The following is a 129,432-nucleotide window of genomic DNA, read 5'->3' on the forward strand; positions in this document are numbered from 1 at the left end:
CAAGCAGGGTAAGAAAACGATGCGAAAAAGAAAAGGGCCCCAAACCAGAGCTGAGCTGGGAAAAGACTGAAAGTCACTGTAACAGTCGTACTTCTTCTTATCCGCTGTTGTTTCTGTGAGCTGATTAAGAAATGTAGTCCTAACTAAAATATCAGCGGCAACTGTCTACCATTCTTCACAGAGTCATCCCACAACTGCGCTTGGCTCCAGCTTTAAAACGGTGGAGAGCGGCTCTTTGACCTCTTTACGGACCTCTTTTTAACTTGGGGCGATCGTGGCTCAAGAGTTGGGAGTTCGCCTTGTAATCGGAAGGTTGCCGGTTTGAGCCCTGGCTTGGACAGTCTCGGTCGTTGTGTCCTTGGGCAAGACACTTGACCCGTTGCCTACTGGTGGTGGTCAGAGGGCCTGGTGGCGCCAGTGTCCGGCAGCCTCGTCTCTGTCAGTGCGCCCCAGGGTGGCTGTGGCTACAATGTAGCTTGCCATCACCAGTGTGTGAATGGGTGGATGACTGGATGTGTAAAGCGCTTTGGGGTCCTTAGGGGACTAGTAAAGCGCTATACAAATACAGGCCATTTACCATTTGTTCAGTACAGCAGTGCAACACTGGTAACCTTCACCTACAGAAAGTCCTCCTGGCTCACAAATGCCCTTTTACTCAATGCTTGCAAGTACTAGCTTGACCTTTTAATGCAACAGCTGCTGTGCTCAGTGTTATAGCATCATGCATTATCCCTAGTGGCAACAAATTACATTTAAAGGCATATGTGAAGAATTCAAGTGGCAGCCACCAGAGCTTAAAAATGAAGTCATAAGAGAAAATCGGCAGTTCCACTTGAAGCAGGCTCTGAATCCTCACACACTCCCATGATGACTCTACAGTACAAAAATACATGTTTACTGCCTTACACCAAAACTGCTTTGCTTGTGAGATCTTGTTTCTGTCTCCTTCCTAATATTTAAGGTTGTTGAAAGGAACAAGTAAGGGCTGCTAGCTTAATTGGTCAGCTGACCAGTTTTACCTTGCAGCTACTGTCAACCTCCAGCAAATGGTCCGAGAATGCACATTTTCCCCTAGTGCCACTGGGTCGCTGTTCAGTCTCTAGGCCCTCTAGATTTTATTTTTTGCAGTAAGTGAAATATAAATATTTTTCATATAAGGTCTACAGTCTGTGGATGTACCTTGCTAATCAGGCTAGTTAGCATTAGCTGTTAACTTAGAGGTCTACGCTTCCTGCTTGTCCAAAGAAAAACAACAAGTCAAAATGCCAGAACAGCAGACTTCAGAAAGATAGCATATAAATCAATGGGTCATGCTGTGGTGGTTACATAAACCCTTTAAAAACAGTCTCTGGGAGAATTCCTGACTTTAGCACTAATCAGCTGTGGTATCAAATTAGACCGACAACTGTCATCATCATGTCAACGCAGCTATTTGTACTAATTTTGAAGCAACAGGCTTTTCCACTTGTTAGCTTGAAAACATCACATACTGTTATTTTTCACATTTAAATCCAAGCAATAACCATCACCCCCAATGTGACAAAATACAGCTCTCGCTCTTACTCACATGAAAGCAGTAAAACCCCTTTCTTCCTCATCACATTGAAATAGAAACCTCAATCAACAGCTATTTTCACACTTGCAACCTGACCACTTGCATTTCCACGTTGTCATTTAAATGCCACCAGGGCAAACATACTGAGAAATAACTACAGTGAGTTGCAGACAGACGCCGGCACCCGGTGCAGTCCAGCTTAGATAACCACTTAGCAATCTGTCCAAACACTCCTGGAGCATGTTTTTGGTTAGCATGACTGGGATTTTGTTCATGCTTTAGATCAGAGGCACGCCTGATGTGTTTGTGTGTGAGTGAAGGCAGCGCACACAGGTTCAGTCTTCTAGGTCAATCATCCATATGCAAAGACCACAGAGGTCACACACTGACATTTCTCACAGCACAAAGACATATGAGCCTTTGTTCTGATCTCCTATCGGGGCCTTGTACATCACTGACCAGTGGATTAACTGAGTAAACATTTAGTACAGTTTATATAAGCGTCTGTGTTGTCACACCTTTAGATTCACAGGCTTTGACAAAAGAATCCACACTCAACTGCATGTACACACACACACATGCACACATGCACAGAAAACTGCGTTACTCTGGCACGTATTTGTGGTCTGTAAATAGCCGCCCTTCTCCTGTATCTTCCCCTTCCTTTGACTCTTTTGAGAGTCTATGTGAAGCCACACATCATCCAGCTTCAGGGCTCGGCTCTCCCCGATAACCTGAAAGGTGACATTGCTGTGGTCACAGCCTGACATTTGGACATGGCAGTCGGAAAAACCCATCTGTGTGTATGTCTGTGACTGAGCAGAATAAAGGAAGATGTGTGGAAAGTTTAAAACAATGTATTATCAGCACTATTTCCCTGGTTTGAAGAGGAGACAAGAGTACTGGGAGGCTCGGTGTATGGTAAACACAGAGGTGGCAAAGGCAAAGAAAAAGTTTTGTAGTGAGTTTTCTGTGAGGACATTAGAAGGGGATAAAGACTTGAATCATTGCCTAGACCCAAAGAATGAGCTGGGAAGGATGTGCAGCAGGTTGGAGGATGGAAACATAGTAACAACTAAAGGGAGTCTGTTGAAAAAGTGGAAGGAGTACTCTGGGTAGCTCATGAATGGAGACAATGAAAGCAAGAAGAGGACATGTAGAGGAAAGTTAGTGAACCAGGAAGTGCAGAGGACTAGTGAGGAGGAAGTGAGGGCAGTTATGAAGTGAATGAAGAGTGGAAAGGTTGTTGGTCAACTTAATATACCTGTGGAGGTATGGTAAAGCTAACTGGCCATAACATAGAACAATACAATTACTGGAACAAGTTGTAGGTTAAGAAATGATGATCAGTGAGCAGCAGCGTGGCTCCATGCTGAGAAAAGGCATGACAGATGTGAGATTGAGAGTATTGATGGAGAAGTATTGAAAATGTAAGGAGAAGTTTCACTGTCTTTGTGGATCTAGAAAAAACAGATAATAGGTTGCCAAAAGAGGAACTGTGGAGGCTGGCAGAGAAGTATTTGAGGGTTGTGTAGGACACGTACGAGGACAAGGAGGCAGAGATGGAGGGTGGGACTATATCAGGGATCGGCTCTGAGTCACTTCTTGTTTACAGTGGTGATGGACAAGCTGTCAGACAAGGTCAGGACTATAATGTTTTCAGATGACATTGTGATTAGTAGTGAGAGTAAGGAGCAGGTGGAAGAGTCTGAAGGGTTGGCGGTATGGTGGAGGGAAGAGGGATGAAACTCAGCAAAAGCAAGATTGAACACATGTGCGTGAAGGAGAGGAGCAGCCAGGCAGGAGGAAAAGTGGAAAACCACAGAGAAGATTCATGGATGTAGTGAAGGAGGGGATGTAGGGTGAGCTGAAGATAGATGATCCACTATAGGCTCCACGGTGACAACCTCTAAAAGGATCGGCCAAAAGAAAATGAACAGTAAAGACTCCTCTTTCATGTGGAGTAATGTATGAGTCCATCATGTTTAGACCTTCGTCCATAATGTAGTCATGTCAGACACACTCTTTCTGTGATCACGGGAGTCTCACCCACCTGCTGTTCAAATCTTTTGTTTGCATGAGACAGCCAACCAGAAGAGGAGGGTGGCCTTAAAGATCAGCCTGTTTCAAACAGTAAATGAGCTGAGGCTCCGCAACAATAAAGTCTACAATAAGTTACGGTTCTATCTGTTGTTATTTTGTATTTTTGGTTGTCTTCTTTTTTTTAAAGATTGATGTAACTTCTGTTTTTTCTGGTTCAGAAACAGGAAGATAACATTTTGAACCCTGCTTTCGTGGCACCGTTCAGTTAATTGTTTCTCCAGCTGGCTAAACAGAATTACTACAAAGATGTGACGCTCCAACATGCAGTGTTCAAAGGTCAGCAACCAAGCTATGAATGAAGATTAGGCTTGACCATAGAGACATAAAAAATAGCTTTTAGTTACATAGCCACGTCTAAAAAGAATATAAGAGACCCTCCCATATCAAAGGAGAAGTATACCAGTATGTATGGTTCATATTCGTTGTTATCTTGAAATTCCTGAATAGAAAGACATTTTCTGTCATCTCTTAAGAGGTAGCTGTTTGGTTGAGGTTTAGTTTGGTTCAGAATGCAGGTGAAATTTGAAATTACTTAAAGACTCAAAGATTGTTACATCTTCAGAAAATATTCTGTCCCCGCTTAAAAACTGGACATGGAACATGACAGTCTTTGTGAGGGCAACTTTGAGTTTGTGTATGCATGCGTACGTCTTAGTGTGGTTTCCTGTTTTAGACTGTACTGACATAAAGCGTGGTCTCACAATAGCCCATTGTCCCGTCTCCCCTCCACGCTTCCTGTCAGCGCAGAATTCACGGAAATAAGGACACAGTGCAAACAAACAGCAGCGGCTACAGATCTCCACCCACTCTAGGGTCCTCCAGGAGGAACCCGTCCTCGACTCAGGGGGTGGGTGGTAGCGTTCCTGCCAGGAAGCTAATCAGCGTCGCATCCCACTTTGACGAATGCAAGAGAGCCACATTTACAGTGTGCATATGTGCGCGCTTGGATACGTGTGAATGTTGACTGATGAGGAATGGAGCAGGAGGTGGTGAAGGGTGGAGGGTGGAGTAGAGAAAGAAGAGTTGGGGTATGAAAAACGAAACCAGGAATTGTGGGGATTTCCAACAGAGGCCTCTATGGTTTGTAGTATATCAAACAGTGTGATTACACTTAGAGCGAGCTGGTTTTCTTTGGTGGGAAAGTAGACTTTGCACATTTTTGGGGGTTTGGGTGCATTGTGAAGACATGACTGCTCTCTTTTTCAAAAAGTAAATGTCAGTTTTTTATTAGACGTCTGAGAAAATCATTATGTTGCGGCTCAGTTTCACAGTCATGGATTATGGGTAAATTCTTTGGTCATCTTCACTGTCTTTTCCTTGAAGTCTGGGACTAGGATTCATCTGTGAGGCTGAGTTTCCCAAAAAGTGCAAGTAAAATGATAATAATACCACTCTGATAAAAAGCGAATAGCTTAAATAAGAAGCTCACAGTCTGCTAGCTTAACTACCTTGGCTCTGGCTGCATTCAACATATCGGCCTGCCAGCTCACTTCATGCTCAGCAATTTAAATTTTATATCTGATTTCATACACACAAAAGCCGCAGTGTTAAAATTACAAATTTAAATGTGCCTTACTATTTCTTGGCCACTGTGTTTAGGTGGTTGTATAGATTAAACAAGAATGCTGATGTTAATGTTAGTCAGCTCCAGGATAGTGAGGTCAGCCGTAGCTGATTTTGTTAAACGGTGCGGTCGGTCTTACCTTCATTTAAACACAACCAAGGCAAAATATATAATCACTGATTACAAGAAAATGTATTCAAATGAGGACAAAAGAAGAAAAAGATTTTCACACGACATTAGCCGAGAAATAGTGGGATTGCTAAAGAAACTTTCTATGGTATATATCTACGGTTAGAGAGACATATTATAAGGTTAGAGATAAAGTATAGAAAATGGGGAGAATATCTAGACCTCATAATATCATATCACACCAACAGGGCACTTCACTCTCAGACTGGAGGCTTAATTGTGGTACCTAGGATATTTAAAAGTAGAATCGGAGGATCTCTTCTGTAGAACCAGCTCCCTGTTTGGATTCAGGAGACCGACTCTCTCTACTTTCAAGATTAGTCTAAAAACTCTATTTTTGATAAAGCTAGGGCTGGATCAGGTAATCTTGAACCCTCCCTTAGTTACAGTGCAATGGGCTTGGCTGGAGCAGTCTAGGCCTGAATCACTGTTTGGGTGTCATTCACATCTTTTCACTCTGTGTTTATGCACCACTCTGCATTTAGTCATTACTTATTATTAAACTCAGGCTCTCTTTCACAGTTTCGCCCTGTCTTCCGTCCAAATCCAACCAGATATGGCACACGGCTGCGTCTCCCTGAGCCTGATCACGCTGGAGGTTTCTTCCTGTTAAATGGGAGTTTTTCCTTCCCACTTTTGCCAAGTGCTTGCTCATAAGGGTTTATCTGATTGTTGGAGTTTTTTCTCTATTATTGTCAGAAGAATGTTTTGATGTAATGCTACAAAATAAAATACATTTTCCGTAAATACTCAAAGCAGGAGCTTGGATCTCATCTGCTCGTATATTTGTGGGTATCTATGCATTAATGTGTATATAATGTACATGAGGATATATGTATATAATACTGTAATTTCTTCTATTTGCTTTTGTTTTATTATGGCTGAATTCTAATTTAAGTTAAAAAAAATTAATAGTGATGAAGCTTGTCTGACTGCTGCCAAGGAAGATTGCTGATGACTTGTTGGGCTGTTGAAAGGAGCTGTCTTCTGTTCTGATGTCCTGTATTTGGCTTAAAAAAATACTAAAAATTCTTAACACAGAAAATGAAATCTACACAGACAGAGTAGATCATGACCATTAAGGGACAGACAGTCGATGGTATTCAGCCTTATAAATATGGAACATTTATTGATTCAAATCTGACCTTTGCAGCAAACTGTCTATCATGGATATGTGTCTGTAAAGAACAGATACTCACTAACTCAGTCTATTTGTTAAATGGTCTAATAGACTGATTGTTGAGCCACAGCTGAACCCATCATCCCTGTACGCCAGACAGTCACACTGGCTGGCTGCTTTGATTTTACTTGACAGCTCGGTTCTAGTCCCAAAGTGCACAACAACAAGGCTTAAAAGTAGCTTTGTTCCAGCAGTCATTAGTCAAAAGAGTCCGATTGTTATTTATCTCTTCATTATGATGCATTGTGTTTATCTGTTGTCTGTGTTTGTTTAGAAAATGCGAGCGTCAGGATGGACGACCCACTTAGCGCAGAACAAATCTACCTCTGGGTACAAATATAGTAACTTTAACCTGAACTTTATTGATCTTATTCTGTTCCACAGGGCAGCAGCTCAGTTCACTCACAGTCTGAAAAAAGCCATTTAGAGCAGTCTGAATGCCCCCCGGCTCACAGGGTTACTTTTAAACATCCTGACCTCATTATATAAAACACTGTGAGCATCAACCATTGTAACAGCACATATATGACAGAAAAGCATAACAGCTGATAGGTATTTATAAGTCTTTTGTGAGCTGATGTTTTCTTGCATAATCTGAAAAGGTGTTAAGTGCCAGACTGGCCCCACACACACATGTATACAAAACATAGACTCACAACCACATGAGCGCACAGGGAAAAACACACCCGTGCTGCCAAATCCACAGACACGCCAGCGAGTATAGAGATCCAATCAGGAAACAGTCTTGATGAAAACAAGACATTTGGGATTGTTTCCACTAAAATAGCAAGAAGGTCCCTGAACACATCATTCAGACAGAGTCATGGAGAGAGAGAGAAAGAGAGAAAGGGAGAGAGAGAGAGCACCTGTGTCCACTGCAGACTCCCCAGACAGACGTTTGGTTCCAGACTCCTGAAAAACACAGTAGCTGCTGTTATTCTAAGAGTCAAATTAGCGGACTGGACGCTAAAAGTTGGAGAGCCCTAATTTAAACCAGTCTGGCTGCTGTGGAGTAGAGAAAGGATTTACTAACTAGTGCTCAATGCCGACTGCAAAGTGCACCAGTGCAATAAAAAGAGTTATTGCTTAGACTGAGAATTTAAAGTGAATTAAGTTCGGCTTTGATTGAAAGTGAGAGTTCGAATCATAGCGAGCAGTGTCTTCTGGCAACAGGCCACTCAAAAATCAGGGTTAAGCTTTACTTTCCTTCTACGTTAGCAGTGTCCAGATGCTTTTTTGAGGTCTACCTTTATGGGTCAAGCAGCGGCAAAGTAATAAGATGACCCAAAACAAAGCCATTCCTGTAAGCACACTCATAATAAAAGCAGTACATATTTCTGTAATGTTGCGGCACATTTTGGGAGGGAGACCTTTTTTACTTTCCAAACCATTACTTATAATTTCAGAGGGCTGTTGTTCATTACCTGAAAATGTCTCTGGTCTCAAATGCAAATATGTTACAGTTCATGGCTGGCTTGAAAATGACTTTGGAAATTGGTCAGGTTTCTTGGGCTTTTGCTGCTGGAAATGGTTTCAGCGTTTCTGGCAGGCTTTTGCACTGTGTGAAAGTTGCTTCCTGGAAAGTCTTCCCAACTTTTTAGTCTGTGAATTATTCATCCTGCTTCAATTCACTCCACTCACACCTTCCTCCTTAAGCCCCCTGTATTCCCTCTTCTGAATGCTTTTTTTTTTTTTTTTGCAACTTGACATCATTTCCACACATTGATGCCCTTTTCTTACTTTACTGTATGCTTTTTAAATGTCATTATGCCATAGGGTGTTTTGAATCTACACTCTGCGTAGCCCCACTCCACTTAGATGCAGTTCTTGTACAAAACATGCATTTTACAATCATGGCAGATTTATCACCGAAATCTATATTTAGTTCGGATAGACCAAGAAAAAGATTGACAGGTCATTTCACACCTGTGTGCTTGAAGCAACTAAGCTGAGTTTATCAGTTCATGTTAGCTTGCTAATCAAACTAACAGTACATCACGAGCTGACTGGGGCTAAGGTTTTGAGAGCAACAAGTCAGCATCCTAACACCTGTTAATTCAAATGCATGACTAACATTAAATTCGTATTGCTGTATGAGCTGGAAGCGTAGTTTGGGGGGTTTACACTTTTGACTGCTAAGCGAACTCGTGGACAAGCAAGATGGACAGCTTAGGCTTTCAGGATGAAGATGACACTCAACCTTAATTTCCCCTAATTTTCCATAATATCCACTCTTTTTTTGGACTCCAGAAAAAAAATCCCTGGTCAGCCAAGATCTCTTTTGCTTTCGTTTCCTATCGTTACATTATATCACATTACAAGTTCTATGCAGATGCGGTGCAACATTATGTAAAGCACTGGATACCATGATGTGAGATTCCAATAAATACAGCAGAGCTAGCATTAAGCGAGAAAGAATTGCACTTAATTGCATGAATCATAGAGTTGGTTAACTAATGCAACAATGCTGTAAAGCTTCACTCATCTTATAGTACTGGGTTGGGCATCCTTTTTGCCTTCAGAACTGCCTCTTTGTGGAAAAGATTTAAAGTGTGCCAGGAAAATATCCTCCACATTATCACATCACTGCCAGCCTGAACTGTTGATATACGGCATGATGGATCCATGCTGTCATGTTGTTTTTGCCAAATTCTGACACTGCCATCAGATGTTGCAACAAACACAGAGATTCATTGCAAAAGGCAGTGTTCAATCTTCTGTTGTCCGAGTTTTTTACTGAGCACGTATGAATTTACAGCCTTAGTTTCCTGTTCTGAGCTGGCAGGAGCAGCATCCAGTGTGGTCTTCTGCTGCTGTAGTCCATCTGCTTCAATGTGTTGAACATGTTGTACGTTCAGAAATCCTCTTCTGTGTAGCTTGGCTGTGATTAGTGGTTATTTGAGCTACCGTCACCTTCCTATCAGCTCAAGCCAGTCTAGAGATTCTCCTCTGACCTCTGGCATCATTGAGGCATTCATTTTTTCTCTTTTTCTGAACATTTTCTGTAAACCCTAAAGATAGCTGTGTAGATCAACAGTGTCTGAAATACTCAGACCAGTCCATCTGGCACCAGCAACATCCCACATTTAAAATTTCTTAAATCATCTTTCTTCCCTATTCTAATGCTCAGTTTGATCTTTAGCAGGTCAGTTTGACCATGTCTACATGCTTGAACTGCTACATGTGATTGGCTCAGTAGATAATTATAAGAACGAGCATTTGAACACTTTACATTCATCTGAAACACATTTTGATACCTGTGTAACTAAAGAAGAAAATCTTACTTACTCTGATAAGTCAAGTTTGGGAAGAGGTGCATTAAAGTGTTATTAGTGCATTAACAGTGTATCATAAAAGGAAGCCTGCAATATATACAGTATAATATATACTGTAGTGATATTTTTCAGAATGGTTATTTAATCCAAACCCACGACAAACTATTTTTCTGTGATTGCTGATTCTTTCACCAGATGCATCAAATGCCATCATTTGCACACTCCAACTGACAAAGATCGCAGTCGAATATTTTCTTTTCCAGTCAGCACATGGAAGGACTCACTGAAGAAACAAGCCACAGGTAAATTAATTGAAGCCAGACAAGCGACTCTGACACTCTCTGACACCAAGTAAATCGTAGTAGGCAGTTAACAAGCGCGTCATGTGCTGATGTTTGCCGTCACACACCTACTTATGAGGCAGGAGGGTGGTTTGGTTGTGCATTTTCGAGTAAGACACAGACATAAATATATTTTTTCACCCTCACTGCTGCCACTGGTGCTCGCAGGGGAAATATTTAGCTATAAAAACAATGAGAGGTTCACTCTGGTTCACGAGGGGAAAGGCTGCCGTCCCTCCCTCTGTCTTCTGGACTGCTTGTGCGGCGATACCCAACTTTCCCCGATCTTGCTCTCTTCTGTTTCCTCTTTGGATGGTTATAATTACCCCGTCGTCATGCTGAGGAAAAAGCAAAACAGTGATCTGTATCTACATCAAGGACTGGTGGCCATAGTTTAAATACAGGGCCCTTCATGCTGTACATATTTGTGTGTGTGTCATGTACAAAAAGAGGATCTCAGCATGTGAGTGCAGCAGGTTACATAATGTGTACTTGTATGTATTTTCACAGAATAAAGTGTGTGTTTGTCACATTCTGGAATCCCCTAAATCCCCAAAAGACCTAAACTCACACGTTTGCATGCATTCATTGGGGAAATGTACACTTCAGGTCATTACCCCAAAAAAGCTTTTCCAAACAAGGCAGCGATAAGCAAGTGCCAAATTGGGAATGTTTGGCCACAGAGTCACTGAAGTGTGTGTTTGCGTGTGACTCTCAAAGGAATTGACACAAGCTGCCCAGAGCCGTGATAAGTCGTGTTCTCATGTCAGTTTCTCGCCCCATGTGTTAATCAGAGGAGACATCACATAAATCACCATTTGATAAACCAGAAGGTTTAAAGACTGTACTGCCAGACTGAGCGGGACAGGAGGAGCGGGAGGTTAAAAATAAAAGCGGTAAGGCATCAAAACTCTTAAATCCAGGGATCGCGAGTTTTGAGAGGCGTACAAGCCGTGAGAGAGTTGGAAGGGGGGGGGGGGGGGGGGGGGGGGGGGCAGTGCAGCTTAGACCAAGAAAAATGAAAACCAGAGGGAGAGATTGTGAAAAAGCACTAAATTTGTAATCTTGCCTCCTTTCGGGGACATGGTCCTGAACGGCATCCAAAAACTTGTGAGCTTTTTTGAGCAAATAGCTGAGATGCCTCAGAACAGGGGTTGTTTATCTTGGGATGGGGTGAAGGAAGGAGACAGAAGAGAGATGTAAGGGAAGCCTAGAAGAGAGGGAGGGTGGCAAAAACATAGGGATGAACAGGAGGATCTGAGACTGTGTAAGAAAAAAAGATTAAAAATTGATGCAGAAGAGAGATGAGATGCTTGGGAAAGTGGTCTTTACAAAATAATAATAATAATACTCGGGCAAATCTACAGGAATAATATTTGGTATCTCGACCTCCAGCAACAATGAAGAGAGCAGTCTTTAAATCTAGACAACCAGCAAGCCCAAACAAAAATTTATTGGAAAAACAAATCTAGAAAACAGCCTCCACATGAGTCTGCAGATGAACAAAATACAATTTTTACTTGTAACATCTCAACAAGCTTTGCAAACTGAAGTGCTGACTTAATGCTGATAGTGTATCAACCGAGATAACTGCAGTTAAAAGTCCAAATCTATTAATGCTTTCTAACATGATTTCATCAGGCCAGTGCAGGGTGATAGCAGCAAGATACTGATTAATTACATTACGATACACAAAGGACATGGCTGTGGTGTTTAAACTGTGCTCAGTTTGTTATGAGGGACCCAAAATATGCCAAGAAAATATCTCCATCACCACCTGCAGCATGAACTGTTCATACAAGGCAGGATGGATGTTGTGAGCCTGTGTGAACTGTAGCCCCAGTTTTCACAGACAGTGTGGTCTTCTGCTCCTGGGCTGTAGTCCATCTGGTGTAGCCCATTCATTGTTGTGAGGGAAAACCCTAATAGATCAGCAGTGTCGGGGTGCTAAAAACCAGTTTGCACAGGTGTATTATGAATGGAAAAAGCTTCGTTTAGAATATGAACTTTTTACTTAATAAAAAGAACAAGTTTTAGGATCAAAATATATGTAAATGGTTGACTGGTTCTTGTGTAGCCCTTATCTAGTCTACCTCAAGTGTTTAATTGTCACGGTTTGCAGGGGCAAGCCGTGTGGAATATATATAGGACCAAAAGGCGGCAGCTCTGGTGCAGGTGAGGGTTTATTAACAACAAAAATGCAAACAACAAAGGTGCTAGGAACATGAAACTGAAACCTAAACTGGGTAAACTAACAACACAAACCAAGAATGACGGTGCAGGGAGGTCCGGGGAAATACATACAGGGAGACCGAGGGGAAACAACACAGACGAACCAGCAACGAGGACACGGTAACACACACTATAAATACACATGCCAGGAATCAGGGGATGGGAAACAGGAGGGGAACACACCTGGAATACATGATAACTGACAAGGCAGGGGAAACGTAAACAGAACACACTGACATAAGACAGAGCCCTTCAAAGTAAAACAGGAAACACATACACGTAATGACACAGACTCAGAGACGCGGACTAAACACAGAGACTTACTACACTAAGGAAATGCACAAGCAGGGAAGACATCAACCAGAGGGAACACCACTAAATGCTAGAAAATACAAAACTATCAAAAGTAAAAGTACATAACCAAAAACACTGGGTCACCGACCCAGGACCATGACAGTACCCCCCCCTCAAAGGCTGGCTCCAGACAGCCCAACAAGAAACAAAAACAGCCAGAAAAAACAGAAAACAACCCGACCAGGGCGGGCGGCGGGGGCCCAGGAAGGAGGGCCCGAAGCAAAACAAAACCGGAGCACCAGAAGGCCAAAAGACCAAAAACAAAAAACGAGCCCAAAACCAAAAGAAACGAAGCACACCAAAACACAGGAAAAAAAAAAAAAAAAAAAAACAGTCCAAAACAGAAGAGTCCAGGGGGCCGACAGCACAGGAGTCCAAAACAGTTCAGGGGGCCGGCCAGGGGGCCGACAGCACAGGAGTCCAAAACAGTTCAGGGGGCCGGCCAGGGGGCCGACAGCACAGGAGTCCAAAACGGTTCGGGGGGCCGACAGCACAGGAGTCCAAAACAGTTCGGGGGGCCGACCGTGCGGACGGCAACGGCGGCCACTCAGGCGATGGCGGTCCGGGGGCCGGCCGTGCGGAAGGCAGCGGCGGCCACTCAGGCGATGGCGGTCCGGGGGCCGGCCGTGCGGAAGGCAGCGGCGGCCACTCAGGCGATGGCGGTCCGGGGGCCGGCCGTGCGGAAGGCAGCGGCGGCCACTCAGGCGATGGCGGTCCGGGGGCCGGCCGTGCGGAAGGCAGCGGCGGCCACTCAGGCGATGGCGGTCCGGGGGCCGGCCGTGCGGAAGGCAGCGGCGGCCACTCAGGCGATGGCGATCAGGGGGCTGGCCGCGCGGAAGACAGCGGCGGCGCCCAAGTGTCAGGCGCACCGGCCGAGGCTTGGAGGGCACAGGACCAGGCGACGCTGAAGCAGAGGCAGGACCAGGCGTAACAGGAGCACAGGCAGAGGCTGGACCAGGCGTAGCAGAAGCACAGGCGGCCGCAGGACCAGGCGTAGCAGAAGCACAGGCGGCCGCAGGACCAGGCGTAGCAGAAGCACAGGCAGCTGGACCAGACGTAGCAGAAGCACAGGCAGCTGGACCAGACGAGGACGAAGACTCTGATGAGGCCGGACCAGACGAGGACGAAGACTCTGATGAGGCCGGACCAGACGAGGACGAAGACTCTGATGAGGCCGGACCAGACGAGGACGAAGACTCTGATGAGGCCGGACCAGACGAGGACGAAGACTCTGAGGCCGCAGCTGACGAAGCACAGGCTGGAGCTGCAGCTGACGAAGCACAGGCTGGAGCTGCAGCTGACGAAGCACAGGCTGGAGCTGCAGCTGACGAAGCACAGGCTGGAGCTGCAGCTGACGAAGCACAGGCTGGAGCTGCAGCTGACGAAGCACAGGCTGGAGCTGCAGCTGACGAGGAAGGTTGCTGAACGGGCCCCTCGGACCCTCCAGCGGAGACAGGAGGCTGAACGGGCCCCTCGGACCCTCCAGCCGACGAGGCATGAGGCTGGTGTGGTTCTCCGGAACCACCAGCTGACGAGGAAGGCTGCTGGACGGGCTCCTCGGGCCCCCCAGCTGATGTAGCATGGTGCTGGTGCCCAGCTGACGAGGAAGGTTGCTGAACGGGCCCCTCGGACCCTCCAGCGGAGACAGGAGGCTGAACGGGCCCCTCGGACCCTCCAGCCGACGAGGCATGAGGCTGGTGTGGTTCTCCGGAACCACCAGCTGACGAGGAAGGCTGCTGGACGGGCTCCTCGGGCCCCCCAGCTGAAACAGGAGACAAAGGCCGGAGCGGTCCCTCGGACCCTCCAGCGGAAACAGGAAACAAAGGCCGGAGCGGTCCGTCGGACCCTCCAGCGGAGACACGAGACGAAGGCTGGACGGGCCCCTTGGACCCTCCAGCAGAAGCCATCACAAAGCCCGCAGGCATGGAGTCCACTGGCAGACATGAAGGAAATGGGTGCTGTGCTGAGCACTGGCCCTGCTCAGACAGCACTGACACGGGGCACTTCCCAGGTGGCTGCTTAAACTCCAGGGGTCCAGAATCAGCTGAGGACTGGGACCTAGCCTCTGGGGAAGCCCTGGAGCGGCAAACAGTGCCAATGGCGGCTGAACCAGGAAAAGCACCTTGAGGTGAAATTAAACTTTCTCCCTGCACGGAGTGAATGAGTGAAGCCAATGATACTGGAGCCAGAGCTACTGGGGCCTGCGCTACAGGCGGCACTGGAGCTACTGGGGCCTGCGCTACAGGCGGCACTGGAGCTACTGGGGCCTGCGCTACAGGCGGCACTGGAGCTACTGGGGCCTGCGCTACAGGCGGCACTGGAGCTACTGGGGCCTGCGCTACAGGCGGCACTGGAGCTACTGGGGCCTGCGCTACAGGCGGCACTGGAGCTACTGGGGCCTGCGCTACAGGCGGCACTGGAGCTACTGGGGCCTGCGCTACAGGCGGCACTGGAGCTACTGGGGCCTGCGCTACAGGCGGCACTGGAGCTACTGGGGCCTGCGCTACAGGCGGCACTGGAGCTACTGGGGCCTGCGCTGAGGGTGGCACAGGAGACTGAACTGAGGGTGGCACAGGAGACTGAACTGAGGGTGGCACAGGAGACTGAACTGAGGGTGGCACAGGAGACTGAACTGAGGGTGGCACTGGAGACTGAACTGAGGGTGGCACTGGAGACTGAACTGAGGGTGGCACTGGAGACTGAACTGAGGGTGGCACTGGAGACTGAACTGAGGGTGGCACAGGCTGCGGGGGAGCTAACTGGGCTGAGAGTGGCTGCGCGGGAGGTGATATGCTGTTCACAAAGTCATCTGCCGCACAGAACACCGCCCCTGAATGAACCGTCATACAGTCCGCAAATGGAAAACAGTCCTCACTCACCACAGCCGGCGAATTAGAAGTCCAAACGTCCAGCTGTGGTGTGGCGCGCTTGCGGCGCGATTGGCGTCTCCTCCCCGCAGACGGCTCCGACGGGCCGGGCAAGATCACATCCGGCGAGTCGGGCAGCGAGGCAGGAGTGGCTGAGAGTGGCACAGCCGGCGAATTAGAAGTCCGAACGTCCAGCTGTGGGGTGGCGCGCTTGCGGCGCGATTGGCGTCTCCTCCCCGCAGACGGCTCCGACGGGCCGGGCAAGATCACATCCGGCGAGTCGGGCAGCGAGGCAGGAGTGGCCGAGAGAAGGTGCGGTGTGAGCCGGAGAAAAGCCTGCATAGTCGGAGGAAGCGAGTTCAATAGCCATGGCAGGCCGGAAAAGAGCCGTTGCAGCCGGTCTTCTGTTGCGCGGCGAAGCTCTTCCGGGGGATGTTCCAGCCATAGGCTGAGAAGGATCTCCACATTGTACGTGATGTCGTCCTGGAGCTCCTCGGACGGATTTACAGCCGCTGGGTCCATGGTGGCTGGTTCGTTCTGTCACGGTTTGCAGGGGCAAGCCGTGTGGAATATATATAGGACCAAAAGGCGGCAGCTCTGGTGCAGGTGAGGGTTTATTAACAACAAAAATGCAAACAACAAAGGTGCTAGGAACATGAAACTGAAACCTAAACTGGGTAAACTAACAACACAAACCAAGAATGACGGTGCAGGGAGGTCCGGGGAAATACATACAGGGAGACCGAGGGGAAACAACACAGACGAACCAGCAACGAGGACACGGTAACACACACTATAAATACACATGCCAGGAATCAGGGGATGGGAAACAGGAGGGGAACACACCTGGAATACATGATAACTGACAAGGCAGGGGAAACGTAAACAGAACACACTGACATAAGACAGAGCCCTTCAAAGTAAAACAGGAAACACATACACGTAATGACACAGACTCAGAGACGCGGACTAAACACAGAGACTTACTACACTAAGGAAATGCACAAGCAGGGAAGACATCAACCAGAGGGAACACCACTAAATGCTAGAAAATACAAAACTATCAAAAGTAAAAGTACATAACCAAAAACACTGGGTCACCGACCCAGGACCATGACATTAATAGAACATGCCTCGTTCAGCCATTCACACAAGCACCTGTTTTCCTGCAATCAACTACTTGATGTAAATGTAACATTCATACACATTTACACTCTGAATCCATCGGAGAGCAACTTGGAGTTTAGTATCTTGCGTTGGCATACAGAATGGAGTGGCCCAGGCTCAAACCACAGACTTCTGATTAGGTAGGTGATCTGCACTACCTCCTGAGCTAAAGCCTCCCCTATGTAAACATATAAGAACATAAATCATACTAGTGAACAACTAGTTACAACTTATAATGAAAACTTAAAATATTTTAATGCAGGTCTGAGTGTCTCAAACTATAAAAATGTATTGCAAATTAAAATTAATTACATTTTGTCCATCCATCCATCCTCATCCGCTTTATCCGGGGCCGGGTCACAGGGGCAGCAGCCTAAGCAGAGATGCCCAGACCTCCCTCTCCCCAGCCACCTCCGCCAGCTTATCCGGGGGAATACCAAGGCGTTCCCAGGCCAGCCGAGAGATATAATCTCTCCAGCGTGTCCTGGGTCTGCCCCGGGGCCTCCTCCCAGTGGGACATGCCCGGAAAACCTCACCCAGGAGGCGCCTAGGAGGCATCTTTGTCAGATGCCCGAACCACCTCAGCTGGCTCCTTTCGATGTGGAGGAGCAGCGGCTCTACTCTGAGCCCCTCCCGGATGGCTGAAATTCTCACCCTATATCTAAGGGAGAGGCCAGCCACCTTTTGGAGGAAGCTCATTTCCGCTGCTTGTATCCGCGATCTCGTTCGGTCACTACCCACAGCTCGTGGCCATAGGTGAGGGTAGGGACGTAGATCGACCGGTAAATTGAGAGCTTCGCTTTTACACTCAGCTCCCTCTTCACCACGACGGACCGGTGCAGCGTCCGCATCGCTGCAGCCGCAGCACCAATCCGTCTGTTGATCTCCGGCTCCCTTCTCCCATCACTCGCGAACAAGACCCCGAGATACTTGAACTCCTCCACTTGGGGCAGGAACTCATCCACGACCTGGAGTGGGCACTCCACCCTTTTCCGGCTGAGAACCATGGCCTCAGATTTGGAGGTGCTGATCCTCATTCCTGCTGCTTCACACTCGGCTGCAAACCACTCCAGTGCGAGCTGGAGGCCCTCACCCGATGAAGCCAACAGAACCACATCATCCGCGAAAAGCAGAGATGAGATTCTGAGGCCACCGAAGTGAAAGCCCTCCGCCACTTGGCTGCGCCTAGAAATCCTGTCCATAAAAATTATGAACAGAACCGGTGACAAAGGGCAGCCCTGGCGGAGCCCATCACCCACCGGGAACGAGTCCGACTTATTGCTGACAATGCGGACCAAGCTCTTGCAACAGTTGTATAGGGATCGAATGGCCCGTAGCAATGGGCCAGACACCCCATACTCCCACAGCACCTCCCACAGGACACCCCGAGCGACACGGTCGAATGCCTTCTCCAAGTCCACAAATCACATGTAGACTGGTTGGGCAAACTCCCATGCACCCTCAAGTATCTTTGAGAGGATAAAGAGCTGGTCCAGTGTTCCGCGGCCAGGACGAAAACCGCATTGTTCCTCCTGTATCCGAGGTTCGACTAGCGGACAAATTCTCCTTTCCAGCACCCTGGCATAGACTTTCCCAGGGAGGCTGAGGAGTGTGATCCCCCTGTAGTTGGAATCTCGCCTCCGGAAATTGGCGGGTCATTCCCCTCATTCCCAGACTCTGCTTCCTCCTCGGAAGACGTGTCAGTGGGATTAAGGAGGTCCTCGAAGTATTCCTTCCACCGCCTGACAATTTTCTCAGTCAAAGTCAGCAGCGCTCCGCCAGCACTATACACAGTGCAGGTAGAGCACCGCTTTCCCCTCCTGAGACGCCTGACGGTTTGCCAGAATCTCTTCGAGTCTTTTTCCATGGCCTCTCCGAACTCCTCCTACACCCGAGTCTTTGCCTCATCCACTGCCCTCTCCGGGAATTGCTACCTTATCGTGGTAGAGGGGTTTATGTGTACCAGGGATCCCAGGGGCTATGTTGTCTGGGGGCATTTGCCCCCTGGTCAACACGCCCTGGTAGGGTCTCCCATGGCAAATTGGTCCTGGGTGAGGGACCAGACAAAGAGCGATTCAGAAGACCCTTATGAGAAAAACATCGAGGGAACAGTTTACCCAGCCCGGGATAGGGTTACTGGGGCCCCGCCCTGGAGCCAGGCCCGGGGAGGGTGCCCGAGGGCGAGTGTCTGGTGGCCGGGCCTTAGTCCATGGGGCCCGGCCGGGCACAGCCCGAAAAGGGGACATGGGCCCATCCTCCCGCAGGCCCATCACCCGCAGGAGGCACCATAGGGGTCGGGTGCATTGTGTGCCGGGCGGCGGCCAGGAGCGAAGGCCCTGGCGGACTGATCCCCGGCTGCCAAGACTGGCAATTGGGACAATTACATTTTGTGTTATTTTTATTCATCCAAATCAAAAAAGCACTATATATAAGTTAGTTACACTACACTGCTCAAACTAAAAGGAAAGTTTTAAAATAGCATATTATTATTTGTGAGATAAATAAAACAACACTTTGAAACAAAACACATCATAAACAACAAACAACGCAGTACAGTCTGGTTTGTTAATAAACTAAAGACCAAAGAAGAAAATCAAAACTACTGAACCCTAAACTCAATATATATTTAATTTAAAGTACAAATACTTTGTTTTTAATTAAAGAAAACATACATTCTCCCCTTCAGCAGGAAGTGGTGGTGCGGTCCAATTATCCCTCTTTGTATTTAACAGCTTCAAACCCTGGCCACCAGCTTCTGTCTGACAATGCCCAGGGATCATGGCAGGTGAGAAGTAAAAGAAACAAAGGTTAGTCAAAAATCCAACAAAGTAATGAACTGGTATGAATACATAAGTAAACTAAATGTGTGCGCTTACAAATAGAACAAATGTATCCAAACCAATCAGTAAACTTATTGGAAACTACATGTGTTATTGTGTTCAAATGAAGAAATGAAAATACATAGGAGTTACCGACTTTTGGAGTGTGGCCATGGGTTTGGCCATCACACAGCCAATGACCAAAAGAGGAAGTATTTGGCACTTCCAATGCATTTTAAACTGTAACTGAAAGTAAATGTCACCAAACAAATTCATTCTGTATTTTCCATGTTCAGACACACTTAATTCTATTTACACCACTGGGACAACAAATCACAGACATCCATGTTCACAGTAATAACAAAAGAAAAGTGTAACATTTCTCAGTAGCATCAATTCATTGTTAAGGCTATTTTTCATTGGGTCTGCTGAATGGAGAAACTTAATATTATTCAGTGATCTGTCAGTGTTTTAAGTGATGGTTTGCATTCCTACGTGCTAACTAAATATAATAAACTGTCATTTTTCCAAAATTTGTCACATTTGTAAAATGCGATTCTCCGTAAGAAACGCCAGTTTGACCACATAAACCAAAAGCATTCAAGTGAATATTTGCGAATGAATCTGATGCCTGTTCGCTCATCTGAGCAAATCTCTGTTGAGGCTGGCGTGAAGGCAGCAGCAGCATAAACAACACTTCATGCCTGGGAAGTGTTGGCAAAGGCAGCAGGTGACAACACAGACCAAACACAGCCATGCAGTCACTCATTCTCACACACACACACACAAATCCTTGAATACCCCCGGGTACTGTTTAGACAGATTAGAGGTGTGTATTAAACAGTGTCTGTGCTTAAAGAGCTCAGCCCTTTGTCACCAAACACACTGTAAATCAGCTAATGTACTAATCATAGACCAATCAGCAACAAGTAACCAAATTTCATCCATTTGGTTTTCTCTGCTCATCTCGAAACTCCTGAAACGGACCAAGACTGCAAATGTGAGACGGTATTCAGATCAGAATGGCCGACAGATGAACAACGTCTGTCATATTGACATGTTCAACTATGTGCTAATGAACAACAGCAACTCATCAAGCCCTTGAAATCTGGTAAAAAACAAAACAAAAACAAAAACCCCAACGTGGATATTTGAGAGCAGATTTGCAGCATAAAGCAACTTTATATTCAACAGAATGTGTAAGGCCAACTTAAGCCTTTGGGAATGTGAGGACAGTGTTTTCTGAAACTTTGAATGATGGCAGTTTTCCAAGTTGCGATACTTCCTCGTGTGTGTGTAAGTGTGTGTGTGCCCCTGTGTGTGAATAGTACCTGGGGTTTGGAAATGTTTAAGCTCACTCGCGAGTGGAATGTGGCTGTGGTGTCGTCAGCTGAAGTGCCAGAGCTGGCAGAGCTGCAGGCCACCCCTGAGCTTTAACGACAGACGGGCCTTTTACTGGCCTTTGAGGACGGGATGGGGACTCTGTTCCTGTTGATAAGGCCCTGTTTCCTGTTGGACAGGTCAGCCTGGGACCATTGTCATGTGCGCTTAATGGGACTGGACTCCCAAAGGCTGTTGCCTAAGCCCTGCACTTGGGGCGTAGTTAATTTAATTGGAGTTTAAAGCTGAACATGCTGAGACATTTATGGAGAACTCGACTCACCTCAGAGTGCATTAGAGTAAAACCAACTTATCCCTATGATGGGAATGCTATGCTGTAGAGTTAAGAGACTTAAACGTAAAAAACATTTGTGTCATAAATAGCAGGCACTTATCCTACGACCAACAAACCTCCACTCCCCTTTTCTGACTGTTGAGTAATCACAGAAATGAGAATGACGGGTGTCATGTCTCAGGATTTCAGTTCAAACTGTTTTCTGGAAACACCGCTGAAATACAAAACTACCCTTAGTGCGATTAAATGTCTCACGTGTAAGAAATTTAACTGAAGGCGAGTTAAAGGAATAAAACTATCTCTAGACCCCTATAGCGAGGCAATCTAGGGGCTCTATGATGCTGTGGAGAAACTTAGCATAAATTTGGTTCACTTATCCCCTTACAGAAAAGGATCACTGCAAATCAGTACTAGCTTTTGTTACTGATCACCTGAAAATGGCATGAATCATATCCTGCGATCTTCACACTCAGCAGTTCTGATTCCAGTTGGAAGCCTAGGACAGAATTTGGACCAATACGTTAGGCATCATCCTTCGCAACCAACAAAAAAATCACTAAATACGGAAATATTTTTGAGAGAAAATGTCCTGGCACCACCTTAGTGAGACATTTTATGTTGCTTTTTTCCTTTCTATTTGTCACTCGTCTGTGCTTTTGTCAGTGTGCAGCTGTATCAACAGAACATTTATAGCCCTGTATGACTTTATTCAAAATTTTATATAACCCCACAGTTATGTTGCCAATAGTTAAAGGAGAACACCAGTCTAACGCCGGTTGATTGCATGCACTTTTTTCCCCACTTTATTAGATATAAATGTCAACTGATCTATAACACAAACATCTAACCAGCCAATCACATGGCAGCAACTCATTTAGGCATGTGATCATGGCTGAGACGACCTGCTGAAGTTCAAACTGAGCAGCAGAATAGGGAGGAAAGATGATTTAAGTGACTTTGAACATGGTTGTGGGTGCCAGATGGCCTGGTCTGAGTAGAAACTGCTGATCTGCTGGAATTTTCCCACACAACCATCTGTATTTCTCACAGAAAATGGCCCAAAAAGGAGAAAATATCCAGTGAAGTAGTCCTCTGTGTGAAAATGCCTCATATTAAAGGTCAGAGGAGAATGGTCAGACTGCTTCAGAAGACAACAGTAACTCAGATAACCACTCGTTACGACTAAGTCATGCAGAAGAGCATCTCTGAACACTCAACTCTGAAGCAGATGAGCTAAAGCAGCAGAAGGCCACACTGGGTGTTGTTCCTGTCAGCTCCTCAGGCTAATGACTCACACAGGCTAACAACTGCCTTCTATCAGTTGTTCAGGATGGTAATGGTGTGAGGAACACTTTCTTGGTGTACTTTGGGGTCCCCGGTAGCAAGTGAGCATACCACAGCTTACAGGAGTGTCGCTGCTGACCATGTCCGTCCCTTTATGACCACATCTTCTTCATGGCTGACACGATATTGTTAGCAAAATTAGCAGCCACAACTCAAGTTGTAAATTTTAAGGAGTCTGCAACCCATAGCAACCAAGGGCTCCTCTGGAATAGTTTGCTATAAATTATAAAACTGTGCTGCATCATTAAAGTGCATATAGACAGGTTAAAACATAAACACTGTGTCCGTGGTACCATCCCCACGTTGTAGACGCTCTGATATGTGACACATACTGTGACACATCAAGTCCATCTGTCATGTTACTCAGTCATTACTGGTGCTGTGAGGGGTGGTGTCAGGATGATGAAGGGTTTACTGGAAAATGTTCTAACTCTGTGAAAACCCCTGGTTTAAAATTCAATGAAGCTCACTGGGCTTAGTTTGACGTATATTAATCACTTATTAAGACAATGTCATTGCTAAACAATTTCATAATTAGGAGGTTACTTCCTCCTAGCAAAGTCAGCAGATACTCAGCTGATAAAGTCTGATGATTCCCAGTTGACCAGAGTTTGCGGGTAGTTTCTTTAAAAATATATATATTATATTACATATATATATTTATGTCATGATAGAGTAGGCTTCACATTTGTCAGAAAGCCTCAGTCTGGCTCTAAAATCACGGCGTCAAAACCTGCACACAAACCCACTTTGGGGAGAGACAGAGAAGCGGAGCATGAGGCAATGTAGGAGCTCCCGTCGCGGCTCTCTAATGGTTTCGCTGCTATTTGAACCTCAGCCCGCCCCTTTCCTCATCCTCCGCGCTGCCCCGCTCCTCACACCCGGCGCACCAGCGGGACAGTCCGGCTGCACCAGCGGCTCGCTCGCTCACACCACCCCAACCTACACAGCACTGCCCACTGAAAAATAATTAAACCTGAGGGAAGCGGTCACTGTTTCTGCGCTTTAAAGTTTGCTGAGGTGAGTTTATATTCTCTTTGGACGTTTAGCCATTATATGTTATTGTGAAGAAATTAATACGACCAAGTAAGAGCTCCGCAGTGGTAAGTTACTGGGAACACGATATGACTTTATTTTAGATAACCACGCAGAGACTTTAAGCGTGCGTGTGGAGTAAGTGCACTGACTTTGTAGTGATTTCTGTTGTATATTACAGCAGTTATGTCATATGAATATATAAACTCAATGTGAGAAATGCATTACAATCTTATGAGGGACTTGAATTCGCCTCTATCTGGATACGTTACCTGCTCGGTGAGGACATGAATCAAAAGAACTTACTAACCGCCTGCTGACATTATTGTTGTGGTTTGATGTGATTAATTATCAGCACCTTTAAAAAACTAAATATACTGTTTAATTAACTTTATAACAAAAAATTCTTCCAGTGGTGAGAGAAGGGAAGTAAATCCAGGTTCAGTTACGGCTGAGGCAGTTCATTTAAGACGTGTAATAATGTTGACTGAAGCCCAGCTGTTAGTGGTCACACTGTACAGGATAAGGGCTTTTGTTGTGCGTCTGACATGAAACTCAGTCTTTTCAGCAGCATATTTATATCCAGCAGCAGCTGTATATCATTTCACCACTGCAGCCGTGGTCAAAATAAAATCTGGCATGTGCTTTGATTTTGATCACGCTACTTTGTAATTACAGCAGTCACACTACGTAACCTATCAATTTTTGTACATGTCAGGGATGTGCACTGATTCAGTGGAACTTGACTTGGTGAAGTTAAGGCGAGTGGCCTTCTGACCCTACGTCCTGCAGGAGAGCCCCTGAGGGAGCCCACCCTGTTAAATAACACAAACAGACTCACACTAACACGTATGCAGTGATAAAACAGACTGCAGTAGGCAAACGTGCTCTGAGGTGGTCGATAATCATCCAGCCGTGTCACTGGCGATGATAACTTAAAATCCAATAAAGCACATGCTGTTATGGATTCAGCCTTCCTTTCTGAGGACCTGTCTGTACCGTGTTTGACCTTTTCATGTTTAACTGGCTCTGTAATTCCCTCAATTAATCTCCCCACGGTAGCCATACAGTATATCTTCCTTGAGTACTTGCCTTGATATTGTCATCCTGTAGTACTGTACGCAGCAGCAGATGGTTAACACATGCAGTGTAATGAGTTTTCTGTACACCCCCCCACATGATTTGCACTAATGACATAGTTCTTGAAAACATACTTGATTAAGTAAACATGTACATACATTCCTCATTGCTTTCATCTCTTCATGTTTCTTTCTTTTTTTTTACCTGAGTCCTACATTCCTCTGAGGGAAACTCTGTGACCTTTAGGTGTCATTGACGCAACTAACCAGGAAAGGGTCAGTTACTAAGGTGTGAATGTAGTTGCCGTATTTTCTTTCACACCACGCAACAAGTTTCAACCCACTGGTTAAAGTCTACACCAAATCTTTAAGAGGCTGAAAATGGCAAACCTATTCATCAACAGCTGCCTGGCCACTGCTGGCTGCTGTTGGCTCATGGAAAGATAAACCATCTGCAGCCTAAAAGGTCTGAGGTTCAGCCAGCATCGATTAATATAATGTAAGCATCAAACATAGAAGTGAAGGATCCATCTGTGCACGTTGTGGTTATTGTATGTGTAGCCACCAAACCTATATTTGAGACAGTTTTTAATAAGATTTTGAAGAGTCATCGTCACACATAAAAAATCAAAAATCAAGTGTTTCCAACAATGATGAAAAAATTTCCTGTTTGAGACAACTTCTTAATTCATCTTAATTCATAACTTTGTATTTTAGGCCTAGTGAACAGACCTAGAGACTGGTTGGTGACCCTCTGGTAGCCTCTGGTCAGTAGGGAAACATTTGTATTCCCGACTACTTAGCGAGTAGTTGCTGACAGATTTTGTGGTTGTTGTACCGCAAAAATCTCCTTGTGGTTCCTTTCCTCACTCACAAATTATCACAGTTAACCGTATTTTGCATGGAAGATGCTGCCTTGTCTGCAAAAATTCTCTAACTAGCCACTCACTGAGCACTTTCAAAGTAAAAGTTGTGTCTGAAACCAACAAGTTTTAAAAGTAGCAACTTTTACTTTGTAGGTAAATGGACTAACTGTACAGTTTGCATTGCTGTCTTTGGTTTTACAACCACTTTGCAAGTAGTTAACAACTGTTTGAAAACAAGCCAGAGTCTATGTTCCCGATAGATAGTTATCATGGGTCACTGGCTGGTCTTTTGTCCTGTGTGACTTAGCTGTCAATTTACACCAACCACTCACAACTCGTTGGGAAATATTCATTTTTCCCCAGGAACCAGTGGTTGCTACTCGGTGACCAACTGGTTATGTGCCTGTGTGACTAAGTTATTTACTGTAGTATTAAACTCTGACTATAACTATCTGACTCAATGTGGGAATCATGAGCAAACCTGCAGCTCACTGCACCTGTGGTGTCACAGCTTAGCTAATCTAACACAACCTGAACTGCTGAACTAGAAACACAAATGATATTTAACATAACATGTAAGAAGATTGCTAAAGAACTTCCCCAATGTGATACTGGGTGTCTGTACACCATAACAGATGGCCTGAAAATAGATGTTTGTTGTGTGTATTTATCCAGAAGACTTTAATGATCACTCGTATTGGGAGTAAAATATTACAGAAATTTCAGATTCTCTCCTCTTCAGAATTTAATTGAAACACATTTAATTTAAGGAGGTTATTTTTTAACAAGATTACTTAATACATTTTGTTAAGTAAAAAACTTTTTTCAGCTGATTTAATTTTGCTATAGGCTACATTATATATGTGCAGATATATTTTGATTAGCGAACCAGCTTGTGCAGCTAATGTTAGCTTAATTATTGAGCTAGCTGTAGCTTTAGAATAGGAAAACTGCCTGCAGCAAACTAAAACTGAGACTTTTTGGAGTATAACTGCCACCGTTAACACTGTTAATGATGTACGTGTTGTGAAGAACAAAAAACTTGGCAATGTCAGCGGGAGTAAGAAACAGGGTTAGGCTTAGCAAACAAACCAAAAGGAAAAAGCCACCCGCTAAAAGGTGACACTAGCTAATTTCAATACTGCAATGTCTTGTTCTTGTTAATTCATATATACTGTACAGTGAATATTAGTTATGTGTGGTTTGTAGTGTTTGTGTATTCTTTTATGCTCATAAAGAAAGTAAATTGACTATTTCAAAACTTGAAATATTCCAAAAATAGTGCAGGAGCAGTAAAGAAAAAACTGCATCTATGAGTATGAAAGAGATAAAAACAGAAAATATCCAACAAAGTAGGCAAATTAGGTCTGCCAGATCCAGCAGATGGAGGAACCAGAGAGGCTCGGACAGTATGGATATTTATTGAAGCATGAAAATGTTTTCTTGACTGAGGAGGAAGTGTAGCAGTGTTTTTCTTGGATTCAAATTGAGTATGGTTGGTGAAAATAGGACGGTAATTGAAAGCCAAAGACTGACCCTGAAAAATGTGGCCTTATCTTGTATGTTTGTTCACCTGGTTAGCGGGGTTAGTGAGTGGAGGACATGAGAAGGGAGAGAGAGAGCAGGGAGGGGAAAAGCCACGATAAAACGCAAAGTCTGCCGCTGATTTTACTCAAGACAAACTGTAGCAGAGTAAACATTTTGAGTTACAGCCATGAAAAGAAGTGTGTGTGTGGCCTGACGGCTGTTATATTTAAGCTTTTACATCCTTCATAAGTCAGTCAAGACGTTCAAGGAGTAGGAAAACAAAGAAGGAGCAATTAGAGGTAAAGAAAGCTAAAATGGAAACAAAACTAACAAAGGAACGAGGCAGAATGAAGAAAGAAACAAAGTTTAAAAAGGAAAGACAAATTAAAGGAAAGAAATGAAAAGAAAAAAATGGAGATTAGGACGTAAACATGGTTTGAATCAGAGGAGAGGTTGAAGAGACGGATGTTTGATAGTAGTAAAGACTCCACCGACTGATGCTATGTTCAGGAATGTGTTCGTGCACACACAACAACCAACACACACGGCTCCTATTAGACTGTGGTTACTCTGGTTTATATCCAGCAAAGCCACCTCAGGAAAATACTGTACACAGTGACATGGAAATGTTGTTCTGAGAATCCCCTGAACAGTAACTTCGCCAGAAAAGCAGCTTAAAACTGAATATAAAAGTGTGATTAGGTACAACTTTTAGTGCTTTGATGCTCAATTTTCATCATTGGGCCACATAAAATGATACTCACATTAATAGGTCTCAGACACTGGATCACCAAAGTCGCTGAGATTCGCTGTCTGGGAACAGCGAATGTCCTATGCTAACCCTGTCCACAATAAAGGGATCTCTCCCACAAGTGGAATCCAGCCATCTTTAATAAACCTGTGCTTTCAACTGCTCTGACAAGTCAGAGTTTCTGCTGTGAGACGAGTCTATCCATAAAACAGCTGTTGAAAGAGTGATTATATTAATAAGGTTGTGGACCAATCCCACTGTTTTTCCCTTATGTCACAGCCTGCGTTCCTTCTTTTCTCCTCATAAACATCCATCAGCGTGCCATCATCCTCTCACATCTTGTTCCCTTTGCTTTCTCCTCAGCTGACCTTTTCGCTTTCTTTCATTCCTCCTACCACCTATCCCTTTCATCCTCTTTTCTGCCTGCATTTGCCATCCTCTCCCTTCACTCCTCCTTCTTACCCTACTTCACTTTAAACTCACTCTTTCCTTCCCTCCGACTCATTTGTATTGTATTTCAACTCTTGCAGAAATCAGAACCAGTGGTTCCAAGCTGAAGCAGCCAGGCTCTGCCCAGACAGAGGTGCCATACCGAGGATAATGGAGGAGATGAAGGATTAGGGGATAATCCAGGGTATGTCCAAGTCCCTGCTGTCAAGTGCTCCCCTATTTTTCTGATATCTAAGACGAATGCACAAAGACTGCTCCCTGGATTATAGCATTAGACTTATTACCATTTAATGTGTTTTTGATGCTTGTTTTAAATTCATGCTGTTTATATAATTCACTGGAGTGTGCAGAAAACAGCAAGCGCACACGAATAAGTTTCTCAGTGAGGAAAGAAGGACAGTGGATGGGTTGTTGAGCTTTGCCCGGAGGCTTCAAGTACATGACATGAGTCAGAGGGACCGACCCCCTCTGAGCTGTGGTCAAAGGTTTTTTTTAACAGGATTACAGGCAGAAACAAAAGAGCAGAGCTTTCCGTAAGTACACAGCCAGAGTAATTAATGCCTCCATGTGTGCGGTATTCCGGTAATGCTGCAGGTTATCAATTAGGATGGGGTTTTTCTCTCTAACTTAAGATGAATATTTCCCCCTTATTTGGAATTACTCCCTTATTGTCTCTAACGACACGCACGTTATTTTAATCAAGGAGGTAGCCTGTTGCTTTAGCTCCGCTCATGGGAGCATCTACCAGGTTCTTGCAGGCCTGCACGCTGTCTCAGATTTAAGATCGCACCTCGGTATAGCGGTCCTTCTGTGTCCCTTTGCAAGCCTTGATATGGCTTTACTCGGCGCTGGTATGTGGTATATTTCCTCCCCCTCCACACCCAGATGCCCCTCTTAAAACGGCAGCCAGGGGAAGTGGAGCGGAGGGCCTGGGACTGCGGTCAGGAGCAAATTAGAAAGGCTGCCTTGGACCTGACGCAATCTCCATTTCATGAACCATAGCCAGTCATTAATGAAGCCAGACGGGGCCTGTGCACGCGTGGGAGGCCCACTGATATTTAGACGCTGCATCTGGAAAGTGGAGAGAACGAGAAGTCCATGTCAGGGTTGGCTCATGCTATTAAAATATTTTAAAATTGAATATCAATTACTCTGCTGGCAACGAACACATGACAAAGGGCCAAGACAGACTTAGAGAAGTGGGGAACTGCAGGACTGAAAAAAGGCAGCAAAGGATTATCAGTTATGTTACATAATTAAAATGGAGTACAAAAAGTTAGTTGCTAGCTGTTGTTAATTACTGATGATCTGGCATCAGATTGGGCTATGTTTTGTTTTTATTTTTTATTCATAAAGAGTCCTATATATGCTGAAGCTTGTCAGAGCAGATGACAAAAACAGCCAGAATTAAATCTCCCTTCTGCTTAATGCTATTTGTCTAGCTGTGCCAATATTTAACAGGAAATCATCTCAAATTTCAGCAACACAAAGCTGAAAAAAAGAATAAATAAATATTCCACTGCAGAATATTTACAAGAAGACATTCTGCTTTGATGATGGGTTTTTCTGCTTTCCTGCTGCATTTCATCTGCAGCCTGCTGCTCTTTTACCCTCATCTTCAATTCTCCATACTACGAAGGAGGCAAAGTCTGCTACTGTCTCATTTAGTGAGTAGTTTAAGAGTCCCCGTGATGTGTTTTACAGCATCATGGAGTGCAGGTTCTAACTTGTGAATAGGTTAGAGTTGATCCTCTCTGTCAGCCCATCACAGCAGCAGTGCCATGACTTGCAAAGCCTACAAACCATGAGCGTAACATTTATTTAGAGACACATGTCATCCACGCGTTTCTCTTTTATGTAGTTAACAGTAGTTTTCACTGTCAAAAAGTGTCTTTTTCCAGCGTCATGAAAAGTTGGAACAGATCAGCATCCAGATCATGTCTTCAATGCCGTGTCATCTACGGCCACAGATACCAGGGGCTGAAAGTGAAAGTCAGTTTCTTGCAATGTAGATAATTCATTCATCTGTTGTTGATAATGTAGCAGAAGCAGGGACCTGTAGAGCAGAGGTGCAGCATGCTGCTATAGAGATAGAAATGTGGTGCTTGAGAAAAGGCTCATTTATGTTAAAATATTTCAGCTTCTCCTACAAAAGGTTACATAATGCCATCCTGCTACATTCTAAAGAAAAATAAAACATCTGATTAATATTACCTGAATAAAAATTAAAAGCTTAAACCCTAACTCTTCAGATAAATTTGACAAATCTTGTTAATTTCCTGATGTTGAAACGAAGCAGACATTGAAAACATGGAAAAGAAATATAATTATAAGCTTCTTTTCCCTCAGCCACAAGGGGTTGCCTTCCTCACACAACCTTCCCAGGGATTTGCGTCTTCTCCTGGAATCTCAAGCAAATGTGTTAACCACTACACTGTGGAGCCACTGGAAAAAATATAAAAGAAGGAAAGAGATAAAGGATTAAACTTGGACTAATACCAAAATTCAGAGAAGGTACAACTAAAGAGCTAAGGGGAAAAGGTAGGATAGTGAAAGATGTATTTAAAAAAAAAAAAGAGTATAATAACTAACATTTTAACATATTACTTTTTCCCCCTACTGTACAAAGCACATCGCCTGTACTTAGAATTGCTGGGAGCTCTATACAGCAGTAATCTGGTGTTAGAGCCAGATAGCAACATTAATTTTCTTATCAGGATATTTTCATTATCTCTTCCTATCTCCCTGAGAATATTTTGCTTGTTTATAAACAAATGTGAGCTTGCTGAATGAGGCCTGCTGCTCCTGCTTTGAAAGCTTTTTTGAGAGTCATTTTTCCAGGGAAGTGTAAAATGAAATTTGTGTAACCTGCTCTCCAGACAAAGCAGGACAAAATGGAAGCAGGAATTCCCTGAAAGTACACCCATCTCATGGATAAGAAGCAGACTTTGGTTTGCTTCACGGAGCATTAACTGTGGTCTAAATTTAGATGGTTCCAGACCAGCGGACACTTGGAACGCAGAATCTTAAAAAACCTGCGGAAAGAAAGAAAAGTTACTGTACTTTACAACGCCGTGTAGCATCCAGAAACAGAAAGCACCAGGGTCTCTCTCTGAATCTCAGCTTACACATTACAAACTGCAAGTGTGATCCATTTCTTTCAATATACCTTAAAAACAAGCACATCCCTGTCTACATTTTAAAGATAGATGTTTTTTCCCTGTTTTTACTTTCAATAGATGGCTCCATGGTGTGACCGCAGAACCGTTTGCAGCTGGATTTGGACCTATTTCTGAGCTGATGTTGACAAAGCCAAAGCCCAAAGCGAGCCATTCCACCTGACCACACTCCAACTGGATCGGCTGCCTCCAGGAACACAACTGCATAGTGTTCTCCTCAATTTGTGCCTGTTTAATTCAGCCAGCTATGCATGTCAACAAGCTACAAAGACTGGGACAGAACTTGGCCTGTACATAATAAACAGACATGTTATTCTAGTGAACTATTTGGCACTGTACGTTTCAGCCTCAAAAACGACACAGCTTCAGATCTCGGAATAACCATTGAGAGCTATTTTCCAGGTCCATACTTTGGACTGACGAACTGTCAGTGACTTTGGTAAAACTCTAAAAGGAGAGAAGTTGAAATTTATTGTTAAGTTTGACCTTTCTGTGGGACTAAAGGCAATTCCAGAAATTGTTTCGAGTTGATTCTCAAGAAGATCCGAGCCATTCTTGATTTCTGATCATGAATCTTCAGGAAAAGCTGTCAGGTCTGAAGGGTCTGGTCTCACATTCCCACAGCAAGCGTCGCCATAAAGGAGACCTAACAGTGGACATGATTAGCCCTCCTCTGGGAGACTTCCGTCACACCATGCACGTGGGCCGCGGTGGCGATGTATTTGGGGACACATCCTTCCTCAGCAATCACGGCGGGACTGCCAACGGGAACAATGGGGAAACTGATTCTGTTTCCAGTCCCGACAACAAGATCGGAGCTTTCTTCTCCAGGACCCTCCGTCAAATTAGGAGGGGCTCTGATAGTCGACCCAGAGAGGCATCCAAGGATTTCTCTCCACCGCCTCCTGCCATTTCTCCCATCATCAAAAATGCCATCTCCCTGCCCAGGCTGGATGTGGATATGCCTAATGGAAGCCCCACCACCAAAGTGCTCTTCCCCAGTTCTCAAAACACGCCTGAGGAGAAGAAAAGCTCTTATGGTGAGTGGGAGATATGGTTTTTATGGATCAAATGATTATGCGTGGCATAATTTGATTCACTTTTATCACTCTTATTAGCCCTTACCAGCCTACACCAAACATCAGGAAGGAAAACTAGAAATTAGCGGGTAAAGAGACGGATTTTCCATTCAGTAAGTGATCAGAAGGACAGAAACACTAAATGAATGCTGATTTTCTCCAAGGTACTGCCATGGTACTTTGCTTGTAATGAATATTGTAAATACACTGAACAAAATGGTCATTAGTACCCTGGAGTATACCGGCTAGCAGAGTCGTATTCAAGATAAATTTATGGATATTGTCACCACGAGCAGTGCGCTGTTGGTGCTTTATAGTCGTGCACACAAGTCTGTTTCTGTAGCCTCTGCATGGGTTGATTTCACATAATTACTCTCCCAACATGGGACCATAAATGCCACAAATCAGGTTTGCTATATAAGCTAATGTTACACTAGTTGAGCCCGGTTTACTGTGGGAAACTAATTGGGTAATTCGTGGACTTCTCAGGCTCAGGCCCTAGTCCCTACGCTCTTAGGCTCACCTTTGCCCAGTCCTTCAGGAATCCTTTAACGACCAAATCACTAAGCTGTCCCTAAGTGCCTTCCTTTCTATTAAATGACATCACTGGTAAACAATGTCTCATGTGGGCGAAAGTCAAATAGGTTAAGTTCCAGCACAGTGTTCCAGCGTTAACTAGGAACTGTAGGAATGTGGGGATCATCTGTTGAAGTGCAGTGAAATGAATCCATCATGTACCCAGAGATCTAGAGGCAGACTGCCCCAGATGTCCTTATGAATCACCTTGGCTCTAATCAGCAGCGTTTACATTGATAACACACCTAGATCCAGACAGAGCTGGCAGCGAGCTGTCTGGGAGGCTGTTTGAATGTTTGAATGACCCCTGTTAACACCACACTCATGGCTGATGCAGTCTGGCCTGCTTTGTGTGTGTGTGTGTGTGTGTGTGTGTGTGTGTGAAGGGTTTGGTGAATATAAAAACAGCCCACAGGAAAATCTTTTTTTTTAAACCTTTCTAAATTTTCACTTTATCATTAACTTATTTGTCTAATGATTCAGTGACTTCATGATCTTCAAATTTAAAGAAACAGATTTACATTTTTAGATATTGTTAGAAACAATAAGGACCAGAAAAAAGCTTAAAGGACGCCTCATTGTTCTTAATAAATGAGATTTGAAGCTTAAGCCTAACTTTAAACAGAGTCAAGGGGGCAGTTTGCCCATGTTGACAGTCTTTTTGCTAAGCTAAGCTAACCATCACCTGTTTGCAGCTTCATATTTAGCATATTGACATCAAATCTTATAGTTAAGTGAAAGGAATCCAGTTTCTTTCATATCTGTTCCTTTAAATGATGAGTGAGTGATCAGATTGTATTTGAGTTTCTGACCTCTTTAATCCCTGAAATGTGATCAGATCACCAGTGAAAGTGAAAGAAAACAGGTTTTAAATAACTATATATAGGTATGTGTGATGTTTTTATCTGGATATGAGTTGATGTCTGCAAACATTTTTATTTATCTAAAGCCTTTAAAATAATAACGGAACTGAAGCTACTTAAGTTTCCAGTTATGTTGCGTTATGACAGATTGCACGTTTTCTTGAAACAAATCCTCCATAAACTGGTTTAATTCTTTCTCTCTCTTTGGTTAAAATGTGCAAACTGTAAAATCCGTAACTGTTTTCGTTGGTTGAAATGAAAACCTCCCGACTCTTGGCTCGATACAGCTGGCACTGAGAAGTGCTGTAATTTACCCATTTCGTCCTGCAGGCAGCATTTTGTGAGTGCGTGACTTATTCTGTGATCCGGCAGCATCGGGCCGATGATTCACTGTTCACAAGAACGGGACAAGTCAGCACTTTGGATGCTGAAGTGGTTTTTTGCCAGGTTTTAATCGTGAAGCAATATGAATAAACACTGCCCCCTGCTGGAATGGAATGTAAAGTCATGCAACTGCATCAATCTACTTTAAAGAGCTGCATATGCAAACTCTTCAATGCAGAGTTAACTTGTTTGTATTCATCTTGTTTTTTTGGTATTCTGTGGTTGAGCTTGTTACTGCTTTAGAGGTTTCTTTGTAACCTCTGGATTGAGCAGATTTTTATTGATATATGGATTTCATGTGTCTCCTGCTCAGGTCTGGAGTCTGGTTTTGTCACCTTGCCTCGCCTTTCGCGCTCCGAGCGTCAGCAGCCGTCCATCTCCATCCCCACCTCCTGCTCCACCAACATTCACCGCGGCTCTCTGACCGACCCCTCTGACATCATCTTGTCCACCTGCTCCGCCTCTGTTGAAACTTCCGACCCCTGTCGCACCACTGCCTTCTCCGACTCCCTTCCTTCCCTCACCTCCCTGGATACCTTCACTTTTGACCTTGGCCCCTCCCTCATGAGCGAGGTATTTAGCCTCATCGATGGCCACCCGGAGGAGCGCAGCCACACCTGGGAGGGAGAGGAGATAGGGTCAGCATGTGGGCTGACCGCTGAAGGTTCAGAAATGGACTCCTTGGCCACAATCTCATACGTGGATTCATTGCTGAAGGAAGACTGTGGGAGTGGAAAGATCCCACATGGGGCCCAGTGGGAAGAGGAGGAGGGGAGCGCAATGGAGTCGAATGGAGTCGGGCTTTCTGTTAAAGTTCCTGATGTAGTGATGGGGTCTTCTGAGAGGGGAATGATGGGAGTAAGGATGGAGAGCAAACGATTTCAGAGTGCTACAGACGTGCTCGCTCGTCACTATGGTGCCGGCCTCTTAAAGGGACAGAACAGGGCTGAGACCGGAGATTCAGAGTTCATGAGCCAGCCAAGGAAGAAAATATCCTACAGTTATATGGATGACGAGGACGAAATTAAAGTCTGAGCTCAGAAAATCAAACGTGTTGGAAAAAATTGTTTAAAAAAATGTGATATGTAATTCCTCTGAAAGTCCAATCAAACCAATCATGTAAAATCATCATGTGGTTGACAAAAGGCTGGTTCTGCTGACAGAACGAGCATGGAAACTTAACACCCTTCGCCCTTAATACAGAATTCCTTCTATGCAATCGTGCTCCGAGGATATAAAATTTTGATTCAAACCTGCTGCTGAATGTACCTAAAAGGAGTGAAAGACTTGGCTGCTGCACGTTTCCTGCTCTGCACAGGAAAATAACTGAAGCAATGGAGGGTATGGAAAGTGCGGATGTACTAGCGAATGTAGTTACAATCAAAGGAAAGCCCAGCGTTACTCAACGCGGAAGTTGCAACGCCTGACGTTCACTTTATCCTTTTTTACACTTCCTCATATACGAGGGGGAAAGGCTTCCGGTGCAAGACCAGATTACTAATGAGAACACAGAAAGGAAGTCGGAGGGGTTGGAAAAATATATTTGGTCTTAACACAAACTTTTGCTATCACTACAATCTCTTTTTACTCAGGAATATACTAGCAGGGGAGAAAAAAGGGAAGAACAGAAGAAAAGGGGAAATCCCAGAACTTACAGTATAAAGTCTCATCAGATAATCAGAGATCTCATTTATTACACTACGTGGACCAATGTAATACTACGCGTAATACTGGTATTTGCTAGATGCAACTAAAGCCTGAATTATATATTGTGCATTGTATGCTGCAGACCTATATAGATAATCTGTGCACCTTTTTTATGATTATGAAGTCCGACCCGTGTATTGCTTTTTTTTAATAGAGGAAACATCATGCATGTTACTTTATACAGCTGCACATGAAGATATCTGCTGACTTCCTATGAATATGTACATACAGTATGAGCACCTGCAGTAAGTACATAGTGCAATTCACATCCATATGCTGCAGCCAGTACCAGCAATTATACTACAAAAATATAAAATGACAATAAAGGTGTTTTTAATGAGTTGTGCATTCATTTCAAGTTGGTTTAAAGGAATATTCCAGACACACTCTATAAACCCCAAAACACTGCTGTAAAAAGTTTGAATTTTCGAGGACTGTTCAAAGTGAGCACAGCCACTATCGGTTTATGGGTGGGGTATCGTTTAATAAGTGAAATGCCAAAAACAGAGAAAAAAAAAGTTTTCCCACACTAAAATAGCTTACACAAATACAATTGTTTTGTACATTTATGGACAATTCCACAGGAAAACAGGAAAATATTTTTGCTGTGAATTCATTTATCATAGGTCTATTTTTTTTCTCTGACCGTAAAACCATCAGAATAAATAAAATTACTAGGCTGGTTACGGGGGAAAAAATCTGCAACACTTAAAATCAACTAACCGAACAATCTAAGCGTACCCAGCACTCTTTGTCTTTTTTTTTTAATGACAAAATATGAAAGTGTTTCAGCGGCTGTTCTGCTCGACTCAATAACAGAACTTTGAGGGACGTTTGTTTCTCACTGTGCCATAGAAGGAACCTCTTTTGCCTGTGATGGTGGGGGAAGAGGTGGAGGGCAGTTTGGAGCTTTGAGTCCAGGCTTTTTCGGAGGAGGCTTTTTCATGCTGGCCTGCTGTCCTCGGGGTGCAGGCGTCGGATGGGGCCTAGTGTCTGGAACCGTCGCAGGTGCAATCGGGGGTGGAGGGGCATGTGACTTGAGAGGTGGCGGCAGTTTTGGTTTGGAGAACTGAACCGTGACCTGCTCGTTTGGCTGGTTAGACTTGCTCAGGGGGAAAGTTCTCCTTGCTGTAAGAAAGATAGCGGGGGGGGGAATGACAGCACTGAGCGCACGAGTACAAGAAGTCATGCACTTCTGAAAGCGAAAATCACAAACTTTAAACAACTGAATTATATCTGTGGTATACACTGTAAATAAAAGACAGATTTAGCCGCATTTTTAATGCCTGAGCTGAAACACCAGACACGATGTGATATAACAATAATTCACATACTGCAATTTATCACCTCTTTTGCAATTTATGTCCTCATATTTAAAAGACGTCATTATCTGTGTTATCCAGTAAGATAAAGTTATCTCACTTCTCGGTTTTTCTGCTGTAAAATGAGATTTTTGAGCAACACTGCCCCAAATGTTGACATGTTGAGTCAGTCTTATATCAGTCTGCAACTGAAAAGGCATTAAAATGGCAATTATATGCAATCTGTTTTTCCTAATACAGCAGTTAACACCAAATAAATCACATGTCTGTTACAATCTGCTCTAGAGGTTAACACACTCTACATGTTACATAGACTATAAACCTATCACTATATACATGTGTCAGGTTTAGCTACGGTTTCAGTGCTCGTACAGTCTATGTTTAGCCGATATGTACAGATATGTAATTTCTCATTCAACTATATTTGATTTATGTGTTTAGTTTACTTCATTGACAGAGTTTCATTTAAATTCTAGTATCAAATTTCGACATCTGGTGGAAGTATGTGACTACCCAGTTGCTTTACATTGTATAAGCTATTATAGAAATGCACTGCATTTAAGGAAAAATGGTTTGGTAGATAGATGAACAGCACGATACTTATAAGGCAACATCTTTCAGCCAGCGAGGCAGTTAAAAAAGTGTAAGAGATGACGCATGAACCTAAAGATTGATACTCTGGTCAGCGGTGTGAGACTTCCTGTTTCCTGTGTACATCCTGATTGTTAAAATAACAGCGGTAGATGTATTTTTCCTCATATTAAAATACATCAAATTACCAAGCCACTATTTTGACTAACGAGTCTGTACTGAGCTTTCTACAATGGAAAAGAAACAGTAAGTGCTGATAGAGATACGCTCAGTCCAAAAATAGCTCCTTTGGTAGGGATATTTATAATATGGTAAAAATTACCCTGATGATCTCATCTTTATGTACTGAGATCATGATCTTTAAAATTTGAAAGATAATGCGTAATAGGATATCCCAGCTTCACCTGCGTCAGCTTATATTAGAGTAATGTAATGTCTCGTGTGTACGTATGAAAAACTAAAGTGCTGAAAGTGCTTCTGGAGAGGCAGTCCCAGCTCGACCTGTTTGACTGAACCTTTGACTTACGTTTAAACGGTGACGCGATCTTCACTAATGCCCTGGGAGAATCTGGCGGTGCTTCCAAAATTGGCTCGAGCGGGTTCTGTTCTGAGATCTGCCTCTGGGTGGGACTCCGGGCCTGGCCTGAGTTTGTTGCAGATCCCGCTGCTCTGGGAAGCGGAGTCGGGTTCTGGTTTGCTGTTGAGCTGGACGCGGCTGTAGAGTCAGAGGCCGGAGACGGGCCGGGATCGGTCAAGGATGAGCTGCTGGGCGTCCTGTTTGGTTGAGCAGGTGCTGCCGTCTCCGCTTCAGGGCTGCCCCACGTGGAGGTGCCACTGCGGCCGCTCACAGAGCCAGATTTCACCAGGAAGGAGACGCCGCTGTCCTGAGAGGCTGTGCTGCAGGTTCAAGTATTTTAAAGAGTTTCCACTTTTTAGCATTTGTAGCCACTGAATATTTAACATCATATCATAACATATCTTAAAATATAAATATCTTTGATATGATTACTGCACTTATTACGCAGTACCTGTTTGTCTTGGAAAGAGGGAAGTGATATGCAGACGAGGAGGCTGTGGAGGAAGAGGAGGAAACAGTTCTGCTCAGTTTCCCCTTTTCTGGGACAACGGGAGAGGGCAGAGACGCATCCAGGACCTCGGGAAGTTCTGGGATCTCGAACGAGAGAGCTGATCAAAACAAATAAATAAAAAGAGTCTTACTCATTGCACTCAGCTGATGTACACGTTCATCCCCGTTCACATCATCTACATTCATCTTTGACCTGCTCCACTTGCCACATGCACAGTTTCCTGTGCAAGGGTGCATCTAAGGGTGTACTAAGTTTCTGAGCGGGTGTTGCAGAGAGGTGAAAAATAACACAGGCTTTATTCATTTCCATGTTTTTCTCCCGTATTCTTGACAGAACAAAGCAACATTCATATTAACTGCAACTCGTGTTTTTAGCAAGATATAAAATACAATAAAATAATTGTGGTTATTGCAAATACGAAAAGAAAAAAATATGTTACATTAAAACCCACCCACACATGAACTGTGGTTAACAGCAGACTCAGTCAGAGCAACTGATATTGTGTAAAAGTGATTCTGTGAAGATCTGTATTGTTTGCGATCTGGCTTTCTTACCAGATAAGTAAGTCACATACATGTCTAAGGGCCCAGTTCTTCATTTTTCTGTATCATATCATATCCCCGCATCAGTGTATGTATCTTTTAGCCATGCTGAACAACAAGTCTTCAAAGAACAGCTTTCAGTTTACATTAAGAGTGCATTTACCTTCGGGGAAGAGATCAGAGCTGTACTGAATAAGAGGCTCAATGACTGTCACCACCTGGACTGAAGAAGCTGAAGCCATGTCAAAGAGAGCAGCTTCCCTAACGAGGCAAAGTGATTGAGAGAGCAGAGAAGGACTCACATAAAGCACAAATATTGTTAACAGTGTAAGAACAGGAATAACTTGGAATATGATTAAACACACGTACCCCTCAGCTCGCGGCCAGAGCAGGTTTGGTCCCAGGACGATGGCGATGTTACTTGGTGTCATTTTGTTTATAGCCTGCTGCTCAGACAACAGAGACAGGAACTGGACCAAGTACCTGATAAGCAAGAAAAGAAGATGGAAAGAAAAAAATGAAGACTTATAGACATATTAACACAAGATATATGAAAATTGAAATAAATATAAGACTTGTTGATTTCCTCTGCCATGTTAGCAACACTGAGGCTGTGCTTTGAAATAAGGGTAGTATGAGCCAAATGTTAAGCCTTTTAAGGTGGGCAGATATATCTGAGTGGTATCAGATCAAAACTTTGTTTCTCTGCTTTAAGTTCACTGCGTAGCCCACTCAGTGGTGTTACTTTTATACCTCCAACATGCACAATGAAATAATAGAAGCTGACTCTAAGTAACTGAGGGACAGGTACGTTTATATTCCAGGTCTAAAAAGTACACACAGTGATTTCATGATCACTAAAATGTGTTCAGAATTTGCAATGTGCTGATGAGTCATCCCATAAGTCACACTGCTCTCCCTAAACATAAAATGCCTTAAAAGTATCACTATTTGTATCGGTATTAGCAATACTGGCCCTGTATTGACTCGGTATCAGATTAATACCTAAATTTGCAGTATTGCACAGCACTATTAAGCCACACATAATGATAACATGTTGATGCATAGTTCGCTGACTTAGTTGATGAGGTATGGTGGTCCTTAAAGGTCAAAAACAAGAAAACAGCAGCAAATAGAGAAATTCTGCAAAAGCATGCAAAACACAAAGGAAGTAAAATAAAACACAAAGGAAGTAAAATAAAACACAAAGGAAGTAAAATAAAACACAAAGGAAAGAGGAAAAATGGCAGCAAAAGCTCCAACGTGACAGCACGCTGCAGAAGTGAGACGCTAACAGTAAAGGGCTAACAGCAGGCATGTGTCCACAGTTACATGAATCATGTGATTAAAACACACATTACACAAAACATCAGGGGTTTTTTTTTTCACTTCTATTGTGTTTTACTAAAATTCCTTTGTTGTTTATTGGGTGTGTCTTGTGTTTTTGTGTGTTTTTGCAGTGTTTTTTCTATTTGCTGGTGTTTTCTTAGGTTGCAGTGCATTTGACCTCTCAGGTCCACCATACACAGGACCAACAGAAGCTAATTCAAGACACATTAAAAACTAACTAGACATCTGAGCAGAAACACAAGGGCCAAAACTGAACCCAATACATCTTTTTTATATTGTCTTAACCACACATACTATATATATACAAAACAAAGAGCCATCATGACTCATGAGCCAACAATACTGCTGAAATATTTCAGTTAGGTAAATTTAAAAAACAACAACTTCTTCGTCAGAACATTTGATCGTGTGAGTGCAAAAAAAGAAAAAAGCTATTCACAGACTACACACCTGAGGTTGTTGTAGTTTTCAGGTGGCAGTTTCTTTAGAAGTATCTTGAATTGTTCCAGCTTCTCTGACAGCTCTTTCTCCCTATGGGGTCAGAGGTCAGAGTTAAGGAACACACCACAGTCAAAATGAGAAATGTAGAAATCGATTTTGTACAGACCCTGCTGCTTTAAACCAGTCGTTGTAGAGGTCAAACGTCATTAGAGGTTCGGGAAGTTCTCGGAGGTAACACTTCAAAGCTCCTGTCGACACATTCAGAAGTAAATCCCACCGTTAGATAAAAACACATATATTTATTAACCCAAAATATTCCATTTTGAATTTAACCTTCTTGCTGTTTTCTCAACATAATCCATTAATAAACGCTTTTATATTGCACTGCTATAAATAATTCTAGCGCACTGAAGTGGTGTTTTTGATGTTCACAGGAAGCTGTACTTGGAGCAAACAGAAGAGGAACTGGGTTGTTAAAATGAGCTGTGAAAGTCACATTGGCTGGCCAGATGAGGAAGAGCCCTCATGACGGGAAATGGAAGAGGGCACAGCCTCACCTGCCACGGCGTGAGGGTCCATGCTGAACTCGCTGTGGTCCACCGTCCCTTGATTCAGACACGTCTTCAGCCTCTTCATCACCGAGGCTGCGGCGGCCAAGCGAAACAGACCCTGAGGAAAGACGACGGTTCATGAAAAACGGGAGAAAAAAAAAAAAAGAGCGTTCGAGCGGTAGAAGTCGCAACCAGCCAGCAGTCAGTCAGTTCAAATCAACATAACCAGGGAAAGCCCCCACGGCTCAGAAAGAAAGTGTTAACACCCTCTTTACTGATTATATACGTTTAGACACTGATTTTTTTCCACCCTTTCAGTTTGCCCATACAGTTTGTGCTTAACATGCAAAACTGATTACTTTCCCATCAATCTTAACTGTACTTTGTAGTTACTGCAAATGAACAAACATTAACACACCAATGCTCTAAACTTCTTTTTAATTTTAGTGAGTAAATCTGACTCCAGTTTTGCAGAGCTGCTGGCCCGTACACGTTGATTTAAATAGGACCTGTGATGTTAATTTGGAGCTCTTTTCTTTGTTCCTGTGATGCTACACTAGCTTTGGTTCAAAAGAATCACTATTCATATAACACTGGGCCTTTGTGCAGCTCCTCAATTCAGCCGATAGCTGAGCCGTGAGCCTGAGAAGACCATGTGATGCATTATAGTGATCCAAGAGTATACAAAGTGTCTAAATTAGTGCTTAGAGCAGCATAAATCCTGAGAGTTACATAACAGTAATAACCTCAGAAAGCAATATGATGTGCACTCAGGCTTGGACGGTGCACAGCAATTTAAGTGGGCAATGAAAGCACTTTTAATTTGCATATTTCTGGGTCTGTGTGTTATGACTGCGAACACTGTGCGGTACCTCCTCTCTCATGCCTGTTCTCAGCAGCATGTGAATACACTCCTGGATGGGCGCCGCGATTTCTCTGTTGCTTTGAGACAAATGTGAGAGCAGAGGCTCCCCGTAGACCTTCTGGTTGGAGAGGCTTTGTGACGACTCTGCAAAACACACAGCAGGGCATGATGACACGTATCGCAATATTACATCAGTGCAGCGGATGAAACGCACGGACCTGAGAAAACTCGGGTTACCTTTTTGACTGTGATCCTCTTTGAGTTCGCTGATGTTTTTATCCAGGAACATGTGAGAATTCTTGTGGTATTCTGCCTGCAGCTCGAGAAGCTATTTTTTGAACAAGAGAGAAGCAGAGGCGGTGGATATAAAAAGAAACAAAAGTCAAAGTTAAGAAAAAGGTCACATCATTACCGTAACGGTGACTCACACGAATAAAGTAATTTGCGTAGTCATCCTCCTTAGTTGCAAAGTGATACAGGTCTGCAGAGTACTGGTCCTACAGAGACAACAGCAAAAGGTCAGAGATCAAGACGACGCCATTGATTCCAAACAGACTTAAACACTTGTACCTTGATGCTCTCCAGCTTCCTCCAAGCTTCTTCCATTTCTTCCCTAAGCCCATCCTGCTTTGCCTGAGGTCCAGTGCTAGCCTGACTCCTGACCACACATACACACACACGCCGACACATATAAAAATTTAAAAAATTGTGGGGTGGGGTGTGTGGTTAAAGTGCAGGATGTTTAAAAACCTCACCTCATTCTTGCATTGTTCCAATCTGTTGTGAGCTTTGCAAACTGCTTTTTGTTCCTTAGAATTTCAGGTAAATCATCCTAAATGGACACAAAAAGGGGAAAAAAAGATTTTATGTGATCATTTAGTTACATCTAGAGGATTGTGCATGAGTGTAGTCTATATTTCTAAATAATCACATACAGGGGATGGGCAGAATATAGCAAAGACTTAACAATGACGTTCAAGTGGCTACAAAAGCACAAGTAGTTAACTCATCTAGCATTTAACGACCTCCTCTGTACCTATAATGACAAGTTTTGACACCTCAGTGTACATCAGTTAAGTTGTGGTTTGATGACCATTTGAACAGTTTGGGGGGGGTTCCAGTTAATGTTTGATGCAAACTGAGTCATTTTGTTCAACAGGAAAGCCTAAACTATGAGAAAAACCCTTCTGTTCATGAAGGAGCTTCACGGGTTAAAAATTAAAAAAGCACTTTTAGCCTAAATTATATCAGAACATATTCTTGGTTTTGCTCATCACTGATCTTCTGTTCAGCAACATGAACATTAAGCTGTTGTCACCTCGCTAAGCTTGTTTAGTGGCTCCAGGACCTCCTTCTCCATTTTCATCTCAAAGTCTGCCAGCATGTTGGCCAGCATCTTCTCCATGAAACAGCACATTTCCAGCACCCTCCTGTCACACACACACACACGACCAAATCATGATAAATATCCACCTCAAATCTGATATACTGTTTTGGAAATATATCAGAAGACATGCTATAAATTTCATTTAAAAGTGCAAAAAAGCATGTTCCTTCAGATTTAAACTAGATAAATCAATATACAAAGCAAATGGCATGCATGCAACCCATCAGGCTAACCTATTATAGCGCTAAACTCTAAATAAAGCAGATGCACAGAGCTCTGGTAGCAAGTCATAGACAGCATCCTCTTTCTTTTTTCACCCAGAAGTGAAAACTCGAAAACCTCCACACTACAGTCATGAGGTTTTTGCATGACTCTAGTGTCAGTAAGAGCATTGGAGTTCAAGTACAGAACACAGATGGATCAATGGAGGGGTGGAAGGGTAACTGCAGAAGATCAAACCTGTCACCTGATTGAGGACTCTGCATCGAAGTCTTTCAGACTTTCTGCCATGCTGACAGACAGAAGCATCAGAGGAAGTTTTTTCTGTAGAGAGAGGAGGACATGTGACATTTTTCAGTAACTAACAGAGCATTTCCATAAACCACGCAGATGCATTAACACTGCTACCATTCGTTTTTCGGCCTCCAGCCCCGGTTGACTCTGCATGCAGCTCTGCAGCTTTTTATGGAGGACCTGAGCTGCCTTCCTGGCTGGTTCAATCCTCTGCTCCACCTTTGGTCAAACACACATACGGTGAACCTTAGAGCGTCGAATGATGGTATTTAATTTATTATTTTACTGCTATAAATGATGTGTGCAAACGAAAAATGCTATTGTTGCATAAATTTACATGAAATAGAAAGTGGGTGGTAAGTGAATGTGTCCTCTAGTAGAGCTAGTAGAGCATCGCTGTGGTAACCATTGACAATATACAGCTATGGCTATAAACCACACTGTATCTTGAATAATACGTTATTCATAACAGTATAAGAATAAAAGAAATCTGTAAGGGTAAAGCAGATTATTTTTCTCACCATAACCAGGTCTTCATGTAGAAGGTCGGTAGCATCTTGTGACCTGCAAAAAAATGATATTAATTTAGAAAAGATCTGCTGTTTAATGTATTGTTTTAGCATGATATTTAATGCAGCGGTCCCCAACCGCCGGGCCACGGACCAGTCCATGAGTCGTTTGGTACCAGGCTGCAAGAGTTGAGGCTCGGGGTTAATCATTTTCATCGATAACTCGGTTTCCTTGGGTCTTTCCCGTGTGTTATTTTTTTTGGTACTGGCACTGGTGTTACTTACCGTGACACCTTAAAGGGCAGTCTGTGAAAATATTGTCGGACATAAACCGGTCCGTGGCGCAAAAAAGGTTGGGGACCGCTGATTTAATACATATAATTAAGCTAAGGATAACACGTGTCTGTTGATATTCAGGGTTTTCTAAATTTATTTAAATCAACTGAATTCAAACATGCAACCTTGGACTGTGATATTGTGCTGCTGTTTTTATATTCTGTGGTCTAAAAATTGTTACTCGGCTAATCAAAATGTGAAAGAATTCTGTTAGCTGTAGCTAAAAAGAAATAAATGTCAAAAAAATAAAGGGGCTTGAAATGTACATTTTGACTTAAAAATCGTATCGGTCTCAATGTTTGAAACCAACCTGTAACCTGTGCTTAAAACGGAAACTTGAAAAATGCTAGCATTAGCATGCTAACGTGCTCACAATGAACATAGCCAACATGACATCACACACTGGTTTTGAAGTTTAAAGTTTACTATTTCAGTCATTGCTATCTTTTTTTACATATATATTATTATTTTAAACTAGACATAACAAACCAGACCTGGGCCCGTATCCCTAAAGATTCTGAGAATCCTCTCAGAGAGCTCCTAACTTAACCTAAAAATTCCTTGCCAGGAGTTTTAGCTTAGAAGTGATTCCAGAACATTTTCAGTGAACTCTGAGCAAGGAATGGATGGAAAATCCTATCTTAGTGAGGAGGTGTGGTTGACCCCGTTGCTAGGTATGAGTCATCATTTCAAAAGCCGTGATTGGTTGATCCTACAAGTTTGATGGAAATGAGCTTTTGGTGATAATGAGCAAAGGATGTACCCTCAAATCAATAAACATAATTATACACTCTAATCTTATGCTGACTGTAATTGTAAATAATATTTCACATTCAAGAAAATATCTGGAAAATGAATAGTAAGCTGTAGGGGTTATAGCCTAACATTAGAATCTAAAATATGTGAAAACTTAAACTCATTACACCCTGTTCAAATAATGATTTGTGTCTTATTTGCTCATATTAATATCCTAGCTGACATATTTTGTACTTTCACTCCCATATGGACCCTGTTGAAAACAAGATGGCCTATCTCAAGGGGCTGTCATTAATGAAGTAGAAATCACAACGTTACAAGTCCAGTGTGGTCTTAACGAGGGTAACACCGCTCAGCTTTTAGCAATGTCTGTGATTGCAGACCCAAGTCATCACTGCTGCATTGTTGCATTTTCCCGGTTGCCAAATACCTCAGGGTTGTGATTACTTTCGTCTCTGGTGTAATAGCGTTGTGGCGTCGAGTTGGTGAAGTAATTGCATCTCTAAGGAGATCCACCACAAACATGATTCCTGCACGATCCAATCTGTAGCGTCTCAATAATTCCCTGTCATCCAGTGTTTGCAGGACATCTCTCCTGCCTCTTCTGTTGGCCATTTTGTGCAGCTGCTTAGGGGAACTCCTAAGCCACTAAAAGTCCTCTTCCCTGCTCTTAGCAGATCTTGCCTTAGGAGCCCTTTTAAGCGTTAGGAATCTTGAGGAATAGCTTTTATATTAACTGGGATTGTCATGTCACTTTTAGGGGAAATTCTAAGAAAACGTCATGACTCTGAGAATTTTCTTAGAATTTGGCCGCTAGGAGCCACTTTTTGCACAAAGATTCTTTAGGGATACGGGCCCTGGACTTTAAGGCTGGTAAAAATGTAAATACACCATTACTGCTTCCATAGGAATTCAGAGGATAAGTAGCAGAGAAACTGTTAAAAACCGCAAGAGCTACATTTAAATTAGTATCTACAGATTACACAAACTGTGTAATCTTTTCATCTTCATGGCAGTACAGCTATAAAAAGATCGAACAAGTGTGGCTTGTTTGGAAAGGTTCTTAGCAGAAAGGCTCTACAAAAAGAACAATTCAGCTCAGCACGGTGGCCGTGCCTGAAAAAAGTACAAATCTTCTGGAGCAATGTGACAGCTCCATGTTTGACCAAAAGCCCCAGAGAATCAAACCCAGAGCTATACCCAGAGTATCAACACAAATGTCTCATGTATTAAGCACGGTGGTGGAGGGGTGATGATTTGGGCTTGTTTTGCAGCCACAGGATCTGTGAACCATGCAACCACTGCGTCAACCATGAACTCCTCTGTGCACCAAAGTGCTCTAGTGTCAAACGTGAGGCAATCTGTCCGTCAGCTAAAGCTTAGGTCAGAAAGGACATGCAACAGAACATGATCCTAAACGCTGCAGCAAACCTACAAGAGAATGACTGGAAAAGAATCAAGGTGTTGTAGTGACCACGTCAAAGCCCAGACATCAACTTGAATGAAATGCACGACATGTGAGAGAAGAGTGGGTCAAAATAATTCCGTAACGATACGAGAAACTGATAAAGTCATACAGAAAATGAGTACTTCACACTACTACTTCTACAAACTGTTGAATCATGGGATGTACAGTTAAATCTAGTTTTCTAGTTCATTAATCGGGTAAAATACAGTTTCAGCCATTATTACTCATTTGTGAGACTAGATAGTGGGACTATCCAAAAGTTGTCCAGTTATATATAGAGACCCAAACATCAAGTAATACACATGAAACACCAATATAACCTAACATAACCGAAATATCATGAATATAGTCATGAATCTTTCTCATATATATGTGGACTTGGACGATGCATCACACCCTGCTGACCATCAGAAAGAATGCCACTTTAAGGCACTTCTGCACTGGCATCAGTCTTTTATATACAGTCATTTAGCAGGTAAGTGATGTTTACCATGTTGACTATCTCAGTTTAGCATGTTGCTGTGCTAATTAATATGTGCTGATTAGTCACAAACATAAAGTACAGCCCCAGTTGACTAGACTTGCTTTCAGTAACAAATCAAATGAAACTTTCACCAAGAAGTCATCGCAATTTTTTGGTGTATTTGAGCACACCACGTGATAAAGTTATTTCTGTACCGGGTAACTGACTTTCCTACTGTTTCAGTGCAGTGGCCTCGCAGTTTGCGCCTCTTCTGCATGGGGGACATAAATATATCTAAATGTGGGGGTGGTAAAAGATAAAGGACATTTTAGGCCTGAATAACATGCGACACCATGACAAGAGCCTAAGCATGGGCGTGTAGGGTAGTGCTGTGGTTTATTTAGCACCAGGTGGGGAGGACTGCAACACCACAAGTTTCTCTGCTGTCACAAGAGGAGGCAAAGCAATCTACAGAGAGCCGATAAAAGTCACTGCAGCCATTATGTTTGTGCTAAGCTGAAAGGAAACCAAGCCCAGTTCACAAAGAGTTCAGTTATGCTTCAGTACTTCTAAGGTATAGTTTTAATTCCTCTCGTGAATCTAAAATCTGGCCTTTCGCAACACAAGGAGAAGAAATCCTCAGTAGGTGCTTGTTTTAGAGCACATATACTTTATTAGGAATTGTATGTGAGACCTTAGAGGTGTATGTGTTTAGATCAGTGTGCAATATGTCTATTTATATGTGTGTTTATTTCATCAGAGCTCAACGCTCCAGTACAAAGTGAAAAGTGCTGTTCGTGTTAGTTGGAGCCCACGTTGCCCTGCTGCAGATGCACGCTGCCGAGTTTATTATTAAACCAGAATGCGTCAAAGGTAAAGGGAGCACAGCCTGAAACCACACTCCTCTAGCCCTGCTGCATGCAAGCTTGTACCAAGAAAACCAAATAGCGCAAAGGTGCATGATTTAGTCACCCACTTCTTTGCTAACGCCAGTCACTCAGTGGTAGTCAACCACAGGAATGCCTAATATAATCTGGCACCTACTTTCAACTTTAAGGTGTTGTGCAAAAGTCTTAAGCCATCCCATATTACTTCATTTTTTTGCAAGGAAAACAGGAAATGGGTGTTTACTGAAACATGTGCAAACCTGCATGGAAATACAGTATATAAGGCAAAAACAGAGTTTTGAATAACTACCAAGTCTATTTTTCATATGACATATTTATTCTTCAGGGCAGTTTGAACTCTAGTATGCAGGTTTTGTGTAGTCTTCGGGAATAGTTCTCTGGGCTTCTTGGAAGATATTCAAAGCTGTACTTTGGATTTTGGTCTTTTGTTCTGTTCTCTGTCCAGATGTTCCCAGACTGCTTCAGTGATGAGGTCCGGGATCTATAGAGCCCAGTGCATTACTATTCCACTGTGTTCTGATACTGCTCTGACAACGTGTTTGGGTCTTGAAGACAAATGAAGTCAATCAAACACTTTCCCCGTGCAACATGGCTAAAGTCCAGTAAATCTATGAGTTCTATCAATTTTGACAAGCTCTCCAACACCACTCGCTGAAATGCAGACCCAAACCATGACAGAGCCTCCACCGTGTGTTACAGATAAACTCTCCTGACCTGAATTTCAAATTTGGATTTAACACTCCATCAGACCCAACAATTCTCAGTCCACTTCTTGTGTAATTAGGCATACCTCAGCCTTTTCTCCCCGTTTCCTTTCAATAAGCTACCTGCCAGACACCCTTCCACTGAATTTCTAACGAGGCTTTAGCGAGCAGTATGTGAATCAGCTGAAGAGCCTTCAAAAAGCCCAGAGAACTGTTGTGACAAAGGCTTTTATTTTCCAGTTAATGTTTGCACTGTTGAAATATCAGTTTAGCAATTTAAAAGCAACCTCCTGACAAAGAGCCACCATCTTTCCAGAGTGTGTTTCTAACATTCACCACAACCTTGAGTCAGTTTCTCTGTTCAGAAGTGCTCAGCCGCTCTGAGTCCGAGGTTTCCCTCAAAATCCAAACAGTATGAGTCACTTTAAAGAGGAACCAGCTACTTTACACACTTCCATCACACTGAAAGTGAGAACATACAAAAAACCAAATCAGATTATCAAACTGATACGAAAACTGCACTGAGAATTCCCCTCCCTCTTAGCGTTAAAGAAAATAAAGTCTCAAAGTAAAGCGATCCATCGTATTAGTAACGCAGCGGTGGATAATTTTTCATGTAGTCTGATAGCAGGAGTGGCATTAAGGTGGCTGGTAGTATATGATGAGCATAAATGACAAAAATAAAGCAGAGAAGTCTCAGTGATATTTCCCTACAGACAGCCACCGAATACTACTGTTCAAGCTGATGTATATTCATTACACTATGGTCACGGCTGTGGTTACTGATTTCTTTATCTAATGCGGCAATATGTAACTCAAGGGACATCTGTCTTACACGACGCAACGTTTGGCGCCACAGAAGACCTTAAATTTACTTTAAATGTGATCATAATGTCGTTTAAATGCAACATTCAGAATACAAGTTCAGGCTTACCTTGTCGCAGTGCCCAACTGCTTCAGGATGCTCAGAGACTGCCGGAGCATGCTGGCAGCAGAGTCCAACCAGCCTTTCTACCTGACCTACCCACTCTTGATCGACTCAGCAAGGTATCCTGTTAATTAAAAAAGAAAAAAAGTGGAGGAAAAGTCCACACAGGCTCCAGGCTGCGTTACTGCATCAGGAAGAGAAAGCACAGACCGGTGGCTCTGCCTCTGCTTTGTCTGGTTTTTGTGTGTTTATGCATGCGTGTTTTGGCCTTCAGTTTTCGTTCTCGTTTCAGGAGCACGCTCTCAAGTCACGTCGAGCACAAGTCAGCGAATGAGGAAGTTGCACAGATGATATGCAGGCTGTGAGAGGGAAGAGAGATTTTTTTTTTTGTTGTTGCATTGTCACACTATGATTTGACAGTCTAAAATGACGCATGATGTGACAGAGAAGAATGAGTGGGACTGTGTAGGTATCATTTGACTTTTAACTACATGAAAGGTTGATCTGCCTTTGCAGACGGATATCTCATGAGGAATAATTTGCGCAGCGCTGCGTTTGTTTGTTGCATCTTGTAATTAGAATGATGCTCGCCCACTTAAAATATCCTTCAGGCACGGCTGTGGTTAATGTGTAGTTCTGTAAACTAAGGTAAAAAGGATGTGAAATGGCCGAAAGAGGAAACTGAGCTGCTGTTTGTAACATTTTTTTCCTGTCAGCTTAAAAGTTATTTCCATTTTAACGAGTCCACTCTATTCCTCTTTAAAAATCTGGGCATTTTAATTTTTGCTTCAGGTAGTCTGCTTCCTTTTCGGTTAACATTTTTAGATCTTTTGGATTTTTTTTGGTTGTTGTTTTGTAAACACAGCACTGACTTTCTGCAGTCTCTTTAAGTTTAGCGTCAAATAAGCGTAACTCGCCTTTAATCGTGTCTGAAGTTACTTTACTCGTTCTTTTAGCTCCGTTTCTGGATTCGAGAACCATTCTTATAATTTGGGATTTATTGTTCTTAAATTTATGGTGATTGCAAATCATGTCTCCATTCATGGCACACAGATGTTTTTATTCTTCTTGTTTCACTTTGACTTTAGATTTAGGCAAGCAGTCACAGAGGGCTCTCCCCTTCCTGTTTGGGCTCAGACACTCTTAGTACGAAATCTGTTACCAAAAACAAAAACTACAGTAAGGACACGTTAATCCCATGAATTAACTAGAAATGAATAATGATTCCTTAAAAAAAATGAAACATTACTGTTAGGGCTGCCACAAACGATTATTTTGATAGTCGACTAGTCACCGATTATTTTTGCGATTAGTCGACTAATCAGATCATCATCCATTGGACGTAAAACTACAGCTTATTGCACCAGCAGCATCTGCTCTTATATAACTATCATTAGCTTACAGCTTTAAGTGTTTAAGGTCTGTGCTAACTAAAAATAAAGACAAGATGATAGTTTATTGAATTTTAATGAAATTTGCAGATTGTTTCGGTGAAGATTAATAAACTCCTTGCTATCTAAAATATAACAGGACACCGGAGTATATTCTGGAGCATCTCACACTTCTGATAATCAGCTGTCTGCTTGACGTTTATTCAGCTGTGTAAAAACTATAACTTTAATCTCAGACAAACTGATTTACTCAGGAACAAATAAAATACAAAAAAAAAAAGCCAAACAATAACATTTTAAGTTATCTAAGTGACTCATATATATTTAACCTGAGTAGCGAAAGACGGCGGTGGGTTTGAAAACGATTTGCGGGGAGTCCGGTGTTCTCACGGCGCTAGTGAGCCTAGCCCCCGGCTCGCTAACGAGCTAGTGGGTAACAGACGTCTCCGAAAACGTCGGAGCGCTTTTGAAAATATGTGGTGTCCTGATAAACTGAGCAGATATTTGAGGTTTACACAGCTACATTCTCGCCTGAAAATATGTTAAACGTTTATTTTGTGACCCAGAAAGAATAATAAGAGTAACATTAAAACTAACTAGCTGCCGCCATTGTTGGAAACTGCGCTGGGCCGCGCTATGAATTCTGGGACACAGCTTCTTCTTCTTCTTCTTCTTCTTCTTCTTCTTCGGGGTTTAACGGTAGCTGACATCCTTGTACATGCAATGCTGCCATCTTCTGTTTCAGTCCGTTATTACACTCTTAAATCCTGCCACTTATTCCTGCGTCTTTTGTGATCGTACAAAGTTTCAAACGACGCGTCGACTATTAAATCAGTCGTCGACGATTTTGATAGTCGACGTAATCGTGACTAGTCGACAAATCGTGGCAGCCCTAATTACTGTACTTGTTAAAGTTTTACATTAAAGTTTGTAGAGTGTTTGTAGATCAACATTGCGATTTTAACAAAATGCCCTTCATAACTCAACTAGGAGGCACATGAAATCAGCTTATCACAGCCATTATGTTTTTCTGATGTTATTTTGTGATATTATTCTGTTACTTGTGTAGTGTTTTGCAAACAGTAGATAAATGATCTTTATTTTCACTGCTCATTCGCTGAGGGTTAAAAACTGCACGTGTAGGATTTGCAGTGAAATGCAATACGCTTAAAAATATTGCTGTATTTGCTCCAAAATACCTTCCAGGAGGGAGCTATGACAGTTCTCCCTTTGGATCACGGTGAAATGGCACCTGAGCTTCATTTCCAGATTTTATTCTTCTTTTTTCTTTCAGCATTGACACTAAATCGATCAGAGGGTGCAAGTGAGATTGAACCAGCCCTCAACTGCCACATGCTACAGCCTGGTGGCAGCATTGTCAAAATGCACATGACAAACTGAGTCTTTATTTTTAGCAGTTTCCTGACCATTTCTTTTGGCTTCGAGTCAAATTACATTTCTGCAACACTGTGGGTTTCATACAACACTGTGCAAACATTTTGAGCAACCCCTCGCCCCACCCCAGACTTTTTTGGTTTTTTGGTCATGCTTTAAGGCAACCTTGAGTAACTCAGCTCAAAGAATAAACTAGTGTTGTGTCTGCATATGAAGTATGATATTTAAGTTGTATCTTTAGGTATTTTGTTACTAACAACCTATCAAGAAAAAAAATTAAAGAAACATTTTTTTCCAATTCTTTAGCTGAAGCCATGAAAAATACCAAAGATAACACAGTTTAACAGGTATAATACAGTAAAATATAACTCAGAAGTATAGTCAGTGTCCTGAACCATCTGAAAAACATGGATGCTCTGTTGTGGTTCGGGGTTGCATTTAAGCTGATTTTGAGGATCCTGTCAAAATTGATGGAATTCTTGATGCAAAAAAAGCACCATTTGATGTAATACCATACAGAAAGTGTCTGATTGGTAACAGCTTCATTTTTCAGTATGACAATGATCCCAAACACAGACAATGGAGCACTTTAAGTCATGGATTGGTCACCCCAGAGTCCAGACCTCAACATTATTGATGTAGTGTGGGATCATCTTGACAAACAGCAGAACAAAGACCTTTGAATGTCCTTCAAGAAACCTGGAGAACTATTCCTGAAGACTACTTAAAGAAATGACAAGAAAGGTGCCTGAGAGTTCAGGATGTGTTGAAGAATAAAGGCACTCATCCCAAATACTGATTTTCAAGCTCATTAGAATCGCATAAACTGTTTTTGCCTCATTTACTGCATTTATTTTTGCATATTATATTTAATCACTGCACCCATTTACCTATTATCATATATACGTTTTGAATTAGGAGTGGCTTGAGACGTTTGTACAGAACTGGACATAGTTTGGCATCTGGCACAAGTGCGCCATTACTTTCAGGTAGAGCTGGGCGATATGAGATTTTTTCATATCACGATATGTTTTTTTCATTTCAGGCGATAACGATATCTATCACGATATAAGCCAAATAACTATATTTGTAAGATTTAAATGTGCCGTTGCTCACAAGTAAAATGTGAAATAATCAGCAGCTTGTTTTTATTTAAATATTTATTTCCCATAATAAGTTCAACAGGGTAGATGTACTTAAGGAACATGAGACTTTTTCAGATAAATAAAGGCAAATATTGCAAACTACACAAAAGGCAGCCGCTAAAGCGTTTAAGTTTCAAAATAGAACAAACAAAACAGACTAAATTGTCAATTCCACTTAGAAACAAAATATTAATTGTAAAAATAAATCTTAGTTTGTGTTACAGAAGAACAGACAAAACTGACTAACTTTTGTCAATATCAAATAAACTGAGAACTAAAAGGAAATTCTCAATCTCTCCTTGTTGTATAGCTTAGCTTTTCAAACAGTTACTTTAGTCTGACAAAAGCCGAATGACGAATTGGCGCTTCCAGTCAGAGACTGGGGCTACGTCCACACGTACACGGGTATTTTTGAAAACGGAGATTTTCCGTTTTCGTTTTAAAAAATAATCCCGTCCACACATAAAGGCAGAAATGAAGGAAAACGCTGCTATGAACATGCCAAAGCAGCAGGTGGCGCTAGATTCCTAACCGTGCAGAAATGTTGGCCAATCAGAAGTCTAGAAGCCTCGGTGGGAAAAAGTAAACAAAGCTGGGGCATAGAAGCAGAACCGAGTCGTATGTGTGGACGGACAGTAACTGTGTGTATATGTAAGCATTTAAACACTGCAGAGAGTAGAATTAACAGTAACAGTATTGTAGAAATTCTTTTCACCGAAACAATAACGTGGCGCACAGTGTGATGCATGCACCAGTTTATTGTATTTCCAGACTTGCTTTCGGCACAATTTACAGTGCACACTACTCTGTTTTTTGTCAGACTTGAAATAGCCGAAATACCTTCACACTACGGAACTTCTATGGCTCTTCCGTTCGACAATCTCTCCGGCATTGGAACCATCATCTGTTTTCTCTTCGGTCACGCTCGGTTGATTTTTCTAGTCGGCACACTCATTTCCTCCATTACGCGCTGGCTCCATTACCCGCTGGCTGCTTCCCAAACAAACACACGTGCGGCTTGGCACTTTGTGCTGTACGTAACAAGTCACGCGACGTGACGCTGCGGCTGTGATTGGTTCGGCGCTGCGCTACTTAGTTTGGATTGGCTAAACTTTTATTTATTTTATTTTATTTTTTTTATTTTAAGAGGACAAGAGCGGCGAGGTCTATCGCGATAGCTTAATTTCTCTATCGAGTAAAAGTTATATCGCGATACATATCGTTATCGTTCTATCGCCCAGCTCTACTTTCAGGCCCATCCAAATTAATCCGTTTATCAGAACAACATGTTTTACCATGTTAGGTGAGCAGATGAAACAGTCCAATGCTTGCAGTTTAAATTAGATGCAGCAACGCAGCTGATCAGTTTATTGTTTCAAATCACTTCAAATACATGAGGGAAAACACCTCTTACACCTCATGGTTTCAACATTTTGTCCAGTGAACATCGTGGAAAACACCATAATTTTGTTCAAGATAATTTCCAACGCACCACATAATGACCAATTTATTATGTTCACCTGTTCAGTCTAGACAATTCAGCTGCCCTGCAGAAAATCCTCTTTGTGAAGTTAATAACATTCGGGGGTTTTTTGCTCCGTGAGAGGAGCCGGGCCATCATCTGGAAGCTGTTTTTAGAGGTGCTTATGTATATAAGTGCATTACTGCTGAGTGGTAATGTACCTAAGAAAGTATGTGTATGTTAACTGTAGCACTTTACTTACAGAAAAAACAGTGAGCTGGTGTCATGTAAACTTTAACAAGGCGACAAAAGACACTCTGCTACAGAAATACAGAAGCTGTCACTAGAAACAGCGTAAGGCCAAAAATACTGAGGATGTTTCAGATTAAACTTTTAAATACAGATACATCACCTCCCTCCCAAAAAAAAAATTAAAATAAAAAAAAAAAAATAAAAAAATTATTTTAAAGGAATTTCATGGGCTGTTCCTGGTGGTCTAAGGCCAAGAAACATGAACAGTAAGTTGACTGAAGGTAAGAAAGTACTGAAAACAATCACGGGACATAAGACAAACCAAATAACAATATGTCTCGCTGTGGTGGAGACAACAGCCAATTATTTCCACTCTGTAAATTTCCAATTAAAAATCTGTTTTCATATCAATGGCAAACGGAAAAAAAAAAAAAAAAAAAAAGAAAAGAAAAAGGGGACAGCAGTTTCTGGAAATTTTGACTTTACTCTAATGGAGTGAGAAGAATGAGGAAACGTTTATGCAAAATATCAACTCAACTGATTTCTGATAACTGAGCTGCAGCATACCATTTTAAACCTAGAACAAAGTAGTAAAATCCAGAGTGTACTTCCTATATCAGTTCATGTGTTTAATAATGTTCTTTCCTTCTCCTGTCGCTGATTTGAGTTCTTACAAAACAGTTAAAACTGGAGAAAAAGTAAAGCACCAAAGAAATCCTCATGCAATTTTACATGACAGTAAACTTCTATTAGGTAATCTTGTTTTACAAAAAAAAAAAAAAAAAAAAAAAAAATGCACAAATCAAAAGGAATGCAAATAACTTCAGCAGCTTTTGAATTAAAAACCTGGTAGGTGTGGAGCAATGAAGAGGCTGTGAAGCACTTGGAAAACCTGCGATTGTCTCCTCTGGAACCTTGAAGGAGTTTTAAAGAAACCTGGAGGCATTCCAAATGTTCCATTTCTCTTCATCTTGTTTTGTTCCACCTGTTTTCTCTTGCCGTGGAAGCCCCACGAACTTTGATTTAAAATGAGGTACAGGAGTTTAAGAGCAGTCCTGATCTGACACTACCCATAATAGTCCCCTCCCCGTTCTCCTCTGCTTCTCCCTCCATCCCTCTGAGAGTGAAGTACATGGCGAAGCTTTCAGGTGGAGGACTAGCGCTTTGCTTTGGCTTCTTCCGCTTCTTTCTCTGATGAAAAATGACAAAAAAAAAAGAAAACAGTGCAAAGCTTTGAATTTCAAAGTGCTAAACATTTCCATAAAACCCATCCAAACAATCTGAGTCATAAAGTCTCCTGTTGGTTATTGTAATTATGAGAACGGCACACTAAAGCAGCAAGCCTTGCAAACATCTGACATCCTGGCGCTTTCTTAGAAGTTCCTGTCCTGCCTCATTTCAGAAAAATGCATTTGTATTCTCTGGCAGTACAACACTTTGTCTACACAGAAAGTTTTTTTTCCCCCCCTGTACAAACAAATCTCATATCCTCTTACAGCCCCAAGCCAGAGAGGGTATGTTGAATTATGTTCTGGAGCTTTTGTGTTGCAACTCAACTCACTGAGGATGCAAAGTGCTCCATTACTCACAATATAAAAGCCACAGAAACAAGCATGATGCAGTCACTCTGCTCCAGACAGATAGATTGTTATCTACAAACTTTTAGAGATGTTACAGAGATGTAGTTTGAAATAAATCTTGGATAAATCTGTGGTTCTGTGCACTCATGCACATTTTCAGAAACGACATATTTTTTTAAAGCAGCTATTTAAATGAGCAGCAAGGTGTATACTTTCTCCACACTGCACAATTTTCACTATTCTCACCTTTCCTGAGTTCGTCTCGCTTCTTGGCAGCCTCCTCCCTCTGTTTCTTGATGATAGCCAGTCTGGCGAGATCAGCCCTGGCCTGCTCAGTCTTACCCTCAAGATGAAGTTTCATGTAGCGCTCTTTTGATTTCTGCTTTTCTATCTCTTCCCTGAAAAAGATACATTAAGATAGTAATATTTAGTCCCCTTGAAAAGGTATGAAGCACAAACCAAAACATCTTTTGTTTGACACCCACCTCTCCCTGCGAGAAAGCTCTCTGGGAGCGCTGACGTCTACTTCAGCTACCTTTTTGCTCTTCTGAGCAACACGATTGGGATTCTCAATCTCAATAAGCCCCTCCACTCCACTCCTCTTTCTAACCTACATAAAGAAAGAAAAACCTTTGTAACACCAATCACTATGACAGGGCTTGCATCAAATTCTATACACAAACTACCTTTAAGAACCGTGTACTGCTGTAGTTGTAATGAATCATTTGGGTGTAGTTGTTTTCCTATAAAGACATTTCTTCATCCATCATGTTATTTATGGTGTGGTGCCAAATGTATACAACATATCTGTGTGTGACTGTTGGTTTTAGATGTGTCCTCGAACCAACACAGCTGATTTAAATGGCTAAATTAGCTCCTCCACATGTGAAGTTCTCCAGAGACCTGGTAACGAACTAATCATGTGATTCAGGTGTGTTGACCCAAGGTGAGATCTAAACCCTGCAGGGACACCGGCCCTCGTGGACTGAGTTTGGCCACCCCTGGTCTAAACGGTGCTTTTGACAGTAAGCATTCAGTGAAAAACAAAAAAGATGCATTTTCAGGTTCTCACACAAACACACACATATTCACCCATTGACAAATTAATAACACATTCACCTCAGACTCGTCGTCGCTGCTGCTTTCCTCCTCAGACTCTGAAGAGCCCTCTTTCTCTACACCACCATTTTCTTCCTGTTAAAATACACATACAGTCATACTTAATGTCTTTTAGGGTAATCAAATATTTGTTATAAAAAAAAACAACAAAAAAAACAAAAAAAAACAAAAAAACACACACACACACACACACACACACACACACACACACACAAACAAAAAAAAACCCCAACAAGTTTCACTCACCATCTCTCGCTGGGCTCTCATCTGACGATCAATCTCTTCAGGGTTGCTGAACTGCTTCCCGCGGCCCTTGTGGCCCTTTTTCCCTGCAAGACAATTTTTAAACTGTCAGCAGCAAAAAGACCATCTATTAGCAATAGGGCTGCACGATTAATCGTTAGAAAATCGCGATCTCGATTCATACTTATGTGCGATCTCATTTCCAAATGACAACGATTTAAAAATAAATAAATAAATAAATAAATAAATACGACGACGACGACTATTGTACTGCATTTTGATGCGGGACGTAATCTGCATGAAAACAAGCGCTCTCTCTTCCTGCTCAACAAATGACAAGGGCGGAGCCTTATACCACGTGATACAGAAGCTGTGCCGTGTGATGCTAAAATTAGCAGGGAAAAAACAACGGAGAGCACGTCAGGGATGACGAGAAAGTGACAGGAGAAAATCCGTCCCGGTCAACCACCCAAACATCAATAACGGGAACCTTATACAGCGCTTCCCTATACCCGTCGAACTTCCGCAGGCACAAAGACATTACGGAGGCTATTACTTATCACCTGACCAAAGATATGGCTCCCATCAACACTGTGCAAAACGAGGGATTTAGGAAAATGATCAACACCCTAGGCCTAGACAAACGCTACACAGTGCGTTTCTATTGTTGCACTACCTGCTCTATACACGCAGTGTCGAGCAAAGGTGGAGACGGAATTTCAAGCAGTACAACATTTTGCGGCAACAACAAAACGTGAGACATTTGTTGTTTTTATGTTTATTGTTGTGATATTTTGATACCATGATAGCATTTACAGGATATTGTTTTATAGTGATATCATACATGAAACTGTTACTCAATAAGGCCCATTTACTAGTTGTTTTTCTCTTTCTCTGTGACCCAAGAATTAATGTGTAAGACTCACAGGCTGGTACCCCAAGGTCGAAAACACCACAGAGACGAGACCACTTCCTTACTCCCATCCTCCCTTTTTCTTTATCTCTTAGAAAAAGGCTCGTTAAAGGCCAGGTGGTTTGTTTCAGAATTCACTAATGAAAGAACTCTGTATTCTATGTCTAGGAGTGTATTTTGCTGGGATGATCATAAATTGTAGCTGAACTGATAAACTACACAAAGGATACTTCTCTGCTCACAAGGCAGGAAGACGTTTCCTTATTTGGTCTGTACCGGTTTGAACTGGGAAAGCTGACACACGAACCTTTTTTTCTCTATATAAGCTGTTGTATACTTAATAAACATTTGAGTCGATTGGGAAGGCAACCTAAAGCAGTCTGTTTTCTTGTTCTCCCAAGCTGCTCCCGAGCTCGTACTAACACGCTGAATGGCATACCTGAGTGTTACTTTAAATAATTAGGAATCTTAGAAGGAAAGGACAGAACTCTGCTTATCGCTCGTGCCTTGGAGGGAAAACCGGGATGGACATTTTTTTCCTTCATTTATTTATCGTTTTTATGTTCAGTTTCAATTGTTACGAAGTTGATGTGCAGTTAATAAGTGCAATAAATATTTATAGCCTATTGGAAAAGAAAATCGTGAGAGAATCGTGATCTCAATTCTAAGCCAAAAAAAAAAAAAAATCGTGATTCTCATTTTATGCAAAATCGTGCAGCCCTAATTAGCAACATAAAACATTAAACAAGTCGTTTGAATAAGCGACAAAAGCGTGCTCCCACTGAAAATGCTGCATCCAGAGGAACAGAATTACCATTCTGAGAATACAATCAGCTATTTGGGGCGGGGGTGATAACTTATAAGCAACCTGCAAAGTTAATCACTGGGTAGACACAACTATGAAAAAAATACTGGTGCTCTCTCACCATGTAGCCCTATATTTGAGAACAAGTGCCCAGAGCCATCTTTGGCTGATGACACAATTCACAACGTGACTTCAGAAATCCACACAGCCTGCTGCGTGAAGAGAAGATACCGTGAGCGCCGATGAGTCACACTGACGTTTATAGAGGGCCAGCTCCCCTCACCGGAAAATCTAACAGCCGACGACTTAGAAGGACGTACCGACAAAGACAAAGAAAAAAAACCCGAATAGTTTGACCATATATTTGTGATGTAAACTGGTACAAAGACAACCTCCAAATAGAAATTTCAATAACTGATTATGTATGTAAACTGACCCGGATGCTTTCTTCTCTGCGCACGGTATTAGCGGTTAAAAGCAAGCAACCAAAAAACAAAACAAAAAAAGACTATTGAGGTTTAAGTTAACACCAAGTCGTCATCTGAGCTCACGTGAGAACAAATAAATAATTGGATATCGGTACGTCTCTGGTGCCTTTAATAAACCGTTCTTACCGGCAAATTACATTATGCTAACTATGTAGCATGCTAAACATGCTAAGCATGTGTGAATTCAAAGGGCTAATGATCCGCTAGCTAAAATGTACTCGCAAAAACAGGCACATTATGTGAATTTTCGTTTTAATACTTACCACCACGAGGCATTGTTATAGGTGAGTTCTATAAAAGTCCACCACAACGTCAAAGAATAATACAACAGTTCACTCGAAACGCCGGTGATTTAAAGTGCTAGATGAAAAGACTAAAAAGTACTTCGTCTCTCCCGCTATTGGCAGACGCCTCTTTCGCTCGCGGAGACGTACGCATGCGCACTTGGGACTATAAGCTGCACTGCGCATTTGATTGAAAGGTGCATTGACCAATTGGATAAAGAGACTTAAATCATTCATAAAAGTGGCATGTAACGCTTATCTGTTTAATAATATAATAATGCATAAATAAATAAAATCATAATCGTATATTTGATTATTTGAATTTTATACAGTGCTCAATAAACACCTATGACTGACTGAACAACATAACATAATTCACGCATAAATCAGGCTTTATTGGTCGGTTGGGAAGGAGATGCTGACATTCAAGATACAGATCCAGCCTCAGAGTTTGTGCAGGTTTATGCACTATTAAAACTAATAAAAGAATTAAATCTAACACCTCCGGTTTCCCTTTTCCTTTCACGGGTTTGAGCCTGTTTCAAAAGCATGTTTTTATTCTGTTTGTTAAAATAAAATAAAAAACAATGTACAAAAAATGAAGCTCTGTATGCTATGTATTAAAAATACTTATAAATAATTCTGACCACCCAAAAGTTGCTCAGTAAGTATATGGAAGGCATACTGTATATGAGGGTTTTGCTCTATTTGGAAGTGGAGCTGAATGAAAAGCTGTAATAGTGAATGAAGCCTTACTTTTCTTATTTTATTCTTTCTATTGTGTTACTGTATACTTTTAGAGCTGCTATGAATCCAACAATTCACAAATGTTATTTTCTAAAAACCGAAAGTCAAACAAAAAGAAATGCCTTTTGTCAATGGAGTTTACTTTTAATCCAAAGAGAAAATAGAAAAAAATTATATTAAAAAGCAGGTTTTACATCACATACAAATGTACAAAGTGTAGAAAATTGGCTGTGTATTGAACAAAGAAGGTTTTTAAGGTGAAATAATTCAACAAATTAAAAACAGAAAACATACAGTAAGCGGAAAATAAAGAGTAAAATGTAACACACAAGAATCCTCATTTTGAGGAAAATGGATGATATTATTACTTTTGTCCTGTTATCTATCGATACAAAAATATTTACTTGGAAGAAAACGCTTTATTCAATGGAGGCACTAGATCAGATCTGTCATTTTTTTCTTCGATGTTGAGTCTTGACTTCTTCCACTTCTTTCTCCATCAGGTGATACTCTACGGTAGTCTCTGTTAACTTGAAGGAAAAGATTAAAGATCACTATTTTACTCCTTCTGCGACAAACCGGGTTATCATCATCATTATCATCATCACCTTTATTTATAAAGCACTTTAAAAAAACCACAGCTGAAACAAAGTGCTCTACATAGGAACTATATAATAAAAGTTCATAAGATATAAATAAAAGCCAAATAAAAGAAAAAGTAAGCGTTATATAATTGAATGAACTGGTAATTACATTTATAACTTAAATATAATATGCAGCCTGTAAAAAAAGCAGTATTATGCAGTTATAACAGCTTTACAGAGGAGGCAAAAAAAAAACTTTCCTACCTCAGAGCCTAATATTGCATCCATAATATTACTCACAATGTAATGACAATTGATCTTACCATATCCAGGAGAAGTTCAATCTTTAGTTTTAATACGTTATTCTCTTCCTCCAGCTGGATATTTTTTTTCTTAAGCCGCTGAACTTCCCTACTAGACACATTTCCACCAGATTCTGGTTTCACAAAGGAGAAAAAAAAAACGTTTATGCTGTGTTGGCCACAAGGAACCAGATAATAACACACACAGACACACATAGAGAGAGAGAACTAAAAGGTAATTATTCAGAAAACCCATTACCTGTAATCCACTGTCCCTCTTCAAATTTCAAGACCTGACCTCCAATGTTCATCACAGGAGGGCCATACTCAAGGCCCAGCTCTATTTCTCGAGTTGAACGATCCAACTAAAAAAAAGATAAAAAGGTATAAATAACGGTTAATGCTATCTCTCAGGGTGTTATGCAGATTAACCCCCCCCCGAACGTGCTGTACAACTAGTGTTTCCAGTGTGTGAATGATGCTAAAATTCATTAGCTCACCGTGTGGAGGCTGGACAAGGAGGCGGATTTACGTGGAGGAACCTTTTTAGGACTAAATGGGTTTCCAAACAGAGGCATCCTCAGAGATTTTTTAAGGTCCTAGATCAGAGACAGCACCCGAAAGAGAATTACTATTTTTAAGATAACGCTAGCTTCACCTAGCTTCTCACTGTGTTTACCGTCGTTAGCGGTGCACGACCAAATTAATGCTAGGTGGCTAGCTGCGTGAATTACTTATATCTCACAATTTAATGAAATTATCCCCTGCCTCTCAGAGTATTTAGGTAATGCTGTTTCAATTTAAATATACAGCTAACATATTTACCTCCATACAGGGTATTTATTTAAGTTCGCCTGAATCCGTTTCTCGCAGAACATGCTTGCCACTGCGCAAGTGCGAATTTTCCATTTGTCCAAAGTGGGCAATCCTGAAACATTCCACGACTTTCGCACAAACTATTCGGGAAAAAATGTCCACCATAATACCCTTAAAGAAACTAAAATTTAATCCATCGTCTTACATTTTTTTTTTTTTGGGGGGGGGGGGGGGGGGTATCGTGTTCACATTTTAATACCTACTAGTTAGAATTTCATAAGATCTTCCTGTTTCTGAATGATAATGGAACAACCCGTGTAACGGAACGTCACCATGGTGATCTTTTACCGTCTTTGGGGTACGACGCTTTAATATTTTATTCGGATGAGCTCATATAATTAAAAAAAATAACTCCATACATTAAATTGACTATTATGAACAGCACAATGCAGATAATGATAATGTACAAAAAGTAAAGATAATACGAACACTATTTCAGTAGGTTACGGCTGTACTTAAAATACACTGGCCCCGCCTTGCTTTGTACACGGCCCCAGTGGCCTAATGGATAAGGCACTGGCCTCCTAAGCCAGGGATTGTGGGTTCGAGTCCCATCTGGGGTGTTCTACTTTTCGCTATCGTAACAAGCACCTTAGACACAGTTTAAGTGCTTCGTTGTCTGTAGAAGAAAATCTTCACATATAAATCCTAATACGTTTGAAGAATATGTGTGTCTAACTAGGCGAGAGGCAGGCAGAACACAGACCTCCACGGCTAACATGGAAAAACGCAGAATGGCACTCTGCGTACTGCTGAGCACTTTAGCTGTATCCACAAAATCCACGGATGTATTCAGAAGAGTGAACGTCAAGCTCCAAACTTACCGTGAGTAACCTTACTGTGGCGTGTCTGTACACGGCGGGAACCAATTTTATATCCCTATAACTCTAGCTGAACGCTAAACACAAAATAAATATATTTACCGCTATAAAAGAAGGCGTATGGTTATATCTTACATAGCTTTTCTTTAATGGAAAGTTACTTTGTTCTCTCCCGGCTAAATTTAACAGTTTTAAAATGTAACACTATTTGAACATGTAACTCGAAATACCATAGCCATTTAAATGCATTTAAACACGTTTTCTTTTTTAAAATGTTTTTGTAACACTTATGTTAACAAATGTAAGTTGAAAAAAATGCTTGTATATTCAAGCAAGGACACGAACACAACATTGTGTTAGTGTTCTTATAATATTAATATGCAATTAATATTAATTTGACAGAAAATAGCAACACATGAGAAAGCTGTTGTAATTATTCTATCGGTGTCATGACATTATCTTACATAATGTGTGTTATCTAACCTCAAGCATGTAACCCATCCTTCTACAATGGTAGAGCTCCAAGAGGCCACTGTGCACTGGGATGCTGCCCAGAAAAGTGTGATCCTGAAGGAGGGGTTGATGGAGACGGAGGGGGAAGCCTATGGGTACTTCAATGACACTCTGCTCCTCTCAGGATGGGGCATCCTGGAGATCAATGCAGGCTATGGAGGAATCACTCAGGAAGATGAGACCACTTTCTTCTTGGCTGGCTACCTGGAAGGTTACCTCACTGCTGGGTGAGCAGCACAGGCTAAGTGCAAGCATGAAAATACACTAAGCACCATAAATGCAATTTTCAAGTGAGCCAATCATGTGGCAGCAATGCAGTCCGACACCTAATGCAGATACAGGTCAACTTCAGTTAATATATCGTTACACTTTGATTACATTTCTTATTAGGTGTAGCTGCTAGCTCTGGTTGTAACATGTGGACTGCTTTTATGTGGGCTAATCCCTCACTGCTTATTCTCCTTCCATTGCAGACAGATGTTCAGTCATTACTCCAACATGTACCCTCAGCTGATCAAGGATGAAAAGGTTCTGGAGCCCTTGAAAAACTTTTTGAGGTACAGTGTTAAATTATATCAAATCAAAGCCATGGATTAAGCTAAGAGTAATCCCATGTCTAATACTAGATTTATAAGCGTTTCTCTTTGTTTTCCATTGCCTTCAAGATGCTTTTTCAGAGGCTTGATTAACCAGTATTGTGCACAGAGTGTATATAAAAGATGGGTGTAGCCCTTCTCTGCTTTTAATAGCCTGCAGGAGGTGACTCTCCTGTTGGCACAAAGACTGTGTAGAAGTCTAGGGAAATTATCTTAATGCTCACTTAATCTGTGACCTCAGGAAACACTAAGTTTATGGGCTCAGTCTTAAGTCTTACTTGATAAATTCTGGTGATGTGGTTGTTGTTATGAAAGTCAAATACTTTCTCATTCACAGCTGTGTAAATATAAAGCATGCAGTGGTATGCGTCAGTTCTCTGTCATATTCACACCTTACCCGCCACACCTGGGTTCAAGACAGCAAAGCTTAGCTGAAAACTTTACAAGACTCTTTTAGGCAGCGGACGTCTACATCCATCTTTTATATACATTCTATGATAGTGCCTCATAACTGTCAACTGTCTATACAGAATTTACAAATTATATTTATGCACCTATTGATTGTTAGAGTGATGTAAAACTGCACCATCAAGAGATAAACGTTGATTCTAAAATTTGAATAAACCCCAGCAAACAAGACCAGTGGGCCAGAGAGCAGGTGAAGCTCAGGAGAAACAGTGACCCCTTGTGGAGGCATATGGGACTGATCCTGGCTCAGCTGGATGGACTCCACGCAGGAGCTGCACTGTGGGCCAAAAGCAAACACAGGGAGGTGTGTATGTGTGTGTTTGTGGTTGTGAGAGAGTTGTCACAGTCATTTCATGGATCTCTTGCCACTTGCTCTTTCCCTCCTGCGCAGCCTCTATCAGCGTTCACGGTCCAGTTTCTAAATGGTGTCGGTGACCTCTTGGATCTTGTCCCAGCTTTGACACCTCGCTCCAACTCCTCCGCAGGGTCCGGCGCTTTCAGGATGCCTGGAATGGGCCACTGCACAGCTCTCATAAAGGTTAGGCCAAGCTCATTTGGCTCATGTGAGGGAGCCCTTGGGAAAACCTCAACACAAACCTAACTGCTTTTATTGGCCTCTGTGAGCAGGATTTTCTTCTTTTAGATGAGTGTAAAAGGCCATTGCAAGGGGCTTATTTCCTCTTTCACGTACAACAATCTATGGAACAAAGTTCAAATGGATGTGTGCTACTGGATTTTTTAAGACCCCTTTAATGTATCTTAATAAAGTTGCATCCACGTTAAACTCTTTCTTTTATGATTCACTGATTGTGTCTTGTTTCTTTTAAAAATATAGATGTTTCTCTCTCTCTCTCTTCTCTGTATCTCAGGTTCTTCCAGGCTTTGAGAACCTGCTAGTTGGCCACTCTAGCTGGTATACTTATGCAGCCACCATGCGTATCTATAAACACTGGGACTTCAAGGTGTCTGACACACACGTAGCCACTGGAAAGATGTCGTTCAGCAGCTACCCTGGTACACACACTCCTACTATATCACATACAGTATAAGAGCCGCACAACCGCACACTTATATCCATAAATATACTCAAATAATCAATGTGTCTCGAGAAAAAAAGATCAATTTGCAGAAGAAGAGGGTTTTTCAAAGAACAGACCTCACTTCTTTCTTGCAAAAGCTCCGAGGGGAGGTGAACTTCTTATCCTTAATCCACAAGGGAAAATATGAACACTGACATCTAGGAATTAACCCAAATCCCCAATGAACATTTCCTACTCGACACAATTCTCCTGCAAAGCATGCAGCTTAGGCAGTAATGAGAAAACACTGAATCCCGCGTGTGTTTATGCACATGCTCGAACGGAGCTATACTCCCCTCGCTGTAGAGTTAGAGGAGACTGAGAAATTTTGTGGCCAAAGATTTGTCAAGTGGACCAGGCCATAAAAAAATCCTCTGGTGGACTACAGTCCTATCAGGACACAAGTGGTTTTAAAGCACTATATTTAGAGAGCAGCAGGCCGAGGATATCACCTCACTATATTGAAACAAAGAGATGAAATACAATGGGGTCAGCAGAGGTGATGTGTGCCCTCTGCGGCCTTCCTAAGCTGCTTCCCCTCTAACAGTACTGAGGATTTATCATGCACTGCAGGTCGGCACCATGAGAACAAGAAGAGGTGCTGGGCAGTCTCAGTGGTGGAAATATTCAAAGACATCTGGCTTCTATTGTTAATAATATTAATATTGTACTTCTAGTGCAGGAGTTGGATGTGTTTTTTCAGAGGAGCTTATTATTTTTCCTTTTCATGTATAGAATACAAAGTAGTATAGAGTAATTCTACCTGGTGTAACTCTACATAAAAGTAGTATGGCAAGATGAAACTTGAAATAATTATAATACACGCAATCGGAAAAGGAATGCTGATAACACATCTGGTACTTGCGATTCATGAGCGTGATAGTCATATCTTTAACAAAAGTTATGAAGTCACATGAAAATAAAGTTTTCACAGCATGAAAAGCACCTTTAACAGCAATAACTTGAAATAATTGTTTTCTTTATGACTTTAAAAGACTCTCACGTCGCTGTGAAGGAACTTCAATCTACTGTTCTTTACAAGGTTCTTCAGTGTATTGAGGTTTGGGGGTGTTCTCCTGAGGTACAGCCACAGCTTTCAGTCAGGATGAGGTCTGAACTTTGACTGGGTCTATGAACTTTCATTCTTTTCTTTTTTTAGCCATTCTGTTGTAGATTTGTTGTTGTGCATGGGATTGTTGACATGTTGCATGAACCCATTTGAGCCAAACTTTAGCTATCGGACAGATGTCGTCACGTTTGACTCTAGAACACTTTGGCACACAGAGGAGTTCTTGCTTGACTCGGTGACCATAAAGGTCTCAGGTCATCACCCCTCCACCGCAGTGTTGACAGTTGGTATGAGGTGTTTGTGCTGATATGCTGTGTTTGGTTTTCAGCAAATGTAGCGCTGCACACTACGGTCTTGTGGTCTTCTTGGTCCAGAGGTTTTGTGACTTATTTAGCTACAATTTTGCAGATTGAGGCATGCTCCAGTGTTCTTTTTGGAGAGAAGAGGCTCTTTCTTGGAAATCCTTCCAAAAAAAAGACTGCTTGTTCAGTCTTTTGCTAATTGCACTGTGCTTAATGTCAATATTTAACATGGTAACTGAGGCCTGTAGAGTTTGTGATGTATCACTTGGATGTTTTGCAGTTTCTTTGCACATTTGCTGTGACATCCACTACTGGGAGAAATTGTGGCATTATAGGAGCACACACAAACTCTATAAAATAATGCTTTTATTGAAGTGCTCACATTTGTTGGTGATGAGCACAGCACTAACACGTGACCACAATGGGAAACATGTTAGCATACAGTTACGTATCAAGTGGATAGAGAGTAATATTAGAATGCACATGGTGCATTAAATATAAATACTTTAATACACCACCAGTTCATCAGAGCTAAATGCTGAGGGAAATACAAAATGTAGTACTTTATGGGCTGACTGATGACCCATTTTCAGCAGCTGGTCACAAACACTGTATGGCTGTTGTTGAGTCCAGATATTATACTGTATACTGGGTTTTCAGATTTTATATGCTAAAAACAGCTTCCTGAGTGAATCAAAATAATAAAGTTGCAGACCAGAAAACTGAAAACGTCTGAGCTAAAAGATGCTAAAGACTTGCTAAAAGAAACTGGGACATCATTTTTATTGCTGTGTGCAAATCATTTCAGGAAGCATGCAGTCATTTGAGACAAGGCAAGATTACTTTATTGTCATGATAGGAGAAAATCACCTTGGATTAAGCCACACTTTAATAAACAGACCTCAGAATAAATTAACAGATAAATGATTTTTAAAATGCATTTACAGCAAAACCTCTCTGCTTATCTGTCTGTCCCACATGAGCTGTTCATTTATCAGCTTAACTGGCAAATTAATATTTATTATTGCACAACAGGAGCCTGCATCTCCTTCCAGAGTCCATTAGCACATAATCAGAGGTCCACACATGTGAAGAAGCAACTAAAAGCTCTGTTCCCTTTTTATATGTGCTATATAAATGAAAGTAACAAGACAAGTAATCATAAAAAGCAGGATTGTTTCACTTGACTTTATATATTTTAATAACAAATTAATATTACTGTAGTACCTTAAAAAACCTTAAAATGCCTTTAAAAAATCAGAAATCACTGGTTGAGTTAAAGATACTTATTCCATTTGCTAATAAATACAAGTTAAGCATGTTGTGAGTTGCAGATGATCTAATCACGACACCGTTGGTTTGCTCCAACTTTATCAAATGACCCCCAACCCTCCCCCACTCCTTTGTTGACTGTCAAAAAGAAACCTGCTGCGTGTTCTCCTCCTCCAGGCTTCCTGATGTCTCTGGATGACTTCTACCTCCTTGGGAGCGGCCTGCTGATGACTCAGACCTCCATCGGCGTCTTCAATGCCTCTCTGTTCTCTCAGCTCAGCCCTCACAGCCTGCTGGCCTGGCAGAGGGTCCGACTGGCTAACGGTCTGGCGCACAGCGGAGAGGAGTGGGCGCAGGTTTTCTCCAGATACAACTCAGGTGAGATTTCAGTGATGTCAATTAAGGCAAGTTGAGTTTTGAGGCTTTATTCAAAACCAAAGTAAGCCAAAGTAAGTAAGTAAGTAATATGGAGCCACTAATTCACACTAATGCATGCTGTTATTGCCCTGCCTTCTGGCTTTTAGACGTAATGCTGGCAATGCAAAAATTCACAGGACACATGTCCATAGAGATTTAGCAGTCTCTCAAACACATCGTTCTTCTCAATTACACAATGCTTGTGTGTGTTAATTGGGAAGGATGCTTTGATCTTTCACATCACGTTGCTATGGAGGGCAGAGGAGAAAACAGGACAGGGTGTTCTTGAGACTGACAGCTCTTTAACAAACAGCAGAATTGGCACTCAGATTCACCATCCTGCCAAGCTATTGCAGTGACCTGCAGACCGTGATGTCATTTCATTCAGATCGGGTTATGTTTTCGGTTTTTATGGCATGTGCAAATATGTATCTAATAAGCCAAAAGTTTATGTGCTTCCCTCTCTAGATCCAAATCCCTCAGGTGCATGCGAGACTGTACATGTAAGCTTTCATTTTACAGTAGGATAGCTAACATGCAGCAACATGAGCTAGACCGATTACATTACTTCAGTATTGGTCTTTTAGTGAGTAAAGGTAAATAAAGTTGTACCACATCTCACAAAATCCCTCCAATATTTGTTGACACACAAAATCCAAGTGTCCATGGGACAGGAAGGAGTGGATCTGTATTTCCTTTGTATTTCAGGCACATATAACAGCCAGTACATGGTGGTGGACCTGAGCAGGATTTCTCTGAGTAAAAGCATCAGGGATGGAGCTCTGACTGTTGTAGAGCAGATTCCCGGCAAAGTCAAGCACTCCGATCAGACTCGGGCGTTACGCAGAGGTAAGAAACCACCTGTATCTGTGTGATTACTGCTGTTGTTGATTTCTGAGTGACCTCCCCCTCCAGTGTGCTCCATTTAACAGGTTATTGGCCGTCATACAATATACCATTTCATGCTGAAATCTACAACCTGAGTGGGTACAGTGTGATGTGGAAAAGATACGGGGAAGACTTTTCCTATGATCTCTGTCCCCGAGCTAAAATCCTCCGCAGGGACCAGGCCAAGGTGTCCGACCTCAGCTCCCTCAAACGCATGATGAGATACAACAGTAGGTGAAACAACAGAGTTATTGTTCCTCGCGCTGTATGTCCGCTCTGGAGCTCAAAGCACTTCACAGAAAACACAAATAGCCCAGGATATTTTTGTTCCCGTCAAAGTGAAAGCAGCATGACTAAACGTCAGACTGCTTCTGTTTCAGACTACAAGAAAGATCCCTACTCAAAGGGCCATCCCTGCAAAACCATCTGCTGCCGCAACGACCTGAGACCAAGGAGGCCACGGCCAGGGGGCTGCTACGACACTAAGGTCAGAGGACACCAGCACATTAGGCCAGAATCAGCTCTGTTACAGTGTGAGGATAAAAACAAAATACAAAGTACAGCATGTGTTTTGCTTGTGTTTTTGTCTGCCGATATAACCTTTGGTTAAAGAGTCACCGCTGTCACATGCCCTTTAAATTCCCTGTTTTTTTTAAAGCTGCAGTTTTTCTCTTTACTCCTTTTGTTATTTGTTTAACTATTTCTAGGTGTGTGTTGTTTTTAATAGAGCAAGATGTTGATTCTCTACGTTAGAGTAAAACAGGGAGTATATCAGGGTGTGTTTCAGGGCGTGTCTAACCTGTGATTGACAAGTTGATACCACAGAATTGAGCATTGCGCTCAAATTCTCAGTTTGATCTGCCCATCAGCTGTTCTGTATTTGTTTGTAATAAAAAACTGCAGAGTGAGCTCATCCAGTAAGAACCTTTTTTTTTTTTTAAACCTATAATTTTTTACTTGCTAAAGCTAGCATTCATTTTTATATCACAGTGAATTACAAACCTTGCACCTTGTTAATCAGTCTGGGACAAATATGCTCACAAACAACCGAGATGCCTTGCACAAATCAGTGAGTATATCTTTTTGTTAGACTGCTGTCTGTGATCCACAGTGCTAATATGGCGACAATAAAACCGATATGTAAATCTAGTGTCCAAATATAGATGCCCCAAACAAGATATACCACCAGGTGATATTAGTCATATCACCTGGTGGTATTAGAATAAAGGCCAGGTTATCACCTCTAGCATTTGTGAATGTGTGTGCAAACACTGTTGCTAATCTGTCTGTTAGATATTTCCTAGATTAAGTGAAAAAATATATTTGCTGCTGGCAAAATATGAAAACACTCTCCAAAGTTAATAAGATTCATTCACATTAATTATGTGTAGATTTCTGTTCAGTTCAGTTTAAGTTAAATTGTGCAGTGGTTGAAGCCAGTATTTCAAATGAAGCAACAAGATTTGATTAGAAGCATTAAATTACCTTTCTTTCACATGTTCCTGTTCCCTCCTCATTTCTGTGTCACGGTATAGGTGACGGACTACCAGATGGCGCTCCAGCTGGTCGCCGAGGCAATAAATGGCCCCACGACCCAGGGGGGTCTGCGCCCATTTTCATGGCAGTCCTTTAACTTCACGATTCATCAGGGACTCCCCCACACGTACAACTTTCCCTTTATCACCATGAGGCCCATGCTGGACAAGCCATAAGAGCACAGAGCTGGAAGATGCCATGCGTCCATGTGTAGCTGTGTTCAAATTCACAAAGCCTGCGCCACAACACTGAAAATCCTGTTGGTGCAGCTAAACAGAGAGTAAAAAACTTGATTATTTTGCCAACATTGGTGTTTTTTTAAATTAATAATTTAATAATCCATTTTAAAAACAGACAACAAATGATCAAAGTGAAGTATACTGAAATAGATGCCACTAGATGCAGTGAGGTGTTTGTGATGTAGTGTTGTGTTGGTCTTATTTCACAGCATCTATCTATTAGTGACAGACAGAGGTGGGACCAAGTCATTGTTTTGCAAGTCTCAAGTAAGTCTCAAGTCTTTATCCTCAAGTCTCAAGTCAAGTCTCAAGTAATGTCAGGCAAGTCAGAGTCGAGTCTCAAGTCACTGGTGTAAAAGTCCGAGTCAAGTCACAAGTCTGAAATTTTGAATTTCAAGTCCTTTCGAGTCTTTAAAAAAAAAAAAAAAAAAAAAGTATGTTGCAGTTATGCTAAATGTAAATATTAGACCATGTAATTTTTAAATCTGTGTTTTTCTCAACACATGACAAAATAGTGAACTTAGAAAATATACACAAATTGTGAAATTGCACCTCTTTAAAATGCAGCTCAATTAAACCTAGCTCCAAGAATAATTTTCACCGACAGTTCTGAGATAAGCTGCATGTTATTCTTGGATGCGGTTGTAGGACCGGTGGGTGTTGTGCCAAAAAGTGATTGTCTGCCAAAAACTGATTTCCGGTATTTGCCAAAAAGCGATTGCTCATATTTAAAGTGCTATAAGTAACTTGTTGGGCTATAATATGTTAAACATATGTCAAATGCATCCCTTATGGATGACATAAAGTCATCTTGAGCCACAAACAACATTCGTGTAGCAAGATACAAGCCGCAATCAGTTTTTGGCAGCGACTTTTATATAACCTTTATTTATGCAGTAAAAAAAATCTCATTAACATTAAAAATGTATTTTGTAAGAGTAAGTTGCCCAACAGGACAGCAGAAATGGCAGCAAATATTACAATAGTTCTGTAAAAATATTTTAAGTGGGGATAAAGGACCGGATTGGTTATAATGTAAGTACAAGTTGTAAAGATACTTAAAAAACAGATAATTTTTTAATTCTTTATGTAACCCCTTTGTATCCCCTGTTCACCGAAGTCTATTTACGAACATACGTAAAGATATTACACATAAAAAATACACAGAAACACTGGAAATCACTTTTTGGCAGACAATCACTTTTTGGCACAACACCGGCTTTAAAATCGCATGACAAAAATATCATATACATTAAAAAAAACTGCATCACCAACGTAGCCTGGACAACATTTGCTAGTTAGATGAAGTCAGCTATCTCATCGTAGCATATTTATATGCATATTTATAATTATACGGTTCTTGTGAGTGCATACACTCGTGAAGTTTAGTAACTTCCGGTCACTGCAACAAGCCCAGGTACAGTTTACCGACGGATGGGTACAGGACCTTGAAATGCACCGTGTAGAAAGTAAAGACCATCGTACGTATCATAAGTTTACCAGTCTCACAAATCGTCGTCATAAATACACATTCGTTAACCGTTTATTAATATAACCTTTGAGCTTAACGGTAATTAATTAGTAGTGGAAATAATTTCTGGTACGCCTTACAGAAATGTAGCAGTGACAATAATATTGTATGCTGTAATCGCACTGGACAATTAGTGATACAAAACAACTGTTTTATTCTGTGAATAAAAGTATATGTTTTTGTCAATGTACCATAATAACAGAAGCGAAACGCAATATTGTGTCAGGACAATTCACTATTTATGCACAATAAATAAAGGAGCATAGCGCGACAATTTCTGTTCAGCGCCAGACTTGCTTGTAACCTATATCACCAATTATGTTATGAAAATGACGCATTAACTACAACAGCAGACTGACCTTTGTGTAAATGCTTGGAGCAGACTAACCTGTGAGCTGGAGTGTTCTAGGACGTTATATTTGATCTTTGAATGGCTGCAATCCAGTCACGTCTTTGTTACTTCGGAAACATGGCTCGAACAATTTCTCTTCAACAACGTAATCCGATAACAACCGATCTCTTTACCCGTCGGCTTCCCGTGGCTGTCATGCGACCGGCTATTGTAGTTAATAATACAACAGCTTCTTGACATTTTTGTGTTTCTTTTTATCGCTGTGTGACTGATTTCAATTGAAAGCCTGCGTGCGCTAGTACCGCTTGCCACGAGTTCCCAGAATCCTTTGCGGTTCTACCCGTGAATGACGTCACATTTTCAATCTCTATATAATATGCATGTTAAATTTTATATTTGGGGTAAAATATCAAGTCTTTTCAAGTAAACCGGTTCAAGTCCAATTCAAGTCCCAAGTCATTGGTGTAAAAGTCCAAGTCAAGTCACAAGTCTTAGAACATTTTTTCAAGTCAAGTCTAAAGTCATAAAATTAATGACTCGAGTCTGACTCGAGTCCAAGTCATGTGACTCGAGTCCACACCTCTGGTGACAGAGTACTCTGAACTGGCATAAGGATTGTCGGCTTGTTTGCGCTATTTTAACACTCTGTGTAAAGTTTCCACAAACGTTTGGATTTAAACCATCAGGAAAATCCTGTTCGTTTTATATTTATTATAATTACAGTATTTTTGTTTTTGAGTTCAATTCTATGCAGTATCTACTCAGGTTTGCACATTGTGGAAGAAAATTATCTAAGTTTGCATTAATATTAACTATACTAAATTAAATTATAACCTGTGGTGCATTTTGTCTATATAAACAGAAATAAAATTCGCAAAAACTACAACAACTGTTTTTGTGCAAAATATGAAAGGAAAAGATGTTATTTTCAAAATAAAATATTCACAAAAGGTTCACGTTTCTGATCTGGTTGACAAAAAAGAGAAGTTATGATAATTGCATTTGACTGCCATGTATAGTACCTATGGGAAAATGAATAAACTCAAGTAACAATTTTAAGTAACATTTGACTGCATAACAAATAGGATTTCTCAACTACTCTTACCTACTTGTCAGTTCCTAATGTGTTTTTACCACCAGACTAAGGGAAGGTTAAATTCATCACTCATTAGTGTAAGATGACAAAAGCGAAGTATAAACCTAGACAGCGTAGACAGTTTTTTTTTGTTTTGTTTTTTGCCTCGATAAAATTTAACATTTTTAAAACTTGATTAGAAAATATTATTTTCTTCTGTAGCGGCCATTACAGCTTTTACTTTGAAAGTGTCTCTGGGACATAGTGTGGTTAACTTCCTGTAACTTAACCAGCTTGCTTTGAGTGGGCACTCTGGGGGCGGAGCATGCTCGGTTGGATAGCTGAGAGAAAAAGCCGAGGCAACAGTCCGGGGTCCACCGCGCTCGTATCTGGTCTGTGTCCAACTGCTTTTTTTCCTAAATGGCAACGACGGCAGAGGACCAGCGGGAACCGGCGGACGCCGCTGCACTGTCGACACACCACGGCTGCCACCACCACAACAGCAACAACAATAACAACAACAACAATAACAACAAAGATAGCGAGGCGGGAGAGAGCGCGACCTCTGCCACCGCCAGCTCGACAGAATCCGGCGGGACGGCGTCGCAGAGCATCAGTAACGGCTCGGTTATCAACCCTAACGGGGGGAACAACGGGAAGTGGGTTCGCCTCAACGTTGGCGGCACGGTGTTCCTCACGACGCGGCAGACGCTCCTCAAGGAGCAAACTTCGTTCCTGTACCGGCTGTGCCAGCAGCAGGACCTGCATTCGGACACGGTAAGCCCCGCCAGGACGCTTTAACCCCCGCTGAACGGTGCTTCGCTCCGGGCGAAACATAACTATTATTTTGTCACAGCAGCGGGTGAGCTGGGACTGCACCTCCTCCACTTATTTTCTTTGTGATGGTTTCAACGTCCTGTGAGCATTTAAGTTTGATAGTTACTTTGTCTCAGACGCTATTATTCTGGGTACTGGCAAGTGACATTGTGCCATATATCAGATTTCTATGAAAACGAATGTGGTGACAGTACATTACAATAGACGTTGCACACCATTCGTGTTGTGGCACGCAATTGTATTTGTTAAGAACAGAGACACTGGTGCGGTTTTTGATCTCTTGATAACACTCCTGCTATCTGCAGCGGCTTGAAGTTAACAACAGCTTAGATCGTTGAGGCATCTGTTAACACACGATTGGTTCGATTTATCTTAACAGGCTTACTGCTTTGGTCTAAAATGGCGATTATTTTCTATAAAATGCGTGTGCATCTGTTTCCATAAAGTACGGAATTGTATCCCATGATATCACTCCAACATGAGTACTGATTTCCCTAAAACTTGCATCTGTCCTCTCCCGGAAATCCACTCCTGCAGCTCCAAATAGGCATGGAGCAGCCCACTAACCAGGAGATATACGTGCAGTCTGAAGCACTTCCACTCTCCTGCTTTTCTTCATGTGAATGTTGCTTGGGTCAGATGGATGAACACGTGCCTCCTCTTCTGCAGGGAGCCACACAGTTGGTAGCTGTACAGCTGGCATCTTATGGGGAGGGTAAGAGAGAGGGAGAGTCTGGCTGTCACATGTAGACTGAAAGGACTTGAAAGACTCATGAATGATGCAGATTTCTATTATGCTGCATGGACTTTGATATGCATGAGTATGACAAAGGGTGGGGGGGAGGTCCTCCTCGTGAACCACAGCCCACTGTAAACTGATACAATGCTGCAGGCAGGTGAATACCTCCATGTTGCCAAAATTTCAGCTTTTCTGGAGAAAATAGGAGGGGGTGAGGAGTTGTCTGATCAGTGGTGTGTAATTTTATACTACAGTACATTAGGTAGCACAGCAGAGAGCTGGCAGGAAATGAAGCAGGTGGTAACGATTAATAAAAGACCTTGACTGAACACAAACCTGTGATGATACAATTACATGGTGAATGTGTTAAACTCATGGGCCAGCAGAGCACTCCAGAGATATTAATTAGTTATTCAAATTAGCAATTTAAAAGTAGGGTTGCAAATAGAGCTGGGCGATAGAACGATAACGATATGTATCGCGATATAACTTTGACTGATAGAGAAATTAAGCTATCGCGATAGACCTCGCCGCTCTTGTCCTCAAGAAAAAAGAAAAAAAAGAAGAAGGTCAGCCAATCCAAATTAAGTAGCGCAGAGCCGAACCAATCACAGCCGCAGCATCACGTCGCGTGACTTGTTACGTACAGCACAAGTGCCAAGCCGCACGTGTGTTTGTTTGGGAAGCAGCCAGCGGGTAATGGAGCCAGCGCGTAATGGAGGAAATGAGTGTGCCGACTAGAAAAATCAACCGAGCGTGACCGAAGAGAAAACAGATGATGGTTCCAATGCCGGAGAGATTGTCGAACGGAAGAGCCATAGAAGTTCCGTAGTGTGAAGGTATTTCGGCTATTTCAAGTCTGACAAAAAACAGAGTAGCGTGAACTGTAAATTGTGCCGAAAGCAAGTCTGGAAATACAATAAACTGGTGCATGCGTCACACTGTGCGCCACGTTATTGTTTCGGTGAAATGAATTTCTACAATACTGTTACTGTTAATTCTACTCTCTGCAGTGTTTAAATGCTTACATATACACAAAGTTACTGTCCCTCCACACATACGACTCGGTTCTGCTTCTATGCCCCAGCTTTGTTTACTTTTTCCCACCGAGGCTTCTAGACTTCTGATTGGCCAACATTTCGGCACGGTTAGGAATCTAGCGCCACCTGCTGCTTTGGCATGTTCATAGCAGCGTTTTCCTTCATTTCTGCCTTTATGTGTGGACGGGATTATTTTTTAAAACGAAAACGGAAAATCTCCGTTTTCAAAGATACCCGTGTACGTGTGGACGTAGCCTCAGTCTCTGACTGGAAGCGCTAATTCGTCATTCGGCTTTTGTCAGACTAAAGTAACTGTTACAACTGTTTGAAAAGCTAAGCTATACAACAAGGAGAGATTGAGAATTTCCTTTTAGTTCTCAGTTTATTTGATATTGACAAAAGTTAGTCAGTTTTGTCTGTTCTTCTGTAAAACAAACTAAGATTTATTTTTAGAATTAATATTTTGTTTCTAAGTGGAATTGACAATTTAGTCTGTTTTGTTTGTTCTATTTTGAAACTTAAACGCTTTAGCGGCTGCCTTTTGTGTAGTTTGCAATATTTGCCTTTATTTATCTGAAAAAGTCTCATGTTCCTTAAGTACATCTACCCTGTTGAACTTATTATGGGAAATAAATATTTAAATAAAAACAAGCTGCTGATTATTTCACATTTTACTTGTGAGCAACGGCACATTTAAATCTTACAAATATAGTTATTTGGCTTATATCGTGATAGATATCGTTATCGCCTGAAATGAAAAAAACATATCGTGATATGAAAAAATCTCATATCGCCCAGCTCTAGTTGCAAATATTCAGTTAATCGGCTGACAGATGGATAAGCGTTTGTTTGGTTTTTCTTGTCACCACATCGCCATAGACTATAGGAAACTGCATAGGTTCTTTCTCACGTTTTAAATGATTTGATGTTTAATTGTGTAGGTCAATCTGTAAATCAATAATTTGTTGTAGCACTCCTTGAAATTTTATTTATTTTGTGAACCAATACATACAATTTCAGACAAATTACAACAATCCTGGGGCTAAAAATATATATTTTAATATATTCTTAGATTAGTCATTAAGGGTCATTGCTGACTTTGTGTTTAGTTTTGATTCATCAAAAAAACCCTCCTTGCGGCTCTTTTGGGTGATAGCAGGTTGCTACAATTGCTGATAGTTTTTATGGAAGTTGCTGATTTGTCTGCAGACCCTCGCTAATTAACCACTGAGTAGCTGCTGTGAGCAACCATTCATCAACCAGCTGGGGAATTTTCGCTCAGTAACCTAGTATACCAGACCGTAACCGGGGATCGCCAACTGGTATCTAAGCCTATGTGAATGGGGCCTAACTGGTTTTAACCCCCCTTGCAGCTGTGGGGCACCTGCAAGCCATTATGCAATCTGCCTTCTGCCCAGCTTCTCCTTTCATGCCCTATCAGACTAAATGTGTATTTAGCGGGGTTTTGCCAGCTCTGTGCTGAGGTCTTGCTGCTCTTCTTGCCTCCAGCTTTCCATGTATGCACATGGCGGAAGGGCAGAGCCATGCTATCAAATACAAATTACTGCAGCTGGAAGTGGCGATCTCCTTTTGATTATAGTGGTCCCGACTGAATTGACTTTTTAGTCAGGAACAGCAGTGGACCAAAATAGAAAGAAATTCACCCTTCTAAAAGTACATGTCATGTTTCAGTTGAGAACATTGTGCACCTGCCAGTCAATTCCTGACCTTTAGAAAGGTTTATTTTAAGATTTTTTTTTCCTCTTTTCTTTTTTTGTGACTGTTACAGGAAAAACAGGAAATGCGGGAGAGCAGGGGAATTTTAGGCTGGTGTTTGAATCTTTAGTGGCTGCTCATAGTGTACGACTACATGTGGTATTCACCCCAGTCCCAAACTGTGACACAAATACTAAACCAGCGGGGAAAACTGCATCAAGTCATGCTTAGGATTAGAATCGAGCCTCCCTTTAAGATCAAGATGTGGCTTGATGATTTGCCACATCGCTTATGCTGTTATTATTATTACATGTGCAGTCACTGAAGCAGGTTACAAACTGAATATGCGACAGATCCAGAAATAACAATCGCAGAGGATTGAGTGGGATTGTGGTGCGCAGCAGTGATGACTGTTCCCCTGCTGCACCTCTGGGTGCTATGGAAAGAATATTCCTGTGTGACCTTCAGCTGTGACCTGACAGGAGGTTTCTCTGCGCTGCCTGATGACACACATGTAATCTCTCTTTCTGTGTCTCACAAATATTCAGACGCACACCAACACTCTCCTTCCTCCTCATTATTTTCTACCTCCCTGTATTATTTTCTTGTCCTCTCTGCATTCTCGCTCTTGGTAGTTGACTCACTTTGTTTTACATTCATGCTTTTTTTTTTTTTTTTTTTTTTTTTTTTTGCTCGTGCCCTTTAATTTATGCATTGTATCACAAACTCTTGAATCTCAAACCACGGAGAAGAATACTTAAGTAAACTTCTTTTTCTTCTGATTACTACCCATTTGCTAGCAGCTCAAAAACAGGAACTGAGCTGTCAGTGAGACTCTGAATCCTCAACTGGGAGTTGGGAGCAAGAGGAGCGCGGTGGCGTAACGATCTGAGTCATTGTTTAATGTTTATACAGCAAAACATACTGCTCTATAGATGGACTTCACAGAGAGATGTGTTTCGGGGTATTATAAAGGCTTTGCCAGATCCGAGAAACGTATCATCTGTTGTCTGTCCTGAGTCCTTGTTTACTTAATCCATTATGTAAGTTAATACTGCAGTGATAACAAGAAATGTTTTTGTTTTATACCCAGGAACTCTTCATTTTCAAAGTCCGGAAAGAAACTGTAATTCCTGGAAGATTAAGGGCTCAACTCTAGTAGCCTAAAAATAAAAAAAGAGTTTGAGTAACCAGTAATTATTTGTGCTATTATTCCCAGAAATAAATGCGGGACAAATTGACGGACCTTGTGAATCAGTAATGCACTGATCTTAACAGCTAACTACATGAAAGAGGGAGCAGATTTGATGCACAGTTGGTCTGAAAATATCTGGCTCAATTTAGCCTCCTCTAAAACAAAATCTGCGTCTTTCTTTTTAAAGGAAGTGTTTAACAGTGAGTGCGCTTTGTTCCTCTCAGCTTGTCAAACTTCTTAAGACGTGAAAGTTGATATTGCAGACCAAACAAACAGACACTGCCTGCTAAAACTAGGTCACATCATCTCATCAGCTGACTGCAAATATCACACTTCTACAGTTTGGAGCAACACAGGCTATCCTTCGAGCGCTGCCTCACCATTTTTTGTGTGTGTGTCAGCATACTTTGTTAATAACTGGCCAACATCAAGCTGAAACGAGCCACCCCTCGAGTTAGTTACCACACAGAACATTGTAAATCCAAATCAGTTAAAAGCACTTCAGCCTGTGTTTCTTTTGCTCAAGAGAGGAGCTGATTTTTAGGTGCTGGACAATCCTCCCACCCCTCCCTCTCAGACGTTTGCATGTCTGCACTTAGGAGCTCCTGTCTGTCTTTTTTTTTTTTTTAAACCTCCACATAGACGCTTACAATCTGTCTCCGTGCGACTGTTTTAATGAGATTACTGGCACTTAAAATGCTCTACCTCCTCACCCAACCAAACCCAGGGCTCCCCTCCTTTATCCGTGTGGATGATCTCGCACCATCCCAAGCCAATTACACCATGGATGACTGGTTGTGGGCCATAACAACACAGCCAGGTTCTGTGGTTTAGGGATTATTTGCACGTACGCATGAAATTTTTTGTTAATTAAGTTTTTAACTTTAATTGTCCACAAAACTCATCTCATCCCACAGTGTCAACACAGCCTCCAAAAATGCTAGAGGCAAGGTTTTTGCTTCAGAGTTGTTTAAACTTGTAAATTTGAAAATGCACAAATTGAAGGCTGAGAACACAGTAAGAGGTTGGTGGGTGTTTTAACCATATCCCATGGCAGGATTTCACAACTTTCTTTGCTATTCCTGTTTCCTTAAACTTATTTGTATAATTAGATTGATACATATACAGGTAAAATAAGTCAGAGCTATAGGATGGGGCAGTGTTTTACATGCTTACAAATGTGTAGTTGGTGTTTGGGAAAGTTTGCAAAAAAAAAGGCACATGCGACCAAGCTTATTTTATGCCTCCCACACGAAAAGTGTCACTGGCACTTGAGAAGTCAGTAGTTTAGCTAGGCCATCTTTGATCCCACAGACCATAAATTAGGCTGATCCGTAATTAGAAATCACCCTTATTTCTAGAGTTTTATCACAACTCCTGCCCCCATTCATATCAGAATTTCATAGACAGGCTAAAAATGAATGTGTTATCTCTTATTTTCACCAAGACTGAGGATTACTAATAGTATTAATAATACTTAGTAATACTTAATAGTTTCAACTGCACAGATATTATAGCAGCAATACAAGGAGTACAGTGTAGAAAAAGAAACTGGACTTGCTGTGAGACTCTGTATGCTAGCATATACTGAGATGCACTGATAGCCTGGCATACCTGAAAAATGCATTAGGTCACAACTTTTTGGAAAAATAAACCTTTCAGTATTTTTAACACTGAGATACAGGTAGGAGTAGGGATGGGTATCGTTTAGATTTTATCCGATACCGGTGCCAACCCGGTACTTTTGAAATGGTGCCGGTGCTTAAATGGTGCTGAACCAATGCTTAAAGAATGGAGAACACAAACTTTGTCCAAAAACCTCTCATGTTTAGCTGGGGTTTTTTGTAAAAAGATAACAATGCTAGCCTTTTCTGCAGCTATAGAGCTTATATGGTATCACTCTATCAAACAAGAAGACAGCCGCATGTAACTACGACCGTGTTTGCTAGTTCACCTTACGTGCATTATTTTAATAACGTGTTTAGCCTGTGGCGATCGTGGCTCAAGAGTTGGGAGTTCGCCTTGCAATCGGAAGGTTGCCGGTTCAAGCCCCGGCTTGGACAGTCTCGGTCGTTGTGTCCTTGGGCAAGACACTTCACCCGTTGCCTACTGGTGGTGGTCAGAGGGCCCGGTGGCGCCAGTGTCCAGCAGCCTCGCCTCTGTCAGTGCGCCCCAGGGTGGCTGTGGCTACAATGTAGCTTGCCGTCACCAGTGTGTGAATGGGTGGATGACTGGATATGTAAAGCGCTTTGGGGTCCTTAGGGACTAGAAAAGCGCTATACAAATACAGGCCATTTACCATTTACTCAACGTAAATTACACACGAACAACATTAAGCTACTCACGCAGAGAAGAACGGCTGCTGCCATCATCATCCGTCATCATTTCTGCTACACTGGCAGGGCTAGGGGCCAGGACTCTCCTCTTCGGGCTCTTGGGGGATGTTGCTAACTCCGGGTCCGATAACAGGCACCACACCCGCAGTATGTGCTTGGTCTTGCAGCAAGCTGTCAAATACGGTGTATTTCTTGGCTTTAAAAAAACACTATGCGTCGCCAGGTGTTTCATCAGATTCGAGGTGTTACCTCCTTTGCACAGTATCACCTTAAAGCACTTGTTGCAGGCTGCTGAGTTTGCATCTTTTGATGTGAAGTACAGCCAGACTTTTGACCGCTTCGCATTTGGGCATTTTTAATCTGTAACTCTAAAAGAATGTACGTACCTACCGTTTATGTCAGAACCAATACCGGTACCCATCCCTAGTTAGGAGGTAATTGTTGTGCGCATGTTTTAAAAGGTGAATGGGGTTTTGTTAGATTATAGGCGATGGGCTACTGGACGTCCTTACCGCTACAGGGAAGTGTTATAGAGTCGCATCCTATTTCCCTGAACAAATGTTGTGTAAACCATTAACTCATCAACTAATGAGTACCTAAATGTCATAACTGTTGATTCCCTCCCTTTGAGTCTGTTGGACTTCCCACAATAATGAAACTGAGAAAGTGACCTCTCATAAAAAAGGCCATTTTTAAAATTTTGTTATTTCTGTACTTTATTCATACTCATTTTAGCTCAGTGTGAGAGTCCCTGCTATTGTTTCTGCTGTGATCCTCTGCTTACTGTTTCATTGTGTGTAACATGGTGAAACTAATACACACAGAGTGGAGCAGAACATGAGGTGAAGTAAAGAGAAACTCATTCTAGTTTTCATAATGCGTTATGCAACTGTAATAAACAATTGCTATAAACGCTTAAGACATAAGGATCAAATGTCTGAAAGCTAAACTAAAATGCCTGTTTTGCTCCGCCAATGAAAAATAGCGCACCCAGGCAATTCAGTGTAATTTACATTAGCATGGACTGATAGTCATGACTGGATTTATTTTGCTTGTTTGGTTCTTATGTACACAACGTTTTTGGTTGTAAATGAAGTGCAAAGGGAAATGTGCTAATTTGGTTTTCTCTGAGGTGCTGGTGCTTTAGTTTGGCATCCAGTCAGTAGATAGAGAGAGATCACCTGTATAGTAAGAGTAATAATACTAAAAATCAACCAATAGCAGATGGAGAAAGACAGCAAGACTCAAGTGATGGCTGTGACACAATTCAGAAAGCTTTCCCCTCGTGTTGTTATGGCCACACTGTCAAGTCAAGTCACGTCGATGAGGCGTCAGTTTGTCCTCCACTGCAGCTCTGCTCATTTAGGATGTCGAGTGTGTCTGTATGTACCTATGTTTATGCCCGGAGCTGCAGTCTCAGCTTTTTCACGCTCTAATCACTGTTTTTCAGTACAAACGCATACTCTCCTAACATGCACTCAGTTTATACACGGTGCCTCTTGGTCTTCAACTCTGATCTCTGCTTTCTTGCTCACATACACAAATGTGTAAAACCCATATGTCTTATTCATCCATGTCTGTGACAGTGTCCACCTGTTTCTTTGAACCTTCTTTAATACAAAGAAATTTCCTTTACCTCCTATTTCCAAACCAGGGTATTTTTCTTGTTTGTTTGTTTTTCTCATAGCATTTTTTTTTTTTTTAATCTTTTGTCCTCTACTGATCTTTTGTTGTCCTCCTACCCCCCCCCCCTGTTTTTCATCTAATCCATCCCCACCTCCTTCCATCCTACAGAGTGCTCTGAGGAGTACACTGGTGTTTACACTCCTCACTCTCCGTTTTCAGCAAATGCTACTATAACAGAGCTAGAGCTTAACCAGCAGTGCTGCTGTTTCTGAGGGTTTTTTGTTTGTAGTAGTAGCAGAAGCAACAATATTGCTGACCATATAACTTACTCTTATAGTGGGCTGTGTTGTGCATGTGCATGCAGAACACGCAAATAAAAGTGCTAACATCCATCTGCACAAGATGCTGCTACAGGCCAAGATTGTTACTGCTTGAGCAGGCAGTCAGAAAAAGAATCAGTCATGTGACTGGAGCATGTTCTCATTATCTAGCTGGATATCTTCCTGCTCATTGACTTACTGCATTAACTGTCCTTTCAGTCTATATATGGAGACGCAGAATAGCTCTGTATATAGCACCAGCCAAATGCTGGTATATGGTTAAATCTGTAGAAAAGCTAACTCTGATGTACTCTCTCTTATCAAGAGATAATGGTTTGTTTTTTGGGCTGAGGAATTCGGCATTTGAAAATCATATAATTTCCAACAAGTCCCGCCCCTTTTCCCCTTAATTTATATGCCTTTGCCTGTATCTCCTATTGGCATGTTTTTGAACTCCTCCAGCAGTGGCTCTTTTATGAACTCGACTCTAAAGGGCGATGTGCTTCAAGCATTCATTATGGAGAAGAGCACAGGCAGGATGAGTGTATATGTGTAGGGATAGGAGTCATGACATAACAACCAGGCAAGCTTGTCACATGTAGCCTGGAGATGCAAGTGAAGTAGGCTGTTGACACACATGAGCACACAGTTTACGCTGACTTTCAGTAACCAGTAGGTTTTTTTTGTTTTGTTTTGTTCCCATGTAAAAACAGCTGTTGTTACCAGAGTAAATCTGAGTTCAGTCCACACAGTGTGGAGCGCACAGTGGAACAGACACGCACACACGAAGTGAAACCAAGAGAAGAGGTGAATAAAGAAAGTAGCACAAGCGTGAACAGTAGTAAAACACAAGCAACAAACAAGAGTGACTGCAGACAGTTCTTGAGCAACATGTCACCATCTACATTGCTTCAGATAGAATCACATGCACAAATGCAAAATAAAAACTCCACACTTCATAACATGAGGAAATGTGTTATGAAGGCTGTAAAAATGCAGTAATGATATAATGGACTGTCCTCTGTCTGTCTCTGACTCTTTTCTGTAACAGGATGAGACTGGAGCTTATGTAATTGATAGGGATCCTACCTACTTTGGCCCCATCCTCAACTACTTGCGGCATGGCAAACTGGTCTACAACAAGGAGCTCGCTGAAGAAGGTCTGCATGATTGTCTTATTTGCTTGCCAGTAGAAATAAGAATAATACTAGCACGTTTGTTGCAGTATGATGCAATCTTTCCCTGATGCCTTTCTTTTGCTTTTGTGTTTTTAATTGAATTTGTGCACTTTATATGAAGATTTGGTATGTCTGAAGAATGTATAAGTCTTCTACTGAGGTAGCTAAAATCAGTTAATGAATAATTAAGAAACGGTTGACAGTAATGGTTAACAGATGGCCAGGACTAATAATCAATAGTAGAGTGATGTGGTTAAATATATGTTCTATAAAGGACAAAAGTAGAATTAAAAATTGTTAGCTTAAAGGAGTATACAGTGGTTGAAATATGAATGATGTTTAGCTGAATATTAAACAATAATATTTAAAGAATATTCTGTTTACTTGGACTGGTTTGCAACATGATTAGGGTGCAGCTGAGGTCATCTGGCGTGGAAATGTTGCACTACAGTGTCACACAGTAGCTGAGTTGAGTGTTTCTTCTGTGACCAGGTGTCCTGGAGGAGGCCGAATTTTACAACATCACCCCGCTCATCAAACTGATTAAAGAGAGGATCGTAGAGAGAGACTCCAAAGCCACACAGGTAAACGCACAACCTGTCAACAGTGAATCACTGAGCTTCCAACTATAAAACGCAGTATATCACATTTATGTTGATTGTATTATTACTCTTGAAACATATAATATTTACTGTATTTAGCTGTTCTGACATGTCCTGTGCTAAATATTGCAGTATTGTTTAGAGTCATAGGATATAGACGTTTGAGCGTTTCAGTGCTTCAGCCTTTATTAATGATTTTGTTCCCCCGGGTGCTTCTATAAAGAGGCCGCTGCTGTACATCAGCCTTCTCTCTTCTTTCTTTGCTTTTCTCGGGATGGTTGGACTCACTCTTATATAATCCTTCTGCCCTCTCGAACATACTCCCACTCTCCCCTTATCCTACTGTTCTTTACTGGACTCACTGCTCGTGTTTGCCTAGCAGGGTTAAATATTGTGCAGAAATATGAAAATAGTGGTGCTGGCTTTTAAACTGCCCAAATAGGATTTGGTAATCCAGAGCGTTGAATGTTATGCAATATGAAATGACTGCACCTTATTGGAAAATTCATAGAATTCAGTCTAGCAGTGTCAGTATTTACTTCCCTTTTTGTATCTCTGGAAATGGTTGCACCTTCCTTTTCATTCATTTCCTGCATCGTCAACTCTTTCCTCTCTCATCCTTTTATACTAGCAGGTGCCCCCCAAGCATGTCTACCGAGTTTTGCAGTGCCAGGAGGAGGAGCTGACTCAGATGGTCTCCACGATGTCGGACGGCTGGAAGTTTGAGCAGGTCAGCGTGCGCACCTGCAGAAAGCCCCGCACCGGACTGCTCTGGACTGTGGGTTGGACTCACGCTGCTGCTGACCCTTTAACCGTGACCCTTGGTCTAACCCCTCGGTCCTGACCCGAGCCTTGCTGTTTGCATTCCCAATCTGAATTTTCCATTAAATCCTAGATTATGCCCTTAGTCTAGTTCTTGATTTGCTGGCCTAATGTTACAGTGACACTAGAGAAAACGGTGGTTGGAGACAACAGCACATGCAAAATAATTACATCCATGTGCCATCAACTGGCAATCTTGTGGAGTTTGAAATGGTTGCTTGGAAGCTGGGGACCAGGTCTCCAAATACTTCCTTCGAAGTCAACCTTCTATCAGTCTGCTGTGAATTTGTGATTGAATAGGGTGAAGTTGGCAATTATGTATCATCCGTTTGTGATAATATGGCAAATAACTGTGACAAATCAGTGGAAATCATAAATTTGTGTCCAACTCCTGCAAAGCTATTGCTGTGCATACAGAAATCCACAATAAATAGAAATTCATAGTAACTACTTGCATTCAGAGTCTAACCAGAACCACACAGATTAGAAAAGAAATTCAGAAGTTCCTCCATAAATGGAAGCGTAGTTGCTCCAGGACGAGAGTTTAACTGCAGGATGACAGGCACTCAGCAACATCGCATTAATGTAGGAATAACCAAATTACATCAAGTTTAGTTAAGTCCCCGTCTGGCAAATAGACTCATCAGAACTAAGTTGCACTCATCAGTTCAGACCAACAGACTGATTGCGATGTTTTGGCAATCTGTCTGCCTTTTATAAATTACACAGCAGTTATTTGCAGACATCTGAGCGCGATTGCAGTCGGTCCGTGTCGGACCACGACTATTTAAAGACACCTATGGGGACCAGACAACGCTTAGTCCCCACACCTACTTACATTTGGTCGCTGAATTTGATGCAGTCACTGGGCAACCTTTTTTGTCGCCTATTTGAAAGGAGGTTGCCATTTAATTTGTACTCTAGCGTGACTGAGCCATTAAACAGCCCCTTTAATCTAGTGAGTCCGTGTGAGTTAGTCCCAGAACCTGTAATCTTAAAGAAATCGTAAACTTTTATAGTTTTAAAATTATGATACTGATTTTGGAGAACCAGTTCTGTCAAATAAACACGCCTTCTTGTCTGTTGTAATGTCAGTCTGTTATTGGCCACATCTCCAAAGACGACCTGTTAATATGTTTAATACTTCTAGACTTCATGGCGTTAAACTGGCCAGCCTTTACAACACTGTAGGCTAAAAATCACACACAGACCCTGTGTCCCTCCCCCACTCCTCTGCTTTAGCACTTGGCTCCCCTGCATGCTGCACAGCTATGATTTTCATATATTTTTCAGCAGAGCTGACCCGCAGTTGTTTTGCTGTTTCCACAAGTACACAGCGCTTGAATCTACTGCTGCGTCCTCCCCCGTCCCCCAGCCATGCATGAGCAAAAGCAACCTTCCTTAGCTGTAGTATGGGATCTCCACTTTCTGTCTCCTGTGCTGGAAGTCCCCATGATACTCACTGTGTGTCTTTGTCTCTGTCCCTCTCTGCTCTGTATTTCTCTCTGCATCTGCGTCTCTTTCTTTCTAGATGGTGAACATCGGCTCGTCGTACAGCTATGGAACAGAGGATCAGGCTGAATTCCTGTGCGTCGTATCAAAGGAGCTCCACACGGCCGGATCTGGGCTGGGAACAGAGCAGAGTCACAAAACCAAGGTGAGTCTCGATATTTTGCATGAACACACAAGTATATTTCAAAATACACTATGGGGAGAAGCTGCTAAGCTGTGTGTTAGCTGTGTTCGTATGTGTGTATTTCTGCTTTGTTGCGCGATGTGTGAAAGAGTAGAGGTCTCTCAGCTCATTAAAGGTGATATGAGTGTGCTTTGATCCTGCGCCTCTCCACTCAAAGCTCCAAATGTCACTCCCCTCAAAATGTCATTCACAAACACATTCACTCCATCATTCACACAGCTCTGCCTTTCATTCCTGCAGTTCTCAATCATTACTGTATTGGTTCTTCCTCCTTCATGTGGATATATTAATATATATCTGTGTCTGTTTTTTACCTCTCAGCCTCTCACTGTCCACTCACTGACACTCATCCGTGTGCTCATTTTTGTCATTTTTCTGTCGCGTTTTTTTTTTTTTTTCTTTTCCCCTTTTGTATTTTCTCCTCCTTCCTTCATGCTGAATGAAGCCCACAGAGATGCAGGAGGAGGAAGCGGCGAAGGAGGAGGAGGAGGAAGAGGGGGGGAGAGATACCACACCAAATGAGTGGCTTAGAGAATGAGGGAGTCATGTTTCTTTGTTCCAAAGAGATGCCTGACTGGGTGAGGAACTGTGCAAAAGATGTGCTAGTGGGTAGATGTAGTGGATTTTAGTGTGTGTGTGTCTATATGTCTGTGATGTCTGTGAGAAATATAGAAGAGGTTTCATGGCACAGCATTGAGTATGGCCTTACAGTTGCCTTTCTGTTTCAGTCTGAAGCTCTTTCTTCATTGAGTCAGTCCCATGTTAAAATGACCAAATGTAGTTGTGCATTTGGTAGAGCTGGGCGATAGAACGATAACGATATGTATCGCGATATAACCTTTTCTCGATAGAAAAATTAAACTATCGCGATAGACCTCGCCGCTCTTGTCCTCTTAAAAAAACAAAACAAAAAAAACCCAGCCAATCCAAATTACGTAGCGCAGAGCCGAACCAATCACAGCCGCAGCGTCACGTCACGTGACTTGTTACGTACAGCACAAGTGCCAAGCCGCACATGTGTATTTGTTTGGGAAGCAGCCAGCCACCGTACCGCCCGGGTAATGGAGGAAATGAGTGTGCCGACTAGAAAAATCAACCGAGCGTGACCGAAGAGAAAACAGATGATGGTTCCAATGCCGGAGAGATTGTCGAACGGAAGAGCCACAGAAGTTCCGTAGTGTGAAGGTATTTCGGCTATTTCAAGTCTGACAAAAAACAGAGTAGCGTGCACTGTAAATTGTGCCGAAAGCAAGTCTGGAAATACAATAAACTGGTGCATGCGCTACGTCCACACGTACCCGGGTATTTTTGAAAACGCAGATTTTTCTATGCGTTTGCACCTTTCGTCCATACGTAAACGGCGTTTTTGGTCACTGAAAACGAAGATTTTTGAAAACTCCGTTTTTGCATTTACGTGTGGACTAGAAAAACGGAGAAAACGCAGCGTCAAAGGTGTGCGCATTTTTTGACGTCACACTGTGCGCCACGTTATTGTTTCGGTGAAATGAATTTCTACAATACTGTTACTGTTAATTCTACTCTCTGCAGTGTTTAAATGCTTACATATACACACAGTTACTGTCCCTCCACACATACGACTCGGTTCTGCTTCTATGCCCCAGCTTTGTTTACTTTTTCCCACCGAGGCTTCTAGACTTCTGATTGGCCAACATTTCTGCACGGTTAGGAATGTAGCGCCACCTGCTGCTTTGGCATGTTCATAGCAGCGTTTTCCTTCATTTCTGCCTTTATGTGTGGACGGGATTATTTTTTAAAACGAAAACGGAAAATCTCCGTTTTCAAAAACACCCATGTACGTGTGGACGTAGCCTCAGTCTCTGACTGGAAGCGCTAATTCGTCATTCGGCTTTTGTCAGACTAAAGTAACTGTTTGAAAAGCTAAGCTATACAACAAGGAGAGATTGAGAATTTCCTTTTAGTTCTCAGTTTATTTGATACTGACAAAAGTTAGTCAGTTTTGTCTGTTCTTCTGTAAAACAAACTAAGATTTATTTTTAGAATTAATATTTTGTTTCTAAGTGGAATTGACAACTTAGTCTGTTTTGTTTGTTCTATTTTGAAACTTAAACGCTTTAGTGGCTGCCTTTTGTGTAGTTTGCAATATTTGCCTTTATTTATCTGAAAAAGTCTCATGTTCCTTAAGTACATCTACCCTGTTGAACTTATTATGGGAAATAAATATTTAAATAAAAACAAGCTGCTGATTATTTCACATTTTACTTGTGAGCAACGGCACATTTAAATCTTACAAATATAGTTATTTGGCTTATATCGTGATAGATATCGTTATCGCCTGAAATGAAAAAAACATATCGTGATATGAAAAAATCTTATATCGCCCAGCTCTAGGTCAAAGTGAATGTTGCATTTAGATTACTGGTTGAAAACTGTAAGGTTGCAATGATTGTAACACATTAAAAAACATGGGCAAAATATAACACATGCATAATCGCTAATCATGATTTGGACCATAAACAACAAAAATAAACTCTTACTTTGACTAGGATGGAGGCCTTGTGCTCATAACCAACATGAGCACAGGACCAGTTAACTTGTATTATATTTTTAGGATAATTATAAGTTATTTACACCATTGCACAATTGCTATTGGTCCTATATTTACAGATATGCTTGTTATACCAGCATGCAAAATGTGCTCTTAAAGTAACATGCCAGTAGTGTCCCTGCAGCTAACGACAAGAACGAAGCGATTTCCTCTTTATCTGCAAGTTTACCCCTTAACTGTAAAAAGGCTGATGGGGTGAACACGATAACTTAGACTTTTCGAATGAATACTAGTAAATATGTCAGAGGAGTTCAAATCTCAGTGAGGTCAGGGTCAGAGGTCAAGTTTTTTGAAAATCTTGTGAACACGATAACTCGCGAAGGTAGTCCCCTGGGATTTGGTGTAGCACTGTGTCAGTATTTTTTTAATTCATGCACTGATGTTTTGTGTATAACATTTAAAGTAACCAGTATTATTATAATAATAATAATAGTTATTGTTATTGTTATTTATTAGTTTGTGTTAGCACTCGATCACCAATCACAGTGGTTAGCTGGTAATTTGACACAAATATGACCAGTTCTTGTTCAGAGAAAAAAAACAGCTGTGATCAAGATACCAAGACCATCTTTTATATGTAGTTATTTGTCACTGATTAAATGGAAAACAGATTTCGATAAAATGCATGTGTGTGAGAGAATGTGATGAATTTTGCTAATTGGCGCTTGGTTGGAAATGTCACTTTCCCCACACAGCCTCACATGTATCGATTGAGAGCTGCGTCTCTATGGGCTCTCATTGTCAATGCTGTGACATGGAATATCTCTGACCTTTCAGTGCAGCAATAGTCTTCAGATGTCCTTCCCAGTCTGTTCACATACATATACAGTGTCAGTGTAAAGTCACACACATGTGTAATTAACATTTGCACAATGCACAATTTAAAATTCAGTAAATATCAAAGCAGAAAACACACACTCGTATGTAGTAAGTAGCGAAGATGGCTGTGTTTGTTTTGTTGTTTCCAGTCATTATGCGTGATAGTTAAGTCACTTATTCTCAGTTGCTCAACATATTCATCATCATTGCCATCATTGCAGCCAAAACCATAGCTTAGATTGTTTGCAGTGACTGTAGATTTTATGTCTGCACTTTTCCAATCTCTAATGTCTGTTTTTGTTTTGTCGTTTTGTCTTTCATTTTGCAGCTTTTTCAAATCCACGGGTCCCGGATGTAGAAATCACGAGAATTTATTTTTCCTATGCTTGTCATGTTCTGTACATGGCATTTGTGTGTTTTTGTCCGTGGACAGTCATCGCAATACGTAGCATTGTTGCCACTTCATTGACAAAATGCTGGTTAGTTTTAGCAAACATCCAAAAATGTCTAATATCACTGTTAACGCAATGGAGCAATACCATCTTAAAAAAAGAAAAAAGTGAAATCACCTTAATTTACAGACATGCTCATGTGTTGTGTCTGTGCAGATGTTATATTGCCAAGGGCAGTAGTGCAGCTTAGTAAATCATGACCAAAGAGCCATATTAGATCTGGCTGAACCAAGGTGCTGATTCTTAATATGACAGGAGAGAATTGGCCTCGTCTTGGTTAACCTGGGAGGAGCTGTCCCATCTGTGCTGCACAGGATTTGCATCATTTTATTTCCCAATGAAGCAGCTATCCCGGTGATTTATGCAATTGTTGCCCAGTCTTTGACCATCGACTCTGCTGAAGTCCTGACAGTATTTCATAGTTTGGTACGAGGTTTTCTCATGACAAAAAAAATCACCTTGGTTGTGAAGAAAACCTGCCAGCAGCTGCTGGACCACACAGAGCAAAAGTGTGTTAAATCACCCATATCAGCCTTATTTAAAGATGACTTCAAGCGTACTCAAGTAATTAAATCTTCACGAGCTCAACTCAAAGTCCACTAATTTGTTGCTCTCAGTCATTCAGGAGGGTGTGTGTTTGTGTGTTAGCATAGCCACTTCTTGGTTTGGACTGTGTAACTGAAGTAGGTCAAAAATGTGCTTGTGGGGACAATTTTACACTTTCTGGACATTACAAAGGTGCACACGCTGCACTGGTGAAAACACAAACTGCTCTACATTGTTGCCCACAGACACACACACATGCGCGCGTATATACATATATCCCTTGTTTGTGCTGATGCATACCTGCATCACCTTGCACAACAGCAGTGTTGCTTCGGTCTGTTGCCATGGCTGGGATCCAGTTCCTGCTTTGGCCTCAACAGACTTGGAGACGTTGGTGTAGTCAGGAAAGGCTTAAAAAGCAGGCATGGAGGAGGAAGGGGGCAAGGATGAGTCTGGTGTACCACAGCTTTTTAATATTAGTGATCATATCCTGTTTTTAGTTCCAATAAAGGCCCCACAGCAAGCAGATCTGCTGCAGTGCAGGTGTATGACTGAAAATAAAATGTCAAAGAAAGCCACGTGACTTTTAACAACCTCTGCTGTGAACATGCAAGAACCACACCACAGATCACATTTGGACTCATGCACGAGACTGTGGCCAATTTCCTTATAGCTCTAGGCATCACTCTGCAAATACACCACTCACATTTGGTGTTTATTAAATTTCAGGAGGTGCACTTAGTGAATGTTAGGGTGAAACCAAAAGGGTTATACATTAGTTATAAAACAGCAGGTTTTTAAAGCATGTAGATAAGAATTTAGAGTAGGTCTGCTATAGTCCAACATCACGCTGTAGCTTATAAGAAAACACTTACTTGAACAGATGCTAACATTAAAATGCAACTCAGCACTTCTTGGATGCATAAATAAGTACATTTGTGGAGTAAGTGATGTAAGTTATTGGTCTGTTTTCAGCCTCAAATTAAGATTTGGTGCGCTTCTCAGATTGAACGCAAGCCCAGAGGGATTATTTCTGCCTCTGAGACTACAGCAGCCGTGTTAAGCATCGTCTGCCTGCAGCTTTAGTCTCACCTCCTGCTGTTTAGCTCCTACAGCACACCTACTGACCAGCAACACACAGCCAACAAGTGTGCAGGGGTCACAAATTTGAGACAATCGAGAAATAAGATCGTGGTCGGCAACCTTTTTTTTTTTTTTTTTTTTTTTTTTTTTTTTTTTTTCCCCCTTCCCCTCTATCTCCTAACATTTTGATAATAAAATCAATTTAACATAAAAAAAAATAAATGGGATGTAAATACAATATTCCATGTTTGTTTTCCATTTATAGCACTGATCAGAAAACATATCCTCAACCTGTGGGATCCTCCCGATCCCTAATTAGGAGGATTAGCAGAACACGGTAAATGTTAAATGTGTAGTTAGCCTGCAGTTACTGCGTACGATACTCATAACAGTGATATTGACAGAACAGAGAAGACCAAAAGATTTCATTTCTTCGGCTTTTTTTTTTTTTCCTCTTCTCTTTGTGGCTTTTAATTCATTCAGTGCCTTGAGTTCAAGCAGCAAAACAGACATGTCAGCATGATCGTAGCTGTTATTCCATGCGTTTTTAAGTGGCTGCTTTTAATATTTTACAGTAGATGGTTTACAATCTCACTTTTTGTTTTTACTTTGTCTTCTCGTGCATTTACTGAGGTGTTCCTGTAGAGATAAAGAGTAAGTGTGCACACCAAACAGCTGCATGCATGAGGTGAAGCTGGTTTAAGATGTTTTGTATAAAAAGCACCACCTTTTTTTAATTGTTTTGTAAGTTTTGATGTCTAATTTATTCTTAGACTTTCTTTTTGAATATTACATTGTAAGAATTTGGCCGTTTGTTTTTAGATGCGTGTGGGGGGGTACTTTTGCTCGTTTCTACTTGAAGAATAGTGTTTCTGTTTCACTGTCCTGACGATCTCAAACAGCACATACTGTATAATCAGCAGGTTTACTGATTCCAAGTTTTTCGTCTTGGCTCACTTAAATGTATAAACCTCCATTTGCATGTCCTGTTACAGTACCCTGTTTGTTTTTTGCTTGATCCCTCACTTCATTTTTGCTGTACAATTAGTACTTAATGTGTAAACACAGCAGAGCTCTTTCATTAGCCTGTGCAAAAAAACCAAACATCTGTCATCGTCAAATCGGGATAGAAAAACATTTCTCTCTGATGCTGGAGATTCTTTCATCTGCTGTCTGTAGAGCCACTTTACTGTCTGTGAGCATGAAACGGATCCATGTGTGACGCATGAATCGTACGGGCTTCAGGAATCAGTGTTTGGATAGTTTCAAAACTGGACTTCATGCGGTCCTGAACATATGACATCTTCAACAGAGTGAAAGGAAAATGTACTTTTTTTTTTTTTTTTTTTTTTTAAATTTAATGTAAATGAATGTCAGCATTGTCAACAAAAATAAACATTTGGTTTAAGGTACAAAGTCTTTATTTTGTTTTTTTTGCCCTGATCACAATGAGCCCACTGTGCACTGCTTTCTATACCAGCGGTCCCTAGCCCCCGGTCCACGAGCGAGAGTTGAGGCTCAGGAGTGAAATTGATGGTTTTCAGGGTTTTTATCGTTAACTCTGTTTCCCTGGGTCTTTTCCCTTGTGTTATGAATACATTTTCTATATATTTTCATGCACTCTATATTTGTTTTGTAGTTGTCTTATTTTGAAAGACATGTTTTTGTGCGTTACCATAGCGACCAGAGAGGAGGATGGTCGCCGAAGGCTGTCCAAATTCGTTGACTCTCCGAATGCAGCCGACAAATGCGTCCTCTTCACGGATGTGTCCTTCGTGGCCCACCATATCCCAGAATTCATGGTGGGCCAAACTGCAGTTCGCAGCCGCTACTAAGTTTTAAAATTACTCTTATTAATCTTTCTGGGTCACAAAATAAACTTTTAACATATTTTCAGGTGAGAACTTCAAATATCTGCTCGGTTTATCAAGATATCGCATATTTGCAAAAGTGCTTCGACGTTTTCGGAGACGTCTGTTACCCACCAGCTCGACAGCTAGCCGAGAGCTCGAGGATCACTAGAGCCGCCGAGAATGGCACAACTCCCGGCACATTAGTTTCAGATCACCGCGGGCTTTCGCTACTCAGGTTAAACGTAATAAATAAGTCACTTAGACAACCTAAAAATGTTATTGTTTGGCTTTTTTCAGTGTTTTATTTGTTCGCGAGTAAATCGGTTTGGCTGAGATTAAAGTTATTAGATTAGATAAAATAAAACTTTATTCAGCTGTGTGAACACCAAGGAGGAACCCACCCGGGCGATTAATAAACGTCAAACAGAAAACTGATTAAACGGAAGTGCGAAATGGTCGAGAATTTACGCCAGTGTCCTGTTATATTTTAGATAGCAAGGAGCAGACAGCCGAGTTTATTAAACTCCACCGACACAGCAGTGACGCTAATCAGAAGGCTAGACCGTCCAATTTCACAGCAGTTTACTTCCGGCCTACCCGACCTCCTGAGGACCCGGCCTACGTAGACCGCGAAGGCCGGGTCCTCAGGAGGATGCAGCCCATGAATTTGGACACGACTGATGTTACTCTGTTGCGGCGCATTTCAGGAGGACGCTGCTAATAAAGTTACACAATTACACAGTGACTTCGCTTTCATTATTGTGTTTACAAAATACCAGTTTTTGTCTTGGTCGTATCATTTTATTTTGTTGTATTTATCTGCAACACCTTAAAGGCCGGTCCGAGAAAATACTGTCAGACATTAAACCGGTCCGTGGCGCAAAAAAGGTTGGGGACCGCTGCTCTATACAATAACAAAGGCACTTTTTCAAGGGCCTGCAGTGCAGCATCTTCCTCCCTGAGCTTCCTCAATACAGCCTCCTCTGCATGACATGAGATGTATACGGAGTCAAAAACTGGCCGTCATTTGGTTAAAGTAATAAATGCAGATGGTGCTGAGTTGTGACTTTTATAAGCATTGTCTATAGATATTTATGAGACCTATAATTTACTTACTGGCTGACAAATGTGGAAACAAATACACATTAAGCGCTGTACATAAATAGAATAACCCAGTTTTAAGCTAAGCAGCAGAAACAATCAATGAACATTAATGACAAAAACAACAGGATATATTACAAATACAAATGTATTACTGTAGTTCTAAAACCTTTTCCAAACTGTACAATGCACAAAAAGGGCGAACCTGCATTTCTGTCTGCAAAACGGCCTCTTCTGTTCTTATCGTGTTCCTGTGTTTTGTTAGTTGAACAGGCCATTAGCAGCATCTGCACTGGCATGCGAGGGTGCTGCGGCTGGCTCATCCCATAGTAAGTGAATCAAATCCAAAAGCGCTGCCACCTGACCACATGAGCATCAGCTGTGTTTGGGTTTGTTTGTTTTTTGCGATATAACTGGTGCTGAAATTTTGTGCATTTATTTATTTATTTATTTATTTATTTATTCTTTATTTTTCCAAGTGTCTTTGACCCCTCATAACTTCAGTTTGGGTTTCCACACTATTTTATAGATGTATGTAGATCAATTTCCGAACCGTATTATTACACATTCACAGGTGTAAAAATACAGATGTAGCAAAAAATAATTTTGGCATAAAAGGAAAAAGAGCTAGAAGCTGAGCCTGGAATCAAAATTTGGATAAAAATGAATCCTTAAATATGCTAAATCTTGTTTTAGCAGAGTACCAGACCTTCAAAGTTGGCCTAAAATGCCCTTTTTGACAGTTTTTCTTTTGACGGAGGATAACAAAATCCCCCAACTGGTTATAGAAAAAAATCTGCACTGAACAAATCTAAGGTTTTGGCTTTCAGCTATGACACTTGAGTGGGTAAAGCATTACATCAATTACATAGTACAAAGTTTCCACCCGCCGTTTCCAACCACCCAAAATGATGGCAGGAAATAATGCGTGAATATTTGAGGACTTTTAATTCCTCATTTTTCTATGCTTGATTTCCTGCTCTATATGCAATAACAGGCAAATAGTTACAGCATGCTCTACAGGAAGGTACTGAGTGTGTTATCCACAGTTGCTAGATGCAGGTACTCGGGAAGGCTGCTCTCAGACTCGACCTCTGACCCCTGGTCGCTGGTGTCCTCCTTGCTCTGACTTGGTAGCAGCTTCTTCCTTCGCACGGAACCTCGCGAGCGACGCTCCAAACACGTCAAGGTCATGTGGGCGAGGTCCTGCTGGAGCCGCTGGACGTTTTCACTGGAAGAGAAAGCACCGTGTTGAAAGAGTGAATCTCAGATGCGGAGCTGCATGTGAAAGGATTTTATCTCCTTTTTGCTCACGTTGTGGGTGGAGTAGGAAGATCGTAGTCTTCACCAGTTTCACCTGTCAACCAGTAAGTTGTTTCTGTGCCTTTACCCTAAAAAAAACCCACATATTCATCACAGTCACTGGCATCAGTGTCGCAGTGAAGGTTTTTGTCACTGTATCTCAATTTAATTTGGCTGACATGCTGCTACATTGAATGTAGAGACCAACCTTTACCTTCAGGTATGTTTCCCCTCTCATCTCATACTCAAACTTGCAGTTTGTTCTCTCCAGGATATCTATGGTAGGCTGACTGACATGGATCCGCAGGGCTGTGAGATAAAAAGAAAGACAACAGAGCTTGGCTGTGGTCACTTTATTTAATTAGGCTGACTGCTGGCTTCTATAATTGCGCTAGACTAATGTACGGGAAGTCATTCATGTAAAATAACGAGAACAAAGGAAGCGGCTGGAGAAAATGTCAGTGTAAATCAGTTTGTTCGTTACATGTGTCCACTCACGGTGTCCTGTAGATTCCATACGAGATGCTGTGTTGACCGTGTCTCCGAATAAACAATATCTGGGCATCTTTATTCCCACGATGCCCGCCGCACAGGGACCTGAACCCACAAACAACCAGGAGACAGAAGAATTAGTGTAAAGATCAGCAGGAGGTGAATTGATTTGCCAAAATGACTAGTTTAAAAAATGAAAAACAAAGAAGAAGAGACCTGAGTGTACACCGATTCGTATCCACACAGGAATACCGGGAAGATGCCGGAGCTGGAAGGTGCCCATGAATGCCAAGATGTCCAGCGCCATGCGGCAAATATCCACTGCATGCCTGTTCCCGTTTCTCTTTGGAAGACCAGAAGCAACCATGTAGGCATCCCCTATTGTCTCCACCTGAGGATAGTAAAGGAAACCATGATGTTCGTGCTCATTGCCGGGTGCCTGAATGTCTTCGGTTTCATCCCTGCCAATACCTTGTACACATCGTGGTGGTCGACGATGCTGTCAAACCCCTTGTAGATGTCGTTTAGCATGTCCACAACTTCCATCGGCGTGCTGTACTGGCACAGAGTGGTGAAGCCAACTATGTCACTGAAATATATTGTAACTTCATCGTACAGCTCTGGCTCCACAGCCCCGGTCTCCTTCAGGCTTTTAACCACCGGGCTTTTAACCACAGAGAGAAACATAATAAAGAAAAGACATTTTTTCCATTGAGATTTCATTCTGATTTTGAGTTGGTTAAACCAAAGGCCCCCCCAAGTTTCCCCAACAGTTCATTCATCCATTTCATCCATGTATCGTTTATTTTTAAATAACTATCCTTTTTAAACAGTTCAATAATGCTACTTGTTACAACCATTTAACTGTTAATTTACACTAACGTTTTGATCATTAATTAACACTAATTATTTCAATTATTTACTCATAATTAAGGTAACATTTCTAACCATTTAAAGAGACAAATGTATGCTAATTTAGTAACTATTTAACCATTAATTTGTGTTAGCTTTTTAAAAACTATATAGCTTTTAATTAATAGGGTTACTATTAGACTAGGCCTTTTATTAGTCAGTTTGTATTAACTATTCATTTAACAATTTTATTCAACAATGTATGGTAACTTTTTAACCATTTATAGCCATTCATTAATGCTAATTTTTTAACATAAGATCAGATAAGATAACCTCCATTAGTCCCACTGTTTGTTTGTTTTTTACAGCAGAAAGTGGACAGTGCAAAGTTACAGAAGCAAAAATTAAGAAAAAACACTGGAATAGGATAAGATAATAAGAATAAGATACTGTACACAATAGAATAGAATAAAATACTATATACAACAGAATAAAATGCAATGTTGACAGCTTCAGGTACCTTGGTGTTTATCTGAACAATAAACTGGACTGGACTCATAATTCAGACGCCCTCTACAGGAAAGGGCAGAGCAGGCTGTACCTGCTGTGGAGTCTCAGGTCTTCTGGAGTGGAGGGCCCACTCCAGAAGACCTTCTATGACTCTGTGGTGGCTTCAGCCATCTTTTACAGTGTGGTCTGCTGGGGTGGCAGCATCTCTGCCGGGGACAGGAAGAGACTGAACAGGCTGATCCGCAGGGCCAGCTCTGTGTTAGGATGGACCCAGTGGAGGTGGTGAGTGACAGGACAATGGTGGCTAAGCTGTCATCTCCCACCCCATGCAGGAGACTCTGAAAACATTATTTAACCACTAATTTACCTATTTAAAATATTTAATCCAGTAGTTTATGCTAACTTTTAAAACGCTTTAACCGTCAGTTTACAAAACTTATTTTAACAATTCAGTCAAACAATTTAAAGTAACCTTTCTAATCATTTATTGTCATTAATTTATGCTAGCTTTTTAAACTATATACTGTAACTACTAACTTATCTATTTCAACTATTTAATCCAATAGTTTATGCTGTTTAAACTCAAATTTATATTCACTTTTAAAAATTATATAGCTATAAATGTATACTACCCATTAAAAATATTCAATCCAACAATTTATGCTTAGCTGAACTTTTACAGCCACTTAGCATTTTTAGCATATTTCTTCTTCAAATTTTGACTTGTTTTTGGAGGCATAGTACATACACGGCCAATCACATTTACACCTAATTTAGAATCACCAATAAACTTAACATGGATGTCTTTGAACTCTGAGAAGAAACCAAGCCAACGTAGAGAAAACCAACGTAGGCAAGGGGTGACCTTCTTGCTTTAAGGTGACAGTGCTAACCACTGAAACTCAGTGCTGGTCACTGTTAATGTAGAAATAAAACGAATTCTCTAACAGTGCATGAATGATTTAGCATCTATGTCCTGATTGTTCTAAGTGTCTAATGATGTGCATTTGTTCTTTAAGTGTAAACAAACCCAGGCAGCAGCATAAAGTTAAGATTGTCAGCTCGATCCCTCTCAGCTTTGTAGAGAGCCGTTCTCTCTTCCACCAGGTACTCCAGGTTTCTGGAATACATCTGCAGCCGTCTGATCATGTTATCCAAGTAGCTCTCATTTTCCTGATTATGGATTTTACTGGAGTGATGAAGAGGAGAAGAAAAGGGATATGAGGAGGGAGATATATTTAGAAATCTGTAATCCGTTTCCCAGAAACTATAAAGGCTACACCAGGACATGCACACTGATAGCTGAAAACAGCAATAACATAAAGAGAGCATTATTACCTGATGATTTTCCCCAGATAAATTTCCACTTTCTTAAAGTCAGGTCTTTTTTCTGGGTCCTCGTCCCAGCAGCTTTTTATCAACGTGTACACCTTACAGGAGGAAAGAACAATTTGAATACAATACAGACAAAACAGATGCTGAAAATAAAATAAAGCTGGCACATGAATGGAAAAAAAAAACCTCTAATTCTTTCTCTGAAGCCGTCTCAAAGTTAAGATCAGGTCTGAAGTAGGATGACTTGAGCCTGGACAGTTTTTCTGTTGAGAAACACACAGAGACGCAGATGGCATTGTAGTGTAGCTCCGGATCAAACAGGTCTTCTTTCTTTCACTCTGAACTTGGTGGTGCAGAGATGATCATTTGCAAACAAAATGACTGTAACTGTCACGTGTTGTATTTGAGTGTTGGAAACCTGATCGGTCGGAGCAGGATTCAGTGTAGAAGGTGTTCTTTCTGAGAACAATCTCTTGCGCAATGATGGCAAAACTGTAGACGTCTCCTTTCTGAGACGTGCCCTCGTTCCTCAGATGCTCCGGAGCTGTCCACAAGTCTGACAGGATGATGTGGAGACAGACAAACGTTAGCAGGTAAAGAAGAGAACAAAAAGATATTTCAGGAGGATTTTTGTTTGCGGCGTCACCTTGGAAGGGGCTAAGAAAAGCATTGCAGCCAAAGTCTGTGATCTTCACCACCATGCGGTTGTCCACCACACAGTTGGTGGATTTGAGGCGACCGTGAACCTGAATGTCACTGGCATGGAGGTAAGACATGCCCTGCACAGAGGATTCAGAGCAACATTACACCTTCCACTGGTGGAAGTAATGAGATTTATGAAAAATCAAAGAGGCGGTGAGTAATCTGGTGTTTAATGACCTCTGCTGGCAGGCAGAGGCAAGTGCAACAGCAGCTCCCATAACACAGGTCTGCAAAAACAATTTATTTTTTCAGTCGCATGGGATATTTTTGGTAAATGTTATGTTTTTTAGGGTGCTGAATCCAAAAATTACCTCCATTTCCCTCCATTACATACAGTTTGCTTTTGCAAAACATGAAGAGTTTACATTAAACTAAAAACATGAATTAAGAAAACCTGACAAAATTGAATTTTTAAAATATTTTTCCTTGTTTCAGTGAGTAAAAATCTATGAGAAGCAGTCAAAAGATCCTATGCACCTTTTGGTTGCAGACCTGTGTAATCCTGCTCTTCATTTAAACCAAACCTTTTTAATAATTTTGAGCCAGAAAAAAATACTTATATAAAAGCTTACTGTGCCTTCACAGGGTCTGACTTATCAAACAACAAGCTTAGAACAAAAAACCCCACCAACACTTAAATGTTACATTTTAAATGTTTAATCATTTAATTATTAACTAGTGGGATAATATTGAGTCTTTCTGGTAAGTTGCCAAGTTGTTTATCGCACTGTGACATCAATCAAACTGATCAAACTTTAGAGGCACAGTCTTTTAATGGCTTTGTTTTGATCACAGTTGTTACAGATAAGGAGGCCTCTTCACTATATGTACTTCTTATTGAAACTATAAATCCATTTTCTTTATGCTTGTCCATCCTTCAGCTCACAGTGACAACATGACTAAAGATAGTTTAAAAATGGGTTCTTTGCAAAGTTGTTTGTTATGTGTAGATACAACACTGGTTCATCCCTTTTTTTATGCTTGCATAGTCTACTGGACAAAAAATGAGTGAAAAAGCAGCCAATGTCTAAATAAAAACTTTAAAAGATTTTCAGAAAGCCTGCAAAACTATTGCTTAAGAGTCGTTTGAACAAAGCAACAAAATCTGGCTCCTTGGAAGCAAACTATGAAGACATGAGGGGACTTTTGCACAGCGCTGTGTAATCCTGGCAGTCACATTACACTCAGTTTGTCCGTTTGGCTTTTGATAGAACTTCTAAAGTTTTAGTAAACGATTATTACTCACGTGAAATAAGTGTCAGGATTGAGCGAACCTTCCTTTCTTTTTGATGATGATGTTCTGGGTTCAGTTTATTATACGGTAACAGGTGAAGTGATCCCATTGCAGTTTACATCAGGTACAAAAGTTTATTACCAGTTACTCAGGGATCTTTTATGTCACGCTGCATGAATGGTGAGTAATATTGACTAACGCTAAGTTTCATAACCCTTTTTCAGTTATGTATTAAGACAGATTGCTACTAACTATGTCAAGCTCTCAGTACAAAAACCGATCCTGTCATTCATTGCATTGTCCTCTGTAATGATTTATGGTGTTTAGTGAATGCTGCTGCTTTATGGCAGATACACGTGACCGTTTTTCCGCTCAGGGCGGCGAGTAACGAGTCAATCTCCACTTGTGTGGTCTCTTATCATGCCACACACCGCATGTGATGCTTGCAAATGCTTAACTTTGATAATTGTTCTGCTCACGGGCAAAGTCGAGCACTTCTCTCTCACCTTGGCGATGTCGTACATGACAGAGATCTTGAACTCCCAGTCCATGAAGGTCTCCTCTGGGTATGAAATCTTGTCATTCAGCACATACTTGAAAAAGAAAAAGACACCCCAGTTCTGCATTAATACGCTTTTATTCTTCACACTTCTTGACGGCTGTGTTTAAACTGAGACCTGAAGATGGATTTAAATTGAAAGTTTTGCTACACGTACCCTGAGCGAGCCTCGCTCGCCATACTCAAACACGCCAAAGACACCGTGATCTAACTTGACTGTGCCGTAAAACTTTGTGAGGTTGTAGTAGTCGATGTGCAATAGCTGCAGGGGGGGCAAACATGGGGAGTGCTAGTGAGTTTGGATAAACATTAACAAAGAGGGCTGGCAGTAAAAGGATTTCAGTGTGATAAGACGTCTTACCGCATTGAGCTCCCTTTTCTGGGTTTTATCAAAGTTCCCATCCGAGTTCTTCAGCTCCTTCAAGATCACAATCTGAAAGAAATATTGCAGAAGCACCAACCAGATTACATCTGCTAACTCACTTTCATCAGTGCAAAAGCACTAGATGCTGACTGATTTGGAAAACACTGCAGGATGCTGTCCATCTACCTTCTTATCGTAGAGCGCACAGCGGATCTTGAACTTCTTTTTCTTCTTACTTTCAATCTAACGGGGGTTAGAGGAAGGTCGCTGTCACAGCATTCTTAAAGCTGACTTGACTGAGGTGTTTACTGAGGTGTTTTCACTTACATTAAGGGAGATGACGTTGATGTCATCATTTTCCATCAGCGTGATGAGGTCAGAGTTCACGTGGGACCAGCGCTTCCTGAGCAGTCGATCTCTTCTGTTCTGTCTATGCGGGAAAGAAAAAACTGCATCAGGAGATTATTGGTAAAGGTTGGTTGCACGAAAAGCATCTGACTCCTATGTTTATAAAAGGCAGCTTTCAATTTAAATTTCATGTCATGAGTCCATGTTTTAGAGAGTGTAATAGAGCTATAACCTGTATAGTACATACAGACTTTCAGATTATTTTTCATGTAACCTGAAAGTCCGTATATACACAGCTCTAAAAGATAATTGTAGCACCTTTTAATCAGAGTGTAGCATCAAGCCAGTTACACGTCTGGGACACTAATCTGGTCAGTTTAGAGGAGGTTAGTTCAGTTTCAGGTGGAGGTCGCTGACATTTTCTGACCCTCTTCATCTTTTCTGATGGTTTTTTCACTACTTTTGCATTTTTCTGGGGTCAGTGTCACTCCTGGTGGCATGAGGTGATACCTTGACCCTACAGAGGCTCCACAGGTAGTCCAACTCCTCCATGTTGGCACATTAATACGTGCCATTTACAAAAGGTTTGCTGTGTCTCCCGAGACAGTCTCAAGAGCACAGAGGAGATTTCAGGACACAGACAGTTACTCTGGACAGGCCTGGAGAAGATCTTTAACCCACTTTTTTGTGCAAGATGAGAACTGTCAAAGCTCCAGCAGGACACTAGTGTTAATGTCTCTGACCAGACAATCAGAACAGACTTCATGAAGCTGGTTTGAGGGCCCAGCGTGTTCCAGTGGGCCCTGTGCTCACTGCCCAGCACTGTGGAGCCTAATTCACATTTCCACAGAATACCAAAACAGGCAGGTCCACCACTGGAGCCCTGTGCATTGCACAGATGAGAGCAGGTTCATTTGAGCACATGTGACAGAAGTGAAAGGGTTTGGAGAACCCGTGGAGAATGCAATGCTGTCTGTAACATCCTTCAGCATGACTGGTTTGGTGGTGGGTCAGTGATGCACTGGGGAGGCATATACATAGAGGGACGCAGAGATGTCTACAGACCCTGACTGGCATCGGGTATCAGGATGAAATCTTCCTCTGAATACACAGCAATGCCCATCCTTATATGCTGAGAGTATGCAGGAAGTTTCTGGACGATGATACCGATGTCTGGCCTCCACACTTGCCTGACACCTTTGGTTTCAGTTTCAGCCCATCTGAAGCTGTCAGGTTGCACCTCAGACTGTCCAGGAGCTCAGTGACACCCAGGTCCAGATCTGGGAGTAGATCCCCCAGGACACCATCCATTATCTCATCAGGAGCATGTTGTAAAGTGGTCTAGCCTGCTGCTGCTTTTCTTCAATTTGATTTTTGGGGGTGTCTTTGAATTCAGCCCTTTGTAGGTTGATCATTACATTTCCATTACATTTTGGGGCACTTTATCACTCCTAACACATTACCAAGTCCCCATCAATGTGAATATCCACTGTTTTTTTTCTCATTAAAAGCTGTCGTGTTTTCAAAGTTTTCCTGCAATTTTTGGAGCAGTGTATCTACCGTACTACTATATATGCCATTATATGATGGGGCCAAAATCATTTATGTAAATTCATGACCTTTTGCAGAGAATCCAAACATTTAATTAAAATCTGCCACACACTTAATAACTCCGTTATTCTCATGTTCCATGTGCTACGGCATACCTGTAGAAAATAAAGGCGATCGTGGCCACTACGACCACAGTAACAGCCAACACAATCACAATGATGTCGCGAATCGCAGGGCCTGCAGTAATAAAGACAAAAAAGAGGCACCATTTCAGTTCCAAGCCGATGCTTCTGACACACAGAGGACAAAAGATAAACATGGGCCGAGCGTTCAAGTGCCATAATATTTAAGCTTATCTCAGATAGGGCTGTGAGGAGGTCATCTACAGGAAACAAAAGAAGAACTGAGCCATAAAACCACTTCATATAAAACATGCAAAAGTTGATGTACGTGGAGCAGTTTGTGGTTGCTATAACTTTTCCTCCTGTTCATACCCACCATTAATGCTTATTAAATGAAAACAGGGACACAAACAGAGAGGTGCTTAAACCACAGCTGAAGCCTTACATATAATTCACCGGAACCTGGATTAGTGCAAGTCTTTGAAAACGACCTGACTGAGTGGATGCAAACTGATCAGGCCTTGTTGTGGAGATCTAAATCATTATGGTGGACATGCCTTCTTTCTAGAGGACAAAAAAGGAAGTTCTCTTAACATAAATCTTTAAAATATTAAGGTTAAGACATATTTTGAGGTTGTGCCCACTGAACTCAATGATATAGCTAAACATGTGTATGTGTGTGTGTGTGTGTCTTTCGATGTACCGCTGTCTGGCATGTTATTGGGAAGTCTTTTCCCCCAGATGAACTTAGGAGCCTCCTCCACCACTGTGGTTTTATTGCGCTCCGTGTCAAATGTGAATAAAATATCGTACTGGGTGTGACACAAGAGGGGAGGAAAAAAACAAAAAGACACATTTTAGCATCAAACCAGAAGCAAGAGATGCAGCACAGTAAGGTTTTATTTTGAATCTTTTCTTCGTGTATTCACTGCTAAATGCCAAAAAAGAAAACAGGAGAAAAAGATACCTTGTTGTCAGTAGTGGTGTAGATGATTGAGAAAGCCACGTCTCTGTCCCCGTACTCGTCCAGCGTATAATTCCCAGCAATCCCTGAGCAGAATCACACAAACGTTTTTAAACTTCTGTTCGCTTCATTTCACCGTGTGTGTCAGCTGTAAACCTTTAATGCGTCTCTCAGTCAAACTTGCACTCACAACCGGCTGCTTACAGCTGCGGGCTGTTATACCAACACTCTTTGTGTCAATGAAAACACAAAGAAGTGATAGCAGTTGACAGCCTCCATCTGTTCGACCTCACAGTAGCCATGTCTGCTCTGAGATCAGCTCATTAGTGTTTTGGTGGATGGTGTTTTCCCACTTTTCACGAGCTAATTTTAGCATTTATTACTGTTTTGCTCAGTATGCTTAACTGCAACTATCTGCAGCTGCCAAAAAAGTATTAAATGCTAACTTGTGTAAATTCTTGTGTATTTGCTAATACACATACTTGCAGCTTGTATGCAAGCACTTCCCCCTCCTCGCTGTTATCTTCCACCTGCCTTACCAGTAAATTTGGTGTTTCTGAAGTAATTTACATTCACATATTCCGTCCTGTGAAGCTGAGACTGATTTTGTTTAGAAATTGTTCTCATCACTTGGCCAATAAAGAGCACTGCGTCATGGTACGCGGCCATGTAGTCGTTCATCTGCAGAGGAACAGACAGAGACAGATGGTTGGAACTACTTTCTCAGTACAGCCCTTAGATTTGAGTGAAGGAGCTCTAAGATGCATCCTTCACTACACAGGTGATGAATTATTTTATATATTTTTTACTCAGTGAAGACGTTATTTAATGATATTTCATTGAACATTTATTATTAACTCTTCCGAGGTCCATTTCTGGTTGGCATGGTCCTGTGTTGTTAATCCCTTATTTTCCCTTAAAACCCTACAAGTTGATTATTCAGAGTGAGCGGAACAAAAACAGCCAATCAGAGCTAACCTTTTTTGTATTGCTACAGAAGCACTGCAAAGAGAGAAGTTGTGTATTTCTGGTTTGCTCACCGTGTTGTTGTCTTTAAGGTCTGGGTTGATTCTGTAGCTTCGGGTGTTCGGCATGGTGAGCACCAACACGTTCTTCATTTCTGGCAGCGACGATGTGTTGGTGTAGTATACATCACTGTGTAGAGGAATCAGCAGAGGTCTGATGAAAAATTCTACATGTGCAAAAATTTCCTTCAGTTTCATTCAGTTATTATATATTATTCTATTATATTCAGTAATTTAGCTGCATTTGATTGCTTAGTTACTCATTTCTACTCTATACACACAGTTTACTTAGATCTTTGCTTACCATGCTTTACCGACTTTAATTGGTATAAAGATGGATATTATCATTCAATAATAATACTGTTGAAAACTCAATAGATTTAGCCTAGTTTGTGCTAAGTTAGCCACTTAGCTTAGCAAGTTTTGTCCAAAATCTTTCTTCCAGAAATTGAATTAGGCTTACTACTTCTGCTGTGTGCGGCTTTTGACAAAAAACATCAAGTGTTTAGTCAGGGCATCAAGTAATAGTACATTGGATCCCAAAGGAGCTTTAGCCTGACCATAACCGCTACCTCTGCAAGCCATTTTGCAACCCAGCTCCATCCCAACTTTCAGTTTTCATGGTGACTTAATGTCATGTTTGTTGCCGCTGCCACTGATGCCCTCCCTGCTTTGCTGCTCCTCTCCCCTCCTGAGGCTTTTTAACTGTGTCCATTGGATGGTTGAGCAGTCATAGATGATGGAAATAATATTACGTTGGCTCGAGCTGACCTGATTGAATTTTTTATTTCATCTATGTCTGCTTCTTCACTTCTTCCCACACTTAGTCTCATCTTATGATGACACACAGTAACTGACTCCATGAAATCACTCAATCAGTCAGTCACTACTTTACAATCTCCAGGTACCCATTCACCAGTTAGGAAAGTACTGATTGTGAATCACTGCTGTGGGGTTAGAGAAAAAGAAAACAAGTGGAATAAATAGGAACAGAAGTGAAATGATTCAACAGCACTAACCTGTAAAGATCAATGAGGATGAAGGCGATATCACTGCTGTCCGCAGCCTTAGAGCCGTTTTTAATTTCCACTAGGTCCATTGGTGATCCACACATGATGAACACTGCAGCGGAGAAGTATTTGTAACAGAACAGTCTTTCAGTTATTTTTTTTCTTCTGTTTTTTTGCCTAGTTGGCCTTGGGACTCAAATACAAACTTGATTTCCATTTAAATTACTTCTTCAACCTTGAAACCAAAGTTAATACCAAAACCTAAAGCCATCAAGCATAGCCTGATACTGTTGATGTTTTTTTAATTCACCCTTCATAATGTGGCGTAAAAATATGCAGCAGGAAGTTCAAAGAAAAGCTATTATGGCCCTCGAGCTAGCTCTCCTTCTGAAACAGAAAATTCCGAGTCTCCCTCGTGATGACAGCGTTAACAAACTCAATAGTTGAATTAAATGTGCTTTGTAGGCCCTGGGCTCTCTTAGGAAAATAGAATCCAAACTGTCTGTGTGTGTTGTCCCAGCAAACTGAAGCCATTGTTATGTCTCGCTGTGAAAACAGAGAGGTTTTCAATCTTGTTTGAGAAAAATACATCAAATTCTTACAGTTGGATGTCCTGTTGCGTAATGTAAGCACGCTGTGCAGTTCTGTGGGACTGCGTAGAGACGTTATTGAAATATTTAAGGCAAGATCGCCCGTCGCTTCAATTGCACTTACATACCTGAAGATGAAAATGAATATAATGCATAATTTAAATTAAAAACATTTTATTACATTTAAAAATGTAACTAGAATATAATTAAAAATATAATTTATTAGATTTTGTAATAGCTCACAACAGATGAGTCTCTCCTTAAAGATGGGTTACTCACCAAACGCATTCCTCTGTGGGGTTCGTTGTTTTATAAGTATACGCTGCCTTCCATGAAGGTTTGAGCTCATTGTTTTCTTTCCAGAACTGGTCGACAAAGTCAACGATCTTGCGTGCAGGTGGCAGGAGTCGCTGCAAGTTGAAGGTGTAGTCGCACGAGCGACCAAAGCTTCCCGCTGAGAGAATGGGTCTACTGAGACTCATGCCGGCTTCCTTACTGGAAGAAGAGAATAAAAAAGAGTGGGAGACAATGGTATCGACTAATTATGATAAACGGGTGAACGATAAGCATAGTGCAACACAGGCAAAACCTGTTTGAAAATCTGAAGTGTCCTTTTCAAGCTTATTGGCAGAATCATGTCCTTGAAAAATTCAGAACTTACTCAACTATTGGGAAAGTAGCATAGGTGCACGTGGGTCCAAGCACAGCACATCCCAGATTTCCTGATTCCTGCAAAAATAAAAACATATACAGCGAATAATTCACAGATTTTTATGTAAATTTTGCCTGATCTTTAAACTCCTGAGACCCAAACTCTTGTTTTCTTCCAGGTTCTTGGAAATCGACCTGTTTTCCTTGCACTAGAAGTGGTTTGTGGAAAAATGTTCTCACTGTGGGACAGCAGGTTTATTTTACTATATAACATAATAAAGTCATCAGGGTGTAACAAAGTCTAAAATATTTTTATTACAACACCTGCTCAGATAAAATCGCAAATGATGCAACATATCCAAAAGCCTTGTAACTTGAACATTTTACATGCTCCATACTCCAAACTTGAAGCATGCACCAAGGCAAAAAACAACCAAACAAGCAAACATCTGTTTACTACACTACTCAGACAAACTCAATACGCCATAGAACTGTGCAAAATCTCAGGTGTGGTGCATAATAAGACATTACTTGGAATTTATATAGGACCTTATAGAATCATGTGAAAGACTTTGTGTTAAACTGAGACCCCAGCCCTGCTTGTACAAGTGCCTTCAGCAGGAATACCTTGAAGTTTTCTGTATGATTTTGTCATCATTTTATCTCTAAAATCATTCTTATGCAATTTTGCCCCCATCTTCTTTAGAACGTTGCTCACACAGAATTTCAGGCAGGCTGAACTTTGGGCCTTTGCAGCACTTTGATCCTTTCATTTCACAGCAATTATGTTGTAGATTTGCCGCTGTGCTTTGATTATTGTTGCATGAACCATTTTTAACCTGTTGGATAGATGGCCTCACATCTTAAAAGGAATTCATGGTCAACTCAGTGACTGCAACGATCCCAGATCCTGTGGATGCAAAACAAGCCCCAAACAGAACCCCTCCACCACGGTGTTTGACAGTTAGTATGAGGGCATTGTGCTAATAAGGTGTGTTTGGTTGTAGCTCTTGGGTTTTTTGCAGTTTCTCTGAGCATTGCACGGTCTGGGCTTTGGGTGAATTTGCTGGAACATCTACTCCTGGCATTGTCTTAATCCTGGCATTACCTGAATGCTCCAGACCAGCAAACTGTTAAAACCTCTGCTTTTATAGAGGTGTTCGCACTTACTGATGATAAGTTAATCAAGTGCATTTGAATCAAACATCATCCTCTTTTCTACTTGTGTCTTGTTCATGGCTGTGGAGTGTTTTTCAGAGATTTATCTCATTAAATTCTATAATTTGCAAATATTTCTAAAGTAAAATACATGCTTTTTTCCTAAGCACGAGGTGGAAACACCCAGACCTCCTTCTATTAGCTATCCAACTGCTACTCTGCAACCTGCTCTTCTCAAAGCCAGTTGAGAGAATTTCTTCCATATGTCAAATCTCCTCCTAGTTGGACATTAAAAACCTCACCTAGGAGGCATTCAAGAGGGGTCCATGTCAGATGCTCTCAATGTGCCTGTATGTTTGGGTTTCACCCAGTGGACAAGAGGATTGCTCTCAAGTCGGGGGACGGGTCCTGACCGTCATTTGCGCTTATGCACCGAACGCATAAGCGGGGGGAAGAAGATGGCCCAGCTGCGGACTCCAGCTGGGAGTTTTCATTGTTCACATTCTTATGTTGCATGCTAATAACAATTAAACTTGGAGGGCTGAAGGCTGGGAAATGGCCTGCAAAGGGTATTCATAAGTGCACTCGGTACTGATATTTGATTTTGTAATCCCATCATCACATCTGGACCAGATGTCTTGGCTAGGTAGAGAGTTGAGCTGTCAAGTAACTACCAAGTGGTACAGTAAAGGTACGCTGGGAGCATCGGGCAGAGGCCCCTAGTCCAGGAGATCTTCAGCTCAACCTCTGGAAAAGCTTAGAAAAGATTTTTAGGGTGAGGGGTGACACATATTCTGAACCTCCTTAGCTGAGGCAGTTGCAAGGGGCTGTGGCCTTAAGGTGTCCCATGCCTGCCATGGGGGCAAACTGGAGCAGGAGTCGACTCAAGCTTGGCTGTCGTGTGGGACTTCGGCAGTAGACAGCAAATACCAGCAGGCCAAGCAAGGCATGTCTTTGACAGTAGTTGAAGGAAAACTGGGGTGTTCAGAAAGGAAGTGAAATAATAGTTTTCGTTGGCTTAGCAGTGATTCTGTTAAGTTTTTACAGAGATTTACTGAGACTGGCATAGTCTTATTTTGATTTGTGGTCTTGCACAAAAAAGGTGTCTATGGCATTAATGAGGAGAGCAGGTCTGCGAACTAAAAGGTGCATAAACCCATAAATGAATGTCCTGTGGAAGCAAGATCTCAGGGTTACACAAGCTCATGTATATGTGCATCCAACATGCTAATATTCTTTCTATTTTTTAATATAAAACTGTAGCTACTTACCGTCAGGTTGTTTAGCTCTGCAACTGCTTCACATGAACTGCTCCGGCAGCCTCGGTGCCAGTATAAGGTTGTGTCAAACCCACTGAAATTCGCAGTTAGGTTAAAAGTCACAGCTGGATCTTGGGTGTGTGGAAAGAAAGAAAGTTCCAGATGTTAGTTTTGACTTTCTCTCCATTTTGAACTGCAGTGTGTATGTGGATATTAGATTTGTTTTAAAGAGAAATAAAATGTGTGTGTGTGTGTGTGTGTGTGTGTGTGTGTGTGTGTGTGTGTGTGTGTGTGTGTGTGTGGAGGAAGTAGGCCCTGAATTCTACCATATATGTAAAATCTATTAATTTGGGGAAGTTTACACTCCACAACAGTAAAAGACACAGAACCATGTAAGCTTAAATAGCTAGCTACAGCTGAAAAATCATAGTTGCTAATAAAAATAAAACACCAACAAATTTCAGCTGGCAAACAAGACAACTACTTTGGATTACCTGTGTCATAAACTGGGACATTCTGTTTAAGTTTTATTGATAATGCTTAGAAATAAACCCTACAGGGCTTTCCTAACAGCCACTTAATAAAAACTTGGCTAGATAAAAAATTCCTGCTAGCCAAAAAAAACCTTTTATGTTTAATTATCTTAAATAATAGGTGTCAATACTTTTTGCATAATGGCATCATTGCAGACTGTGGGTGAGTCAAAAATAACACCAAACTGTATGTTGTCATGTTGACCAAAAGTCAGGCTAAACTAGTATAAGATAGCTCCTAGCTTAGTAGAACAAGCGTTTTATGCTAGTAAGCTAATAAGCATTGCAGGTAGCTTCCTTGTAATTAATAGGATAACGATCTTTAATCTGCTAGTTTATGAAACTAACTACAGAATATCTGTTAACAGTAGCAGCTTTACTTTTCTTGTATACTTTTTTAGTCTTTAATAGTGAAATCCCTGAATAATTCCTAAAACAGCTTTAAAATTGTTACTTTTGGGAAAAGCAACATGAAAATCTGAAAATAGGAACAGTATGCAAAGCAGTAAATATAAATGAACAATAATAGTCAGTGACATATGTGTTAAATTATCAATATCTATAAACATGAGTGTACCAATATACATACTGTATATAGAGAGTGCTGTTGCGAGAGATCAAAAGGTCTGATTTTGTGCGGATTTGTCATGTGGTTTGTTTGTTTGTTTTCTGTTTTAGTTTTTAATTTCATTACCCTGGGCAGCATTAATGGCTGAATCTTTCTCTATGGCCTTCAGTATTTCTCCTTCCACATACTGGAGGCTCCAGGGAGAGTCCTCATCATCCAACAGTATAACGTTGATTGTAATCCCACTCCCACATTGTCCAACACCAGGACACGATGCCACAAGAATTCCAAAGATGAACAAACACAGTAACCAGCTTCCCGAGCCCATTCTCAGCTCCGAGGTGAGTGCTTCTGTTTTTTAGCCGTTAAAGAGAGTCCATGGTATCCACCGATCCTGAATCCAGTTCAGTAAAGTCACCAAAACACTCGGAAAACTCTTAACTTATGATCGCCTTGATTAAAGCTTTGCCTGATCCACCAAGGCTTTGAAGAAAAAATAAATCCTGTGCGAAAGTCTGCTCCTCTTTCAACTTTCCTCTAAGCGCTACCCACCTGTTCTTTCTATGTCACCATGTTAATATACAACCTTTAAAGACACAGACGCAGGCCATATAACCTTGTCAGCGCTGTGTCATGGCCTGCATAAATTAAAGCTTAAAGCAAACACGCAGAGCATGGCTTGGTTGTAAGTTTGTTGATAGTCTTACACTCACAAATTTAATTTAATGGAGAATCGTACCATGAAATTGTTTTGTGCAGAAATACAGTTCAATTGGCAAAAAGGAAAACGGCCCAGAAAAAAAAAGATTAATCCTTGAGATATCTTAATTTAAGCAAAGAATAAGGCGTCAATGGCCACATGGGACACTTTTATCAGTAAAGTTAAAGCTATAAAACTTATAAAAATGTAGTCCAATATTTATTCTTCCTTCATCTTCTAAAGCTCTCCAGTTGAGCCAGATTGGAGTCTTTGCCAGCCCAGTTCTGCCCTTGGCTTTATATTTGACAGACTTGTTTTGAAGGGTTTTTTCTTAATCGAGGTAATATTTCTGTAATCGTCCACTTTAGCAGTCTTCTGTGGTCTTTTAACTCTTTTGGCATAGCTGTACTGGCCAGTGCATTCCTTCTTTTGTGTTGATTTGTCCTCTACTACAGTTTTTGCTATTTCGCTGACAGGTTTGTTGAGGTTTTCCAGAATAATGATGCCCCTTTTATCTTATTAACTTGTCATGAAATAATAAGAGAACCGACCTCGCCTGGCTTTGTAACTCCAGGTCAATGAATTGTCCAATGAATTTTTAGCCTCTGAAAATTTAGGACAATCTATATCCCTTCAGTTAATGTCAAATTTTTAAATTTTTTAAAAACCCCTTGAATTACAGCTGGAGGTCTGTACTTCACTCACAGCTTGACTATTTAAAATCCTCCTTTTGGGTAAAATAAAGTGGCAGAAAGCAAATCCTGTTCTCTGGAATATCATGATGCAGATTTGGGTTTACCTGTACATGAAAACTCATATGTTGACTGGCAAAATTCATCATTTAAATTAAGAGAAACCACCAGCATGGAGATAGACAAATAAAGACAAATTGCCAAAAATGTCAGTAAGAAATAAAGAGGATATAATGATGGAAAAATCAAAGTCACAGCTGAGAAAAAAACCTCATTTAGTTCTTACACAACAACAGGCATCCGTGTCTACGTGCCACAGACAGAGCCAAACGCACAGCTTATAGACGTCTGATTCACTCCTGTCTGGAAAGGACGGCAAAGAAAGGGGAAAAAAAGAGAAGATCAAAGGTTGTTCAGGCCATAAAACCAATACCAGATAAGATGGCTTGGCTGTGAAACCACACATACGCTGATGATTCAGTTCACCGGTGACAACTTTAAACTGAGAGTCCCCTTTCTCAGTTAGCACTACCTCTTCACCTTAATTAACATGAATGCACACACAGTCAGTTAACTCTCATGTTTAATGGTCTGAGCAGCTCCACAGTAACACGCACAGTCAAAACGATCAGCATGTGAACAAAAAACCCACCTTTTTACTTCCTTTCAACATAAACACAAAGATTAGTGCCAACCTGACCTTGGCAGTAACGTTTGATAATGGTAATAATATACTAATAAACTAATTATTAGCTATGCAATAACTATGTTATTCTTTTACACTTAGGTTTTCTCCACAACTACAAGCTGTAATCAGCAGAGGAAAATTCTGGGATCATTGACAAAGTTAATTTTATTTTTAATTTCATTGAGTTCCTGTTCCTGTTTTATATCCAGGCATCTTCACTGATTTTGTTTGGTTGTTGATTTCACAGCTCATGATTCATGTTCTGATCTGCTGTTTGGCCCTAATCACAGTAATCACATGTGGCGCTGCTGAATTCCCATAAAACCGCTCTCTGCTGGATGACATGTGGCTGCAGTGTTCAGGATTTAAAGACAGTTCAGTGTAAACATCACATTTGAACTAAACAAACATAGTACTTATGAATCAGTCCTCTTCTTTCTGCTGCTCATTTCCTGCCTACATTTTTTAAAAATCAATTTTACTGATTTTTCTTCATAACTGGAGCATCTTCTGCTTCACTCACTTTCAGCTTCATCCCAAAGTACTACTGTATATTTACTGGGCGTATTCACAGATGCTTTTCACATGTTCTACACTGCGCTAATGCTGAATATGAAAGAGCTGCTAACTTACCCAGTGTAGTATGTGTTTTAGATGTCTCACAACTTTGTTTCTCATCGTTTCTCCCTCCCTGTTGTTGTCTAACAGATGAACTTTCTTGTCATTGTTGATTAAGATGGAAGCCCAAAAGCATCGATAACTAATTACAGGTTATCTCTGTGGTGTTACTTGATCAGTAATCAACTCTGACTTGGTGCATGTAGTCAAGTATTGCACTTGTGTTGTGTTCTTGTCCTTGCGCATTTCTATTTTATGATTTTATTATATTTTATGGAAGCATTTGTGATACTGATGAAACCCACTAATTAAATAACAGCCACCTCAGTAATGTGGAACTATGAAAACTTCAGATTAGCTTTTAATGCAATGATATAACAGTAAAATGATGTTCAGCTGGTACTAAGGGCCCCAAGCTTTGCCAAGAAAATACCACCAGCATGAACCACTGATACAAGACAGGGTGGATCTATGTTGTCATGTTGTTTATACTAAATTTTGAAAATGTCCAGAGAAGATTTTGTCTCTCTTCTGTTGTCCAGTGTCAGTGAAATTGTAGACTCAGTTTCCTATTCTTAGGTGACAGGAGCGTTCTTCAGCAGCTGTAGCCCATCTGTAGCACTCTGGCTATTCTCCTCTAGCCACATCAACAAGGTATTTTCAGCCGGAGAACTGCTGCTCATGTTTTCTCTTTTTCAGACTCTACTCTATAAATGCTGCAAATGCTGGTCGTTTGTCCAGCACGTCTGGGACAAAGAACAAGCCACATTCAGAGTCACTGAAATCACCTTCTTCCTCATTTTGCTGGGTCAGCAGCTTATATTGACCATATCTACATGCTCAAAGGCACTAATCACTGCTCCCACGTGATTGCCCAATTACATATTTGCAGTAACGAGCAGTTGAAAGTGACCGATCGTGGTAAATAGAAGTCTGCTGTCTGTTTGAGATCCAATATCTCCTGTTTTTCCCATTTTTGGGGTTTGTGTGACGTTTCAACCCACTTACTTTCTTTTTTGCTCCGTGACTTTCACGTTCTGGACATTTTCCAGTCTGGTTTCTGCAAATTGCACTCCACTGAAACCGCTTTACTTAAAGTGTCTAGTGACATTCTGATGGCAGCAGACACCGTTCTGGTTATTTTGGATCTCACCTCTGCTTTTGATACTGTTGATCACAGCATCATGATAAATAGGCTGAAGGACTTGTTCAGGATTACTGGTGTTGTTTTAAAATGGTTTATGTCGTATCTATCTGAGAGATCTTTTACTGTCTGTATGAATCATGTGTTGTCTGAAACATCAGTTCTGCCTTCTGGGGTACCTCAAGGATCTGTTTTAGGTCTGATTCTCTTTTTGCTGCATATACTCCCTCTAGGCCAAATTATCAGACGTTACAATAATATTTCTTATCATCTCTATGCTGATGACATTCAGTTATACTGTTCTTTCAAAACATCTCAGTTTTATAAATAATTGTGTCAGAAATCAAACCAGTTTGGATTGCATTTATATAGCGCTTTTCGAGAACCTCAAAGCGCTTTACAATTCCACTATTCATTCACGCTCACATTCACACACTGGTGGAGGCTACAGGTGTAGCCACAGCTGCCCTGGGGCAGACTGACAGGAGCGAAGCTGCCATATCGCACCATAGGCCCCTTTGGCCATCACCAGTAGGCAGTAGGTGAAGTGTCTTGCCCAAGGACACAACGAACGAGCTGGGGCTCGAACCGGCAACCTTCCGATTACAAGACGAACTGCCAACTCGTAAGCCACGATCGCCCCCATGATCTAAATGATAATTTTCTCCAGTTAAATGCAGATAAAAACAGAAACTTTGATTATAGCTCCTGCTCTCAGTCCTTTAGACCCTTCATTTCAAATCAAATCAAATCAAATCACTTTTATTGTCACATCACATGTGCAGGTACATTGGTACAGCACATGTGAGTGAAATTCTTGTGTGCGAGCTTCAGTCGAGCCTCAGAAACTTAGGTGTTATATTTGACAGTCCACTGTCTCTTGAGAAACAGTCTAAACAACTTTTCCGGAACTGTTTTTATCATCTAAGAAACATTTCTAAACTCAGACTACTGGTGTCAAAGGCAGAACTTGAGATGATTATTCATGCTTTTATCTCTTCTCGTTTGGATTATTGTAATGGTCGTTTTACTTGTCTCAACAAATCAGCTCTGAATCGCCTTCAGACTGTACAGAATGCCGCGGCAAGACTTATAACCGGAACAAACAAGAGTTTTGGCTTCTCTTCATTGGTTGCCAGTAAATTTTAGGGTTCATTTTAAAATTTTAGTTGTAACTTTTAGAGCTCTGCACGGTGAAGCTCCCCAGTATATCTCTGACCTGTTGAAACCTCATGCTTCATCCTAAGCACTTAGGTCGTCAGGTCAGAGGCTACTGTTGGTCCCACGTACTAGGTTCAAAACACGTGGGGATCGGGCTTTTCAGGCACTGGCACCTAGGCTGTGGAACTCTCTGCCGTTGTCTTTACACTGTCTAGACTCCATTGACTCCTTTAAAAAGCAGCTGAAGACATTTCTATACAAACAAGCTTTTAACTTTTTTTCCACTGTTTTATGTTATTTTATTTGTATTTCTGGTTTTATTGTGAAGCACTTTGTGATTTTTATCTGTGAAATGTGATGTATAAATAATTTATACTTACTTACTTAAATCTACCACACACAGCTATGTAATGAACCAGAAGATTATTTCTGCTGGGACGCCCTCTAATGGGCAGGATATGGACATAAAACAAGCACAACACAAATGCATTAAAATATTTCCCAAGATTCACAGCAAAAGAAAAAAAAACAAAAACCCTGTCAAAGTAAGACGGCTCTCAGAATACCTACCAACTTACTTCTCTATGAAGCAGCACCAGTAAGGGATGGAGGAACTCACAATAACAACAACTTTTGTGAATACCATTGTAAGTTTTATTGAAATTTTTTCTTAACAACAAAAGACAGGTGTCACAGTGATTTGACAAAAATAAAAGTGCTCGCCAACACAAACTCTTTTCTCCCACAGTAAAGAAACTACACAGATATAGTGTGCTACAATGATGTTAAGTCACACTTGCGGCCCACCCCCCAATAAATAAATAATAATTAAACGAAGAAGAATCAAAGATGCATAGGATATCTGACGATACCTCTGTGAAGGCTCCGACTGTGTTACTGCATGATGAATTAACACATTCTACATGAAGATTACGACAAACCGTAGAGAACATGCTGACTTCCAAAACAAACAAAACTTGCTTGTCATTTCGAACGCCACACAGTTATATTAAAAATTAGACAAAGATTACATAGAAATTAGAAACTTGTGTTAAGAAAAGGGGTTTTTTCCCCTCTCGTTAACGACACAGACCGTAGCAAAGGGATCTTGACAGGGTAGTATCATAAGAGTGAGGTGTGCAGTGTTTTTCAAACAAGCTTAGTTTTGCACAAGTACTTGAAAATGCAGCTTTTAATTACCAAATGCCTGATGTTCTCCTAGTTACAAATGAAAATAAATAGGTCAATAAATAAATTTGCTGCTCTTTTGTTTTGTTTTGTTTTGTTTTTTTCTACAGTCATTTGCCGTGACATATGAGATTTTCTACAGTAAATTCTCAAATGCTCAACCTGCCATCTAAATTTAACAAAAAAATCAACACATTCTCCTCAGCTTGACCCTCCAGGAGGCCTTGAGAGAATGATTTCAAGAAATAGTTCAACATTTACTGAAATTTGCTTTTCTACTCACATGCTGAGAGCTCCATAAAAAGATCAGCACGGCTCCGTACATACATACATATACATAAACTCAGCACAAAATGTAAGGAAATTTGTGTTTAGTTGATTATTTCTTTGTTGTAACAATGCAAAAAATCTTAAACACTTAGAAGTCCTTATTTATTTCCCTTTTAATGACACTACATTTGTACATTTATGGGTTGAGCAGCAGAGTTGAGTTTCCTGTGTTCGGTTCATCCACATGCTACTAAATTGTTAATATGTCTTTTTTCTTCAGACTTCAATCATCCAATCCAACATACAACACCAAGCAAAAGTCAATAGCAGAATAAACTGTTTGGTATTGGCAGAGAAGATTTGGCAAATGTTACATGGGCGCAAGCCACATACTCACTCTGCTGCTCAACCCACAAAAGCATTGTCCTTATAAATGTGGTACCATATAAGGGGAAATAAGCAGACTTTCCGCTGGTATGAGATTTATTGTCAAGAAGCATTGTTACAATAAAGAAACAATAATCAAACAGAAATGTTTTTACGTTTTGTGCTAAGTTTATATAATCAGGTAGCAGCTGGTTAGCTTAGCCTAAAGTTTTAGGATAATTGAAATAAATGCCAGGCTACTACTTGTCCCTTTTTCTGGTCTTAATGCTATGCTAGGCTATGCTGTGGCTGCTTGCTATATTTTCATATTTATCACACATAAATTATCAGCTAAAGTAGAAAATATAATGTGGAAAATATATTTTCATTGCTGCTAGGCTAACTGCTATCACGTTCTTTTAGTTTAATGATTAGAGGTCATGGTAAAGTAAACATCACTTCACTTATTACTGCTAACAATGGTCACTGAATTTGAGCAGAAATCCAGACTTTTAATAAAGCATAGGACTCAGTCTGAGAATAGCTATGTAACAAATGGTTTAACTGGTGATTCACTGTTAGGCTCTAATGGTCCATTTTCAGTACCGCAGTGTCTGAAGCTATTATTAGCTGTAATGAAGCTGAAACCACTCTCTCACTTTGTGGAACACAGCTGCAGGTGATCCTGTGCCCAATAAGGATGCAAGTATTTGATATAGTTCGACAAAGAGTCCTAAAAAGATTCCTGTGCACAGATTAGGCTACATTTGCTGGCAAGCCTTTGTAAACATAAGCACATTAACAATCTTTTGCACTCTCCACTGTTTCTGGATCAGTGTTGGTTCTAAACAGTGGAAAAAGCCTGATGTTTAGAGTTTGTATTGTGTGCGGAAAGCTTAGTTTAAACTTTTTTTTCTATAAAAGAGAAACTCAGAAGCTTGCTTTTTTGTGTTTTCTATATTTCAAATAAGATTCATTCCAGCAGCATGAGACTGAAGGTTAAAGCATTTGTCACACGCCAGAAACGTGAGAGTAGGAAACCCTGACCTGAAGGAGAAATCAGTCCTATAATCTGTAAGGCAAATAACTGTTTCCCAAAGTGTTAAACTATTTCTTTAAGATCATTGACGTCACCTCATGACCCACAAAGTGAGAACTGCTGACATTAATCTCAATCATCCTCCTTACACGTGCTTTATAACACCCACATCGAAGCTAGCTGCATCTGTGCTCGAGCACAACTACAGATGATCACTCCATCCTCTGCCCGTTCCTTCACCCTCTGACCATTTCCTCCACCAACCCCAAACCCTCTGGCCTGTTTTTTCAGCAGCAGGCCCACATGCCCACTGTCTACCACAAAAACTTTAGACCGTCATAGGAGCTGGCTACAATAATACTGGATTTCTACACTTGCAAATAGAAAAAATACTGTAGCGCTACAATGTTTAGAAGGAAACATCTTCCTAACACGTGAAACTTCTCACAGCACTTGAGGCCGAAATGCATTAAGAGTGAATTGCAAATATGGAAAAGTTACTAGTGAAAGTATACTCATAGCTCCCATTTGGGAAAAGTAAACAACCTGGAAAATCTTGGCATTTTTTAAGTGTTTTTTCCTTTGAATCTTTCTTCTTCGTCCTCCTCTGCGGTTGTAAACATAGACATTATGGCTAAAATGAATGTTTCAGTGTGACTTTTTTAATGAACCTTGGCAGTGGTGGCACACAGTGTGAATATGTAAAATTGGAAGTACACACATACGTCCTCTGAGCTGCTCCCAAAAACTCAGAGTGCGAGTCTGTATGGTTGAACTGTTTCATTAGCTCAAAATGCATTTCGGCCCCTAGTACATCTTTATCCAACTCATTAAAGACACTTCCTTTACAACCACTTATTTCCCAACTTAAATATGTTCCCTACCCCAAAGTAAAATTGCTAGCACCAAACCCTGAACCCCTTTAACCCCCCCCAACAGAAATATTCAAACACAAATGATCAAATCATGGCCTCCAAATAAAAACATTCAAACACATACATTCAAAGCTTAACTCCCAACCCTAACTTTTATATCTAGAAGTTTACTTTCTGTACCACTATCACCTCAGGCCAGCGTTTGCCCACCGCACACCGAGCTCGGATCCCTCTGCCCCAGACCTGATCCTACCGTTTCCCTAACCAAAACATAAAATCTGAAATTAAGTCTAAACCCCTCTTCGCCTTTGCAGATCTGAGACTTAAATCCCTGGTCTAGGAGCTGATGATCTGACCTGACCAGGTCTCATGCTTTGTGCCTGGATTCAGGTGGGTGATCACCACGTCGACAGCCTGAATCTTCTGGTTCTTGGGAGGGATGGGGCACACTTTGTACGTAACCTCGTCTCCTTCCATAGGCACGTACTCTCCCTCAATGCTGTTCAGGAAACAGAGACAATATAAAAGAAAAAGTAAAAACAAAGCATTTTTTCACATTCTTGCAGAGTGCTTTCTTTAAATCAAGCAACTAAAATCAAGGTCTGTGGACTTGTTTTCACGCCGACCAAGCTGCTACGTTCATGCACAACAGCCAATGAGAATTGAGTTTTAGAAATACTTCTGGTAGATTAAGATTTCATTCAAATTTCTCCACCACTGATCTCCACCAAACCTGGAGGACTCTACCTGTGCTATATAGACTGTATATAAAAGATGATCATGGGATTCCAACTGCTGTTAATATAAACGTGAATTTGAGATGTTAAATGTTCAAATTCAGACAAACTTACTTGTCATTATTGACCCTTGAACCAAGTATTTAAGGTTAGAGCCTGATTGATTTAATGGCAGTTAGATATTATAAGTTGATGCTGGCCAGTCTTGATCTACTTGTATCAGTGTTTACAAAGAAAAATTAATTTATTATGAAGAAAAATAATTTATTACACCTTTTGTTATGAAGAATAAAAAGTGAAAAAGAGACAAAAGATAAACCCTTAAGTGAGTGCTAATGTGATGTTGTATAGTTTGTCCACTAGAGGCCACTCTACAATTTCCTGATCTGAGTAGAGATGGGCAGAGTGTAAATAAGTAAATAACAACATATAACAAATGTTAGCGAATTCGGTTTCTGTTTTGTGAGTCTGAACGGAAAAAAAAACTATATCGGAATATCAGATTATTTAATTCACCAAATGTCTGTCTTAAAAATCGTACATTTCTGGGGCTCTACTTCTGGTGCACATAGCTACGTCTACTTTATTATCTTGTTTACGCTAATAGGGAACATAATTTATTTAAAAAAGGAATGTATGGCTTTACCAAATAAGTCCTGAAGGTGGCAATTATGAATATAAACTTATGAGAAAAGTGTTTATTAGGTCATAAATTAAATGAGTTAGGTTAACATCTTATTTACAGTCAGATGTGCTTTTACAGCCGGAGAAGTCTCCCTCTGCTGGCCGTTAGAAAGAATGCAGGCTTAAACCATTTTCAATCCCAGAGGCTATCTTTTATATACAGTGTACAATTGCCATCTACTTCACAGCTGACTCCAATCATTAAAAAAAAACATAAATAAAAAAAGAGAGAAATTACACAGTCAAAAAATAAATACTGTAAAGTCTTAGTAGTTTCTGTGTAACCCACATTTACTTGCTGCTGATCTGTGCATGTTAAATAGACTGCACTGTGAGTCCAAAGACAACTTTGATACCAGGACATTTCAGTGCGGCCACTCACTCAGAGATGTGGACAAAGATGTCCTCTCCTCCGTGGGAAGGCCGTATGAATCCATGACCCTGAGACCTGGAGAAGTTTTTACACACCCCTTTAAATACAGGACCTGATTTAGCTCGCACTGTCCTGTAGAGGAAGAGAGATAGAAGCAAAGAGGAAAAAGAGACAGTGCATTTTAAATAAACAGCATAATTATTTTACAAAAGCATTAGTCAAAAAAAAAAAAAAAAAAACAGAGAGAGAGCACCAATAGCGCTATTTGTACTCACGCTGAGTATGTGCGAGTACGTTTAGTAGGCAGTGGGCTAGGCAGCTCTCCGGGCTGTGGTGGTTTCCTCTCCTTCTCCCAAACCCGGCTGCCCTCCCTCAGGAAGGGAAAGGAGAGCTGCAAGGGAGTGCGCGGAGAAGTGAGGGGCAGTGGGGGGACTGTCGGCAAAGAGGGGTCAGGGTCTGACATCGTGACTTGTTAGAGTCTGGGTTTTCTTTTGCTCTCTTTTTGGGTTTCCTCCAGCGGTTTGCAAAGAAAGAGAAGGAGGAGGGTTCACACCTCCTGCATGGCACAAGCGTTGGTGAGGGAGAGGAGGCTTTTCAGAGGAGAGCTCTTACAGGTGAAGGAGTTGAGCAAACCCTAAAGTGAAGGAACAAGACAAAGGGTTAATGCCAGAAAGAGAATACGGCTTTGTCATCGGCACAAAGGTGAGGAATAAAAGTCACAACCAACAGAGAAACCCAGTATGTCCAAATACGCACAATGCTTTCTTTGTAATAAAAATTTTGTAAAAAATACTGATAAATGGACACATTTTCAGTTGTTTTGGCTAGTGTTGCTACAAATACAGCTCAGTTTAATTTATATAGTGTCATTATGTGCCTGGAGTCTGTTTTTCTTAACTTTAATGAAACTGCAATGTGTTCTTTAAAGCTTTCCTTTACTCACATTGTTGCACTATAAACATCATGACCCCAATAAGAATTTAGAAAATGCATAAACATTAGCATACATGTATTGTTGTATAGCATCTCCAAACTCAGTGACTCTAAAATTGTTTGATAAACTGAAAAGGCTTAGTATTCCTTCAGGCTATGGAAAACAAACATCACCTCTTAAACCAATAAAGCCTAAAGGTCCCATTATGATGTAAATATCAAAGCTCTCCTGGAAGGCCACCTCATCACATATTATTAGATTAAAGTGCCGCACTCTACCGGACTGACATCCATTACAGGATTGGTCTGCATTCAAACAACGAGCTGCTTCGTTTCAGAGCCACTAGATGATGAATGCCATATTAGCAAGCTCATGAAACAAACGGCTTTGGGGCATCGCTCAACAGAGGTTAAACGGCTAACGCTAAAACCTGGTTTATCAAACAAACGCAGATGCGGGCGGGTGTGTTACTGGGACCATCAGCAAGCACCTCCCAGTGAATCACTGAGGCTTGCAGGCTGAATGTTTGACAAAGACTGATGAGACGCATGTGTGCCAGACTGAATACCACAGGCTCCATCCAATATCACCCTTTCTGTTTCTTACTCTCAGTCTAAATATAGTCATGTGTAGTGGGATTGACGCCATCTTTGAACTAGACCACAGGATCCTGAGGCAGAGGTTAACAACTGGGCTGCTGTATTACAATGAATACAAGTTTCAGAAATATCAATAGAAGCTACAGGAGGAGCTTATGTTGCTGGGATTTTTGAGACCATCTTTATTCTTCACACTCTGAACTCTCCTAGGCAGCTTCAGGAATAGTTCTACAGGTTTCCTGAAAGACAGTCAAAGCTCTTATTTCATTTAAAATGGTATTTCCTAAGTTGCCTGTTATATGTAGATACGACACTGGTTCAAAGTCCAAAGAAAACTTTTGAAAGACCTTCAGAAATCCTCGAGAACTATTGCTCACAAGCATAAAATAGTACTTTTGCAGTACTGAGGTGAAAGTCTTGGCATATATCAACATCTATGTAAAAAGGGAGAAAATTGAACAAGTGGAGGACAAAAGAAGAGTGACAGTACTCCCACACCTGAGGCAACTAATTACCTCTGTTTAATATATGGTTCGCTGAAACCTCAGCAAGGCTTCCATCCTCTTAGATGCTGATGACATGACACCGTGTCACTGGTTGGTAAGCCCCGACCAAGTAATTGTGAAATAGACAATATATGTAGTGAAATATGAAATGGTTATATTAGAAATTTAATCACCAAACGAGCTTTAAAGATGATTTGAAAAAGCCAAATTGTGCCTAAGAGTAGCTCTAAAGGTTCGTGCTGGTTTCTGTGAATATTAAAGGATTTCAAGTCCACAGCATCCTCAAAGCAGTGCTTCTGATCTCTGACTTTCTAAAGAAAAACACTGCAAATGGCTGCTGAGCGAGGGCTCTGCTGGGGATCCTGTTGGATAGACAGAGCTGATGCAGTGATGGTGACGAACACACGCATCTATCATCACGGCGGCACAGAGGACAGGACTGATGGCATGACTGATGGATGACAAAGCACAAAAATGTAGCCTGAATAATTCAGAAACTTGACAGGCACAGCTTCCTCTGTCATTGGCCCATATATTAGGCTGAGAGTAGGCCA

General features: G+C 41.4%; 8 protein-coding genes and 1 non-coding gene across 21 annotated transcripts; 4 read left to right on the top strand and 5 right to left on the bottom strand.

The window, feature by feature from the left end:
* The first annotated feature begins 23,556 nt into the window (after nt 1-23,556).
* Nucleotides 23,557-36,485, top strand: cdc42ep1a (CDC42 effector protein (Rho GTPase binding) 1a). Its single transcript, XM_085360430.1, has 4 exons — nt 23,557-23,685; nt 28,454-28,557; nt 31,613-32,592; nt 34,768-36,485. The coding sequence occupies exons 3-4, from the start codon at nt 32,121-32,123 to the stop codon at nt 35,487-35,489; spliced, it is 1,194 nt and encodes a 397-aa protein (XP_085216556.1). The 5' UTR covers nt 23,557-23,685; nt 28,454-28,557; nt 31,613-32,120; the 3' UTR covers nt 35,490-36,485.
* Nucleotides 36,486-36,956: 471 nt separating this feature from the next.
* sh3bp1 (SH3-domain binding protein 1) lies at nt 36,957-51,187 on the bottom strand. 2 transcript variants are annotated; one of them, XM_085360431.1, is made up of 18 exons: nt 50,890-51,187; nt 45,333-45,375; nt 44,926-45,030; nt 44,765-44,841; nt 44,230-44,341; nt 43,667-43,743; nt 43,482-43,569; nt 43,340-43,408; nt 43,149-43,239; nt 42,919-43,055; nt 42,053-42,164; nt 41,662-41,743; nt 41,505-41,585; nt 40,074-40,187; nt 39,868-39,965; nt 39,103-39,259; nt 38,601-38,971; nt 36,957-37,289 (listed from the first exon to the last, which is right to left on the bottom strand). In XM_085360431.1, exons 1-18 carry the CDS (start codon nt 50,937-50,939, stop codon nt 37,003-37,005), a joined length of 2,151 nt encoding a protein of 716 aa, XP_085216557.1. In that variant the 5' UTR covers nt 50,940-51,187; the 3' UTR covers nt 36,957-37,002. The 2 variants fall into 2 exon arrangements, with proteins under 2 accessions (XP_085216557.1, XP_085216558.1); XM_085360432.1 differs by having other exon boundaries at nt 43,140-43,239.
* A 6,171-nt stretch (nt 51,188-57,358) lies between these two features.
* Nucleotides 57,359-62,068, bottom strand: pdap1a (pdgfa associated protein 1a). Its single transcript, XM_085360434.1, has 6 exons — nt 61,940-62,068; nt 59,474-59,556; nt 59,228-59,302; nt 58,594-58,718; nt 58,355-58,506; nt 57,359-57,719 (listed from the first exon to the last, which is right to left on the bottom strand). Exons 1-6 carry the CDS (start codon nt 61,950-61,952, stop codon nt 57,685-57,687), a joined length of 483 nt encoding a protein of 160 aa, XP_085216560.1. The 5' UTR covers nt 61,953-62,068; the 3' UTR covers nt 57,359-57,684.
* Nucleotides 62,069-63,085: 1,017 nt separating this feature from the next.
* On the bottom strand, nt 63,086-64,474 carry cby1 (chibby 1, beta catenin antagonist). The gene is made up of 5 exons (XM_085360435.1): nt 64,419-64,474; nt 64,094-64,192; nt 63,853-63,958; nt 63,615-63,727; nt 63,086-63,237 (listed from the first exon to the last, which is right to left on the bottom strand). Exons 1-5 carry the CDS (start codon nt 64,422-64,424, stop codon nt 63,157-63,159), a joined length of 405 nt encoding a protein of 134 aa, XP_085216561.1. The 5' UTR covers nt 64,425-64,474; the 3' UTR covers nt 63,086-63,156.
* Nucleotides 64,475-64,959: 485 nt separating this feature from the next.
* Nucleotides 64,960-65,032, top strand: trnar-ccu (transfer RNA arginine (anticodon CCU)). Its single transcript has one exon. It is a non-coding gene; the product is annotated as a tRNA-Arg (tRNA).
* A 156-nt stretch (nt 65,033-65,188) lies between these two features.
* On the top strand, nt 65,189-73,606 carry plbd1b (phospholipase B domain containing 1b). Its single transcript, XM_085360436.1, has 11 exons — nt 65,189-65,294; nt 65,808-66,030; nt 66,277-66,360; nt 67,030-67,171; nt 67,259-67,405; nt 67,737-67,881; nt 70,767-70,967; nt 71,715-71,855; nt 71,939-72,124; nt 72,275-72,381; nt 73,430-73,606. The coding sequence occupies exons 1-11, from the start codon at nt 65,189-65,191 to the stop codon at nt 73,604-73,606; spliced, it is 1,659 nt and encodes a 552-aa protein (XP_085216562.1).
* Nucleotides 73,607-76,992: 3,386 nt separating this feature from the next.
* kctd17 (potassium channel tetramerization domain containing 17) lies at nt 76,993-96,359 on the top strand. 9 transcript variants are annotated; one of them, XM_085361236.1, is made up of 7 exons: nt 76,993-77,404; nt 87,488-87,596; nt 88,107-88,198; nt 88,848-88,994; nt 90,570-90,695; nt 91,180-91,312; nt 94,469-96,359. In XM_085361236.1, the coding sequence occupies exons 1-6, from the start codon at nt 77,048-77,050 to the stop codon at nt 91,270-91,272; spliced, it is 924 nt and encodes a 307-aa protein (XP_085217362.1). In that variant the 5' UTR covers nt 76,993-77,047; the 3' UTR covers nt 91,273-91,312; nt 94,469-96,359. The 9 variants fall into 9 exon arrangements, with proteins under 9 accessions (XP_085217362.1, XP_085217358.1, XP_085217363.1 ...); XM_085361232.1 differs by having other exon boundaries at nt 91,187-91,312; XM_085361237.1 differs by having other exon boundaries at nt 88,848-88,946.
* Nucleotides 96,360-100,192: 3,833 nt separating this feature from the next.
* gucy2cb (guanylate cyclase 2Cb) lies at nt 100,193-116,632 on the bottom strand. Of its 4 annotated transcripts, XM_085360440.1 has the most exons (28): nt 116,431-116,632; nt 115,216-115,328; nt 112,797-112,864; nt 112,415-112,630; nt 112,148-112,263; nt 111,555-111,657; nt 110,551-110,665; nt 110,050-110,191; nt 109,514-109,596; nt 109,250-109,358; nt 108,919-108,930; nt 108,580-108,661; nt 106,853-106,955; nt 106,712-106,768; nt 106,523-106,594; nt 106,319-106,423; nt 106,109-106,195; nt 104,313-104,445; nt 104,085-104,222; nt 103,853-103,929; nt 103,670-103,761; nt 103,362-103,520; nt 101,441-101,633; nt 101,186-101,360; nt 100,976-101,074; nt 100,692-100,786; nt 100,490-100,566; nt 100,193-100,406 (listed from the first exon to the last, which is right to left on the bottom strand). In XM_085360440.1, the coding sequence occupies exons 1-28, from the start codon at nt 116,630-116,632 to the stop codon at nt 100,193-100,195; spliced, it is 3,237 nt and encodes a 1,078-aa protein (XP_085216566.1). The 4 variants fall into 4 exon arrangements, with proteins under 4 accessions (XP_085216566.1, XP_085216565.1, XP_085216564.1 ...); XM_085360439.1 differs by lacking the exon at nt 108,919-108,930 and having other exon boundaries at nt 106,712-106,753; nt 106,835-106,955; XM_085360438.1 differs by lacking the exon at nt 108,919-108,930 and having other exon boundaries at nt 100,686-100,786; nt 115,216-115,334.
* An 8,749-nt stretch (nt 116,633-125,381) lies between these two features.
* csdc2a (cold shock domain containing C2, RNA binding a) lies at nt 125,382-127,302 on the bottom strand. The gene is made up of 3 exons (XM_085360441.1): nt 127,115-127,302; nt 126,849-126,971; nt 125,382-125,544 (listed from the first exon to the last, which is right to left on the bottom strand). Exons 1-3 carry the CDS (start codon nt 127,300-127,302, stop codon nt 125,382-125,384), a joined length of 474 nt encoding a protein of 157 aa, XP_085216567.1.
* Between the last annotated feature and the right edge of the window lie 2,130 nt (nt 127,303-129,432).

Source organism: Diplotaxodon limnothrissa, linkage group LG8 (assembly GCF_057381915.1).
Source record: "Diplotaxodon limnothrissa isolate DT_005_m linkage group LG8, D_limnothrissa_male_GT1.1, whole genome shotgun sequence".
NCBI lineage: Eukaryota > Metazoa > Chordata > Actinopteri > Cichliformes > Cichlidae > Diplotaxodon > Diplotaxodon limnothrissa.

Excerpts from the sequence above, each read along its gene's own strand:
- gucy2cb (XM_085360437.1), bottom strand. The coding sequence starts at position 116,632 with ATGGGCTCGGGAAGCTGGTTACTGTGTTTGTTCATCTTTGGAATTCTT. Across the intron at positions 112,264-112,414 it reads CCCACAGAGGAATGCGTTTG|GTATGTAAGTGCAATTGAAG; the intron begins GTGAGTAACCCA and ends TTTCATCTTCAG. Across the intron at positions 103,762-103,852 it reads CTTCAGAGAAAGAATTAGAG|GTGTACACGTTGATAAAAAG; the intron begins GTTTTTTTTTTC and ends TCCTCCTGTAAG.
- cdc42ep1a (XM_085360430.1), top strand. The coding sequence starts at position 32,121 with ATGAATCTTCAGGAAAAGCTGTCAGGTCTGAAGGGTCTGGTCTCACAT. Across the intron at positions 32,593-34,767 it reads GGAGAAGAAAAGCTCTTATG|GTCTGGAGTCTGGTTTTGTC; the intron begins GTGAGTGGGAGA and ends TCTCCTGCTCAG.
- pdap1a (XM_085360434.1), bottom strand. Across the intron at positions 58,719-59,227 it reads GCAGCGACGACGAGTCTGAG|GTTAGAAAGAGGAGTGGAGT; the intron begins GTGAATGTGTTA and ends TTCTTTATGTAG. Across the intron at positions 58,507-58,593 it reads GAGCTTTCTCGCAGGGAGAG|GGAAGAGATAGAAAAGCAGA; the intron begins GTGGGTGTCAAA and ends TATCTTTTTCAG.
- cby1 (XM_085360435.1), bottom strand. Across the intron at positions 63,728-63,852 it reads AGAGGGACAGTGGATTACAG|AATCTGGTGGAAATGTGTCT; the intron begins GTAATGGGTTTT and ends TTGTGAAACCAG. Across the intron at positions 63,238-63,614 it reads TTGAACTTCTCCTGGATATG|TTAACAGAGACTACCGTAGA; the intron begins GTAAGATCAATT and ends TTTTCCTTCAAG.
- plbd1b (XM_085360436.1), top strand. The coding sequence starts at position 65,189 with ATGGAAAAACGCAGAATGGCACTCTGCGTACTGCTGAGCACTTTAGCT. Across the intron at positions 65,295-65,807 it reads CGTCAAGCTCCAAACTTACC|AGCTCCAAGAGGCCACTGTG; the intron begins GTGAGTAACCTT and ends CTACAATGGTAG. Across the intron at positions 67,406-67,736 it reads ACTGCACAGCTCTCATAAAG|GTTCTTCCAGGCTTTGAGAA; the intron begins GTTAGGCCAAGC and ends TCTGTATCTCAG.
- sh3bp1 (XM_085360432.1), bottom strand. The coding sequence starts at position 50,939 with ATGCTCCGGCAGTCTCTGAGCATCCTGAAGCAGTTGGGCACTGCGACA. Across the intron at positions 43,240-43,339 it reads ACGCAAATTACTTTATTCGT|CTTCTCGAGCTGCAGGCAGA; the intron begins GTGAGTCACCGT and ends TTCAAAAAATAG. Across the intron at positions 41,586-41,661 it reads GACTGGTTTAAAGCAGCAGG|GGAGAAAGAGCTGTCAGAGA; the intron begins GTCTGTACAAAA and ends CTGACCCCATAG.
- kctd17 (XM_085361229.1), top strand. The coding sequence starts at position 77,048 with ATGGCAACGACGGCAGAGGACCAGCGGGAACCGGCGGACGCCGCTGCA. Across the intron at positions 77,405-87,487 it reads AGGACCTGCATTCGGACACG|GATGAGACTGGAGCTTATGT; the intron begins GTAAGCCCCGCC and ends TTTCTGTAACAG. Across the intron at positions 87,597-88,106 it reads CAAGGAGCTCGCTGAAGAAG|GTGTCCTGGAGGAGGCCGAA; the intron begins GTCTGCATGATT and ends TTCTGTGACCAG.
- csdc2a (XM_085360441.1), bottom strand. The coding sequence starts at position 127,302 with ATGTCAGACCCTGACCCCTCTTTGCCGACAGTCCCCCCACTGCCCCTC. Across the intron at positions 126,972-127,114 it reads CGTACTCGCACATACTCAGC|GACAGTGCGAGCTAAATCAG; the intron begins GTGAGTACAAAT and ends CTTCCTCTACAG. Across the intron at positions 125,545-126,848 it reads ATCTTTGTCCACATCTCTGA|CATTGAGGGAGAGTACGTGC; the intron begins GTGAGTGGCCGC and ends TTTCCTGAACAG.